This window comes from Gymnodraco acuticeps, unplaced genomic scaffold (genome assembly GCF_902827175.1).
Source record: "Gymnodraco acuticeps unplaced genomic scaffold, fGymAcu1.1, whole genome shotgun sequence".
Classification (NCBI taxonomy): Eukaryota; Metazoa; Chordata; class Actinopteri; order Perciformes; family Bathydraconidae; genus Gymnodraco; species Gymnodraco acuticeps.
This window is the reverse complement of record NW_022990501.1, coordinates 962992-1107170: the sequence shown is the minus strand read 5'-3', so window position 1 is coordinate 1107170 and position 144179 is coordinate 962992. Positions and strand designations below refer to the sequence as shown.

The 144179-nt window shown below is 40.0% G+C and overlaps 6 protein-coding genes across 7 annotated transcripts in view; 3 read left to right on the top strand and 3 right to left on the bottom strand.

Annotated features, from left to right (window-relative positions):
• LOC117553002 (lysine-specific demethylase 6B-like) overlaps positions 1 to 5479 on the top strand; it is a gene marked incomplete at its 5' end in the record, with an annotated part of 8633 nt that extends 3154 nt beyond the window's left edge. Inside the window, 3 exon segments of the mRNA XM_034226743.1 lie at positions 666 to 792; positions 890 to 1060; positions 2497 to 5479. Of these exon segments, the coding sequence (XP_034082634.1) occupies positions 666 to 792; positions 890 to 1060; positions 2497 to 2520 (322 nt within the window).
• Positions 5480 to 8457: 2978 nt separating this feature from the next.
• Positions 8458 to 12866, top strand: tmem88a (transmembrane protein 88 a). The gene is made up of 3 exons (XM_034226711.1): positions 8458 to 8946; positions 10069 to 10377; positions 11461 to 12866. The coding sequence occupies exons 2-3, from the start codon at positions 10069 to 10071 to the stop codon at positions 11746 to 11748; spliced, it is 597 nt and encodes a 198-aa protein (XP_034082602.1). The 5' UTR covers positions 8458 to 8946; the 3' UTR covers positions 11749 to 12866.
• Positions 12867 to 13131: 265 nt separating this feature from the next.
• Positions 13132 to 23701, bottom strand: pcolcea (procollagen C-endopeptidase enhancer a). Its single transcript, XM_034226710.1, has 9 exons — positions 23572 to 23701; positions 16657 to 16765; positions 16309 to 16567; positions 15345 to 15469; positions 15090 to 15226; positions 14221 to 14525; positions 14050 to 14127; positions 13584 to 13754; positions 13132 to 13484 (listed from the first exon to the last, which is right to left on the bottom strand). Exons 1-9 carry the CDS (start codon positions 23658 to 23660, stop codon positions 13354 to 13356), a joined length of 1404 nt encoding a protein of 467 aa, XP_034082601.1. The 5' UTR covers positions 23661 to 23701; the 3' UTR covers positions 13132 to 13353.
• Positions 23702 to 36419: 12718 nt separating this feature from the next.
• Positions 36420 to 67596, bottom strand: kif4 (kinesin family member 4). The gene is made up of 31 exons (XM_034226699.1): positions 67338 to 67596; positions 65691 to 65833; positions 65463 to 65577; positions 65063 to 65253; positions 64885 to 64974; positions 64570 to 64736; positions 63942 to 64036; positions 63712 to 63831; positions 63090 to 63265; positions 62626 to 62687; positions 62402 to 62534; positions 61445 to 61503; positions 61191 to 61296; positions 60909 to 61001; positions 55785 to 55967; positions 48980 to 49083; positions 48732 to 48876; positions 48138 to 48248; positions 47907 to 47990; positions 47699 to 47800; positions 45216 to 45371; positions 43646 to 43743; positions 43070 to 43199; positions 42792 to 42962; positions 42582 to 42698; positions 42405 to 42482; positions 42039 to 42143; positions 39547 to 39708; positions 39159 to 39272; positions 38624 to 38734; positions 36420 to 36982 (listed from the first exon to the last, which is right to left on the bottom strand). Exons 2-31 carry the CDS (start codon positions 65811 to 65813, stop codon positions 36767 to 36769), a joined length of 3717 nt encoding a protein of 1238 aa, XP_034082590.1. The 5' UTR covers positions 65814 to 65833; positions 67338 to 67596; the 3' UTR covers positions 36420 to 36766.
• Positions 67597 to 77604: 10008 nt separating this feature from the next.
• On the top strand, positions 77605 to 91498 carry ammecr1 (AMMECR nuclear protein 1). Its single transcript, XM_034226603.1, is given in 7 exon segments — positions 77605 to 78790; positions 78792 to 79156; positions 83443 to 83553; positions 84677 to 84791; positions 85061 to 85151; positions 85267 to 85363; positions 86150 to 91498. Coding segments are annotated over 7 exon segments (1008 nt in total). The 5' UTR covers positions 77605 to 78676; the 3' UTR covers positions 86265 to 91498.
• A 3068-nt stretch (positions 91499 to 94566) lies between these two features.
• LOC117552952 (transmembrane protein 164) lies at positions 94567 to 127525 on the bottom strand. 2 transcript variants are annotated; one of them, XM_034226672.1, is made up of 6 exons: positions 126692 to 127523; positions 108018 to 108067; positions 102469 to 102535; positions 100269 to 100347; positions 99123 to 99223; positions 94567 to 96063 (listed from the first exon to the last, which is right to left on the bottom strand). In XM_034226672.1, exons 1-6 carry the CDS (start codon positions 127121 to 127123, stop codon positions 95857 to 95859), a joined length of 936 nt encoding a protein of 311 aa, XP_034082563.1. In that variant the 5' UTR covers positions 127124 to 127523; the 3' UTR covers positions 94567 to 95856. The 2 variants fall into 2 exon arrangements, with proteins under 2 accessions (XP_034082563.1, XP_034082564.1); XM_034226673.1 differs by lacking the exons at positions 100269 to 100347; positions 102469 to 102535 and having other exon boundaries at positions 126692 to 127525.
• Between the last annotated feature and the right edge of the window lie 16654 nt (positions 127526 to 144179).

Genomic DNA, 144179 nt, shown 5'->3' with positions numbered 1-144179 from the left:
TACAGTTTGTTTTCATCTGATTTCAATTAAACAAAGTCTCGGCTTTCAGTATATTACACTTGTTTTTATCAAATTCAGGTGATAAATACAACTTTGAAGCTTCGGCATAATTACAAGCGGAGAACGGAGTAACGTAACGTCACAGCAGGCATAACAACAGCCGGTGTTTTCCCCGGGAAACAAACACAATACGCAAAAATACACATACACACACACACACACACACACACTCGCGAGCTTCCCCTACAAACGAAAATATCTTCCCTCCGTACTACTTTGATCATTTGCTCCGCTGTTAGCCAATCATATCGATGGATTCCAGAGAAGAGGAAACTTTGAAGGCCTTTTCCTCAAAATGATGACGCGGTGACAGTCATTATATAATGTGACATATTAATATTTGGAGTACAAAAACAATCCTGATATCATTAGAAAGCTAGGAATCTCCTCTTTCCAACAGTGTATACAACTCAAAATGTGTCTTTGGGGTCAATGCGACTGATTTCAATAATACATTTAATGTCATGACAATTTGTTTTTAAAACATTCTCAGATTACTGAGCTCTTGATAACATCTACTTTGGCATTCCATATCTGCATACCATGAAATCCGAGAGCCTGCGTGTGTTTACATTCCCCACTATCCGCTCCTCCATCTCCCTCAGACACTGCCTGATGCAGTCCATCAAGCACATCCAGATGTTGAGAGAACAGCTGCTGGCTGCAGGGAAGAAGATCAGTTACCAGAGCCGAGTGAAGGACGAGCCCGCCTACTACTGCAACGACTGTGACGTGAGTCTCCCGTCAGGCCATACAGGACGTTTAGCATCTGTTTTCATAGAATTAACCGTGTGTGTGTGTGTGTGTGCGCGTGTGTGCGTGCGTGCAGCTGGAGATGTACGACCTGCTGCTGGTGACCAGTGAGAACAGCACTAAGAAGAGCTACGTGGTGCACTGTGAGGACTGTGCCCGAGCCAAGAGCCCGTCGCTGGGGGGGGTCGTGGTGCTGGAGCAGTATCGAATAGAGGAGCTGACGAAAATCTATGACGCCTTCACACTGGTAGGTCTCATTATCGATCAATAACCGTAATGCTTTTTTCAGATAGACAAGGTACAAAAAGGGCTTCATACAGTATTGCTTCATACATATGTGACCCGCTCTATCGAAATCAGTCGGAAGTCGCAACGGCTCATTTCAAAATAAACGTGGATTTGCGTAAAAAACTATTTTTTCGGGGTTTAGGTGTTTTGTTTGATTTTAAACAAACAAAGTCTTGGCTTTCAGAATATGAAACTTTTATTTCCAAACTCACACCATAAATACATTCTTTAAGCTTGTAAAGGGAAGATGACAGGCAATCTGCTCTTCCGCAGCACCGCCCCCCTCCCTCCGGCTGACATTATGAATGTAAGAGTATAGTAATCATCGATAACACGGCAGGGTCCGTTACAGTTTGTTTTCATCTGATTTCAATTAAACAAAGTCTTGGCTTTCAGAATATTAAACTTGTTTCGGCAAATTCAGATGATAAATACAACTTTGAAGCTTCGGCATAATTACAAGCGGAGAACGGAGTAACTTAACGTCACAGCAGGCATAACAACAGCCGGTGTTTCTCGTGAGGGTTTTCCCCGGGAAACAAACACAATACACACAAACGCAAAATTACAAACACACACGTATAAACACACACTCGCGAGCTTCCCCCAGACCAGTAATCCAAACAAAAATAGCTTCCCTCGGTAGTATTTTGATCATTTGCTAATAATCAATCAGATCGATGGATTCCAGAGAAGAGAAAACTTTGAAGGCCTTTTTCTCAAAATGATGACTCGGTGACAGTCATTATATAATGTGACATATTTTGCTTAATATTTGGAGTACAAAAACAATCCTGATATCATTAGAAAGCTATGAATCTCCTCTTTCCAACAGTGTATACAACTCAAAATGTGTCTTCGGGTCAATGCGACTGATTTCGATAGAGCAGGTCACAAATGAAATGTCTAGTTTCAATGCATCCCTTAAGAACTCTGTAGAGATCTAAACTGGGTTTATAAAGGGATACGTCGCTGTTACAGGGGACTAAATGAAATGGAAGGTTATCTTCACTAAAGTAAAGGATTTCTCTATAATTGTTATAATACATGTGATAATGTGAGGACATAACTCAACAAATAATAACACATACCTGTAGTCATTTAAAATATTATAAAAAAGGAAAACGTTACATTTTATACCTTTTTTAATACTGGTGGCTTTCACAAGGTACAAAATGTTGACAATTCACTGCGGATTTTCTTTTATACAAACATCAGAGAATACCTCACGGTATGTTTTTGGATATCAGATATTTGTAGGGGCCAGAAATACTAGTTTTCTATGTAATAAGTGCTCTCTCATGACTGGAACACACACACACACACAGCTTTTCTAGTTGCCAGCTGAGCTCTGTCTCCCCCTCTTGTCTCCCCCCCTTTGTTCTCCCCCTTCAGGCTCCATCACCTGTTTCCAAGTGAGGACTCTTCCCTGGCGTCTTTCAGCCATAAACCAAAACTCTAATGGCAGCACAAATATTGTCTTCAAGGCAATCTATTCCTTCAAACACTCTCTGAATCAGCCAATCACGTTTACTCAGTATTGTTTACATCACACACTAAGGTATGGATACTCAGCCAATCCAACTATAGCTCACTGTCTTCCCCATACCAGCTGCTGATTGGACGTGTGTTTTGAAATAGAATGACTAGACTGGTACTTCCCATGAAAAGCATTTCAGATATGTTAAAAACAAAACAATATGTGAGCACTGCTAGCATTGAAAATCAGGTTATATGTTTATAACGGACACTGCTGTGATTCAAAAGCATCTAGTAGCCGGTTCTTTGTATAAATTCAGGTACTTTTATGCAAATTCAGTAGAACTTTTTTTACACCACTCTAGTTATTCTATGTGTCCATGAATTTGCTGTGATTCTGTCGTACCAGCAGGGGAATCGCTTCACAGGAGAAGTAGCTGATTGTCACATCGTTTTGGTTCCTGTTTTTGTTTGCTATTCGGGTAAACTCCGACATTTCTAATTCCTGTCTGTATACTCTTTGAGGTGCTACTCCAATCTAATTTATTCCTGTTAGATACTTAAACAAGTTTTACCAGCCTATAGGTACACCACATTGGCCTTGAAAACTGTATTTAGAGTTAATTAGAGGTTTAAACACACAAATAAGGATTTATTTACTGTTGGTATAAAAAAAAAAGAACTTGTATTGGTTTCTCTTAAATACGGGTTAAAAGACGACTAAAACGGTTTTACTGTAGTTGGAAATCAAGTTTGTAAATGATAAAATAGTTTTTTGTTTTGTATCCCTCTAGTTGGGTGGTTTTCTACGATACAACCAGAAAACAGTGTTGTTTTTATTTTTGGAATGGGAAAACTATCCCAGTTTTATACCTCTTTTGTTGCTTTGTTCTCATTTCTAGACAGAAAAAACAAATAATTGTAGATTCTGAATGAATTGATTGGATACACAGTGGTGTGCATAGACGGGGTACAGAGCAGAAAGGGAGGGTCAGCATTGATGTTAATGAACTCGATGAAGTGCCAGTTTCCGTCTGGGGAAGTCATTTGTCCAAAGAGACACACAATCATTTTGTTACAATGAAAAAGGCAATGAAGCCAAAAAGACGAGCGGACTGAATGACACCTCGTTGTTTTCATTTTGCCCCAAACATCCGTCCTGCTCAGTGCACTGCCAGCTTAATATACTGTATTTCCAGTTTGACATGTTATAGAGCACATTAATTGAAACATGACAAGAAAGGCTCAGTCGTTTTTTTCCCCTCAACTTCAAACAGTACTTCAAAATAAAGGGTGTCATTTTGTTGAGGCTAGGCTAAACTGCAGAAGCCCTGAAAGGGGGGGGGGGGGGGGGGGGGGGGAAGTATTTTTATAATACAAATGTTGGCCACAAGAGAGAGGCAGAAGTGCACCAATACACCATGTTCTTAAAAGGACTAAAAGCATTCATGTGTCATGCCACATGAGTTTAAATATCTCCATGCACTCTAAAACAAACTATATATATTTTTAACAATATATGTAAATTATATATTGTATATATTTCTTTGAAGAAAGACCAAAATGTTTAAGCCGTATTTAGTGCATGGGGTAGTGGTGCAGTTCAGCCTCTTGTGGCCAAAATAAGTATTACAACAACAAATACCTGTTTGGCAGATTTAAAAAAAAACTTTGACATTCTTAAAATTCAAGTTTGTACAATAAACACAGGAGAAACAACAATGTATATCAGACATCGGTAATGTGTCATCAGAACTATTTGTTCATCACATAATTATCTTTAGCTTCATACATCAAATGTAATTATTACCTTTACTGCCCAGGTGATCAAATGCAATCATTTGATCACCTGGGCAAGGCCTATCTTTTCCAGTTCTAGTATTCCTGCTGTTTTAATGAATTCCCAACAAAGGACGACTTTCACATTTTCGCCCTTCCCTCATTAGTCTGTGCACACCATCTACTGTACATAATGTATCTGTTTGCAGGTTCTCGATATGACTTATGTATGTAGTTTTGTTCTCAATCAAATATTGAAATTGTTTGTGGTCGAATCTCTCCACATCAGACTTTGTGGTATGTTGTTGCTGTATTATAAAACAACCTAAAATATCCTTTTTCACTCCAGTTAAATTACTGCAATGGGAATTTCATCCCACTTTTATACCTCTTTTTGTTGTCAGTTTCAGTTTTTGGCATTACAGAGAAAATGGAAAATTGTAAATGGTGACGTTATTTATACTGTACATGGTTGTTTTCTTATATATTTATTGCATATCAAAGGGCACTTCACTTGATAAGGGGCTACAAGGTATTTTAAAATTGTAGTATGGGTGTATTGTGTGGATAGAGGAAGTGCAATCAGGGGGCTGTTTAATTTTCATGGTGCTAGACCCCTCCTTGCCCCCCTCATTAAACAGCATATAACAATATACAGTATGAACTTTATCGGTGATAAAACTGGTGCTTAGATCCATTTCAACACAGTTTAGTGCTAACAAAAATGGAAAGATGTATTTGTACTGTATCAAATTCATTCAAGATCTTTTTTAATGTTTTTTTCCATTGTATGAAATTCATAATCTTGTGAGGCATTAGTGGTTTTATGATGCACATTAGCAGTAGTTGTAATTCTTGACACCTTTTGCAGAGACTTTTAGGGATGTGACTTTTAATGACGTCGAGGTTTTGTTTTGTGTCTTGTCCTCATTAGTATTATTTGAAGGATGGTATAATGCTCTTTTTTGCTGTTTGATTTATGCTGCACTTATTGTTTAAAAAAAGAACTCGCATAGAAGAAAACCTGAGCCAGACCTGTCTTAAATCCCTCTGTGATTTTTCTGTGACATATTGTATTGTTGTTCAAGAAAATAAAATGTTTTGATAAATTATTCAAAAATGAGTCTTTCCCTTTGTTTCCACATTGCAGTATGAACCGGTCATTATCACTGTTCTGCAGAGGTACACAGGCTTCTGGTGTTATTGTGTGGTCCATGTTAGCTTTTAGCCCTGCTAGCAGCGTGGCTTTAGGGATGGCCGGGTCAGTGAGTTCATCCCTTTGGTCTAGCCTGAAACATCTTCTGAGATTTAGCACAGATATGCATGGTGACCTAAGAATCCTAAAGGCTTTGCTGGTTCTCTGATCTTTCCTCCAGCACCACCACCATATGAACGTTTGACTGGTTCTGTGAAAGATCTCTTGATTAGCAAAAGACAGATATTGGTGTTTCCAATTGGAGGATTTCTAAAGACTTTTGTGACCCCTAGCCTATCTTCAAATGCCAAACTATTTCTCTTTATTTACAATACAAAATCTTCAATTTGAGTCAAAATAGTAACTGTGAATGTGTTCCATGGTTAAATAACCATATTTCTGCAAAAATACATTTGTATTTCTGCAAAATATGGGATCAAATTGTTGTATGTATAGTAAAAAAAACTACCGATACGCTACATTAGCATCAGCATGTTGGCTATTAGCTGATATCATAGTTGTAGGCTCTTAGTCGTTTAATGTTATATGTATGCAAGTGTATTACCACTTTCACATGCTAATACACTCTCATTTGGGTTAATAATACCACAATGGAAATAATCAATAACAATACAGGATTGGGTGTTTTTAGCATTGTATATAACCATATTATTCTAATGTAACTATTGTAGGCTATATACTTGTATAGCAGTGGGCTGCTGAGTGAGTCAGAGTGAGCAGACTTTGTAAAGGCTCATGCTCTCTCCCACAGTTCAAACAGCTCATGTTTCAGCTGTCTCCCACTCTGCAGCTGGCCACTGGGTGGTTCCACTGGACCAGCTCCTCAAGGCTGTCTTCAAAGGGTATGTTGAGAGAGAGGAGAGAACAGAACTCATTTATTTTCCCTCCGACACTTTCCTGACACCATCTTGACAGAGCTGCAGCTGCTCCAAATAGTTGAGAAGTAATCATCTAAAAGAAAGTAATGAAATAATATCAAACTAAATTATTGGATTGTTTTTATTTTTAGACTGTGAGGTAGTGGTGGAAGAGGTACTGAGTACAAGTAAAACCATTTAATAAAATAAGTGAACCCCTGAGTGTAGGAATACTCAAATAGTAGTCGTAAAGTACAAAGTGTTACCATCAAAATATTCTTAAAGTACAAAAACAAAAATGCGTCTTTATGCCCATTTCAGAATAATGTATACATTTTTGGATTATAATTATTGATGGATCACTTTGTTTATCTTTTCAATCTTACAGCTGGTTATGGTGTAGCTGATTTGTTTTACTTTTTGTAGACTGCTTTGTAAAACTATTTTCTTACTTACAACAATTCATCTTACAGTATTTGTTTACATTATATTTTGTATTTAATAATTCAAAGTTAGTAAGTGAGTAAATGATCAAATAAAAGTCATGGAGTAAAAAAAGGTCAATAATTCCCTTTGAGAAGCAGTGGAGTAAAATAATAACATGAAAATACTACTTTATATTTTAAAACCACACTTTAGTAACTACTCCACAATTGTAGGTAATAATGTGACCTAAATGATCTGACCAAAAAAGAGACACACCTTCATACCGAACCTAATACTGAAACATATGCTGTCAATAATACAAATCCAGGTATAAAGTAATACAGTGACTAACAATAAAACATTTTTGGAACAGCAAATAGCAACATTCTTCAGGGCGGTACTCTCATTTCCTTTTCTGTGTGTAAACCTGAGATGTTTCTTTCTGGTTTCTATTTTTGCCACCAGTCTGGAGGGTTAGAGGACAGGAGACTGCCAAACTGCAGATCTCGTCAGGAACGTGGACACAGCAGCGGATATCCCGGTTCCAAGGACAGGAAGACTGCTCTTCCTCTACCAACCCCCTCAGACATTGACATACGCTTTTAAACAACACACTCTGTGGCATTGTTAATGACATAACCTCCCTTTGCTCCTGCATTTAGCCGGCACGCTAATGCCATAGTCTCTTTGATCATTTGTTTCTTGTAACGACTGTAAAAATACACATAGCATCTCCAGGGAATATTTATCTACCCCTGTAAACAAATAGTAAATACACTGTGGGATGAAAAAATGAGTCTTCATATCAAAATACTAATTCCACTCTTTGAACTGAGCCCCTCACTTTCTTATCAGCCAGTCCCCTGATGGCTTCTTTCCCCCACCAATTTAGAGAGTGCCCCCACCCCCATTCTCATTTCCTTGTGTTTTCTGAAAGCCGAGCTGTTTTTCATCAAAAGGTCAAGGGTCAATACTCTCCAGCAGCCCTGCCTTTCCCTAAGCCTTCTGAATGACAGGGTTTGTGATTCTTGGAGTATTTGAGTAGTCTAATTGTTCACACCCTTTTTCAGAACAGTATAGTATGACTATAGCATGGCCTCAGAGATGGATTACTGAGCAGGTCTACCCCCCCCAGCCTTCCCCTACAAAATGTCACTTAAAGACACATCCACGACGAGTAAAGAAACTCAATTGACCCAAAAGAAACATCAAACTACTTAAAAACTGCAAAAGGACACACAGAGACTCACTGAATGTAAAAAGCAAGACTCCAAAAGAGACGCCAAAAGAATACAAAAAGGCGCAAAAGACAAAAATAATTGCTGACTGTTCCTTGTACCTAATGGAACAGTCAGTCTTAGCAACTCATTGAGTTTACTGGCAGATTGTCAGCTTTTGTTTCATGAATATGAAATATAAATCCAGCTCTTCTTGTTTAGAATTTCAAAAACCACCTTATCAGTTTTTTGACAGTGGAGTAGAGAAAGTGAGTAAGGGTGCAAAGTGTTGGGGATTGGACAGCATACCCTGACTCCTCTAATCTCTCCAAATAAACACTCTTCCTCCCTCCCCCTGGTTCCAGGGGTTATCACAGAGCCCCTCCACTGCTCCCCTGCCCAGACCCCTTCAGCAGCCACTAACACAGCACAGCCTGCTCTCTGTGCATCAGAGGCAACACAGGATACACGCTCACACACACACACACACTCATAAACACTTACGCACTCAATCATATCTCAAACTGGAGTCGGAGTGAGGAAACAGAATGTCAGGGAAGGAAGCGCTGAAGCCAGTGGGAAAGCAGAATTTTCCTCAAGTATTCAGAGCTCTTTTCTGACCCAGTCAACAGGAGGTCTCAGGAAGACATCTGGGTTCACAAGAGCGGGCAAATACCTCAGGGTGGTTTTTAGGAAATATTCCAGAACACTAAAAGGATTGTAGATTTAGTTGAGTAAGTTCACTCTCAAGACCTGGATTTTTGAAAAAGAGAAGCCATACATCAGGAGGACATTCTTTAAATTCTCTTTGTCTATTAGCATTAAACGCTCTCCAGGTTCTTCAGAGTCCCATCACCAGATCTAACGCACAGTGAGTACAACAAGCTCCATCTAAATGTTATTACAACCATGTAAAGGAAAAATGCTATCCTGACCCTGATGAAAAGGACTTTTGTTCTATAATGAATGCAGTACAACATCCTATTGAAACAACTGGCATATGTTTCTTCACTTAAGTTGAGATTGTTGAGAGTTAGTTTGGATTTCCTTAAATTGATCTGGAAATAAGAAGGCTGCTTTAAGGACGTCATCGAAAGGCTAGTGTTTGAGCTGATCCATGGTTAAGGGAAGACTTTGTGACATACAGGCACAAACAGAATTTATACAAGTATTTTAAACAATATTAAAGTATTTAAAAACTGAAGTTGAAAGAAGGTTTTCATGAGATATTGTCACAAACAAGTAATCAGATGATAGAAGGAGTGTACAAATGAGAAGAACTGTACTTTACTTTGAATGATGTTGAAAGACAGACTAAAAGGACTGACTGGTTGTAAAACGTGTTCACATGGTACTTGGCAGAACATCAATAGCTGCTAACACACTTGAGATTAGAAGGAAATGGTGGAACTTGCCCCTGTGGTTTTCTCATCACTGAGTTGACAAACAGAGTGAATTGAGACACAGACTTTTAAACTTTTACCTTATCTATCAGTAATGTGTTAAAAACAAATGTACTAAATCCTTTGCTCTTGGAACATTAAAGTCATAACATTGTTCTGACACTCAAATGACTGATTCATGGAATTGTGTTAGTTTCGCAGCTGTGCATTGTTCTTGGTCGTGGTTATCCTGGCGTTTAGAGGTGGGGTCAGCGGAGAACCATTTCCTCGCACTTAGAGCTGTGTTTAGTTATTTAGCTGAGTTATCTGTGTTGACTTTCCACACCTCTCAGCACATTATTTAAGGAACATTCTTTTAGCATGTCCCTTGATTTCAGTGGTTGATGAATTGGAGGATTTTAATACAGAAAATAGACAAACTATTTAATGGATATGATTTTTCAACAAAGTGCAGAACACTTGGCACTCTACTAAAAACACAGCATCTCTCTACATTGTGAAATGAAAAGACCAGTTTATGCAGACTTCCAATGCTAACAGCAGGATAAATGAAAGCAATCCATACTAACACAAATGTGTTTTCTCTTCAGATGAGCCTATCACGAAACGGGACGTTGGAGAAGAATGCGTCCGAGCCGCCCCAGTCTGAGCGGGGCTCCCCCTCCAGAGCGGGGTCAGGGGTCGTGGTGCCGCCCCCATACTCTCTGGGCGGCACTGAGGCAGCTGACACCCCTCTGGAGTTAAGGGGCTCTTTGGACTGCTGGGCGTGCTCGGTGCTGGTCACTGCACAGAATCTGATCATCGCTCTGATCAATGGCGGGCTGGCCAGCGTCATCTTCGGCATCATCCTCACCCCTTCTCTAGTCATGATCATATTCGGCTTCCTCTGCCACTCCACGGTAACAATCTACTGTCTGCTGCCATTTTATTATTGCAACCTAGCGCTGTGTCCAAATTCCTTACTATGTCCTAATAGTATAAACTCATAATAAAATGTGTCACAATGAAAGTTAAATTGGCCCTATGTTGATTTGTGGGGGTTTCCTTTTCCGGGAGTGTGTTATATATATGTTGTTGTGCATGTAAATGGTCTGCAAAGGCTACAATACCAAATATCTCCCACACACTCCCCCCCCCCCCCCCCCCCCCCCCCCCTGCCTGAAACTCCTCCATTGGACTCCTTTTTTACTTCCATAACATAGTGACAACACTATACAAAACTTGCGCTTCTATTGGCTAGCGCTCCAACAAATTGTATGCTAAGGGAAGGGACATCTCTAAGTGTTTGACCAATCAGAGCTGGGCTCTGCTTTCAGACAGAGGGTGAAAAGAGGTGCTGCAGCACAGGCAGTATGAGGAAAATAAAGAGCTATTTGAAGGAACATTACAGCATGGAGACATGTCACAGTAGAGGCACAAAATACAAATAACCCTAACCCTGAAATTGAGCATAATAGGGCCACTTTAATATACCAGGAATCTTTAGTGCAGCAAAGGATTAATTTTAGACTGACAGTCAAACTGTGACTTGCAATCAAACTGCAGAAGAAAAAGAAAAAATGTTTTCCCAGACATTTGATACTGTTTTCTCAGAGTTATCTGGATCATCCTGCCACTTCATTGTTTATTATCTTTGCAGCTGTGACTGAGCTGCTCTAGTTCCTGTGTGAATATTTGATTACTTACCTTTCCAACGAACACTTGCATCGTGTTCCCCATGTGACGGTGTAAACATTTGTTACACACACGCATACACACGCACACACACGCGCGCGCGCGCACGCACAGAACAACCTAGGGTGAAAATATGGTTTAAGTTTACATTTAGGTTATGGTTAGGGTTACGGTTATTCTTCAACAAATTCGTTTAAATCAATTGAATGTCCACTAAAGTGATGGAAACAAGACCTGTATGTGTGTATTCCTCGATGTTTGCACCATGTCACTCCTAACTCCTTCCCTTCCTTCCTTCTTGCCCTCAGGTGCAGCCCCACGGCACTTCTCTGTACTGCTCAGACATCCTGGATGACGGGGGCTGCGTGGCTCTGCTGGTTGTGGGCTTCCTGCTGCTCACCCCCCTGCTCGTCCTGGCTCTCGCAGCCTTCTGTCGCCTCGCCCGACACCTCCAGCTGGGGATGTGTTTTATTCCCTACAGCCGAGCCGTCTACAAGAACCTGCCGGCCTCCCGCCACAGGAGGGCCGATGCAGGGGGCTGCTGCGGCCAGCAGGGGGCTTCAGAGAGGGAGGGGAAGGGGAGTGTATGGGTGTAGGAACACACAGGAGGATTGGATATGGTTGTAATATGCATCCCACTTAAATAATGAGGGTGGCCTGGCTTTCTTTGTTTGTTTTTTTACCTATTTGCCTCTTGTTTTGTATCATGTTGTACAAAGCCATCATATTTCGTTGGTAGTTTTGAACTCAATGTGGCTCTTTGTTAACAATGAAATGTATTGAATGTATTTTATACCTTTTTACAATAAAGTGTCAGTCGACTTGCAAACTGAAACAGGATGGACTGTGAATTTAGAAGTTTAAAGTTTAAAGAAGCATGATAAACATTAAACAACATTTTGGGGGGACAGATGGGACATTTGCTTAATGCCCACCCTCCCCCAGCTTAAAATGTGTTCCTGTTACCAACGTTGAGACAAAAAGACCCTGCACCCATGCTGAAAACAGTAACGAAGTTTCAGATTTGTGTCCAATGTAAACTGAACTGGAGTGGCATCCGAATGTAAAGGCAAAGCATGTTTTTATGATCTTATCATTTGAATCCAAAGACCTTTGTTCGACAATGTTGTTTCAGCTTTTCTTTAGCTGCCAAACACATGTTGCCTATTCTCCAATGTCTGAGTTACAAGCTACTGTTGGTCTTCATGTTGTAGGTACATGTTATCTGGTCTTTTAGTTATCATTTCTTTATGTACACTGCTTTGAGTTCTACTTAGAAGTGCAGTATATTAGCAGATACATCACACGTCATGTTAACAATTTGGTCCTATTTAACTTTCTTTAAAACTGTTATTAGATCATCATTTTTTGAAAGTTATACTACATGTCTAGATTTTGAATTAATTTTTTGAATTAATTTGTGACCTTCATCTACCTCTACTGGTCATTTTTAGTAATTGCATATGTTTTCCATTTCTTTACAATGCATTGACAAAAAATATTTTCATGATAATGAATCTTCTTAATGTAAAAAGACCCTCAGAGTTAAATAGCTTTTCTTAGCATCATCTTGGAACGACAATCAATAATGTGTTCTGTTCTGCTTTAGCCATTATTGTTATGAAGAGGCGAGTCTGGCCCTTTGTGTTTGTTTGTTTGTTTGTTATCAGTGTAGAAATGGTAATTAGATATAAATACACATGTGGATACACAATTTGATGATGTTTTTGACATTTCTGTTTATTCAATAAGGAGTATCTTAATGTAAAAAAGTATGCACTTTTATATATTTGAATAATTACATAATCAATAACGTCCATATGAGATGTGACCCCCTCAATGGTAGACCGGTCGTTTCTAGAAGAAAGTTGAATTAGCAATACAGTAGCTTAGTTTGAGTGTAATACACTTTAAATCCACTAGGTGGGATCAGACACACAGCGAGAGCTAGAATTACAAAAAAGTATGCAGCCAAACCATTTGAAAGATATATAAAAACCTTTATTCATAGAATTTACCAAGGTAGGTTAGGTGTGGCAGGTGTTTGCATACAAAACAAATGTGTATTCTTTTAAAATGGTGGATACAAACTGTAGTTATGTGTATCAGTAATACTGTGCTTTAGTTGATCTGTATTTCACATTGTAATGTCTGGTGTTTGACATGTCATCTGAATCCCCAGCCTCCACATGTGGGTGAGGTTAACATGGTTGGTTGTTGATATTCATTAATAGTCTGTGATGTGAGGCTTTGTATGGAGCTGTGAATGCGCCGGGTTCCAGGGTACCACGTCCTTCTCCATCCACTTGACCCATGATAATGTAGCTGCCACCTGTTGAAACAGAAGAAACCGTAAAAAAAGGTAGGTTATATATTTTGAGGGTAAATGGAATTGCTATTAAACTGTTTAGTGTTTTTGAATTCAACATACCTTTGCGGAGCAATGGGCACTTCTTGCACTGGGACACCAGTTTAACCGACATGGTTTCTCCCACTTGTGTGATTATCAGTCGACCTGCTTTGTAGGCCTTAGTGAGGGAGATTGTGACCACAAGAGTCCTTCGGGGCCCCGGGGCCAGAGAGGTCACCTTCCCAGTTATCACTGCAAAAAGAGCGCTCAGTCAGAATTTCTGATTGGTTTCTTCTTGCTATCTGAACAGTATGAAATTGACCACATTATTATTAATGTATACTTAAGTATTAAGATGTATCCATTATTTTATTTGTATTATTATTATTACTATTATTATTATTTCATTTCGGATTTGTCAACTGTTATGTAGTTAATGTATGTACTTAGATGTGTTTATTTTGTTATGTATGCTTTGTGAATAATTTCTTAAAATGCAGAAAAAAAGAAACTGAATAAAATAAATAAAATAAAATAAGAAGCTTACAAAATTCACTTGCACAGAAACTGGTCTTGATGGTTCCTTCTCTCTTGCAGGCTTTGGCACAGACAGGGTTTTGAGGGACTGGAACAATTAAGAAAGAATATAAAATGTCCTTTAGATATACATCTTCTGCAAATTAAAACACAAGTATGGCGACCACAAAACTTCACTCACCAGGCCTCTTTCCATTTGGTCTTGTGACAGGGACCCCTCTGTTGCCTTCTCCACGGCCCCTCGTGGGCTTCACTGGTTTGGTTGCCTCTGTGGGCACATATTTGGGTGGTGGTGCCGTAGCGACAGGTGCAGCCGGTTTTACAGCAGGTTTTGGGGGGATGGACCTGGTGCCCGCTCCTGAGTCGGATGTTGGTACCTGAGTACCAGGTGGGACGCTGGTGTATTCAGCAAAGAATCCATCCGATGTCACACTTTGGTCAGACACAAATTGAACCAGTAGCACATTGCTGCTGGTGATGATGGGCCTGGATATAAACAGAAAGGAGGTGAGGTAGAAGTTAAAGGAATACTTAACACACAATATTATAATTAATTTGTTCAATTACTCAACCCATATTACCAAGTAAATAAAACATTGTTTTTCTGGCATTCATGGTGAATAAAACAAAGACAAGTATTGAAGAGATGAAGAAAATGTGGGTCGCGTTTAACAGCAAAGCTATATAAAAAATGCAGAGGTTTAAAAGTGAGTATATGACTGGATGAATGACTTGTAACATACTGCAAGAGTTTTGTTAATGTTTGTAAACTGATTTTTTAAAAGATATTTCTTGTTGTCAAATTTGGTGCCCGTTTGTTTCAATTCATCAAGAGTTGTCCCAGTATTTTAATTCATAGTATATCATGGAAACAATTTTGATTAAAAAAAAATGTCTTCAAGAGTCTCAGATCAATTGCCCTTAACCAACAAAAGAGCAAATAGTTATTTATAATAACAAATAGTTTTTTTTGTAGGTAAAGTATTCCATCAAGAGAAGTCGATCAAAAAGCTTTAAGCCAACAAACATCTTTAGTAATCTGTCACTCACTGTGGGGCCCGATCTCCACAGTATTTCCCGATCAGCCGTGAATCATCTTTCTCTCCACCGTTAAAGAAGGCCACATAGTCAAACCGACAATAGGAATCACCCTCCAGGACAAACTTACCAAACGTAACCTGGATTACCTGGTAAATAAAAAGAACAAGATACAGAACTTCAAATAATCACTTGAACAGTTGTTGTCCAAGATGGTTGTGTAAAGACTTTGGGAAAGGATCTGTTGGGAGTGAAAGTGCTGCGGACCATGTCAGGCTCCACAGTGATGAGCCAGGAGCAGCTGGTCCCTGCAGGGTACTTGCTGTTGGGCCAGTTGGGCGTCTTGATCTCTCCCTTGGCCTTCGTTATCTTCCCCCCACAGAACTGATGGTCTGAAACAAGTCATACACTCTCTGTAAGAATAATGACTCAAGAGGAAGTAGACTTTAAGAAGTATAGAAACGAGTAATTTTCTCCCTACTTATGCCTTTTTTTGCATATATTTGACATATTTTACCTATGTCATGTTATCTATACTTTACTATGTCGTTTTTTGTGATATTTTCAACATTATATTCTATGTGGATTTTTTGTGATATTTTCGCCATACTATTTATTTTTTTGCGATATTTTTGACATACAAAACTGTTGTTTTTTCTGATATTTTCGACATATTTTTTACTATGATTTTTTTTATAATTAAGACATACTATACTATGACGAATTTTTCATACTTTCGACATACAATACTGTGTCATTTTTTAAATATTTTCGACATACAATACTATTTCATTTTTAGTTATATTCCCGATATTCTATACTATGAAGTTTTGTTTATATATTTCGACATACTCTACTATGTCCTTTTTAATATTTTCGACATACTATATACTTTGTCGATTTTCTTTTATATTTTCAAAATACTATACTTATCGTTTTTCTGATATTTTCGACAGACTATACCATATCATTTTTTGTGATATTTTCAACATGCTATACTATGTTGTTTAATGTTCATTAAAGAGTCTTAGTTCATATAGAATGTCATAAAGAAATATTCTTTGTTGTATAAGAGTTAGTGAAAAAGTGACGGTAAAATTACACAGTATAATTTGCAGTGGATATTTTACTTAAAAGTCATAGGATATAAAATATGTCATGACAAAGACCACAAAAGTGTTATAGATTAGTAAACCTCTAAAAAGTATTCAAAATAATTCTGACCACATACCATCTACATATGGTTTGGCTCCACTGAAGTAGGCCACAAACCCTCTGCCCTGCGTCGCCTCATCAGACCCCATCTCTAGCATCATGTTGTTTGTGGTGGAAATAAGAGCGCCAGGACGGAAAGTTCCACAAAAGCGGCCTAGTTTTTGCACCAGGTTGGACTGGCCATTGTAGACATCCAGATAGTCGTAGCGACATTGAGAATCAGCCTCCAGGTCAAATATTCGGAAAGTGAGCATGACTACAGTTCCCTCTGGGACCTGTAAAACAAAGACATTGTAGTCTATATGAGTCAGATGCTGGAAGGAAGGAGTCAGTATTTAGACATGTTGCAGGGTGACTGACTCACGGTGATACGCCAGGTACATTTACTGTTGGGTTTGTAAAAGCTTGGGAACCCCTCACTGCCAACAAAGCCTGAGTCTGAGACCAGGTCCCCCCCACAGTGGAACACAGGCCTGTGATGAAGGAAACACAGAGGTAGAAAATAGCATGGGCAGTTCTAACAGCATTGTAGGTCAATGACACAATAACACATGTGCACAAACCCAGAGTCTCTTTAAACTCCCACAGATCATTTTTGACTGACTTCCTTTAGCAGTTCTACTACTAGAGCTATTTTAGGAGTTACTGGAAAACTGAGTGTACTTAAGGTCAAGTACATAACAATTGTTCATTATCTGACGGCTGATCACAAGTTAATAACACTAACAGGGCGTTGCTGCTACATTTATTGTTGATTTCCATGAATTAAACGTAGCTTAAGCAAGGAGAATCAAAAAGAAAATAAGCATAGTCAACCCAACATCAAGCTATTTGTGTCAACAATTGAGCTCTGTACAGAATGTTTGATTAAGATGATTTATTAAAGACACCCTGTTTGCTTCTGGGGGTTTCCCCTTTCCTTTAGTGTGTTATATCGGTTTGTGTGCATGTAAATAGTCTGCAAAGGCTCAAATCTGCCTGAAACGCCTCCATTGGACTCCTTTGTTTACTTCTGTAACATAGTGACATCACTATGCAACACTCCTGCTTCCATTGGCTAGCTCTTCGTCACATTATACTGATAGGCTAAGGGGCGGGACATCCCTAACTGAGCCAGCCAGCTAACAAATCAGAGCAGACTGGGCTCTGGTTTCAGACAGAGGGTGAAAAGAGGTGCTGCAGCACAGGCAGTATGAGAACAATAAAGAGCTTTTTGAACATTAAATCATGGAGACATGTCACAGTAGAGACACAAAATACAATTATGAACCTGAAAATGAAAATAATGGGGCCCCTTTAACATGGACTCTTATTCCCTAGCTCATATTTAATTCTAAATCAGAAAAATATTACAGCCTTAAACAAAATATGTAAGGCCTCACTTTATTTGAAAAGTCACATGATGATGCTGACTGTTAAAATAAATAAATGAGTCACTATCAAATAAACAGCTTATGAAAAAATGGTGTTGTGTTTTATATAGGAGTTGCCATACATGTGATAGCTTGCGAGCCACATGCTTTGGTTTATTACAGCTGTTGTCAGCTGGCTGATTCAGTGTTAGCTCTGCAGCATTTTGTTTGAATGTTTCCCATAGAAGCAACTCTGTAAAGAACATAATGACATATACGTGTTTTCTATTGTTGCCTCGATTTCAGTCTACAGCTGGCAATAACATTTTACAGCTGACAAACTGATCCAACAACGTCATTGTGCTACTTTCTCTAGTAGCTGTTGGAGGACTTGTTTATTCTATGATCTTGACACGGACCACTATTGCGGTAAGCATGTTGTAACTTCCGGTTGTTGTAATCTTCGGGTATCCCGTGTGCCTGTTCTGTTGCTGATAGCTTATTATCTTAATTTAATCGATCGTTTTAAAACTCTTGATCACGGCAACTGCCTGACGTTGTAATCACACGTTACTACAGCTTAAGCACTCACAACTCTCCTTCTCTTAGCGACTGTAACTCCACAGTTGCCTACACTCTTTTCGGGTTTGCTAAGGGTAGCTACTTTAGCTTGATAGCTAGCCATGGCTCTTTCCCCACCCTCGGGTGCTATTTCCTGCTCTAACTGTCTCATGTTTGGTTACTTCCCTACCTCCTTTACTGGTACCGGTACATGTGTTAAATGTAGTATAGTTGTTAGGTTGGAGGCGGGAATCATAGCCATAGAAGCCCGGCTCCGCATCTTAGAAAGTAACTCAGCTACAGTAAAGCCCATGTTAGCCGGTGCGGAACGGCAAAAGCTAGCTCCTATTAGCCGTCCCCCGGCAACTCCCGAGCAGCAGGGAGACTGGGTGACTGTTCAGAAGGGGCATAACGCGAAACCCGCAGGTCCCCACCAACCCGTTCACGTATCTAACAGATATTCCCCACTCAGCGAGACACCCGCTGAGAAGCCAACTCTGGTTATTGGTAGCTCTATTATGAGACACGTGAATTTAGAGACCAAAGCCTCCACAGTCACATGCATTCCGGGGGCCAGAGCGGGCGACGTTGAGGCGCATCTTAAACTGCTGGCTAAAAATAAACGTAAATACAGTAGGATTGTTATTCACGTCGGTGGTAATGATGTTCGTGTACGCCAATCAGAATGCACCAAACTTAATGTGGAGTCGGTGTGTAGTTATGCTAAAACTATGTCGGACACCGTAATCTTCTCTGGTCCCCTCCCCAATCTGATCAATGATGACATGTATAGCCGCATGTCATCATTTCAGCGCTGGTTGTCTTGGTGGTGCCCAGCAAACAATGTGGGCTTCGTAAATAATTGGACAGCCTTCTGGGGAAAACCTGGTCTGATTAAGAGAGACGGCATTCATCCTACTTTGGAAGGTGCAAATCTCATTTCGGCAAACATTTCAGGGTTTTGTGGACTTAATCCATGACAAACTGGAGTTGAGACCAGGAGGCGGAGTCGCAGTCTTACACGCTTCTCTGCGCTCTCTCCTAGGCAGTCATCCATAGGAATCCCAAACCCAATAAAATACCCAATATTAGCGGTGTGTGTGTCTGCCCAAGGACAATTTAAGGTAAAACCTAATAGAGGTGTCATACATAATAACCTAATAAAAGTAAATGTAACAACTAGGGCCTACTACAGTGCAACAAAACAGGAATATTAAATGTGGTCTCTTAAACATAAGATCTCTAGCATCTAAAGCAATATTGGTAAATGATTTAATATCAGATTATAATATATATATGCTGTCTCACTGAAACTTGGTTGAGACATGAAGAATATGTCAGCATAAATGAGGCCACTCCACCCAGCCATATCAATACTCATATTGCCCGAGGCACGGGCCGAGGAGGTGGAGTTGCAGCAATCTTTGACTCAAGTTTACTTATCAATACTAAACCAAAATTAAATTATACCTCCTTTGAAAGTCTCGTTTTTAGTCTTACGCATCCGATCTGGAAAACTTTGCAGCCAATCTTATTTGTTACTGTGTACCGTGCACCAGGTCCTTATTCAGAATTCTTATCAGAATTCTCTGAGTTTTTATCAACTTTGGTACTTAAAACAGATAAAGTAATTATCGTAGGTGACTTTAATATTCATGTTGACGATGATAAAAATAGCCTTACTGTTGCATTTAACTCTATCTTAGATTCTGTTGGTTTTTGTCAGAGTGTAAATAAACCAACCCACTGCTATAATCACACTCTCGACCTTGTTCTGACTTATGGTATTAAAATTGAGCAACTATTAGTTGAACCGCATAATCCTGCTTTATCCGACCATTTCTTAGTAACTTTTGAAGTACTGTTACTAGACTACAAAGCATTAGTCAAAAGCTCCTGCAGCAGAAACCTATCTGTTAGTGCTATAGCCAAATTTAAGGAAGAGATTCCACCAATACTTAACTCGATAGCATGTCTGCATGTAAGGGAGGAAACTTATACAAAATGTACACCACCCCAAATTGATCATGTTGTTTGATAGTGCTCCAGATGCGCTGCGAATAAAATTAGACTCTGTTGCTCCTTTGAAAAAGAAGAAAATAAAACAACATAGATTAGCTCCATGGCATAATGCCGAAACCCGCAAAATAAAGCAAAAGTCGAGACAACTTGAAAGGATATGGCGTTCCACTAAACTTGAAGAATCTCGTTTAATTTGGCATATTACTCGCAATGAATATAAGAAAGCACTGCGTAAAGCGAGAGCAGCCTACTACTCTTCATTAATAGATGAGAATAATAATAATGCAAGATTTCTTTTCAGCACTGTAGCCAGGCTGACAGAAAGCCACAGCTCGATTGAGCCTTCTATTCCCATAGCACTCAGTAGTAATGATTTTATGTGCTTTTTTAACGATAAAATTGTTACTCTTAGAAACAAAATTAATGACCTCTTGCCTTTGACCAGTATAGTGTTATCAACAGCTCCCGGAAACCTAAGTTCTAATATTACACTAGATAGTAAACTAGAATGCTTTTCAGCCATAAACCTTGAACAATTAAATTCAATGATTCTCTCTTCTAAACCATCAACGTGTATGTTAGACCCAATTCCAACTAAGCTGTTGAAGGAAGTTTTTTCATTAATTAGCACTTCTTTGTTAAATATTATGAATATGTCTTTATTATCAGGCTATGTTCCACAATCATTCAAAATCGCAGTGATAAAACCGCTTCTTAAAAAGCACAACCTCGATCCAGAGGTTTTAGCCAATTATAGACCTATTTCTAATCTTCCGGTCCTCTCAAAAATTCTTGAGAAAGCGGTCGCAAAACAGTTGTGTGATTACTTAAAAAACAATGATTTATTTGAAGATTTTCAGTCTGGCTTTAGAACACATCATAGCACAGAGACAGCTCTGGTTAAAGTCACAAATGACATTCGAATAGCCTCTGACAAGGGACGTGTCTCTATTCTTGTTTTGCTCGATCTCAGTGCTGCATTTGATACTATCGACCATGATATCTTATTGCAAAGACTAGAGCACTTAGTTGGCATACAGGGAAATGCTTTAGGCTGGTTTAGGTCCTATCTATCTGAACGCTCTCAGTTTGTACGTGTCAACGATGAATCTTCCACGCAAACCAAAGTTAGCCATGGAGTGCCACAGGGCTCAGTGCTCGGACCTATTTTGTTCACATTATATATGCTTCCGGCAATATTATAAGGAATCATTCTGTAAATTTTCATTGTAATGCGGATGATACTCAACTATATTTATCAATCAAGCCTGATGAAATTAATCATCTAAATAAAATTCAAGACTGCCTCAAGGACTTAAAAACATGGATGACCTTAAACTTTTTGATGTTAAACATGACCAAAACTGAAGTTATTGTACTTGGCCCAAAGAATCTACGAAACAAATTATCTAAGGATATACTAACTATGGATGGCATTAATTTGGCCTCCAGTGAGACTGTAAGGAATCTTGGTGTTATATTTGATCAGGATTGATCCTTTAACGCCCACATAAAATCAATTTCAAGGACCGCCTACTTCCATCTACGTAACATTGCAAAAATCAGGCATATCTTGCCTCAAAACGATGCAGAGAAACTAGTCCATGCATTTGTTACTTCAAGGCTGGATTATTGTAACTCTTTATTATCAGGGTGTACCAAGAAGTCAGTCAAGTCGCTTCAGCTGATTCAAAATGCTGCAGCTCGTGTACTAACCAGAGTTAGGAAAAGGGACCACATTACTCCTGTTCTGGCTGCCTTACACTGGCTCCCTATAGAACACAGGATAGAATTTAAAATTCTTCTTCTCGCCTACAAAGCCCTTAATGGGCAGGCGCCATCTTACCTTAAAGAACTCATACTGTCCTACTAGGGCATTGCGTTCCAAGAATGCAGGGTTGTTGGTTGTTCCTAGAGTCTCTAAAAGTACAATGGGAGCCAGAGCCTTTTCTTATCAAGCTCCACATTTGTGGAATCAGCTTCCAGTTTGTGTTCGGGCGGCAGACACCCTATCCGTTTTTAAGAGTGCGCTTAAGACCTTCCTTTTTGATACAGCTTATAGTTAGGGCTGATTAGATTCAGCCCCTAGTTTTGCTGATATAGGCTTAGTTTGTCGGGGGACATCTTACTTCTTCCTTCTCTCTGTCTATACCTGTGTACTCTCATGTTCCGATTAACCCAGCTTCCCCAAATGTATTTCTTTTTGGTGTCTATATACGCTGGGATCCGGAGTCATGGATGATCCTGCGCTCCTGTGTCCTGCATCGCGAGCCCTGGATCTTGAATCGTGGCTGTGGTCCTGGATCATAGGTCCTGGATGGATATCCTTGTGGATTCATCTTCCTATTATACACACATGCATTTCCAAACATTTGGACTACCTATGTTGCAAATGTATTATCTTTTCAATTTACACACGGCATCTATTGCATGTCTGTCTGTCCTGGGAGAGGGATCCCTCCTCTGTTGCTCTCCCTGAGGTTTCTCACATTTTTCTCTTTAAACTGTGGGTTTTCTCTGGAAGTTTTTCCTTGTACGATGTGAGGGTCTAAGGACAGAGGGTGTCGTATTGTCATACTGATATTCTGTACAAACTGTAAAGTCCACTGAGACAAATGTAACATTTGTGATATTGGGCTATATAAATAAACATTGATTGATTGATTGACTGTTGCTTTCCAAACATTCACAGAGCTCACTGACTTTCAAAACATGAACATTCCTATAACAGGCTGTTGCAGGCAGGGATGCGAAAAGCCCATCTATGAGCCAACAAAGAATATGCCTGTTATTGTAAAATGTTATTTCTTCATGTTCAAATATTCAGAAAAAATAATGTGGTCTATATTACTGTCATATTACTCATGACATTTCACAAGAAGCAACAAGGTTACATTGACATCCCCCATCCTGAAGTAGTAAACATGTGGTTGCAGTGGAACAACATGCTTCCCACAAGCTCAGGCAGCAGAACCCCAGCAAAGTCAGACGCCTGCTGATTAAAGTGAAAATGTCCACAGCGAATGATTCGACCCCACAGGCACAACCACAAACATTCACATATGTAGCGGCTGAGCCACTGCAGACTCAGCATGCCTCACATCACGAGCCAAAAACCAACAGGACAGACTCTGTGCCCAATCAAACAGTGAAGTGGAAAGAATTTGCAGACAAAGACAGGAAGGAATTCACAGTGTTTCAGTCCTGACACTGCTGGCTGTTGTGAAGCTGATTAGCTGATTTCTCAAGCTAAGAAAAGTAGCCTTTCCTAAAGTATTTAAAACAAAGATTAATTAATTAAAGCTGACACTGTCCATGAGACATTCCTGAAGCCTCGTCCTCACCTGGTGTAGTTGCTCTGCTGAGCCCGGGTCCATCCTAAACTCAGAGACAGGAACAGGCAGAGACCCCAGATGCAGTCCACATTCACCATGATGCAGCGTTCACAAAAAGCCAAGCAGACTGTTGCACAAATAAGGGGATGGTAGCAGGAGGCAAGAGGAGTCAGATAAGAGGGGGGGGGGGGGGGGGGGGGTGGGGAGGCTTTGCTTGTTCGGGATAGGCGGAGAGTATGAAGGAGGGGGGGAGAGAGTTCTAGAATGGATGAAGAAATGGACAGAGATGCTGAGCGGACGACAGCAGTGACAGAGAGGCACAAGGGGAGGGGGGAGCAAAGGCTATAATTAAAGCCAGATGTTTCACCATAATAATCCTGGCTTCAATATAGCAGAGAGGACAGGAGATGCACGGGGTGGGGGGCGGGGGGGTTAAGAATTTGTGGCTGAGGTTTTTTGCGGACATTGAGAAACTTTGTTGTTACTTTTTACAACAGGTTTCTGGTTCTCCACGTGGTTGAAACTTCAGCTACAGAGGCTTTATGTCTGGTTTGAATAGCTACTCGCTCAGCCGTTAACGTCCATACTGAGTCCCTGCCTGATCATTATGCGGAGTGCACAGCCCGGCTCTATAGGCTGTAGTGCTCAACCATTAAACCATAAATCTTTACATTCCACAACAACTCCCCGGGCATTAACCTCGTGTTCCATGCACTGGTCAATTTTGAGATCTGTTTTGACCATTTTGCTTCCATAACATTTCTTCTTTCAGAAATAGGAAGCCTCCACAGAACAGATTTAGAAGTGATATTTGACTTCACTATTTTAGTAGAGTCTTCAGATTTTTCTTAAATTCACCAAAAGTTAGCATTAGAGAAAGCTAGGTCAGGTGAATTGGGTTCTTGCTCATTGTGTTGAATTCAACATAACATTTTTCAAAATGACTTTTTGCTCATTCTCTGGCATTATCCATCTGATAGATATGTTCTGATAATATAATGCAAATTAACTTAATACTTGAGATTACTTAAGATAATGCCTTATTTGCACATTTAAACATCATACTTTAGAAAATGCAATAAAATAAAGATGGCCTTATTGGAAGTAAGCAACTGGGGAAGCTCCATGAAGTTATCTAATTCAAAATGTCATCCTATTAAACTGAAGTTTCTCCCATTTGCAAAACAGAATGGTTTCTTGATAGAATGATGAAGTCTAGACATAAATGATCATCCAAAATAAGCTCCAATACGACCTAGACAATATTGTTAAAATTAATTATCTCTGTCCTTACTGTATTTCCCTCAGCCCCACTGGCTCCTTTGGCTCCAACACATATGAGTCAGAGTGTCTATTTGCTCTCGCAATACGAGGGAAGAAAAACAGTCGGGGGGTGGGGGGGGGGAGGTATTCTTTCACTGTTAAGATTCACTAGCAAGCAAACCCTGTGGCCTACATTACTGAGGCCTGTGGTGGGGGGGGGGGGGGGTGCTGTTTCAATTGGCAGAGCTGCAACATTATGATCAAAGTCTGGAGCAGGCATGATGGACAGCTAATACAAGTTAGAAACAGAGAAGTCGTGTCTCCAGATTCACGTAACATATGAATTAAAAAGTCACTGAAGTGTTCACAGCGAAGAAATGAGCATTCCCTACTCATGCTGTGCTGTGTTTGTGTTAACTCAAAATCTTGATAAGAGGCAGCAGAAGCAGGAATGCAATGACGTGCCGAGTCTGCTGGGGGGGGTTTGCGTCTGTGAGTGCAGCCACAGCCATTATGAGTGGGAGTAATAGTGACCTTTACTCTGAGCAGAAATTCAAGCAAAGGGTGTACGTTTCTGCAATAACTCCTTAGGATCCCATGGAGTTGAATGTGCATTCCTTTTGGAGAAGTCAAAGGGAATGGCAGTGCAGGGGAGAAGCTAATGATTAAGGGGAGAGGGGGCGAGGGGGTGGAGGAATTGAGAAACATGGAAAACAAACTTTAAATGAACTGACACAGAGACCAGAGTTTTTTTTCACATGCACCCTGGAGTAAGGTCATGTTCAGGCCTCCCTGAGCCAACTGATGGTGTGTTATTACTCCACACCTTCTCTGTGCAAATGACTCTTAAATGACTTAAATCACTGCTCAATGTGGCGCTGCTTTGAAGAGCTGGAAAAGCGAATAACGTACGGTGCAGTTGTGTGAGTCCATTTGGAAAGGTGACAGACCGAAACTAATAATTTCCTATCAATCGTATCCATCTGTTCTCTGTAATTGTGGTTCCTCTCAAGTTCACTATCCGGCGTTTATAAAAAAATCAGCCTATAAATCAGGAAGGCAGGGCAATGTACTCGGCCAAATGTTCAAGTGACCTCAGCCATAAATAGGAACGCATGCAAAGAGATGAAGACTTCAGAGAAATGATGTCCCTATAGTGATAATCTGAGACATCCTACAAGAGCATTACAGATGGAGCCAGGCACCGCAGCACTCCGAACATTTGTCATCATCACTATCATCTGAGTTATCTCAAAGAGAGGAAGGCATTAAAGCATTACTGTCCACTCCATGAGAACTGACAACCCTGTTCTGTCAGTTTGGACAATGTGCTAAAGAGCTCACCTCATTTGGCATTAGCAGGGTATTGAATTGATATCTTATTAAAAACGTGGTAGATACACGTGTTTTACACAGCCTTCCCTTACTTTTCATGGAAAGCGCTCAGGAGACACATGCAAGTAATTGCAAAGATGTTAATGACAATAGCACAGCTTGGAAAGTAAATTCCTTACACAGTGGAAACAGAAATACCCAATATGCTGCTCTGTATTTAAATGATTAAAAGCACAGCAGAATCTTCCGTCTTCCTCACAGTCATGCATGACCAGGAGGATAGTCTTACCCTCCATTGAACACATTCACAGTGTGTGTGGGTCCACAATATGTGCATGGTGACACCTGGTGATGACATTTTGAAATTACAGGTACGTTCATTGGACTTCAAAGTGTCAAGTTAACATGTATTTTCATTATTTTCCATGGACTAACCCTTTTCCTCATTCACAATTAGTTCTAACGTAATTTTTCTATTAAAGCTAATGTGACATAAAAAGACCAGACACTATGAGACATACTACAGAAATATTCAATAACTTCTTTCTCATTCAGTTAAGTGTTACCAATATTAGTTCACGTGTTAATGGTCTCCTACTGGTTATAATATAATATCATCTTCTTCAATCCATATTGATTGTTTAGTTTTGTGATAGAAAGTACAGCATGAAACTTATAGACCAGGGGTGTCAAACTCAATTTCATCGCGGGCCATTATGGTTGCACTCAAAGGGGCCGGTTGTAACTTTAAGACTACATAAATATACATATATAAATATATCATATATTTTATTACATTATTGCCTCTGCATTGAATTATTATCGGATAGGGTAATAACTTCATAATTAACTACGTCTGAAAGCAGAAGTCTAGGGCAAGTAATTGCAACACTCTTCAGTGCGCATCACAAAACGTTATGCATTGTGGGACATGTAGTTTATGGGCAAGGTGCTTCTGTAAAGCGGCATATAAACGTATAATAAACGTATTATATTCTTTGCAAGCTCTCTCACATAAAATGAGGCCCGCGGGCCAAATCCGGGCCCAGTTATAGAGCATTAGATATGGACCATAGACTGTATTTATAAAGGATATAGATAGACCATAACCTAGCTGCTTAGAATAATTATATATATATATTGCATTTTAGTCATCCATAACAGTTCACATGAATGTGTGTATTTTTCTTTTTTTAACTGGTGAACTTTTCAAAGAACAGAATGCAAATGTGAAATGTGGTCGTTTTCAGGTGTATACTTGTACATTGGGTTTCTACTTAAACATGTTTAGATGCTTCAATGTTCTACAGACACTTTCTTTCTCTCATACTGCCTACCTGAATATACCTTCATTCAACCTTTTTCTGGAACGCTCTGTTTTGGCGCCTGTCTCTTTAAGAACCCCTCCAAAAAGGCCCAGGCTGCTCTGATTGGTCAGCCGTTTAGGGACACACTGCATTTGCTCTCTCTGAATATTTGTAATAACTTTGCTCATTTTGAATGCTGTAAGCCTTAGGGCACTTTAGTTTGCTTTCTCTCTTCTTGAATACAGGAAGTGTTCCAATCGTCTATGGATTAGCTTTTCCGATTGATATAGCACCGACTTGATTCATGAAGTAAAAAACAAGGATCAAATGGGAAATCTAACATAGCATGAATGAACAGAACCTTTATATTCTGGCATCTAAAACGTTTCACAATACATTTGTATTTTGCATATTATGAACGACAGAAACTTGACTTTCTTTGGCAACACATTCATTGTATGCAGACCAATACAGAACAAATGACCGACTCATCAACGCATAGAGAAATTCAGCCTTTATTGATTGTAAAAGATCCTCCAAAAACATGTATTTCTTGTCAAAAGAAAAAAATTAAAACGTTATAAGTCACAGTTGCTTTCAATGGCCCTTCGTTTGACCTTTTGAATGTGTTCGCAGTCAGATGGACAACACAGCAGTGGCCTACAGAACTGACAGGCAAATGTTACGATCACTGGCTGTCAATTCATAGGTCATCCCCTTGTGTCCCATTGCCCTTCATCTACTTTGAAATAAAAAGGACTACCTCTGGAGTCCTTCAGGCGTTGTGTTCTTTCGGTGGCTCTCTGCAGGTAACAGCACCTCCACTGGAACACTCACAGCTTCCACATGGAGTTGCTGTTACATCCAGCGAGCACCAGGAGACTGACAGCAAATTGCAGCTTCCCCAAACATGTGGACCAACCTTTTATGAGACCACACTTCCAGCTTCTTCAGCCGGGGTTGGGTGCTAGTGCGGAAGTACCTGAGAAAGGAGAAAGAGGAGAAAGAGGAGCAAGAGACCGGTTAACTAAAGATTTTGACTTGGAGGCAGTTGCTTATGAGTCCCCATTTGGAAGTGACTTTGACCCAGCAATTTCCTCCTCCCAGTTTTTATTGCCTCAGGTAGACGGCATCATTTGCTCACACTCTTCCAACAGCACGGCCAATGGGCCAAGGCCTGTATAGATAACACAGATTTTATGGTTGCTGTCAACATGAGAGCGCCTTTCAATATGTGAGTATATGGGTGTGACTGACCTATGTTCCTGCAGGCCTGCCATTTCCTGCTTACACTGACATTTGTCCGCATAATTACTTTAAGATTAGCTTCATAGTTTGTCAATATTCTATCAGTTGATATTTTTCAAATCATGTAGTTCTTTTTTTTAGCTGCCTTGTTCAGCGCATAAAAGTAATATCCCTGTAGACTTTGCCTTGCAGTAAAAGAACAAAACACAGTACAATAAAATGATTGAATTATTAGCAACTCTGTTAGATCATCTATGTTTGTACTTGGTTGCTTTTTATTCTGTTGAACGGACCAATCAGATTGCATGTATTGCCTCTTCGAAGAAAATAAACTTAATTGGAATTTTTGAAAATGTTTCTTTCAATAACAGCGCAGAATCAGGTATGCATTTTTTAAATATATATAAAAAAACAATCTAGTCAAGGTCTTCAGCATATTAAATAAGACAGACTTTGTCTCACAATATATAATGTTTATTAAAGTTAGAGCATTTTCAATGGTTTCTATGTTTTTTGTAGGTTTACCGCCTGCTTTTGTGAGTATTCTCTCCCTAAAAAAGAATTGGAGTTGTCGTTGTGTTTTGCTTTAAATCCTGTGCATTTTAAATAGTTTTTGGTAGTGGCCGTACTCACCTTTAGATGCATGGCCCGGTGGCCTCTACAGGACGAGGCCAAAGGTTTGCAGAGCAGCAGCAAGGCGTTGTGACAAAGGGAGACGAGTAAGGAGAGGAAATATAGAAAAGAAGAAGCATAGCGGACAAGAAAAAGCAAATGAAGAGACAGAAAACTGACGGGAAGCTGAAGAGGCGCTTTTCCGTCTAAATGTCAGCGAGGAGGGCGAAGGCAATGGCAGCGAGGCAGAGCAGCCAGTTTAAGGGATCAGGGCTTGGGTGGAAGGTTAATTATTACACTTGCAGTCAATATTTAACAGGCCCAGCGCCCTGCCCTCAGTCCAACATCCTGATTCCACACCGAGAGGGTAGGGCCCGCGTCAAGCACATCTCTTTTGTCCCCTGCTCAAAATATGTATTCAACACCTCACATGGCCTGCAGGAAACATGCAGTGGGGTCTTTGTGAAAAAAAGTTAAACTCAGCTTCCATGTCATAGTTCTTCAGACTTTTCAAATTCATTAGATGTATTTTGTAAATAGAAACTTACTCTAAGAATCACACTTGTCCAGGAAATCAGAGTTCACACTTCCTTTGCTTGTAAATGCAACGTGACAGGAGCATGTGAGTCCAATCTACATTTACTGCTTTATTTCTTACAACACACATTTACTGGAAATGACTCAGGGACAAGAAGCAATCACACAGGTACAAGCAAAAGCTGTGGACGGTCAGTCACGTAAAAATAACAGGACAATTAAAAAGTGATGTGTTTAAGATCGGGAGAGAGCATGAGGGTGCATAGTACTACTTTTTTTAATGCTTATTAAGGATGTCACAAATACTTTACATTTCATTTAGCTGACCCCAAAGCAACTTACAATAAGTGCAGTCGATCAAAAGGATACAAATCCCAAACACTGAGAATCCTGCAAGTACATTAGTTTCAAATAAGCCAAACAATTTACAATGAAACATATTTTATTTATGTATTTTAGTTGCCTAGATGCAGTGGAAACAGGTGGGGTTTTAGACTGTGACATAAGATGTATATACTTGTCCCTATATTAATAAGGAACTCATAATAATCAGGTATTCTGAGAGGGAAAAGATAACTTGTAAATGAAGTCATGGTAGGTGACCCTGAATAATAATCCTTAACTTTAGGGCACTGTAAAGTAACATGTGACATAAACCCCTGGTGATAAACTGTTTTACAATGACATTAACACTTAGAGTTTGCAGTGGTTTGAAGGATATTTCACCCTGTGGATTTAAATTGGTTTTTCATGTAGCCTGGATTTCTGTCTCTGACTCATCTCAGCCTTGGAAAATATTATAATATGTTTAATACCTTATCTGGAGGAGTGCCTGGAAAATAAAAGAGATTTTATCTGGTTACAAAAGTTTTATTGACAGATTCATAATGAAACAGAAAACAGATTGAACTGTTGTTCTAATGTTCCTGTTTTAAAGTCCTGACTCCTGACTATGCAACTACATCACAAACTCCATAAAAGTAGATACAATAGATATTACAAATAGTGAAATGTCCATGTTTCCTTCTAAGTTTTAGCATTTCTTACATGCCCCCTCTTGTATTCATATACTTGGGCTATCTTATCTCGACAAGTTCAAGGTGGTTGGTATGGAGTGCAGAGTCCAGTGTCTCTGAGAGAGGATATGTGCACAGCATTAATCTGCCGCTCAGATAAAGTCCCTTTGTTGCTCCTTTGAATCCACGGTGCCTAAGGTCACAATCATTTCTGCTGCAATTTAGATCAGATAACAACATCAATCTGCTGAGCATGAAATTATCTCGTGGACAAGGTCACATGCAGTGCTCAAATCTCATTGCACGATGTTCTAATTTCAGAAGTAATCGAGCGTGTGGTTGATGTTTTTGTGCCTGTTGGGTTTTCTGAGCTCAATTTAACATTAAAACAATCTCTGTCTGCTGTTTCCCTTTCTTTCATTTGGTTTGTCTGGTAATTATGTTTAATTGTGAATACATGTGTGCAGAGTTTTGACGCTGCAAGGCTTTTTCATCCTTTATTGGCAGTTCTTACTTGCCATTTGTATATCTGTTCCTCCGGTGTGGGAGTTTTCATAGATCTTGTATGATAAAAGACCAGAGGTGGGAAAAGTACTCAGATCTTGAACTTAAGTACCAGAGTGTAGAAATATTCTGTTACAAGTTAAAGTCCTGCATTCAAAATGTTACTCAAGTAAACGCACTAAAGTATTGGCATCAAAATATACCTAAAGTACCAAAAGTAGTCATTGTGCAGATTGATCCATTTCAGAATAATATATATGATATGTGTTGATTATAATTATTGATACATGAAAGTGTTCTCAAAGCTGGTAAAGGTGCAGCTAGTTTTAATGAGTCTGTATACTGCAGGGTAGCTTGTGAATTTACTCCAGGTGGAACTAAAGTCTGATTGAAGACTTGGTTATATTTCACGTCATTAATCCAAATCTGCTAAGTAACTATAGATATTAAATAATTGTAGTGGAGTAGAAGTACAAAGTAGCATACAATGGAAATACTCAAGTATCGCAGTACAGTACTTGAGTTAATTTACTAGATACTTCCCACCTCTGTAAAAGACAGCTACAAATATGTCTAATTTTGCAGCATTCCAGCATGCTACTCTAAACACATTCCTTCATAAAAGCGCATCCTCCAATATCTGATGACTAATGTTTTTCGCAAAGAGCAAACAGGAGGGTTTTCTTTTTTTCATTTTTGGTTGGCTGGTTAGGATTTTCTAACCTTAAGTAAAGAAGAATAGAGAAGTGTATGGTCATATTTGAGTGATCCAACAACAGTGTCTTTATATTTTAATGTCAAGAATGTTGGTATTTGTTTTATGTGAAAACCGAACTTTCCATAATTCTGGTGTTTTTCTTCCTATAAAAACACACATTTTCTATCACCACCTATACTACGAGTTATATGATCCCATATGAACAAGCAATTCTGACAAAGTTTAGATATCTTCACTTGAGAGATGTCTCTTCCTGCTGTCTGGAGTGGGCGGAGCTTTTCGGACAATCTGATCAAGCCACACCCATGTTTCCTTATCAGGTAGATTCATGTTATCATCATGGTTATAATACTTTCCAAAGATAAAATCCACCATCTTTTATGAGGATAACCAATCAGCATTGACAGCAATTAAAGAAACACATTTTTCCGTGTGTTCCACAGTTTCCACAGAAAGCTGAATGATCCTGCTTGCTTGCAGAGACACAGACATTGGGCCTACAGTGCATTGCACTCAAGCCATATTGTAGGTTTGAAAAAATACAGTTCAACAATAGGTATCGTCGTCTATTAAAACCCTCTGTGCTCATATTTGTGGATGCTATTTCCCTACTGGAAATGTAGCTAGTTTGCATGAGTGAAGAGAAAAATAAAGTTCAGATAAAAAACCCACAATAGGTCAACAGGTTTAGGCAGTTCTGCTTTTGCAGCAGTTCTGAGGGTAGAGACCATATATCTAAGCTGAAATAGAGCACTGCAGGATTGAGTCCTCTACAGCATGTAGTTCTTCCTCAGGTCTAACTAGGTCACTGTCATGTCCAATGGGTGCTGATTCAGGAAGATTACACTGCTGCTACCCTGTATTTGCTTCCTTGGATTTCAAAATCTTGAATTTACCTAGATAAATAAATGTTTCAAAACAATTGCTAAAATAATGATTATCTAACTGATGATAGTGTAATTGATTGAGGGATTAAGGTCCATAATTCATCAAATATTCAAAGTATATTATAATTGTCTGTTTTCGGTTAGTCACTGCAGCAGATTCTAAATATTAAGATGTAAAAGTACTATCAAACTGCACTGCCCCCTGTCTTAAAACCATGGTACTGCAGATATTAGTACCCCCTGTTCAGAGCCATATGGCTCTGCCCCCGTTTAACAGATTATTCTCCTCCAGAGAACAAGCGATTTATTAGATTAGATTATTTCCATTTTATGCTACTTTGTACTTCTACTCCACTACAATTCAGATTTAAATTGTTTACTTGTATTACATTTACGAATGACCTTTAGTTAATTTGCAGATGTAGATGAATGAAAAACAATATAATTAACACTTAAATCAGACTTTAGTTCCACCTGGAGTAAATTCACAAGCTACCCTGCAGTATACAGACTCATTAAAACTAGCTGCACCTTTACCAGCTTTGATAACACTTTAATGATCAATAATTATTATCAAAACATATAATATATATTATTCTGTATTGGACCAATCGGCATAATGAGCATTTTTACTTTTGGTACTTTAAATATAATTTGATGCCAATATTTTCGTACTTTTACTTAAGTAACACTTGATTGCAGGACTTTTACTTGTAACAGAGTATTCACACTCTGGTACTTCTACTTAAGTACAAGATCTGAGTAGGGAGACCAGGGACCGTTGCAACACTTTTTGGGTTTTCCCCCAATAAGTAAAAAAACATTTACAATAGGATAGCCATTTTGCTATATTATACATTATCAATATGTCAGCTACTGAAACAATGTATTTAAGATGTTTTTATGAAATAAGTACAGGTTGGAAAATGTATTTTTTTTTTTAACTCAACTGTTACAACTGTCCTTGTGTACAGGGACAGTTGTAGCACATGCCAGGCACGGTTGTAACATGTTAATAACGGTTACCTTTTTCACACTACATGACAACAAATAGGGAAAGTTGTCAAATTCTAAGGCAACAAGATTTGAATGGGGTTTCACATATCCCCCAACAAACAATGAACAGGATAACAGATAACACACACAGCATTATCCTCTGTGAAGGATTAAACTGTTCTCTGAGAGGTGCTTCTACCTTAATTATGTAGACCTACCTCCTTTGAGCTGAGACCATAATATAAATCAGCTGCCTCCATCAGATAGTCTCTCAAAAGCATCTCCTGCTCTGTTGAGAACACCTTCTTTGGTGTCCAGTAGCCTACTCTTGAGGGTGTTTGTGATCCCTGACTCTCCAACCTCAGCCTCCTCTTATGGAACCGGTACAGGGTGACATGGCATATATCCAGGGACTTTGCCACTTCCCTGAATGATTTGCCCTTCTCAACTTCATTTGAGGCCCTCTGCAGCAGAGCAAGTGGCACTCCCCTGTCTGTCTTCCTCTTTCTGACATTTGGCACACTGTAAACACACACACACACTTTAGGCCTACTGTACAGTATTTTATTCTGTTTATTTTTACAGGGACAATGCACACCAATCAACAATACAACTGTATGTTTGAATGAACACTTGATCATTCAAGCAAATGAGCCATCATTGTAAATGTGCCATGTTACAACCGTCCCAGGACCACCAGTCTTGCTGTGAACCTGCCTGGTTGCTAGCTTGACCCATATTTAGCTAGTTATATTTGTAGCTTACAAAACAGTGATTCTAATAATACTAGTTTGGATTCCTAGACATTTGAACTCAAGACAGTATCCAAAAAATACATCATATAATTTTAGTTAATATTTTACCTCAGAAACACACTTTTGCTGATATCTTACGTGAGAAATTCAAAAAATGCTCCTTATTTTCTCATCGATCTTACCATCTAACTGCGCATGTGCAGAGTGAGTTTCATCACTCTAGCTCAGGGGTGCCCAACCTTTTTTGAACCGAGAGCTAGTCTGCCGAGATCTACCAGTCCAAATAGAGAGGCGTAGTTACTGACAGCCTACTACCAGGTAAATACACACTTCTACTTGTATAAAACTGACCTTTGTACAATTAATACTTCATAAAATAATGCAGATCCTTTATCTTACCTCTTTCTAATCTACACACATACAAGTATTTAACTGAAGTTACACAACAGTATTGTTGATACAGAGTTGGAGTTTATTCACACGTCACTACAGTGGGTAATGTATTCAAGAAACATTGAACAGTGCTGCCACATATGACACAGGAAAAACAGAAAATACTCTGAACCCTTTCTTTGCCATTATATAAAAATAGTGTTGCTACAAAAGTATAAATTAGGCTTACTAATAAGACAACTCAGATCTGAAGCTACACAGGAATCTGCTGCAACAGTGCAATAAAAAAGACCAAATTAATAGAATCAAACCCTTTTTTTGTTGCATTTTAGTAGAGTATAAAAAGAAATGCCTTTAAAATAGGATGCTAGCAACAGTAGTTTCTTAACCTGAATTGATAATAGACTATAATCAATTTAAGTTTGCATTCTTATACCATTTTGTACAATAATTATAATGAATAAGTTCGCATTGCAGATGAGACAGATGGACTTTGAATTGGAATACATACAAACATAATCATCCTCCCACTCAGAGTGAAAATTATATATGTTTTGCTTCTGCCATAATTGCGGTCTTGTGTGTGTGCGGACTGTCACTCCTGTTGACACGGACAACGTTAGCGAACTACTGCCCACTGCCCACCAGCCACGCCCCGACACATGGGGTCATGCCGGCCAATCACAAAGCTTTGATGCGTTCAAGTGCATTATTCTGGCACAGGAAGATTATGTTACAGGACATTAACGATAAAACAGAATATTGTTGTTCTATTTTTAGACACATCTCGCGATCGACTGGGAATCTCCCCGCGATCGACTGGTTGGGCACCCCTGCTCTAGCTTGACCGACCCGTGTTACAACTGTCTCTGGTCTCCCCTACTCCTCCCACCTCTGGTCTTGTTTGTCATTTTTTAATAATCAACCTTTTTATCCTCATACTTTAGAATGAATATCCTACTTATAAATCCCAAATGTTTCATTACACTAATTATAAAACCAAACGGAAGCAAATAATTAAACATTTAAAAAAAAATTGAACTAATCAATGTTGGCCAACACTTTTAAAAGAAAGTTCTTCTCTCAAAGTATCGGAACCTAACCTTACCATAGTGCAAATTGAGATCATCATAATATAAATGCAGTGTTTCCATTAAAGATTTGGGTTTATTTAATGTCATAAAGATTTCCAATAAACATTTGCAGTAAGAAATAGCAATGTAAAACCAAACAATGTCGGGGACAAACAAATATAAATACATTATTTGATGATGATACATTCAGACAACAATTAAACTGTTTATTCTTTAAAAACAGAATTGGAAAGTAAGACTTTATTCAGCTCTGGTCAGAGTGAAAACATTAAAAGGCTGTTCTATGTTGTGTTAAAATGTGTGGAATAGTAAAACAGCTTGACTGTAGATTGGTGTCCTACCACTTAGCGAAGTAAACTAAGTCTTACTATAAAGTCAATATCATCCATCACATTAAACTAAAACACTATGTACAGGCTACTCGATCATCTCATTGTATATTCCAGTAAAAGATGCAAATCTATTCACAGTCCTTTTGTTATTCGACAGAAAAAAAGTGACTAAGAATCAACAGCTACTTTCATGTTAAACTACCCTGATTAAGACTCCTCTCTGATGGGAGTGCATAGAGAGAAGAAGCTGTTCTGACAGCTGGGCAGGAGTCGTTTCTTCTTCTTGAGGAAGCTGGCTGTTGTTCTGTCCTCCTCCATGTCCTCCATGTCCTCCTCCTCCTCCTCCCCCTCTGGCAGGAGAGGCTTCCGTGCCAGCTTCAGGTCTGCAGTGGTGTGTCCCATGTCACCGAGTTCTTTTAGCACCTTTAAAGTGATAATAATAATAGTTAATAAGATAATACATAATAATGATACACTTGATTTGTATAGCACCTTCCAAGTGCTTCACAGCAGAGAATTGACATTGACAAAATAGTCACAGAAAATGTATATCACATTAGTTTCAAATGAAAGACAACAAAATAGACATAAAATGAGCATAGAATATTAAATAGATTAACATTTAAGATAATATAATAGTGCATAAAAAGAGGATAGTGCAAATTCACATTGTGATTACAACTGAAAATAATGGCAGCATTGGGTTGACGTGATGTAGGCATCAGAGCATTGAGAAAGTGCAGCAGAGAGCAAGTGTTAGCTACCTAAAGGCTAAAGTGAACAGACATGTTTTGAGCTTTCTGTTAAAGACTTCCAGCGAGCATGCTTCCCTGATGTCTATAGGCATTTTGTTTCATAGCGTTGGGGCCAGGGTGGGAATTTCACGACGGCCACGACGGCCATGGCCGTCGTTGCCCCGCACTTTGGCCGCGATGCCCTGTGAAAAAAAATGCAATTCACGGCCAAAGTGGCCTTGGTGCCCCTGTCAAAAGTTCCAGTGTAAACAACGCTAGTGAAGTCATACTAGTGCGCGCAGTAGGATAGTCCCGTGCCTGTGGATCAGAGCGATTGCTCTGCTGTGATTGTTCCGTCAGAAATGCCTGTAGGGGCCCGACAGCCTGCTCCTCAGCCGCGGGAGCAAGACAAGCACAGGTAAGCAAGCGGACCAAGCTGTTTTGATATGATTTAACTGAAGTATGTGGTAGTATTTGAAAGGACTTAACATTTACGTGTTTATAGAAAGTACTATTGATAGGTAATTACCATTGTATTAGCCTATTTAAAGTTGACTCGTTACATTTTGTCATGAAAACTAGCGATAGCTAGCTAGTTTGGATAGCGCTAACGTCTTCCCTTCAAGGGGTCTACATCTAGTGTTGCTTCTACAAGCTAGCAGATAGCTGTCACCTTTGAATCTAGTATTTTTCTTGCTAAGCGGTTTTGATATAATACATGACTGACTTATGTGGTTTATGGCTGAACTTAACGTATACGTTTAAGAAACACTATTGCTATTCAGCCATTTGTAAAACGACTGGTGTTGACGTTAGTGCTACACTTTTCAGTCATGTTGATTGACCAGCGTAATTTAACCAAACGGCCTTTGTGCCCTGTCATGTGGCCTTTGTGCCCTTAAAAAAAATGTGACCGGGAAGGCCAAATGGCCTTGCCCCTAAAATGACGAAATTCCAAGCCTGGTTGGGGCATCATTGACGACGGCTGCATCATCAATCTTCTTTTTGTGGCGTTTCTGGGAACCTCTAACAAACCAGCAGCAGATGATCGCAGTGTTCCTGACGAATTAACCTGCAGATTAAAAAGGCTAAAAGTGAGACCAGAGGGCTTTTTTTTTTATTCTGTTGTGCCTGAAACGCCGTATGCTACTGAAGCAGCTGTTTTAGTAGTGGCCGGTTTAGAGGAGCGAGGAGTAGGCAGTCAATGATGGTACAAAACACGCAATACATTTGTATAACAGCAAACATCAGAGACCCTCGAGTACACTTTTATACTTAAAAGGAACATCATTCCGTGTATTGCCGAGTCTTCCTATTTGAACAGCTTTACCTTCTTAGTGGGTGTACAAGATGGCGGCTTGAAGAATGTGCTGTTGTCCGGGCTGACGGAAGTGGGATCCTGAAGAGAGTCTTTGGGAACACTGTCTGCCTGACTTCCATTCTAAAGTGATAATACCATTTTAGAATAATTATGGTTTCATGAAACAATCAAAGCATTTTATTTACAATGAAAGACAAAATCTGAGTGAACAGAAGAAACATGTTTGTGGCAAATGACATATGAATAGTTTAAACTCAGGTTATTATGGTTTATTCAAGTATTTCTTTGAATTGACTCAAATATAATATTATTATTCTAAATCCAGTAATTGTTATTTCGATTTTTTTTACTAAATAAAAAATCTTGATATGTTAAGTTTTATTTTCCATCGATGACCCTGAACTTGTGAATCAGTTTATCAATCCAGATTAGTTTTACTAAACACAGAACACAGATTGATTATAAACAGTCCTATATACAAATAGTACATTTAACAAATATTTACGTAATCTATTTTTGAATATCTTATCGTTAGATCATTTACCTCGGGATCCATATTTCGACACTTCTCACGGCCACACTGACAGTTCTCCCCGCAGCTCATCTTCCCTTTACGGCACCTGCATAAGCGGTTACTGCAGCGACCTTTACACGCACACTAAAGAAAGAGAAATGACATTTCCATCACAAGTCACACACATATAGTTTGCAGGTTCATTTCTAGCCTTCCTTTATAGAGCGATATAACAGGATGATGTGTTTAATGAACCTCTCAACTGAACCAAAGGTGGGCTATTCCTCACTACTCTGCTGTGAGATTGCATTTGATATCGTGGTTATGGTTGTTCTCGCCCTGCATGATCTTTACGCTGTGTCGAGAGTCAGCGTCTATAAACAAATAACCATTTTGAAGATTATCCAAATAGTCTTACCCCCGTAGCTTTTGGTTTTTTTGAGGCTCTGCGGGTCCCAGCTTTCACAGGGCGCCACTCATCCTCATTCCGTTCATCCTCATCGTCGGACGTCAGCTCGTCCATGTCGATGTCGATGTCCTGCTGCACCTTGGCTGTGGTGGTAAAGCGCTTCCCTTTGGGCTGACGGTGGGGGGAAAGCAAAGAGCAATCAACACACTTGGACCTTCAAATGAAGTTCTCTTTAAGATCATTTATATCTACATCTCATTTTATATCAAGATATTGTTTAAAGAATCATTGACTCTTGATATAAGATTGTATTTCATTTGAAACATTGGTCCAGGCTCAAACATGTTCCCAGACTTTGGGGGAAATAACCTACATTAGCCTAGGGATGGGTACCGAGACCGTGGTACCGTTAAGCTCCGACGTTATCTGTCTTTTTATCGGTACTGGAGACATCTAAAATATATGTCATATGTATTATTGCTACACAAACATTATATTGCAGTTTTAGTGTCGCCAACTCTGTTTCTAATACGCAAAAAGACTGCAAAATGTCTCGATTATTTTTTGTATTTTCGATCTTCCCAATCCAGCCGAGAGATCTCTCTCTCCCGCCTGCTTGCGAGGGGGCGGGGCAGTTTACACACACGCAGCTGCTACATGCAGCAACACACACACGGAGGAGATGGCGGAGAGAACGCGCTCCGAGGTGTGGTTAAACTATAGCCGTGTCGATGTGGAGAATGCTCGTTACAAAAAGTGCAATAAGAGTTTAGCATGTAAGGGCGGTAACACGAGCAATTTGTCTAAACATTTAGCAAAAGTGCTCCACATTCAGACGGAGGAATGCACCGGGTTCCACTGTCTTTCTAGCAGCTCTGTAGCCCCATCCACGAGTAACGTTTCCACGTCAGGTGTTATGTATGCTACAGTGCATGACATTAAGGATTTTGGGAGATGGCCCTGTGGGCCATCTAAGCTAATTTACAGATGGCCCTGAGCCCAATAGAGATTGCCCTGAAAAATGCGTGCGGACGAAATGACGCACGAAGGGTTTGGGGGGCCTCACCCTAGAACATTTAGATTTTTGCAGGTCTTAGATGCTGTCTGGTGCATTCTCTAGACTGAATTATAAGATGAACCACCACAATATTATATTGTTCAATTGTATTCTTCATTTCACTTGTTTGTTTGTTCTTGTTTGTGTGTGCTCACTTGCATGCCCTGCATAGCTATAAGAAATACTTAAGTTGTTGATCAAGACACTTTCCATCTGATGAAGGCAAATGCCTTCCCAGATGTAAAAAAAGTAGAAAACATTACATTCAGTTATAACTACGAAAACAAACATTATTTACACTATTATGGCCCCTGTTAAAAATGTTTGTAATGTTATCTACTGTAAATTGGTCGAACGAATGCCTCCTCATCCGGAAGCTGACCGAGCAGACCCGAGCAGCAGTCGAGAGGAGCCGAGTTCCCGTTAGCCGGCAAATCTAAATCTCTTCGGTCAAAATAATTTCCCTTTAGCGCAATACCGCTTCAATTGCGCCACTTATGTGACAGACAAGAAGAGTATGTGACAGACAAGAATAGTCAATTCTAATGTCTAACACTTAATGTGGAGAAAGAGATGTCCTGTATGGGTTGATTGTGCGTTGATCTGTTGGTAATGCCTCGGGGTTCCGGTGGGCATGTAAACAAATGTATAATGCTGCGCTATACTTTGTGGCCTCATCCGGTTGCATAGCGACACTTATTGTTTAGGTGTCTTTTAATAAGCAGGTAGTCATATCATTAGCTAGAACTAGCTGGATCTGATCGATATGGACATAAACGCGAGTGAAGTCTAATCTGACGGGAGAGAGAGATCAGCTGCTGCTGACGAGTCGACACGCAGCTCTGCAGTGAGCGGAACAAAACACACACTTCAGGTTAGAATATCACACGTAGCTATTTTAATGACCTCTCAAACTACCTAAACTAGTTATAGATATGTTTAGTTTTACTGAGCTGCATGATACTGGCATAATAGATTGCCTGATCGGGCAACCAGCAGGTGAGGCTTCATTGCCCGAACTAAATACTAGACGGCCCCGGGCCATCGGGCAGTCCTTAATGTCGAGCCCTGTGCTAGCAGCAACACACGGAGTTAACTACATTATATAAACATGGGTTAATGATTAGAGGTAACTGAGTTATTTATTTGGTTAAAGTTTCAGCTATTCTGTTCACAGTTCTGTCATCAGATTATTTAATACCATTTGTTAAAACACTGTTGTTTCCTTTGATGTGAAATATTATTTATTTAATTTAAATAAAAAGCAATGTTAGTTTTGTTCACAATTTGTTTAGTTAGTTTACCTTATCTCCAATAGAACCGATAAGAGTACCGTTAAAGGACCGGATCGATAAAAGTAGTAGTACCGTTAAAACCTTAACGATACCCATCCCTAAATTGACATTCAAAACCAAAGGATGGAAGACTCTCTGCCACGACTTACCTTTGGAGGAACGTACTCAAACGAGTCGTCTGCATTGTTGGCAACGTTGGTGGCCGTAGGCATGAGGACGTTCTTATGACTGGCCAGGTTGAGCAAAGAGATTTTCTGCAGAAAAATAAAGTTCAGAAATAGAACAGTAAGGTTACATTTGAACAAGTCGTCATAATTAAGCCTTAATGGGGAAAAACACTTTTACATAACAGAAAAAAGTATTCCCCCCCCCCAGTTGATTTTAAGTCAACAATCTCATAAGTGTAGTATCCAATAGTACCTTGTATTACATTATTATTTTAATGTGAAGTTAAAAATATAAAAGGAATGGAAACAGATGGAAGACGATAATGTTAACATAAATAATACAGTTACCTGTTTACACTGCTCATTCTCCTCCAACAGCGCCTGGTGCTGCTCTCTTAATCCTCGTAGCTTTTCAAGCTCTTCTTCCTAAAATGATGTTACAAATAACAATATGATGAACTTTTTCTCCTAAAAGAAAGGTGAGTTAAAGTATGATCAAACACTCTTCTTTTAGTGGAGACAAACCTGAATTTGGAGGCGCTGGAACAGTTCCTTCTCCTTGGCGCTCTCCTCTTCCTCCTTTGTTTCGGCCGACTCTTCACATATGGTTTTGTTCTGTATTTGGTTAATGAGGTACAGGACCTGTGCAAAGGAACAGAAACAGATGTATAGAACAGATATGTCCAAGTATGCATGTCTCTAAGATATATGAACATTGGAAAAGGAGTAAAGCACCTTCTCTTGATGCCTCTGCTCGAGCTCCACCATCTGCACCTGGTGCTCCATGTCCATGGTGGACATGACGTTCCTCTCGTCAGCCATGGTCTTCCTCAGGTCCTGAGCATTCCCCGCCTCCTGTTTTAGCTCGCTCTCCAGCTTGCCACTGACGGTTTTCGCAGAAACCAGCTGAATGAAAAGGGAACAGTTGATGTTTTTCAGAAACACAAACTCAACATATGAATAATATATATTACGATGTTGTGATTTGAAATCATCTTTGAGTACTTGCTCACCTCAGACACGAGGAGCTTAAGGGCACACTTGGCATCCACGATGCTTGTGATGCTGTCGAAGCGCTGCTTCATGCGCCCCTCGCTGTCGGCGACGAGGACTTTCCGCTGAAGGTCGGCTATCTGGGCATTCCTGTGAAGAGAGGAATCACTCTGAGCCATCGCTGCAATAAGCTCCATAATCAATTCATTGTTTCTTCTTATTCATTTTAGGGCTAATCTTGACTGAAGAAATTCTTAGTCAACAAAATAAACTAACCCACTCATAAGATTTTATTTTTTTTAAGAATGATGCTGTGCTAACGTATTTTGAAAAGAAATCCTTTAGCATAGCATAAAAAATGACCAATAAAAAAAGTGACTAAAAATCTAGTGTAGTTTGAAAAAGTCACAAAATCTGTACAGGACTGACAGGAAATAAAAGCACACACAATATTTTTTTTGGGCATCATTTAATGTTGTGTAAATGACAATTGATAGGCAGGTTATTCAAGCTATTGTAAGGCAGAGTAGGATGAATGCTGGTCTTAACATGTTTGGAATATGTGAAATGCAGTGAGTGCAGGTTGTCAGACTCACCTGAGGGCCATCTCTGTCTCCAGGTTCTCCACCTGTTTGGTCAGAGGCGCCTCCAGCGCCCCATGGGTCTCCAGCTCAGAGATGATCAGGGTCCGGCGCTGCATGGAAGGACATCGCAACACAAGACATTGATTCTTTGTAACATTTACAGTTTACTTTCATATGCAATGGATTCAGTTAAGTAGATTACTCAGTTTTGTGGATTCTTTTAATGAGTTTGCAGCCTGTAAAATGAAACACTGGCGTGACGATGTCTGGTAAAAGCCAATCAGCCGTGAGAATCTCAGCCTGTTGTCAATGACGTTTTAGAATCAGAAAACCAAAAAACACCAGCCATTGGCTCGTGGGCGACAGCACACAGAGTTCCATATATATGTTCGGAAACTGGACAAAAATAAGTGTTTGTATAAAAACTAGAAACTATGAACACTCGATCAACTCGGCGGCTGATCGATCGGAGCATCCCTAGATACAACGGTAGCTTAGTCTCGCCAGACCGATTCGATCTCCAATCAGAAACCTGTTTTTTGTCTGCAGTCTTTTAAGAACACTTAATTCATGGTTTTTACTAACCGGTAACAGTATGTAGTATTATTTTGATTTGTGTATTTGTATTATCTAAAGCCAGTTGAATAGCACTTGAAATGTGTTGGCTCTATGAAACCTGATTAGAAACTTATATAGCCGCGTTCACACTTTTCCCACTTTAGTTCCGATATAGTTCCGAAATGTCGCGTTCAAGAGCCGGAAATAAAATTAGTTCATGAGAACCTTTTCACCCCCTTTTCCATCCCTGCTAGAGAGCAGGTACTTTTGTGGGAGAAAAAGGTTCCTATGTCTGATTGGCTGGGCGGATTGCAAACCACGCCCCGTAAAACTCCCAAAAAGTTTTGTGAAGCCGCCATTTTATTATCCTCGCATTAGCATTATTAGCATTAGCATTCGCCCAGCGCAGAAACGCAGAGAGACTAACTTATGGCAACACAAAAGAAAACATGGAGATGAGGAGGTGTCGGCGTTCTGTTCGGCGTTCTGGCGATTTACTCGGAAGGCTTCAGTAGAAGTTGCTGGGAGTCAGCAGCTTCTACTGAAGCCAGTCTCCAACTCCGGGGACTTCGGGTGGCAGTATACGCCGTGAAGTGGTTTGCGGCCTGCCAGTAAACCCAAAGCAGAAGAAGAAGTGACGTCAGCGGCTTCATTTGCCTAATCCTTCATGAGAACTAAAGAGTTCTCATGAACTAAGTTCTCATGAACCTTTGTGGGAAAAGTACTGCGATGTGAATGCGCCTTATGATTCTGTTTTCTCCAAGTTTATATCTTCTTGGTCGAATGCACTTATTGTATGTCACTTTGGATAAAAGCGTCAGCTAAATGTAATGTAATGTGTATTACAAATAAATCATGGCAAAATGTGTTAATGTTGTTGTTGGCATCTACATGGAGATAAGCCCCGCCTCCTCGCAAGCATGATTAGTTTGAGTGAAGCAAGTACAGTAAACACAAAGGATGCCGTGGTCTAACTCATGCGAGTAACGTGGGTTCAGCTTTCTGGTAGAGAAATAAAGCTCACCCTGATTTTGGCAGCAGGCCGGTCCCCTGCCTCCATCTGCTGTTTCAGGTGGTTGATCTCCTGGGCCAACACCTTCCTGTCGTCCAGCAGGTCGTTGAGGTGGCGCCGGGCCTCCTCTGTGCTGACCATCACCTCCACTTCATTGAGAAGCCAATTCTGATCACATAAATACGGACAATATTTACAAATACACAACAAAGACTTTAGTCCAAAACATCTGACTTAATATAATGACGCAGAACATCTTTAACATATTTGCAGCTTACTCAATCAATGTGAAATTTCAGGGAGGATAATTTTACAAATATAAAATTGATAACAACACAAACACATTTTCACTTCTGATAACCTTCTGTTGTGTCCGGGAAACACCGGACAATGTGAAGACCTAATTCTCTGTATATTCTTGGGAGCTCAAATGATAAAACAATAAGAATTAAACTCATTTGATACAATTCCAACTAGCCCCAGCGTTGCATACAGTAAGCATTGGTAGTTAGCTTAGCAAGACAATTCTGGTTCACAATAATCAATGGAGGAAAGAGTAAGGAAACAATCAACAAAACGATGTAGAGATATATCCAGGGTTCATACACTTTTTCACCAATGATTTTCAATGACTTCTCAATGACCTTTACCTCATTTTCCATGACCAAAAAAAAATTACCACTGAAAATGGTTTATTTTAACATGGAACAGGAAAATAAGGTCTGCATATGAAACATGTAGTGCCTATCTAAAACAAATCAAATAGTAGGCTTACTAGCTTCTACACGCTAAAGCAACAGGTATGAAAAAGGTGACAAGCATCCGAGCCCCCGACCCCACGGAATATCGGTTTAGGAATAACAGAGGATTTTAGCAGTCAGAACAACTAGAGCAGCAGTGTCAATAATAACAGAAACGCTAAAGAGTCACATCTAATATAAATATATTAAAGCATTTATTTTAATTGTGTAGCAGTCAGTTTATAATTTAGGCTGTTGAGCATTTTGAAAATGTATTTTCATGCCTCTGTGCAAGGCTTAGTCTTTCTATCTGTATAGCCAGTGGTGTAAAGTAACTAAGTTCATAAACTCAAGTACTATACTTGGGTACAATTTTGAGATACTTGTACTTTATTAAGTATTTCAATGTTTTGCTACTTTTTACTTCTACTGCTCTACAGTTCAGAGGTAAATGGTGTACTTTGACTCCACTACATGTATTTAATCCCTTTAGTTACTTTACAGATCTGGATGAATGATGTGAAATATAACCAAGAGTTAAATCAGACTTTAGTTCCACCTGGAGTAAATCCACCAGCTACCCTGCAGTATACTAAGTCATTCAAACTAGCTGCACCTTTACCAGCTTTGAGAACACTTTCATGATCAATCATTATAAAACATATCATATATATTATTCTGAAATGGACCAAACTGCACAATGACTACTTTTACTTTCGCTACTTTCACTATATTTTGATGAGAATACTTTTCTACTTTTACTTGAGGAACATTTTGAATTCAGGACGTTTACTGTAACAGAGTATTCTGACACTCTGATACTTTTACTCAAGTACAAGATCTGAGTACTTCTACTTCTACTAAAGTACAAGATCTGAGTACTTCTACTAAAGTACAAGATCTGAGTACTTCTACTTCTACTAAAGTACAAGATCTGAGTACTTCTACTAAAGTACAAGATCTGAGTACTTCTACTGTTACTCAAGTACAAGATCTGAGTACTTCTACTTTTATTAAGTACAATATCTGAGTACTTCTACTAAAGTACAAGATCTGAGTATACTTCTACTTTTACTCTAGTAGCCTACAATCTCTATACTTATACCACCTCTGTTTATAGCCTATGAAAAAAACTATTAGAAAACGAAGGCTAAAGCTAACGTTAGCAGATAGTGACAATGATATTGCGACAGAAAAACGTTTCAGTTCACATCACGCTCTGCGGCTCTGCTCTGAACACCTGAACGGCCCGTTCTAACAGCTGTTCACCAGCGGCTCAGTCTGTGCCACAGTGACTCCGCACAGTTAACGAACGCACCGTAGATAATGTAGCTGACCCTCATCCCGGAGCAGCAGAGATCAGCCGGCCCGACAGGCAAGAAGACTCGAGCACACAGCTCGAGCTTCATATATTAAAAAATAACACCATGCGCGTCATGATGGCACATAACAGCTCGCGACCGCAGATTATTTCGGCGGTTAGATCAAATGTAAATTATAATTATATTTGACGCAACTTTAGTTACATTTCCATGACTTTTCCAAAACTTTGGGAAACATATTGTTTTCCATAACTTTTCCAGGGCCTGGAATTTGCATTTTGAATTTCCATGACTTTTCCAGGTTTTCAATGACCGTACGAACCCTGTATATCGCTCAGTCCGAGTAAACATGAATAATGTTTGTTTGCGCTTAGTGGTTGACCAAACACAGGCCTTGGTGACTACAGAGAGGAATTCAAACAAATGCTATTACCTTAACTCGTGTAGCAGCTCCCTCTATTCCTCTGTGGCGTTTGTCTGCTACCTCACTTCTCTTCAGCAGGGCATCTTTCAGCCGCTTGTTTGCTGCTGCAGCCTGCAGGAGGAAAACGTATTCATATAAGGAAAGTAGCAGCTACTTCATAGATGTTGAACAAATTCAATCCAGCACACTACTTGAAGATCTTAAAGGTATGCCTCACCTCTTCAGTTTTACGACGCAGAACACTGGCCTGTTTCTGAAAATCCCTCTCAAGTTTAAGCAACTCGTACTGCCGTTTACGATCCTGTTGAACAGATTCAATCAAATCAACTGTGAGCCAGGTAACATTAATAAATGCGTCAAAGGGAAAACAAGTTAAGCAGCAAAAAGGTATGAATAAAAGGATGTAGCGAGAACATGTCCTGCAGTGAAGAACTTGATTTCCACACACCTTCTCCTTTAGCTGCAGCACCTCCTTATCCTTCATGCTCTTCCATTGTCTGAACTTCTCAGAGTCCTCCCTCATCTGCCTCATCAGCTGCGTACGCTGGTTCTTCATCGCCTGTGAGAACACAGCGTTACCGTGTTAGGATCTGGCTCACATGTATTCAAAGTTGTGGTAAATAACAGCAGTGCTCTTTGCCAATGCGCATGCCGTGTGATAAAGGTCAAAAGAAAATATGGATTGGTGGTTTACAAGGAATTCCACCACCAAGAGACCATGTTCTATGCACTTAAGTGAATGGGACACTATATATGGTCACTGCTATTTAGTTAATATCTTATCAAATAGAGTATCAACTTCATTTTAATATTATTAATTAATAGATAAATAGTACATTTTATTCATAATATTATTGAGATGGCGGTGTGACCCAAGAAGGATCTATTTAGTTCTTTGATGGTATTATTAAAAAAGGCAATTTGTTCAGTACAGTAACAAAGACATCCGATAAAAGCAGTATAAGTGCATGTTAATGCTCAACATAATGTTCTATTTTTCTTTTAAAGGAACTAGATGATATAAAAAGTCATTCTTTATTACCTGTATCTCATGCATGAGATTGCCGACTTTCTTCACGGAGGTCTCCTTGAGTTTGAGCATTTTGGACTGATCCAGAAGTTTTTTCTTCATGTCCACCAGCTGGTTCTCGAGCTCCTGCAGTCTCTTCCGGCGCTGCTCGCTGAGCCTGGAAGAAGGTGAAGCAGACAGGAAGTTAAAAGTGAAGGCTTATGAGGTTACTTCCGAATAAAGAAGTTACAGGCACAACCAAGATATTGAAGTGTTCATACTTAGCCTGGCTGGTGTCTTTCTTTGCAGACTGCAGTGCAAGAAGGAGATCCTCTTTCTCCTTCTGCAGCGAATCCACCGAAGTCTGCAGACTATGAAAGTTTTTCTGTAGGAAGCAAAGAGAAAGATTTTATCCTCGTTTGACACACACAAGTACAAGTATAAATACAAATAAAAACAATACATTTAGGATAAACACTGAGTAGCTGAGTTAACACATATACAGATATGATAAGACGAAAACAATGGAAAAAGAGAAATCTCCAACGAGGCGTTCTGGGGCAGCATGGACACGTCTTTTCTGTGTTAGAGTTTTACTCGCTAAAGGGTGTACTTTGAGGGTTTGTGACTCTGCAGACCGTTTACATGCAGAAAAAGCTACATAACACACAAGGGGACGGGTAATAACCGGAAAAGCATGGCATGGGACCTTTAAATAGTTCGGAGTGTAATAATCAAGATTCTTCATCAGCGAGACTAAACAAATATGGACCCTGAATTGAACTAGAGCTGTCGTCCATAGAAAATAATGTGCGCCAGGGAACCTATGTTCCAGATAAAAGAAGGGCCTCTAGATGTTCCTGAACAATATTCTATCTCATATCAGCTTTTGCTCGGTCATAAGCTGGCAACAACAATGCGCCCAAGCTGCCCCTCCTTAAGAGAGATAGCAGCAATACCCAAGGCCGTAGACCTATGCCATGGGGAAAGAGATAGTGAAAGGAGAAAATTATGAACTGGGTCAAAGGTTGAATACCTCAGCAAATTATTCCCTAATGATGTATATGGGCAAATGTGAGTTACATTACATTACATGTCACTTGTTAGACGCTTTGCCTTTTATCCAAAGCGACTTACATACTCAATACTGTGGGCAATCCCCACAGGAGCAATTTGGGGTGAAGTGTCTTGCCCAGGGACACAACGACATGCTGACTGCAGTGGGGTTTGAACCTGTGACCCCTGATCCCAACACCAATGCACTATCCACTGCACCATACCCCGAGTTCAAAGTAGGTACATTACAGGTAGGGGGCCATTATTCCGCATTTGACCAATTATCTGTATCGGCCTTTTTTTTCAATCAAATTGCCGTTAAAACTTTGGCTCTGGTGCGGCCGTTTCTCTGGCTGCAGTCACCACTCTGTGTACACGAGCAATGTCCCGCCCACAGCGCTATCTGATAGGCTATTACTGAAGTGTCAATCAACACTGAAAATGTTCCGGGCGGGAGCCAGCCAGAGAGGCGGGACCTTCTCAGATTACAGGCAGGTACGAAAGAACGCAGGTACAGACTGAAGCAAGCAGCAGCGCTGAGCGGCAGAGCCATACATGTGTTAAACCGAAGTTCAATAAACATCCCAATCCCTTATGCTGAAGATGCAAAAACACCACGATCTTATGATCCAATCCTATCAGTTTCCCAGTTACGCGGGAAGTCAGTCAGAGTTGGGGGTGCGTGCAGCGTCTCGCAGCGGAGTAACTGTGGTACGGAGGGGGGGGGGGGGGTCCGAGTGGAGCCTTGCAGTTGTTCAGGTTGACATGTGAAGCTCATTAGCTAGCCAACATGTATCTAGCAAATGTTTAGCAAAATATTAGACGTTAGGTCTACTGTAGTGGCCTCACTTTTAATAGTTTGCAAAACATTAGCTAGCACTAGTGTTTTGCAGTTGCTAGCAGTTTATTGGGATGTTATGCTAGATAGACAGGCATTGTTTTGATATAATAAATTAAGCATTATTGTTAGTTAAGCATGTCAGCCTGCAGCCCCACTTTTAACTCTCTGTCTCTCTAACTCATTGCAGATGGCTGCACTAAAAAAAAGGGCACAGAGAGGAAACCAGTTGTAAGATGTTTAAAAGTTCATTAAACATAATATATGCTTAAATGCATTTCAAAGAAGTTGTGTTAGAGTTTGTGTTATTCTACATTTTGACACCAAGATTTTCTGATTTTACTGCAAATGTATATCGGTTCCAAATATCGGTTATTGGTCTCCTTGATTACTAATAATCGGTATCGGCCTTGAAAAAGCCATATCGGTCGAGCCCTAATTACAGGTATCCAAATGTACTGACAGTTCCGCCTTTAATAAGACACCCGCTGAGAAGCCAACTCTGGTTATTGGTAGCTCTATTATGAGACACGTGAATTTAGAGACCGAAGCCTCCACAGTCACATGCATTCCGGGGGCCAGAGCGGGCGACGTTGAGGCGCATCTTAAACTGCTGGCTAAAAATAAACGTAAATACAGTAGGATTGTTATTCACGTCGGTGGTAATGATGTTCGTGTACGCCAATCAGAATGCACCAAACTTAATGTGGAGTCGGTGTGTAGTTATGCTAAAACAATGTCGGCCACCGTAATCTTCTCTGGTCCCCTCCCCAATCTGATCAATGATGACATGTATAGCCGCATGTCATCATTTCAGCGCTGGTTGTCTTGGTGGTGCCCAGCAAACAATGTGGGCTTCGTAAATAATTGGACAGCCTTCTGGGGAAAACCTGGTCTGATTAAGAGAGACGGCATTCATCCTACTTTGGAAGGTGCAAATCTCATTTCGGCAAACATTTCAGGGCTTTGTGGACTTAATCCATGACAAACTGGAGTTGAGACCAGGAGGCGGAGTCGCAGTTTTACACGCTTCTCTGCGCTCTCTCCTAGGCAGTCATCCATAGGAATCCCAAACCCAATAAAATACCCAATATTAGCGGTGTGTGTGTCTGCCCAAGGACAAGTTAAGGTAAAACCTAATAGAGGTGTCATACATAATAACCTAATAAAAGTAAATGTAACAACTACTACAGTGCAACAAAACAGGAATATTAAATGTGGTCTCTTAAACATAAGATCTCTAGCATCTAAAGCAATATTGGTAAATGATTTAATATCAGATTATAATATTGATATATGCTGTCTCACTGAAACTTGGTTGAGACATGAAGAATATGTCAGCATAAATGAGGCCACTCCACCCAGCCATATCAATACTCATATTGCCCGAGGCACGGGCCGAGGAGGTGGAGTTGCAGCAATCTTTGACTCAAGTTTACTTATCAATACTAAACCAAAATTAAATTATACCTCCTTTGAAAGTCTCGTTTTTAGTCTTACGCATCCGACCTGGAAAACTTTGCAGCCAATCTTATTTGTTACAGTGTACCGTGCACCAGGTCCTTATTCAGAATTCTTATCAGAATTCTCTGAGTTTTTATCAACTTTGGTACTTAAAACAGATAAAGTAATTATCGTAGGTGACTTTAATATTCATGTTGGTTTTTGTCAGAGTGTAAATAAACCAACCCACTGCTATAATCACACTCTTGACCTTGTTCTGACTTATGGTATTGAAATTGAGCAACTATTAGTCGAACCGCATAATCCTGCTTTATCCGACCATTTCTTAGTAACTTTTGAAGTACTGTTACGAGACTACAAAGCATTAGTCAAAAGCTCCTGCAGCAGAAACCTATCTGTTAGTGCTATAGCCAAATTTAAGGAAGAGATTCCACCAATACTTAACTCGATAGCATGTCTGCATGTAGGGGAGGAAACGTATACAAAATGTACACCACCCCAAATTGATCATGTTGTTGATAGTGCTACAGATGCGCTGCGAATAAAATTAGACTCTGTTGCTCCTTTGAAAAAGAAGAAAATAAAACAACATAGATTAGCTCCATGGCATAATGCCGAAACCCGCAAAATAAAGCAAAAGTCGAGACAACTTGAAAGGATATGGCGTTCCACTAAACTTGAAGAATCTCGTTTAATTTGGCATATTACTCTCAATGAATATAAGAAAGCACTGCGTAAAGCGAGAGCAGCTTACTACTCTTCATTAATAGATGAGAATAATAATAATGCAAGATTTCTTTTCAGCACTGTAGCCAGGCTGACAGAGAGCCACAGCTCGATTGAGCCTTCTATTCCCATAGCACTCAGTAGTAATGATTTTATGTGCTTTTTTAACGATAAAATTGTTACTCTTAGAAACAAAATTAATGACCTCTTGCCTTTGACCAGTATAGTGTTATCAACAGCTCCCGGAAACCTAAGTTCTAATATTACACTAGATAGTAAACTAGAATGCTTTTCAGCCATAAACCTTGAACAATTAAATTCAATGATTCTCTCTTCTAAACCATCAACGTGTATGTTAGACCCAATTCCAACTAAGCTGTTGAAGGAAGTTTTTCCATTAATTAGCACTTATTTATTAAATATTATGAATATGTCTTTATTATCAGGCTATGTTCCACAATAATTCAAAGTAGCAGTGATAAAACCGCTTCTTAAAAAGCACAACCTCGATCCAGAGGTTTTAGCCAACTATAGACCTATTTCCAATCTTCCGTTCCTCTCAAAAATTATTGAGAAAGCGGTCGCAAAACTGTTGTGTGATTACTTAAAAAACAATGATTTATTTGAAGCTTTTCAGTCTGGCTTTAGAACACATCATAGCACAGAGACAGCTCTGGTTAAAGTCACAAATGACATTCTAATAGCCTCAGACAAGGGACTTGTCTCTATTCTTGTTTTGCTCGATCTCAGTGCTGCATTTGATACTATCGACCATGATATCTTATTGCAAAGACTAGAGCACTTAGTTGGCATACAAGGAACTGCTTTAGGCTGGTTTAGGTCCTATCTATCTGAACGCTCTCAGTTTGTACGTGTCAATGATGAATCTTCCACGCAAACCAAAGTTAGCCATGGAGTGCCACAGGGCTCAGTGCTCGGACCTATTTTTTTCACATTATATATGCTTCCGTTAGGCAATATTATAAGGAATCATTCTGTACATTTTCATTGTTATGCGGATGATACTCAACTATATTTATCAATCAAGCCTGATGAAATTAATCATCTAAATAAAATTCAAGACTGCCTTAAGGACTTAACAACATGGATGACCTTAAACTTTTTGATGTTAAACACGACCAAAACTGAAGTTATTGTACTTGGCCCGAAGAATCTACGAAACAAATTATCTAAGGATATATTAACTATGGATGGCATTAATTTGGCCTCCAGTGAGACTGTAAGGAATCTTGGTGTTATATTTGATCAGGATTTATCCTTTAACGCCCACATAAAATCAATTTCAAGGACCGCCTACTTCCATCTACGTAACATTGCAAAAATCAGGCATATCTTGCCTCAAAACGATGCAGAGAAACTAGTCCCTGCATTTGTTACTTCAAGGCTGGATTATTGTAACTCCTTATTATCAGGGTGTACCAAGAAGTCAGTCAAGTCGCTTCAGCTGATTCAAAATGCTGCAGCTCGTGTACTAACCAGAGTTAGGAAAAGGGACCACATTACTCCTGTTCTGGCTGCCTTACACTGGCTCCCTATAGAACACAGGATAGAATTTAAAATTCTTCTTCTCGCCTACAAAGCCCTTAATGGGCAGGCGCCATCTTACCTTAAAGAACTCATTATACCCTATTGTCCTACTAGGGCATTGCGTTCCAAGAATGCAGGGTTGTTGGTTGTTCCTAGAGTCTCTAAAAGTACAATGGGAGCCAGAGCCTTTTCTTATCAAGCTCCACATTTGTGGAATCAGCTTCCAGTTTGTGTTCGGGCGGCAGACACCCTATCCGTTTTTAAGAGTGCGCTTAAGACCTTCCTTTTTGATAAAGCTTATAATTAGGGCTGATTAGATTCAGCCCCTAGTTTTGCTGATATAGGTTTAGTTTGTCGGGGGACATCTTACTTCTTCCTTCTCTCTGTCTATACCTGTGTACTCTCATGTTCCGATTAACCCAGCTTCCCCAAATGTCTTTCTTTTTGGTGTCTATATACGCTGGGATCCGGAGTCATGGATGATCCTGCGCTCCTGTGTCCTGCATCGCGAGCCCTGGATCTTGAATCGTGGCTGTGGTCCTGGATCATAGGTCCTGGATGGATATCCTCGTGGATTCATCTTCCTATTATACACACATGCATTTCCAAACATTTGGACTACCTATGTTGCAAATGTATTATATTTTCAATTTACACACGGCATCTATTGCATGTCTGTCCGTCCTGGGAGAGAGATCCCTCCTCTGTTGCTCTCCCTGAGGTTTCTCACATTTTTCTCTTTAAACTGTGGGTTTTCTCTGGAAGTTTTTCCTTGTACGATGTGAGGGTCTAAGGACAGAGGGTGTCGTATTGTCATACTGATATTTTGTACAAACTGTAAAGTCCACTGAGACAAATGTAACATTTGTGATATTGGGCTATATAAATAAACATTGATTGATTGATTGACTGTTGCTTTCCAGACATTCACAGAGCTCACTGACTTTCAAAACATGAACATTCCTATAACAGGCTGTTGCAGGCAGGGATGCGAAAAGCCCATCTATGAGCCAACAAAGAATATGCCTGTTATTGTAAAATGTTATTTCTTCATGTTCAAATATTCAGAAAAAATAATGTGGTTTATATTACTGTCATATTACTCATGACATTTCACAAGAAGCAACAAGGTTACATTGACATCCCCCATCCTGAAGTAGTAAACATGTGGTTGCAGTGGAACAACAAATACTGATATTTTGTACAAACTGTAAAGTCCACTGAGACAAATGTAACATTTGTGATATTGGGCTATATAAATAAACATTGATTGATTGATAATAACTCACGTGGTGCATAATCAATGTCAGTTACTTAAAAAAGCAACTATGAATGAATCCATTTTGTTTAATTAAGTCATAAAGTCAAGTTAAATATTTCTGATTAACCAAATGAAAATAACTCAGATCCAATATTGTTGGGAGGGTCCATATATTGATAGAAAATCCTCTTACCTGGTGCTCTAACTGCATCGGCTCGAGCTGGGTGTCATTCTGGCACATGTTCCGCACAAAGGCTTCCTTCAAGCTCAACACTTTGTTCAGCTCTATCAGTTCCTTGGAAAGCTGGGCCTGCCGCAGAGCATGATGGGTTGTAAAGCCTTCTGGGGAGTGCTTTCCATCAATGCCAGTGCCATCCTGTGAGAGAGGTAGGAAACATCTTAATTTGCATACGGTTCAGTAGGGGGGATTCTATGATCAATAAATATGTACATGAGAAAATAAATGTCACTTTAGAACATTCTATAAAATGACTGAATTTTATTTTCATCACATATATTTGTAAACCTATAAAATGTGCAGATTCAGTGGTAACGAAAGCACAGTGCAGTGTACCGAGTTGTCAGTAAGATAAAGTAAAGATTCAAAGACTTAATTACTACAGCATCATTTGACCCTTAAATCCCAGGCTTATGCCACAAAGCAACCAATAACATTCAGGGATGCAAACACACGTATGGGGGAAAAAAGAGAGCAATTTGAAGCAGAAACAAAACAGTGCAATATACCATCTGGCAAAGGCCTGTGCTATAATCAGGGGTGCGCATAACTTTTTTGCCCTGGTTCTCAAAGGAGCACCTGGAGATGTTGCTTGGCGCTCATCCTTAAAATGAAATAAACCCTAACTTTTGAAGGGGTCTTGACTTTATTTGCCAGACACACGGCACTGAACACACATGCAGAGGTGAACACAGAACACACATGCAGAGGTGAACACAAGACAACATGCAGACAGAGGTGAACACAAGACAACATGAGCACGACCAGTAATCCTACAAGCTGTCATCACTACCCTCCTGACTGTTCTCCTCACTGTCTTCCTCTCTGTCAGACATGGTAGCTGATGATGTAGGCCTACTTCTTTCTCTCTGGTTGAGTCTGTGATTAGCTGCTTGCATCCACAAGTCAACAGCTGGTTTTGGGTCGAAAGTCTCTGTTGTCATCTTAGACAAGTGGATGTAATCAAATAAGTATGTGAACATAAACAATAACCTACCATAGCCAATAACAAATTAATGTAACTTATTTTATTTGTGTTGTTCATTCATATCTTATTTTACCTTAACATTTATTTATTTATGCTTTTTTTTTTTATCTCTCCAGTTTTAAAGGATATTTTTGGTTACTGTCCTATAGTATACATTGGAATGATTTCAAACCTGTTTATCCCAATAATTACAAAGGAGTGCCTTGGAAATATGTGTTTACATAAATTGTGAGCAAACCGTTTGAATTTAGACTAAGAGTCCTTTACCTCACTGAGCTGTAGTTATCAGTCTGACTGGAGAGGACTCTCCCTCCACATTATTGTAGAAACATCTTCTTCTTATCTCCGTTAGAGCAGCTAGCACCAGATTCTAATAACAACAGCGCTGGTACCGGTGCACCCTCCCTCTCTCCCTCGCTCACTCGCATTTTGTCTGTGAGCTGCGGGCGCCAGATAAGCCAACATCCCCCATTTTCATTACTTACAGCGCCCATCGTACAGGGCAAATGAAACGTGTAACCGGGGTGAAAAGGGTGTTACATTTACTTAATTGTGAATATTGTTACATCAAGGCCGAAAATTAGGATGAGCCCCAACGGTCAAAATGTTTTTTTCCCTCCCAGAACTGCCAGCGCAGCACCTCCCCAGATCTGGCGCCCTAGGCGAACATCTAGCCGGCGAACATCTAGCCAGCGCTACGGGCCGGCCCTGAGTTCATATCATGGTTCATATGCAACTCGCAAATATCTTTCTCTCTCTCTCTCTCATCTCTCCTCTCTCCTCTATTTTCTCTTTTCTCTTCTCTCTCTCCCTCTCAATGTTGGTACGCAAATGCGCTTTGTTTCAAATGACCCGGTGCTCTTTTTTTGGCGGAAGTGCGCATGCGCACCTGCGCACCAGTTATGTGCAGCCCTGGCTATAATGCTTCAATTAACTGGCTGTTCTTTATAATATACTCAGATCAATAGGAGACAGAGATGTTAATTAGGGCTGTGCAATTAATCGTATTTTAAATCGCAATTACGATTATGGCTTGCGACGATTATGAAAACAGCATAATTGACAAAATACGATTATTTTGCTGGGTGCGCTTTCGCCCCTCCCTAAAAGCCCACTCGGTCACGTGGGAGTGACATGTGTTGTGAGTATTCAGCGCGAGCGAAGATGTCAGAACAAGAGCAGCAACTCATTAAAAAGAAGGGTCGCGGGGAGATTCCCAGTCGATCGCGAGATGTGTCTAAAAATATAACAACAATATTCTGTTTTATCGTTAATGTCCTGTAACATAATCTTCCTGTGCCAGAATAATGCACTTGAACGCATCAAAGCTTTGTGATTGGCCGGCCTCACCCCATGTGTGGGGGCGTGGCTGGTGGGCAGTGGGCACTATTTCGCTGACTTTGTCCGTGTCAACAGGAGTGACAGTCCGCACACACACAAGACCGCAATTATGGCAGAAGCAAAAAAGCCCAAAATATATAATTTTCACTCCGAGTGGGAGGATGATTATTTTTGTATCTATTCCAATTCAAAGTCCATCTGTCTCATCTGCAATGCGAGCGTGGCTTTATCGAAGAAGGGTAATTTAGGAGCGGCATTTCAAAACAGTGCACAAACGCTACGAGACGGAATTCCCTCCTGATTCTGCCCTACGCTCCAAAAGGGGAGGGGCCTGAAAGGACTGCTAAATGCACAGCAGTCCATTTTCACCAGGCCCAACAACAAGAGCAAGGCTGCTACCAGAGCATCTTATCGTGTCAGTCACGTTCTTGCGAAACACATGAAGTCTTTCAAAGACGGCGAAGTTGTGAAAGAAGCATTCCTGGAGGCTGCTGACAGGCTTTTTGGGGACAGTAAAAATAACAGTAGCATTTCAACAGGTTTTTGATATAATAAAAACTCAAGTTAGATACCGTTATTAATCAGCTGTAAGTTTTAGTTTGTTTGAACTTATTCATTATAATTATTGTACAAAAGGGTATAAGAATGCAAACTTAAATTGATTATAGTCTATTATCAATTCAGGTTAAGAAACTAGTGTTGCTTGCATCCTATTTTAAAAAAGGCATTTCTTTTTATACTCTACTAAAATGCAACAAAAAAGGGTTTGATTCTATTAATGTTGTCTTTTTATTGCACTTTGGCAGCAGATTCCTGTGTAGCTTCAGATCTGAGTTGTCTTATTAGTAAGCCTAATTTATACTTTTGTAGCAACACTATTTTTATATAATGGCAAAGAAAGGGTTCTTCAGAGTCTTTTCTTTTTTTCCTGTGTCATATGTGGCAGCACTGCCACAAGTTCCTCTTCAGAGAGGGTCTTCAGTACAGGTGGCAATATCGTCACCTGCCTGCGCTCATCTCTGAAACCAGACCATGTCAACAGGCTGGTGTTTCTTGCAAAAAATCTTTAAGAGATGACATGAGCAGCCCTACCAGCATTTGCCATGGTGGCCTAAACATTTTTATTTGGTCTTAAATTGTAGTTCAACATTTATTTCCTGTTACTTCTGGACCATGACGGTTTGCCAGCCTTCAACGTTTAACTGAGTGGAATATGTTGAATATGTTTTACCAAAATGTTGGCTATATGTTAAGGAGTTTTCAGTAGGTTGTGACAGTGCACTGCATCATATTTGATTTAATTTATTTTGGTCTAATTTATTTTTATTTATCATATTAATATATGTTTAGTATGGTTTTGGAAATGCGCTCCAACATATTTGTTGATCTTGTTTATTGGTAAAATATGATTTGTTTTAAAGTTCAATAAATGGTCAATGAATAATCGTCAAAATAATCGTGATATCAATTATTGACCCAAATAACCGTGATTATGATTTTTGCCATAATCGCACAGCCCTAATGTTAAGTTATAAATCAAGGGGTTTTATTATTATTTACAGCAGGGGTGGGGAACCTTTTTCCTTTGAATTTTTACAACATCCTCCGAGGGCCGTACAAATGATTGAACTCAACCTCTGCTTAAAAAAACTAAAATCACAGCCCATTCATTTGGCCTTTCTTTCATGCTGTGCAAAGAAAAAGCAACCTCTTAATCCAGATATCTTTTTTTTTTTTAAATTGAAATATTGAAGTTAAAAGCATCAATCTGGTGCACTTTGAGAGCAAAATGAAGAGATCTATGGATACATCTCTCAACACCCATATGAAACAGAACTGTAAGCAGATTTTATTTTTCTTTATGGATATTTTACAAATCACTCCCCTTTTAAACTCTATTCTTGTTATTTTTAACAACTTTTTTGTTACTGTCATATCGTATTTTATACCTGTTTTTCATTTAGTCTCTAATGTCTCATTTATAACTATAACATCATATCAAGGTGTGCCTTAACCTCACTGAGCTGAGGTTATTTGAGCCTCTCAGGAGAGAGCTCTCTTCCACCTGGTTGTAGAAAAGCTCTTTAACTTCGTTAGCATAGCTAGCTAACCAGATGCTAATAACAACAGATCGCCACTGTGCTTACAACTAAAGACACAGCCACGCAAACACTGCTGCATGTGTACGGCTCCTTATGGGTACTGCAATATTTGAAGTGCTGGAGCGGCGTTCCGGTGCTCTCTGTCAGCACTACACCACGTGATGACACGTTACGCTCGTGTTGTGTTCAAGGAACCTGTTCTTGGCCAGGAAAAACAGGCACTCTCTTGTTTAATTCTTTTGTGGTCTAGATTTCTTAAACTCTTCGGTTCTTACACAAGTCACCCAAATCAGCGTTAAAAAATCGGGAGGTGCCGAAAAGCGACTAATTTCCATGCATGAAAATACCAAAGAAATTAAAGAAATTGCAAAAGGAAATAGAAAAAATGTAAACTTAGAGAGAATGGGGCATGCCACACAATGTGCAAGTGAGGGCGGAAATAAGTTAATTATACATATTTAATATAGAATCAGATAACAGAATGAAAAATGAAATACTGTACAGTAAAATATTACTGTAATAATATGCAAACATGTGAGATTTAAACAGATATTTGTGTTCTAGACATAAGTAAGTGAAGAAACGTGTGTATATGATAGGACGCATCATGTTGTGTGAACACCAAGAGGACAAAAGTGTCAAACGTACTGGATCGTCATTGCTACTGCCATTCCCAGACACCTCAGCTCCGTCTCCTGCAGCCATAGCATCGATGGAGGCAGTGATGCCTTCACTCTCACTCTAAGGAGAAACACAACAACATAGTGTAAACATCATCAACAATGCTGGATTTAAAATGTATGTTAATTACAATATAAGTTCTAATAACCATTAATAACATGTAAATAAGTCTATTTAGCCAAAAAGGTCTTCAGCATTGCCAAATGCCGCTGTATTTTGGTGGATTATCATGTAAAAGGACTTGTGTACCTTGAGCTCCAAGATAATGTCCTGCAGGTTTCTCATTACTTCAACGTTCTCCTTCAACTCCTGGTCCTCCAATGTCTCCAGAACTTTCTGAAGATCCACCGTACATCTGAAATACAGGGAAATAAAGAGTGTGGTCCAAAAGTTATCATTGTGGCAGTGGTCAACAAATCAATTAGCTAAAATCATCAAAACTGACTCAGGCCATGTTAGACCCATGCTGAAGCTCCCCTAGCTTCATGTCTTTGTGAACTCACGCTGCATGTTGCCCCAGTTGCTCCATCCTGCTTTGCAGTTTGTCATTTTCCTGTTCCGTCTGTAAAAGAAAGCAAATTAAATGTAATTAACCTGATGGATGACAATGCAAAGCAGTCAAATGTCAGAGGAAGACGAATTGAAATGTGTTTAAATTGTCCTGGCTTTTTTCTACCGATAGGTGAAAAAAAACATAGACTGTAAATAAAGATGGACGACATGACAGCTCCTCCAAAGGGAAGGCATAACATCTCGAGGGCTGGTTACAGTATAGGTCACACAATGTCATGATTGACAGCTGCTCTGAGTAAAGCTGTCACTAGGCAATAGGCTAGGTACTAAGGGTAGGAATTAGGGTAAATCAGTATAAAATAACCCATGACAATCAATTTGGCTGATAGTGCTTTGTATATTCTAATTTATATTATAAAATATATCATAATGAGAGTGGTGTTATTATTTTGCGAGAACCTGTACCATACAAAGCTTTTATTTCTTAAGTCTGTAGAATATGATCTGTAGGCTGGCAGTTCTCTGCAGCACCAACACACTTCATTGATTCATTTGATATGAATCTAGTCCATAATGCGATCTCGATACAACTCAGATAATTGCTCAGTCCTAGTAACAACTTTGAGGAGATGCAGCAATCATTTCAAAAAGCACGATTGTCTGTTCTAAAAATAAACTATAGAACAAATCTTTATGAACAGTGTATCATCCATACAGTCATTGATCGTGTCTCTTGCTAGCTTAACCACATTTCCACAGACAGTAAGGTTAGCACTGCTGTGGGTCAGGAGACCTGTGTTATCTCTGTGATAGCATAGGTGTCGATTTGATCATAAATGTATTTATAGGATCTTTATATTCATAGGAACCGCATTATTACACTAGTAACAGTTTTCACTGATGACTTTGGGGGAAGGTTTAGTAAATGTTGTTACGCTCTGACTCACCATGATGATTTTCTCTATCATGAGGGCAGTCTGTCCAGCTGCCTCGCTCAGCTCCCTGCACAGTTTGTTGTTGTCATCCTGCAGGGAGCGATTCCTTTCCACCAGCTTGCTCACCTTCTCCGTGGACTCTGGCCTGAAACAAGGAGACACAGTAACCATTGTTTAAGGAAAAGCATGTATTTGAAAGTGCAACATGGGGTTATTGGGGAAGAAGCACGTCTTACCCAGAGAGCACCGGACCCACTCCTCCCCGGGCATGCAGAAGCATCACCTGCAGCTCCTGAACCTAAACCGGTGAAAGGATCAAGAGATTGTTCCATGAAGATACACTGCATTTAACTTGCAGCATCATGACACAATCAGAGTACTATTTCTGCTGGGGGAAATTGGGTTTCGTGATTGTTAAAATGTTTTATTTATTAATATAAAGTTAAAAAGTTAAAGTAAGAATGTGCATTAAAAAGACGATTTTTTTTTTTTTAAAGTATTTGTACTTAATGTTCAATGAAGATACAAAAAAAGAAATAGAACATCAATATTTATAAAACACAAGTTAAAGTAAAAATAGTCACACTGTACTACAATATATAACAGGTGTATTACCAATAATTGTATTAACCTTTATGGCAGTTTGAGATCTGATTGTGAAATCATAGAATATAATTGTTTCCACTTCCCGTTTCTGTACCTGTTGTTTGAGATGGTTCATTTCTGCAGCTCTGAGGTCAATGTTGACGATAGGTTTATTTTTTATCTTGCGCGCTCTGTCAGCATATCGCAGAGTGTTGATTGTTTCCTCCATGTTGGAGTCTGCAGGACTGATGCACGCAATCATTAAAGTGTGGCTATTGCCTCCCAACGAATCTGATGATGACAGACAGAAGAAAATTCCAAGTAAAATCATTATTGCATTGTTTGAAAACTAAACAATTTGCCTGTTTTAAAATGTACAATTACAAGTTATAGTGCCATTGTTATACTAACATAATTCATGAATCCTTAATTAGTCCTTCTGCGGGGATATTTACAGTGTTAAAGAAAAGTGGCATAGCAGGTAAAAAAGGCACGTAATATGAAATGGTAAAGTGCAAACACAGCTGGTTTGGTGTCCATACACAGATCCTGTTTAACATGGCCAGCCATGATACATCCCCATTTAACGATGCAATCAATAAAGCAGAATTCATTTTTTTAATCAAAACAACTAAAGCCAAGTTGACTTGACTTTGGATTGGCTCATGTCTAAAGTTCCTCAAAGCAATCCGAGATGTTTGGACCACTAACCTTTGAACTTTAAAATCAAAGTGTACCTTGAAGCAGACGGGTGAGCTTTGAGTCCCTGTACGGAACAAAGCTGCTCTTTTTGCTTTCATCCCCCAAGGCACTGATGACATTACCCAGAGACAAAAGCCCACGATTGATGCTGATGCCTAAAGATGAAAATGGAATAGCATCAAAACAGAAATGCTGTTAACAGACCTTCAACAATACATTAAAACAGCATAGAAATAATATACAGGTCAGCAACATTTTCAGTTACCTTCCTTCAAACGATCTCCCTCTGCTTTAGTTTTCTTTTGCCTTTCTGAACCAGCCAGATCCACAAGGTGCAATTTTGAAACAACTGAGTCCACTCTGAAACAAAAGAAAACCCAAATGTTCAAATAAGATTGGATCTCACGCTTTGTGAGCCTTAGAATGCAGACTTGACACAAAACCACACATAGGTCAGGGACCATTTATAGTCATGAAAAACAACAGCATAAACACATCAAAATCAAGTCAAATCTGTTTTGATAGAAATTGAACGACATCTATGTAAAGATATCGGATTATGTTGTCCCCTTCACAAAAACACAAACCACATATTTCTAAATGAAATCCAATCTGAAAATATATAACTAAAAACTGTTGAATTAACTGCTGAAACACAGAGAGCCATTTCAAGGCATTTGAAATGTAGTAAACAAAGCGCAATCCAGTCGTCTTTTTTAGCTTCTGCAATGCAATATAAAGCCTTTTTGTTTTGTTTACCATAGCCATCAAATGTGTGTTCATGTCTTTGTTAACACTTCACTTTGTGTAAACTCAGAATAATGTATCTTAAGGAGAAAAAGGGTATGTATATCAGCCTAAGTGGTTGTTTGAGACAACAGCAGCAAACTGACTTGTCTTTGCCTCTGCGCTGCTCCAGTGTGATGGTGAAGATGGCATGTGAGCGTGAGGAAGCGGCGTTCATGGCGGTGGAACCCACGGTGCGAACTGAGTTGCCAATCTCCAAACAGCCCACCATCTCATGGGCAGAGAACACCTTCCTGTCGGTCAAACCCACGATCTGGAAAAACAGGATATTTTCAATGAATACAAAAGCTGACCCTTTACATTATATTACATTTAAAAAGGAATACAATTCGGTTTGTGTGTCCATCTACTCTAAGCTTCAAAGCAAAAGTTTATTCTTTAAAAACATGCCAGTCACTCACCTTTATTCCCTCTTTAGGGTCTTCCCTAATGCTGAGGCTAAGTTTGTCTTTAGAAGGACACAGCAAGTCCAATATGTCTTCATTATAGATCTGCAATCGAAAAGAAAAAGGTCTAAGTAACTTTTCTTTTGAAAACACTATAATTTAATAACATTTTCTGCACAACATGTCCACCGACCTCAAGGTAAGAAACTGACAGGCAGAATTCACAGTCTGCCCTCTTATCCCTTTCCTCAAAGATCCTTTTGATCACCCTCGGTATAACTCCGACTACAGGATCAGTTTCCTGAGCTGAGGTGTATGTTCCTCCCATCGAGAAGGTCTTCCCTGATCCTGTCTGTCCGTAAGCAAGAACGGTGGCATGGTAGCCTACAGGACAATTCATTGAGGAGGCAAAATTATTGAAAAGACAAGAAGAAAAGAAAAATATATTTCATTATAGCTATTTAACACCTTTCCCATTGAATTAAATTAATCATTTTCCCTTGTGTGCAACCAATGTATTTCACAGCTACATCTGGGAGCACAACCTGCACTGTTACCCCCTAGAAAACACTATGTTGAAAACATATAGCTACCTTTGAAAAGCCCACATAATAAGGGGGACACAGACGTGTTGAAGACCTCTTCTTGTTCAGCAGTGGGATCAAACACATAGTCATATGTGAACGCCTTCTCTGTGCCAACAATCACCTGAAAACAAACAACAATTTGGCTAATTATGTAGCTGTAAACGTGGATATAATGTTGATATAATGGCACAATAAAGAAATAAGTATTTTCCTAAATTGTTGTTGAGCACAGACCTGTGGTTCTCCAGGCACAAACGTGAGACAGCCCTGACATCCCTCGTTGATTTCCTTAGGTACCAACGGGCGGCTTCTCAAGGCCACCCGCACTGGAATCCCTTTATCATCCTCATTTGTCATGATGATGCAAGACAATATTCCTTGTAACAAACAACAACAGGGTATCATAATAAAGCCAAGTAATATAAGACAAGTCTACATGAAATAGCAAGAAGGGACAGAAAACTTTGAAAAACAATGAGGGATGCAACTCAAATCTGCCAGTGTTGAAACATACAGTTCCAACACTGGCAGATATTGAAACAGGCAGATGTTTGGACATAGTGACTGATTCCCATCATCAAGATAAAGGGATTTTCTTCATCATTTTTAGAAATGATGAAACATCATGTGCAATCAAATGTATTGCATGAATACTGGAGGAGGATTTAGGGATGAAGTGCTGATAACATCGAAATACAAATAACTGGTGTTGACTTTTTATTGCATGATGCCAACAAAACCCATCAGAACCTGAAGTTAAAAGTCATTGTTTTTGCTGTGTTAAACCATGACATTACTATATTGATTCACACTGAATTTTGCAAACTTGGCAACTGCTTATTGAAAAGTTTAAAATGCATAGACAACACAATATTCTTGAAAGTATCATCTGTTGCATATTTAAAAAAATGGACACCTAGTTGCTTTACAAAATAAAATGGTTGCCTGAAATGTTAAATGTGTATTCTATTGGCTTTTTAAAGACCGTTTCAATGTATTTAAATTGTATTTGTTTATTTTGCACTATGTCATATTGCCTTAATGTTTTATTGAAAGCCCTTTGAATAGTCTTGTTGTTGAAATGTGTTATATATAAATAAATGTGTCTGGTCTTGAAAGGAAAAACATAACGAAATGCAATGTGTTCAAATTATAAAAGGAAAGTTAGTATCTAGCTCCACAATTATTAAGGTAATGGCTTTATACGTTGTCCACTAACACTTGCATACTTGTTGTCTGTGTAATCTACTCTGTTTCTTCTTGCACTCTTTATTTTTACATGTGTTTTATTTTTGTATGTCCTATATATATATATATAATAAGTTGCACTGTTGGATGAGCTTGGATTAGCATTGCCATGTCTACACTGTAGCTACTGTGCATATGACAATAAAGCATTTGAATATTGAATCAATAAGGAGTTTGCCTTCCAGTGCATCATGTCTCCATGGGTCAGTAAATTCCCCATGTCTGTTGTCATGGTGTCAAGGAGTTGGTCCATTATCCACCCTCTATATATATATATATATTTAAGATGGTTGTGAACCTTTCGTTCACACAAATTAAAACCAAACTGTGCAACTGTATAAGCATAAGTTATTATGGACATTTACGTCTCAATCGATCTCTTAACAGATATATACGCAGAAGGCTTTAACGTTAACTTGCCAAATGTATCGTTTAAGAATTCACAGCGAAACTATCTACCGCCTTTAGCAGACGCTAAAATGCTTTGTATTGGATGGAAACAAAGTTTCACCCCAGTTGACGGGTTATAATCAAGTTGTCATAATTGTGTTTTTGACTAACGTGACCGTTGGTTAGCTAGAAGAATAACGCTAGCTAATTGTTAACAATACGTCGAATTTAACATTAACTTACCTTTTCACGTTTCCTCCTGTACGAGAGCTATCACGGTAACAGCATTAAGTACAGTTAAGTTGTAAATACTGCTTGGAAAACGTATACTTTTTAACGTTACTTGCTACGACTTCTTCTTCTTATTATTATTATTATTATTTATTGTTTTCTTCTTCTTCTTTGCAATGGCGAATCGCTTCCCACTTGCTACGGCTTGAGTTTTGACTGCCCGCCACTTTCAAACACACGGCTCCTCCTCCTCCTTCTTCTTCTTCTACTGGTTGATTTATGGTAGACTCAACGCAGCTCGGCAGCGTCACACTGACCTCTACAGGATAAAATAAACAAGACACAATGTGTTCGATGCACTCTTAAAGGGCCCATGTCATGCTTTTCCGGTGATTACGTTATTACGGTTATTACCCGTCCCCTTGTGTGTTATGAAGGTTTTTCTGCATGTAAACGGTCTGCAGAGTCAAAAACCCTCAAAGTACACCCTGTAGCGAGTAAAACTCTAACACAGAAAATACCTGTCTATCAAGGACGTGGGAAATAGGGGTGCTGAGGGTGCTGCAGCACCCCCTGATGGAGGACAGGGAATCTGCACGTCCACAAGATTAAATGGAAATATAATACAAATATAATACAACAACAACAAAAATGTCGGCCTTGATGTAACAACATTCATAATTAAGCAAAGATAACACCCTTTTCACCCCGGTTACATTTTCCATTTGCCCTCAGTGAGGTAAAGGACTATCTGAGTGTTTAGATAGTTCACTTTAGTCTAAGTTATCTCAGTGGGTCTCAAACGGTTTGATCATAATTTATATAAACAAATATTTCCAAGGGCACACCTTTATAATTATTAGCATAAATAACAACAGGTTTGAAATCATTCCAATGTATACTATAGGACAGTAACCACAAATATCCTTTAAAACTAGAGATATTAAAAAAAAAAAAAAAGCATAAATAAACAAATGTTAACCAGGTAAAATAAGATACATTTATTTATTATTGGCTATGGTAGGTTATTGGTTATGTTCACATACTCATTTGATTATTAAAATGCAAACCGATCTTTTTCATATGGGTGTTTTAGAGTTGTACCCCCTAGATCAGGTCTCTAGTATAATTCTGCTCAAAGTGCACCAGATTGAAGCATTTTACTTTAAAATGTTAAAACAAATATTCTCCCCCGGACCCCCCTAGAGGATTGGACGTCCACCCCTCAATTAAAACATGTTCATACAATGCTGAATACATTTGAAGCCTTTTTATATAAGCTGTCCACCATGTCAATAAGTTTATCTTATTGTAGTGTATTGGTCTTTTGTAGAGGTATTTCATTTATTCTTTATATATTCTATTATGTATTCCTTGGATACTTTATCGATCTTCATCTTTTCTACTGTACGTGTTTCAGAATGGGGCGGGCGCCAGCAAAAATCTTGCCTAGGGCAGCAAATTTGTCAGAACCGGCCCTGGTGTCATCCCCACAGCACCCCCCATTTGAAAGATGTTCCTACGGCTACCCCAAAACGCCTAGTTGGAGATTTCTCATTTTCCATTGTTTTCTTCCTGGGTTCTGTGACGTGTGAATACCCAAATCAACAACAAATTACCGGATTGGCCCAAATGGACCAATCCGCGGAGCACCTCACCAACACATTCTCACTCCCAATTCGGCCTATGTTGACGTTATGTCAGGGTCCCTGTCGTCACTTTCCAACGCAAGGGGGCCCTTTAGCGTTGAGTTTCAACTATCAGGGAGTCCCATTGACTTGCATAGAGCTCCCTGAACGTTGGTAATAGACGAGTTGGGATTGCGGCAAAATGCTCTCCGCAGATCCATTCTCACAGCGTTTATCAAACTTTTTCTTACTCAATATCAAGCCAAACTTATTGTTTTACTTCTTTATTTTAATTGAATAATGTTGGGCTTTTTTTGCCGTCAGTTATGGGGAGAGTAGGGGCTCAGAATACTGAAATCTGTATTGTTTCATCGTTTTTTCCTTCTAATTTTGTATTCTTTTCTAAACCACACACTGTTATTTACTCAACAATAACACACAATTATCCTTTGACTTGCATATAGAGCTCCCTGAACGCTGGTAATAGACGAGTTGGGATCGTGGAGAAATGCTCTCCGCAGACCCATTCTCACAGCGTTATAAATCTTTTTTTTACTCAATATCAAGCGACACTTATTGTTTTTACTTCGGCTGTGAGCGTTTGTGTGTGCTCAGGATGAGTTTTGCTGTATCGCCGACCCGCAAACCTGTCCGCTCCTCGCAGCAGTGAGCCTCGCAACGTCCCGACCAATCAGAGCACACTGGGCTCACAGGGAGGGGGGGGGGGGGGGTAGGAGCTCCCACAAGCCGTTTAGGACAGAGTGAATACCCGGTGAATACACATAATATACAGAGATGCTGTATGAGAAACCGATGTGATTTTGGAAAATTGCACAATTTAAATCTATTCTAGTAGACCTCAACAATGGAAATATGATCAGTAGAAATGGCCATGACATGGGACCTTTGAAATAATTATTGCCTTAATCGTTCACCTTGATCATTTTAAATGTACCCACATAAAGCAAACATTATACTCTAAAAATATTTACTTATTTTCAGTCCTTCTTTGCTGTACTCGAAGTTGGTCTCGTTCGCAGTAATAATAATTCCTAATTATCTTCCATTGTAAATAGGTTATTTTGGTTCATTAAAGAATGCATTCATCTGAAGGAAAATAATGTAATCATGTCTTTGAAATAAAAAAATTCAAAGGGATTCTGTTAATTATGACTATAAAACAAATGATCTATTATTATTTTTCTTAAATGAGACAGCATTCAAATGCTTGTCTCTCTCAATGGGCTGCTCAAATAACAGATAATACATACATGAAGATTTCATGAACCCATTGGCCACACTTAAACGGTTGTGAGAGTTATAACATTTCAACGTATTCTTGTATTAATTAAATGAACCAAATTGATAAAATAATAGATTTGTCTTCCTTTGCACAAGACACATTCACCCACTTACTAAACATTTTTACACTTTTATTGCAAAGTGTGGGCAGGAGGTGAATCACTGTTAGTTGCTGACAATGAAGGCAATCAAATAAAACTTTGAAATTCTTACATGACTAATATTACAAAACAACAAGCATGTATGTGAGGCAGAGTGAAGAGAGCTTGCAGCAAAACCCTGCTTATCAGACAACAACACTCAGTAGTTGTGTCGACAGACTTGCAACGATAAGAAAAAGAAAAGCTCAGGAGAGACTTTTTTTCTTGAGAAGTGAGGCAAGAGGGAAACTGAGTGGATGACATATATTCCTCTTGATGAGATGACTTCCAGCCCTAATGGGGAGTGACGCTCTGTTTTGAATGGAAAAGAAAGGTCATTCCAAAGGGAGCCAAAGGGGAAACAGCAGAATATGTAAAAGATTCCTTTTACATATCCCCAAAATATAGTCACATAACATAAAAATGAATAACTGTTGGCCCATAAGCCTGGCCCATTGTGCTCTACAAAGCCATGCAGGTACAGTCAGTGATGATACAATGTCTTCCTAAGATTGTTTTTGACTAAAATCCCATCAAAATGACTCATGTTTAAATAAAGAAGCATGTGCTCTGTGAAGGATGAATATGGGAACAGAAAGGCTGGGCTTCAGATGTCAGCTTGCCTTGGACACATCTCTGTGTCCTTGTTTTGTCATTGTCAATTCTCCTTGATCAAGCTTCAATTCAACATTCAGGTTATTTTGTTTTCAGGTGCTCTGCTCATTGAATTTCCATCACACAATAAAAAACACATTTTAATGGGGTTGAGTCTAACATCATGTTCCAAAATGTTGTCAAAAGTATTTTGATGCTGGTTTTTGGCTTCTACACGTGCAACTATATTTAACTTTTTGTTTTAAAATATTTTGTTATAAATGATTATGGGAAGTGCCCTTTTTCCCACTTGAGCTCCCGCCCCCCAAAATGTCTGTGCACGTCCTTGCCAACATGGATGCATGAATGAGGTTTTGAAGAGGGTACAATATGCTCAGCTGCTCGAGCATTGTGTGCACACAAGCTCTATGCACGACTAAGCTAAACGCTCTATTAACTGTAAAAAAATGTAACATAAGATAAAGTAATAGCAATCTTAGCTTTATTTCAGTCTGCTGAGTGTGCTTACTAGTGAATTTAAGGCCCCGGCCACACGAGGACGAAAACGGCTAAACGCATAGGATTCACGCAAACGCAATCGCAAAAAAGTTTCCGTCCACACGCAATACAATAGTCACCGGATAGTGTCTGTCCACACGAGACAGCTCCGTTTAGCTCCAACCGCTGGAGAAGCTGCAGTACATATGCCGAGCTGTACTTGGCGCTGTAACTCCCTCCCCAAAAGCAGCGAAGAAGCATGGTTGTCATGGTTGCCCTTCTGTGGTGGGGACCTTTATATATACAGTCTATGGTGGGGACCGAGGGAAGCGGGCAGAGTTTTTCGCCAGTCAACGTGTATTAAAGTTTAAATCTTCAGGACAAAATTATAAAAGTGCCGGTCAAAGGTCTTCTTTGTTATTTATTGAGCTTTAAAACAAATGAATAACGACTCTATATAATATAATAATAAAATACACGGAGCCTCTCTTTTTCCTCCCTCTCTTCGGACAGCGTCAGTGTCTGTCTCATGCAGCAGCTGATCCAGTAATGAGTGACCCGGCCGACAGTAAAAATAAACATATTTATAACTAGTTTAGGTAGTTTGAGAGGTAATTAAAATAGCTAAGGGTGATGATCTGACTTGAAGTGTGTGTGTTGCGCCGTTCACCGCTGCATCACAGCGGGAGGAGCTGCAGGTGAGCAGAGCTGCGTGTCTCCGTCCTGTCAGATTAGACTTCACTCGCGTTTAGGACGATAACAAAACAAAAGTCGGGGGTCATTGGTCAAGCAACACACCAATCAGAGAGCAGCAGTGAGCACACCTCAGGCTGTGTTTTATATTTGTATTCTTTATTTCTGATGTATTTCACACAGAAAACCTTTAGTGGAAACGTTTTCACTTCTATGATTAAAAAAAAAAAAAAACGGCAAAGTGGCAAGGCTTGCCCACCCTGCGTTGGGGGGGCACAGTGACTCATTTGGGGGGGCATGGCCCTCGAATGACCCCCCATGACGCCGACCCTGCATTACGTGTTGATAGAAATCAACACGTAATGAAATAAGACCCCACGGTTTGATGATTGATAGGTGTGTGGGCTGTCTTTCATTTTTGACACACAGAACAATGGGGGCTATCCACCCTTATCCACAATGTAAAGTAATTCACACAGCCTCCTCTCTTCTCTCTTCAGTGAGGAGCAGCAGGTTCAGCTTTCAGAACAAAGTAACACAAAATTAAAATGACATTAATTTTTTTAAATATGTCGTGTAGTAATAGATTTATTTATTTGTATTCTCAAGAGAGTACCAGAATGTGTATTTTATGTTAGTATTTCAAAAAATCTCCTGGGGGAGAATCCCTCCAGACCCCCCTGCAGGAGTTGGGTTTTCAGCAGGTCAACTCTTTCACCTGTGGGGAAATTGCAGGATTGGCTCCAGGTCGCCCTTTTTATTTACTACAAAACAGATGTGCCTTTTTATTTCATACAGTTCAATTTGGATTGAGACAGGGAAATAATCTAAACCTCATGCATGGCGTTTCACTGTCAAGGGGAGCGTGTATGTAATTACATTGCAAATACTGACATGAGCCCCACCACTGTATGGGTTATCCCTACCATCAGGGCCGCCCCTCCCTACAGGCCAATCACACAGGCTGCATGGGGCCCCGCCTTGCGCAGGGGGCCCCGCCCAGAGGGCCTCAGCTGCTGTTTGCAGTTCCCCGCACACACCCCGCAAGAGTGAGAGTGAAAGGTGACAAGAGGCGCTTTCACACTGCGATACTTTTCCCACAAAGGTTCATGTGAACTTAGTTCATGTGAACTCTTTAGTTCGCATGAACTAAGTTCTAACTAAGTTCGCGTTCACACTGTAAAAAGTCCCTGGGGGTGAATTAGGCAAATGAAGCCGCTGACGTCACTTGTTCTTCTTCTGCTTTGGGTTTACTGGCAGGCCGCAAACCACTTCACGGCGTATACTGCCACCCGGAGTCCCCGGCCGGAAGTCCCCGGAGTTAGGGACTGGCTTCAGTAGAAGCTGCTGGGACTCCCAGCAGCTTCTACTGAAGCCTTCCGAGTAAATCGCCAGAACGCCGACACCTCCTCATCTCCACCGCTCCCATGTTTTATTTTGTGTTGCCATAAGTTAGTCTCTCTGCGTTTCTACGCTGGGCTAATGCTAATGCTAATAATGCTAATGCGAGGATAATAAAATGGCAGCTTCACAAAACTTTTTGGGAGTTTTGCGGGGCGTGGTTTGCAATCCTTCCAGCCAATCAGAAATATAGCTCTTTTCTCACAAAAGAGCCGCTCGAAAGTCCCTGCTCTCTAGCAGGGACTTTCGAGGGGGTAAAAAGGTTCACATGAACTAATTTTAGTACCGGCTCTTTTTGGTGTGAACGCGATAAAAGAGTTCACATGAACTAAGTTCACATGAACCTTTGTGGGAAAAGTACCGCAGTGTGAAAGCGCCTAAGGGGAGCACGTCTGTAACCCGACACCGTTGCAATGAATCAACATCTGACCAATCACGGCTTTGATACTGCCACTAGTGCAGGTGAAGAGATGTCGGTGAAAAGACCGTTTCAGTCCAGCGCAAGCAAGAGGGGAAAAAAACAAAACATGAAGAAACTAGAGCATCACTCGAAGGTGGGTTATTGTATGAGTCAAATGTACAACTTGCGAATGTTGTATTCAAATTGCCAATTGCCATATTAAAACATCAGCTGTAATTCACGACATGAAGAAGGCAGTCTCTGCATAGCATATAGGCTAATGGAGATGCATGTTATTTCCAGCATTCTTTATTTAACATTCATTCAAGTATGTTATGCCTTTTATCTGCTAATGTACAGGAGGAAGAGTGATAAACTGTCTGTCTAGTTGGCTTACATAACAGTTAAAGTGTACAGCCTAAAACACATGGAGCATTTTTTCCCCTTTTATTCATTTTTATGTCAATTTGCACATTTCATGGTGATGCTCAGCCTCTCCCCTTAACTCCTAACAGTCATCATCATGGTGACGCTCAGCCTCTCCCCTTAACTCCTAACAGTCATCATCATGTCAACCACAACACAGAGAAATACTGATAGAAATGTGTGTGTAGTTGTTGATACATTGCTGACAGAGGGAACTATATTTGAATACAGATTTAAGAAATATCAGTTTTTGAGCATATCATAAGCATGTTTTGTCTTGACTATTACAGCTATATTACAATACAATAATATAGTATTTATATTATTGAATTGATTATGATTATTATTAGTAGTAGAAGTAGTTTATTTCCATTAATTATATTGTAATCTTTTTGAGGTTAGTATTTGGCAGGAAATGCAGACGTACCTGTAAACGCATACTGAACGACATACATGCACATTTACCATTTACCTCACTGTATAAAAAAGTAACTGTGTTGATAATAATAATAAACAGGAATTGTATTTGCAAAGTAGCCTACTTTGTTTCCAAAACATTTTTTTTTTTTTACTCCTGTCGGTGGGGGGGGGGGGCTCATCTCACAATGTCGCTTGGGGCCCCAAGTTGGCCAGGGGCGGCCCTGCCTACCATAGATTACCCAACAATCCAGATCCAGTAGAAATTATAAAAAAGTAAAAGCCTGCTGCTTATTGTTCTACTAGGCCAAAATAGAGTCAAAGAGTATATGAGAGAGTGTGTTAATTAATATATTTGGCAGTTTGGAGTAAGTCTGTAGATTTGTGTGCGTGTGTGTGTGTTTCATGTATAGGCCTCTCACGATAATTAATTTTGTTGGATACATTTTCCCGGAAATTATTGTCGGCACCGTTAGATCATTTTAGAGCACTGACATAATGATAATATATAATAATAATTCAAGTACATCCTTTCAAACTGCTAGTCACATCCTCATGTAAATGGAAAGTTATCGAGTTCATATTTATTTATTGTACGATAAGTCAATTAATTGCTTATCGCGACAGGCACACAATAAAACTGTGGAAACAAACATGTGTTTGACTTTCAATAGTGAATGAAACATGTGTGTCCTTTATAGTCTGTGTCCAGTATTGTGTATTTGTATATATATATCCTGTATATATGCTAAGGTCCCGCTGCTGACACGATAGCATAGTCATTTTGTGCGCATATGTGTAATGCAAAATGTAAAAACCCATGATATCAAAATCTCACTCCAGCCAGGTACCCAAAGTTGGCAACCCTGCTTTTATAGTCTATGGCTATGACGCCCATAATGCTAAACGGGAGCAAATGTTAAAAGGGGACACAATTATCCCCGCCGGAGTCCGCTGCCGGAGCTAGCGGAGCCTCAGGGAGCTAGCTAGCCCCCTGCGGCTCCGTTAGCTCCTGCGTCCCGGCGGCGGAGTCCGGCGTTATAACTGGAGATCAAGGAATGCAGCGAAACGCGGACTTGGAGGCAGGACCAAACCATTACATGTAAATAGATAGGGGTGTACAGAGGCTCTGGATAATTAACTTTTGGAAGAAAATAAGTTGAATGAATTGTAAGTTTAGTGAGTAAATTATCAATATAATGTTCTATTAATGTTAATTATTGTTGAATGATGAAAGGTTACTTAAACATTTTTTGTTTGTTCTAAAATTGTTTGGGCCCCCGTGAGGCTGTTTGGGGTGGTCAATGGGGTGGCCATGGCCGAAGAAGCAGGAAATAAAAAGGAACTCACCTTGTGGTATAACCGGCAAGAGAGAAAGCCTTTGAGCTCCATACTGTTTCAGACATAATCCTTGATAATCCATGATATGGCGTTTCATCACCGCAGCTTTTTTAAAAGCTTTATACCCTAAATCAGCACTTTTGAAACAGGAAGTGAAATAGAGGGATATGAGGCATGGCTAGAATGGGTGATCTGTTTGGTATTTTGAGCAAAACACTTCATAGACATGTTTTTTATATATTTGTATATATATCTGAGACATATGCTATTGCCTAAGAATAGCATGATAGGTCCACTTTAATCGAAAGCACAAGCACCATTTGGCAGTGTAATTTTACAGAATTTACATAATTGTATTTGCCAGTGCTTTTCTGAGAATCATTACCAAATAAAATAGCACTGAGGATATTAAAGATTGGTCTAAAAATAATATACTCAACCTGTTCTCTCTCAATGAGGCTTGAACTGCTGATGCTCTGTTTGATCATTATTTTAAAAGGGGGTTGGACTAGTGGGCTGATTATTTGGACACTATAAAACTGTTTTGGCCAAATAATTTTTTTCAAAGTATGCAGCTTTGCCAACGTTTTAAAATCAATATTGGCCCATACAACTTGAAGAGGGACCAGGTTTGATCCAATATATCTCTCCTAAGAAGACCTTACAAATGTCCCATTCATTCAAATGAAAAACCATATAGAAAAAGGCAAGTGTGCATATAATCTGTAATAAGGGAGGAATTGTTTTCCTAGTGCTTCAAACTTTAAACCAAAGTAAGTATTTAACTGATTATAAGTATTTTGAATGCATGAGAGAGAAGGAAAACACACCCTAAAATGGATGTTATATTGTGATGTTTTACCAATGAGGGGACGGTCATCATCAGCTGACCGTGTGTTTTGAGTGTTGTCCTTTAGATTCGGTCACTGTTGTCTTAACTGTTACAAACTAATATTCCTGAAGCTGAAAAAAAAGTCTAGGACATGAGAATGATTAAGGAGGTTCCAGAACTCGACAGGACACATTTGTGATATGATTAAAGTAACTCATTTGTATTAATTCACTGTTTCAGGCTCCCAGAGAAGATGTGGCCATGAGGCATAGCATTTCTAGCAGCCCTGAAATAAAATGTTGGCCTACATGGCTTCATGCAAGCTATTTGGAATTAAACCAACTTGACAAATTACTTTAACAGGAGCCTTTTGAAAAGCAAAAACCCTTTATCTCCACCCATAGAGTGAGACACACACAAAGGATACAGTGAAATACGCAAATCAATTCCCTTTTCACCATTCTTGCATCAAAGATCTAAAGAAAAGACACAGAACAAAAACACCGCTCAATGCCTTTTATAGCTTGGGGATACTTTTTTTCATGCATGCGGACGTCGGGAGCGCGCATGCTTACACGGTTCCGTACACTCCTTCTGAATTGCACATTTCATGCCCCAAGAAGCTACGCAGAATGAGTAGGGACTGTGCGCAAAGCAGTTTCTGAATCCGGTCCGGCGTGCCGACGACAGCTATGCCTGTGCTCACCGACTGATCACAGTGCTTTACCCGGACAGCACTGAATGGTAGCAGCTGAGAGACGGGTGCGGAGCGAGGGTTGCCAAACCCGGAGGATTTCTCACGGCTCACGGACTAGAATGCTCTTCTATGTATATCCCCATAAACGGATGACAACCTCTAAACCATCCTATACAGAAAACGTTCACTTCTGCATTTGACGTGGTGATGTTATTGAGGGTTCTTTTCTAACGGGGTCCATCATGCAGGTGCAAACTGTGGGCCAACGTTACTGAAATGACTTGCTCGGCGCTGACGCATTTGACTGTGCCATGCCAACCCCGCAGTGTCAGATGCCATTTTATTCTGCGCTATCCTAGAACCTGGATTTCCAGCATACTGGGCCTGTTGTGTAATTAGAAGTTCGCGAGGCAGTTGCAAACAAGCTGGTGCAATGATAAGCTACCCTCGGCCAGGCATTGTGCGCAATTGGTACTAAAGTGTATGGGTCCTGCTGCGTACTCCAGCCCCCGGCTTCCACTTGGAGAGGTGTGCTGCTGGGCTACAGCTCACTGGCTGTCAGCTTCACATCTGGACCGCCTGGGTACCGACAACTGCGGCCTGTTCGGACTGTGCACTCCCTGAACTTGTATGTTTACTGACTGACATCGCCTCGGATGGTGTCGTGTTAGGGGGAAGGAGTGCATATTTGACTGGGATTTGACGTTATCGGTGATCCACTGGAACACCGTTGTCCAAAGCTGGACTGGCTGACTACTCAAGAAAAAAATGTTTATCCAGCTATGGATTTTGCGTAACGAAGTCACGCATTTTTAACGGCAACGCTAGGGTGACATTGCAGTCTTCTCACCACATCGGTTATTTCGTCGTCCGTAAAAAAAATAAAAGAGTGAAAGTTGATTACTGTCCGTCATACGTATCAACGCAGTGGGATTTATACGTCTGGTCGGCGTTCCCCCCCACCCTTCCCGCGGTGACGGTTATGGGTCGGAAGCGGTGTGTCGGTGCAGATTGTTCCAAGATGGCGGCCGGGTGCTGCGGGGTGAAGAAGCAGAAACTGTCGGGATCGCCCGGGTCGGGGTGTCCTGGCGGGGTGGGGGGCGGGAAGCGGGGTGGCAGGAACCGGACATTGTGGCTCGGAGTTGGGGATTGGCTCCTCCGCGACCGTTGCAGCAGCGGCGAGCGTGAGCAGAGCCAACGGCCTGGGGGGACCCGGGGGTAACGTTAGCGGCAGCAGCAGTAGTAGTAGTGGTAGCAGCGGCACGAACGCTCTGTCCCCAGTCCCGGCCGGTTACTCTTCATCCGGCCTCTCCCCGAATCTCAGCTCGGGACCCGGTTCGGGCAGTGGAGGCAGAAAAATGGTTGTCTCAGCGGAGATGTGCTGCTTCTGTTTCGACGTGCTTTATTGCCATCTGTACGGATACCAACCTCCGAGAACACCCAGGTTTACAAATGATCCCTAGTGAGTATTTTTCTCTTTTGTTGTTTTGCAGCATATTTTTTGCTCATTGGTATATTCTCTCAACAAATATATTTTGCGGCACAGTTCATGTGGTTGCCTCTGGATTCTGCTTCAGCGTTGAGGGCACAAACTGTCACATCGAAACAACATTTTATTCATATTGAATTTAACGTTAACTGTTCGCGATCATGGCTTAAGTTGGAATTGTGGGCCTTGTCGGCACTGGCCTAGCGCTGCACTGAGCTAGCATTAACATTACAATGAATGATTTGAGAATATGTTATAATGCTATGATACCTAACACACCAAGTGATGTACATGAGGCGAGGTATAACAAACTCGTTGCTATTCGGCACTAAAAAACGTGTTGCTATACTGTTTGAGAAACACAGGCTTTAGCTAACGTTAAGCCTGTTTGCTACACGCTAATATTAGCCAGTCACTAACACTCAACGAAAGAAAGGGTGGACCGAGTAAGATAACATCGCTTATTTGTTCGGTTTAACCAGTGCCAGCTGTGTCACTTACAATAGAGCACTCATGCCGCTAGAATGAAATAAAAAAACACATCAAAAACTAACATTAGTATCATTTTATTTATGTTACCCTCAATGAACTCTGGCTGCCATATACCAGGCTAAGCTTTGTTAGCTACAAGCTACATTATTTTAGCAATGGAGCTAACCAGAGTTTGTGGTGATTCATTTAATGGAAAATGTCCCTCTGGTATAATGGACAGATGACCTGTTATACGTTATATAGCCGGTTTTGCTTGGTAAGTTTACGTTACTGTCGAATTTAGCGCCACTAACGTTAACCGAGTGAAACACTAACCAACAAAGAAAAGGTGGTTTATTGCTTAGCAATAAACATCCTTAAGCGTTCCGTACGGCCAATTTAACACACAAACAGTACTGTCAGTTTTAAAGATACATAAAAGTAAAAAAAATACAAATGTTAAGTATTTAAATGATTATTTAAACACTTTTTCCATTTTTGTGTCATTTGAATATTAACCCATGTTTCCTGCCCTTAACCGCACTCCTGCGCCCTCCACTTTAACATTAGGACCCCACCTTAGAAATACCTTTTTTATTTGATGAAATCGTTTGACTTTGCTGCAGTTTTACTTATACTTTGAAACTCTGTGAAGTAAATATTTGGAATTGCAATAGCACGTTTACTTTTCCGGTGTATTGGGGGAGAAAAAGCTGCCGTCATTTCAAATGCATATGACGGTTTGAATTTGTGTGATGAAGTAAAAAGTTCCAACTTTAGGGTGACTTCAGTAACATTTTGTATTTTAATGAAACGATCCATCATACACTTTGTATTTGTATACAATTCATTCTCTTTCTAATAAACATATTCACATCAAAGTGCCATTTTTGCATTTATGGTTAAGACTCTATGACCAATGGGTATTTTAAAATGCTACTTCTGACATGTTAACATTTTGAAAGAAAAACAGTACACTTGAGCCTTTAATTAGATAAATGTATCCCCAAAAGATCACACTATCATCTAACGTCTCTATCTAGGGAGTTAATATCAGACATTCCTAATTCTACACATGGCTATGTCCATACATTCATGTACAAGTCCACTTACTTTTAAGGCTCAGTTCCAATGTCAACTCAAGGCAATACACCTTAAACATAAACTGATGTCACCTCTGCAATCTGGATTACTGCCTCATTGCAAGAGGGTCTCAGGAGAAAAAAAGAAAACTAGGATTGTAGTAAGCAAATGCCCACCACTGTTTTGAGAAGCTCATGTCCTTCATTCGGCGGCATTGTCAGATTGAATTATTGAAGTCCTCAGAACAACTACAACATTTGACAGACTCTGTGTTCTGCAAAGTTAGCTAGTGAACTAACATGGGCCTAAGATTATGAAAACTCAAATTCTTTTTTAAGACACAGTTATACTATAATTTCAATGTAAACCAATTTTGGAACAACAAGTGTATTGTTTACCTACCTACCTTAGATGTTGTTGTAATATATAAAAACAGAAAGTATTCTTCTCTCAATAGAGACTCACATGATAAGAACTGTAACTTAATATACGCGCAAAGGTCGATGCCTCAAGGACCGCCAACACAGCATACAGTTTATGGGAATTTGCATCATTTTGAATGCAGAAGACCAATGGACCACGCTAGCCAGTGACCCTGCTACAGGTAAATTAGCATAACCAGTCAGCTTATTTAGCTTGCTTACTTTAGCTGACTTCAATAGTTATATAACTTGATAAGGCAACTGTAATTGTTATTTAAAATTTGTGTAATTTTATGTTTGTTAACATGGATACAAATATCATAATCTTTCATTTTGATTATGTGCAAAGCTAAACTTACAACATTACAATTCGAAGAAAAATGGCTAGCTAGCAATCAGGCTACTCATTAATACAGTACATGTTATCTTACCCATTGTGCTACTGAATGGATAACACTAGCAATTTTTTCTTTTAACCCTGTACATTCCTCTTTTGAGAACACCAGAAGACAACACCTTTCCTCACTGGCAGAGAAGGAGCAAAGATCCTCAGGAAATGCAGGGTGAAACATTTGTAAGAGATAAAGGGTTACAGCGGTGAACATTAGTCATGTTTTTTTTTAAACTATTTTGCAAATATGGGCTGTAAAAGTAATTTTATTTTCCTTTGTAATTCAAGTTTTTATTTAATTACTGGTACCTTACAATATCTGATCTTGTAATTTTTTTTGGTTACACATTTGTTTTATGTGTGAAGAAGCTAAAAATAAAATTACAAATTTGTTCAAAGAAAAATTGTCTCATGTATGTTTCCCTTTGTAAAATTTGACTTTTTACAGCCTTTTTAAAAGTATAGGACTTGTAGCTCAAGATTGAATGGATTGAACAAGTTAAACAGTGTACAAGTCAGTGCAGTTAAAGTATTGGTTCTGGTATTGAAAATTCACTGAGGAAAATCTGTGAGCTAATTTTTTTCCTTTTTCTCCTTTCTCTTTTACTCTTTACACATTTGCATTTTCAATATTTTAGTGAGAGAGAGAAACAAAATCACAGAGTTGCTGTATCAGTACAGAACATGCAGAAGCTCCACACTGGTTTACTTGAAAGAGACAAAACAAATGTCAGAAAATAATGAGTTAAGATAAATAACCAAAATCTCTCTAGTTGTACTGATTATCTTTAATGAATTACTTACACAAGTAACTTTGTTTAAGTATTAGAGTGGCGTTATGAATTTTAATTGGTGCACTTAAAACTGAACTGATGCTCATATAAAGGGAACACTATTGGATAAAGAGTGGAGCCCTGCAATGGTGTGTGACTTGGCATCTGAGATCAAGACCTTCGATGGAAAAGTGACAATAAATCAGTGAGTCAGATTACCTGTTGTGACACTGCACTTCCTTCAGTCCTCTGCAATACGCCGGCCAAGTGTGACGTGGATGAACAGTTGTCGAGAAACTTGAAGGACATTTCTATTAACAAACTGAGGCTAATCCATTTTTCGTTAAATACCTGGAATATATAGTTAGATACTTATAGATCTATTCCCTGTTATGCACACTTTGCTTCTGATCCACTGGGATACCTACCAACAATTTTGCAACTAGGTATGTCACAACTCAGGACATTTAGTATTCAAAGCAAATACTAGTACAATTCAGATTACATTTTGAGTCTTCGGCAAACACTAAAGGCCATGATAAATCCCATGTAGTGGTATAACAGATCAAAATTCCCTATTAATATATATTATACATTGCTGTAAAAACGATTCATCCACGGTTCTCGCCAAAAACGGCGTAAATCAATACTAAAATATGGTTACTGCAGAAACCCAATACTGTCACGTTTCAGTATCTTGACTTTTACTTGGTTCTGAAGTGTCGGTTCTCATGACCTCTCTAGCCGCAACTAGTGCTGCCATCCACAATGAGGATCTATGAGGAAAAGTTGTGGATAGTACCTGTCCTTTTTTAGTACTACCTCAGCCGAGATTCCAAGCGAGCTGAGCTGATACTAAAAAGTGGAGTCAAATTTCTTTCATACATTTAAGAAGGGTTATACTTTTTTTTTCAAATAGAAAAAAACGGTTACTAAGTCGTTGGTTGACAGATAGTCCAATGACCCATCATGGCCCTAAAAAAATGTGTGACTATTGCCTAGTGTGAAAAACCTTAATCTGTTTTTAATTAACGTTTGACCTTACAGAAATGTACATCCGACGTGCACATTATTCAAGTTAACCTCCTTTTAACATGGGCCCTTCTTCTTTTCTTTCAGCCCGCTGTTTGTCACATGGAAAATAGGCAGAGACAAGCGGTTGAGGGGTTGTATAGGTACATTTTCTGCCATGAATCTGCACTCAGGACTCAGGGAGTACACCCTTACCAGGTAAGAGAAAGGCAACGTTGTTTTTATATTTCAAAGCTTTAGATCAAAATAAACAACAAACCTATTGGAGTCAAGATCAATAGCATGGGCAACTATGTACCAACAGTAGCAGTTAGTCAGAACTCATTGTTTGCCTGTACATGAGTGCAACAAATATCAATGTTCTGTTTCTTATAGTATTTACTTTGTTCTGTTTCATTCATGTAGCTTGCAGTAACGATGTGTGGAGCGTGTGTCTCCTTTGATCCCAGGTCCTGGGGCTTCAAAAAATATTCAAACAAGTTATTAAAGTCAATAATTCGTTTTTTATGTATTAAGAGACATTGATATGTTTACTGTATACCTGTAAGCACTTTTATATTAAAGTCAGACAAACTACACTTAAAATGTGCCACCAACGCAATCTTATTAACAGAAGTTGATGTAGATATGTTCAAATCATTTCAATAATGACATTTATATGTATTTCATATAAATCTATTTATTCTGGATGACCTGAATGAGATCAAAAGGACAAGCATTGACACAGTAAATTGTAATAATATCTTAACTATTACTGTAATGTATGAACTGTTATAAAACTGTTTTAATTCAAAAATGTTGTAATAAAGAGTCCTTGTGTAGGTTTATTGGGATATCCAGACACAGTGAAATGGGTTAAACCCGCAATGGTGGACTATCAGACTGGTGGGTTAAACACCAGTTTGGCACTACACGGCTTTGGTGTACAAGTGTTTAAATTAAATATATGTTACTGATATTCAAATGTCACGCAACCCCTTACAAAACACGTCATTATTTTCAGTGTAAACGGGGCCCTTTTTTTCCACAAGCATTTTTGCCCCAAGGGTCAAACACAGCTGTCCACAACCTGTAAACACAGAGGGCTGCTTACTGTGTACAGATACACACAATATAAAGAGCAGAGTCCATGCTGCGGTTATACTGGCCTCCGTATGTCCATAGAGAAAGGGCTTCCTCCATCACATGTTGGAAATGTACCCTCAATTTAACAACAGTTTTCCGAGTTTCTTAATTCAATCCAATACAGTGTTATCTTCTATAACTCTTTTCTGAATTGCCTCTTGTAATATATGGTTTCTTTGTGCTTTTATGTCTGCAGTGCCCTTAAAGACAGCCGCTTCCCCCCTATGACAAGGGATGAGCTGCCTCGCCTCTTCTGCTCAGTGTCTCTTCTCACCAACTTTGAAGACGTCGGTGATTACCTTGACTGGGAGGTAAGGGACTTGGTTTGTTAAAACAATTGCATTGAGAAGTGTTGTTGCTAAATTGCTCACATTTTTTGCTATTAATACACAGCAGTCCCTCCATATTTTTTGAAACCAAACAAATCTTAAGCCTAGTCAAATTCTAATCATGAAGTTTGAAGAGGTGGCAAAATGTAACATTTCAGCATGTTAGTTTTACAAATGTACCTTTGTTGGATAGAGAGATTTATGGGGTTACAAATGTATTATGTCCTCCTGATGCATGTCTTGAATTCTAGGTGGGTGTTCACGGTATTAGGATAGAGTTTTTCAATGAAAAAGGTTCAAAGCGCACCGCCACCTACCTACCAGAGGTTGCAAAGGAGCAAGGTGAGATCTATTTTAGCCCCTAACAATCCCAGCCTCATCTGCTTTTTTAGAAAGATAATGTAGATGTGGATCTTTCTAAATGTGTTAAGATTTTTAAAACTTTTATTTTATCAAGGTTGGGACCACATTCAAACCATAGATTCCTTACTACGAAAGGGAGGTTACAAAGCTCCCATCACAAATGACTTCAGGAAGACCATTAAGTTAACCAGGTAAGATTACAATCTCAACATTTCATCTGATTGATGCACATAATCCTGTATGCAAGAGTTTTGCCAGCCAAGCAGAATTGCTAAAATTACATATAAAGCTTTTAAAGGACACGTGTGTGTATATATGCATTATATACTTTGCCTTTCAAGTAGCCTATAGGGGAACTCCACAGATTTTTGCACATTACAGTCTATTTATACATTTTAGGGATTGTTACTATGTGAAATAAGTTGTATTAAGCCTTTTATGGCTTCAGAGCCATGTGAAATTCCATATATTGCCTTAAGTGATGTTACTTGAGGCAACATCGGTTGGGGCTGATGACAAATTTGATTGCAATTAGGGGATACATTTTTAAGCATTGCTAAGCTTGCCACTCAAAATGATTGCAGAGTGCTGCGTTCAAACGCTGACCTTTGCCTTGGTTGCGCTGACCTTTCAGAATGCAACCAATCAGATAACAGTTGTATGTAGCAACGCAAGCTAGCAAAGGAGGTAACCATAGAAACTAAACCTTGCGATGAGGAAAGAGCAAATTGCGTATCGTGTGTAGAGGAATGCACGATAGTAAAAAGACGATATATCTGGTACTTCTGCTGTATCCATTTTTAACGTTAGACTGCCTATTGTGAGACGGTGCAACTCAACGTCTGTGGAGTTCTATCTTAAGGAACAATTGCATATACACGTTTGCTGTTCTAAGCTCAGCATCGACAGTAGGTCCTGTGCTTCGGTGTCAGTTGCTGACCATGTGCTTCTACCAACACGTCTCGTCTCGTCCCTAGGTACCGTAGCGAGAAGTTGACAATGGGTTATGCAGAGTACATCGCCCACCGCCAGCACCATCACTACCAGAACGGCATCGGGCACCCTCTACCACCCTACAACCATTATTCCTGACAGCGAGCCGCATGACCAATCACTGGACCTCTCCGCGGACCTTTTCCCAGGAGAGCCCGCCCCCTCCTGGTCTAGCTATTTCTACTACTGTACCATTTTATGATGATAGTTTCCGTTGCCATGCTGGCCGTCTCCCAGACGTTGACATGGCAACGGGGTGGCAACGAAAGCATAATTTGCTCATGGCAAGAAATCCAAATTTATTTTTCTCTGCCCATGGTTATGTTTTTGCAGCATATGTATACCAATATCTATAAACCCCCTATTCATTACATTTTTGAAAATGAAACCAATATTCGATTTTATTAATCTTAACGTCTTTTCAGCAAACCTAATCAGGTGTTTGATTCTGTGGATGGAAGGAAGTCTCTTACGGTGGATTGGTCTAGCGCATATATCATTTAGGCTTTGCTAAAAATGTATCATTGTCTTAGAAATTATTCTTTATTTTATTCTTTATCTTACTATCCAGGCCATGTAGCAAGGCAAAAAACGTAGTTTTCAAAGACTGAGTCGTCTCTATTCTGATTCCTCTCAACAGAGAAAACCCAACAGAATTGACTGTTGAGCTTTATAAACTCTTGTAGTGTCGTAGTTGGAACTATATATTGGGATCTGTATTCTCCAAAGTATAGATAGTAGGATTGTGATGCCCTTTTGCTGGTAGTGTTAATCGTTTGAGCTCGCAATCGTGTGTATATTTCTGTGTGTGGATATATATATTTTGGTCTTCCACAAGATGGAGAAACCAGTGAGAGTGAAATTTAGAAATTTGATTTTAACCTAAAGATTCCCTAAAGATATTTTTTTGTTTTTGGAAACCGCCCCTCTAAGTATTTGTAGTGTTTTGTGGTGGAACTTGTTGTCCCTTTTCTTTAAAATTTTAGATAAATGTGGAGGAAGCCATTTTGTCTGAGGAGAATCATGTTCACTCTGCAGGGGATTTATTAGTTATCTATTCAAAAATGGGACACAAGTTGGTCTGATTTCCCTGCATTGGAATGTGGGAGCAGGCGCAACTCCCTTTGTCCCTAGATTAAAAAAAGTGCATGACAAATTTCATTTAAATGTACTGTCTGCTGAAGCTTACTGGCAGGGAGTCACTTGTCAGGGTCACGCTTTAAAAAAAGCCATATTCTCTTTTTACTCCACTTTTGTAAAAGTCTTGTTTAGCTCCAAGTTTTTGCATACCAGTTAAAGGATTTTGGGTCATCTGAATGCAAACTCACCATCACTGAATGCTAGTCAAACCCTGTGGTTTCAGTCATCCGTCTTGTATATTGCCCGTGTCGTCGTGGCAACATTGTCTTGCCTCTTCAGAGTTTAGCTAACCATTTTGTCACTCGTTCACAAAGTATGATGTATTGAAACTGTCATTTTGAATGAAGACGCACCACGTGACGCACAAAGGAGGTGTGTGTGATTCACCTGTCTGTGTCCTTTAGATGTGCATGTGATTGCGTCTTTTAGAAGCTGATGGAGTTGTTGAAACCGCACCTCCACCGTTCTCTAACACACTGCGAGGACTGGAGATGTTTGTTGTGTCACTAGGTTGGAGCAAACACTGTTGAATTAGTTCGAGCAGAATCCGTGCCCTTGCTGTTAAAGTCTATAAAAAAGCCAGGGCTTTGTTAGAACTTCAGAAGCCATTTCCCATCCTACTATCAATCGTGAGTCACATCCACACACACATTAGGCTAGTTGGATTAACTTTTCTAGAATGTCTTTGAGGGTCGTGAGACGCTCGCTTTGGGTTTGGCGTTCAGTTCTGCCAACTGGAATTTCGTGAGAGGTTGTCGTTACTTGACATGTTTTTTGTAACAGCCTTTACTAACTGACAGGTTATTTTTTCTTTATGCAAAACATTTCAAGGGCTTTTGGCACTCCATCCACAGTAACCCGAAATGACCCAGATTTAAGTTGTGTTGCCTTAAACTAATGATTTATTAAATGATGGGCCGACGGATGTTGCTCTGACTGTTCCTCTATCCCGTGGTTTCCCAGCTCCCATCTTCACACCACAGTGTAGGAAAGGGCCTTTCCTCACTTGAATGCTAATACTAAGTTAGACATATGGGGGCTCCTGTATGCCTGCAGTGTCCTGTTAGCTCTCCCAGCTGCTGGTCCTCCATTCTTTCCGATTTTGAAAGCCCCACATAAACACATTCTCTTAAAATAATGTCGGGGCTCTGTGGTGTCGTTTACCTTAGTGTGTAAAAACCATGGGAACATCATCTCCTTGTTAAATATACACTACATGAAAAAGAGGAACAGTCACGCCTTCATCCCCAGGCCCTTTAACACAGCACAACCTGAATTCTTCTGCTGCAAAACCAAATTAACCATGCTCTTTTACATATATGTCTTTGTGTACACATGCAATGTATTCAGTACAGTTGCATGTACGTATGAGTATGAGACCTATGGTTTTATCCATGATATGCTTGATCTATGGCTTAGACGCTCTTATTAAACATTAAGAGATTTAAAAGACAAATATGGTGCTATCAGACCTCATATTGGGGTGGTCACGCGCTCGTGACGTCATGCGGACTCATCGATCATATCATACTTTAAAGATGCTGCATGTAAGATTTTCTCTTTAGAGTGTCGCCGCGAAATGAATTATAGCGGCGCACTGTTAAATACCGGAAGATGTGACCGTAGAGCGGTAGAGAAGAATCTGTGCTTTCGTTAGGGTGACTTCCCTATGGGAAAAACAGAGTAATATTCTTACCCATATAAGGAAGAAGGAAAAGCCCCCACAGCAAACCTAGGGGCTACAGAATGTACTGTTAATGGTGGGGTATTGAGAGAAAATCCTACATGCGTTACCTTTACTATCCTTGATATATGCAGATCTGTTCAACAGGTGTTTTTTTTTCTTCTTCCTAGCAGTGCAAGTCAACACCCCTGCAGGTTTGAAAGGACAAGAAGCCATTCGAAGCCCCCCCCCCCCCCCCTCCTCCACCCTAGATTACTCCCAACACTGTGGCCTGACCTCACGGCCAAGATGATCAAGGTTATGGGTCGATGGGTAGATGGTGGCAGTATTAGCATCCGTTCTCCTGGAATATTTGGATGCTGCTTTCTCAGAGCACTTCCTCTGTTTTTCCTTTAGCTGCTGAATGGTTTGCCCTCTGGGGGTTCAAAGGCGTAAACACCTCAAACTATGTTGAAGGTATTCATCTCCTACGATGGGACGAAGAGCTAATGTTTTACGTAGAACGTGCAGAAGAAAATAGTCCCGCTTCTGTTCTGATTTATCTGTTTAAAGCATCGATACCTCATGGGATTTAATGGAACGGCATTGGTAGTTTGTCGTAGCAGATTGTGTTTTGGTTCCATACCAGGGTTAGAGTTCGGCCTCAGCATTCCGTGTGTGTTCGCTCTCATATTTCGTGGAATGCTCAAGCTCGTGTTACCTTCGTATGTTCGACTGAACCAAAGATGCCAGCGGCCGTGCCCACATGCTGCTCACGGGCCTGGCTTCCTGTCCTTTCAAAAGACACTCTCTCTCCCCCCCCCCCCCCCCCCCCCTGCAAATTGACAAAATGTTTTTCTGTCTATTTTGTTTTGTGTGTGTGCAATTTCTCAACTGTCTTGACTTGTTAAGCAACTTCTCAATGAATTGTCATTGAGTCTCTCTGAAGCCGTACGTGGCATCAAGGATGGTTGCAAATTGTTGTTACTTGTTTTGTTTATTATTATTAGAAGTAGTATTAGTATATTATTGCTATAATTTACAAAAATGAAAATCCCATGGTGTGCCTCCTTAGCTTTATGGGTTTATAAACGTTTTTTTCCCTAAAGACCAGCAGTTATACTTTGTATAAAAGATGGATTTTTCCTTATTTTTTATGCCATTAAAGATGAAAAGCCTGTTTTCGTTACTCTGGACCCAGTAGCTGCACTGGTATACAATCGCACTGATAGATGAATATTAACAACAAAAAAGAGAATAAATGAATCAATAATGATAATGACGAATGAAATAAGAACTACAATAAACTTGTGTTTGAAGCTTTTATATTAAAACAAAAAAACATCATAAAAATAAAATGACTGTTTTTGTACATCAAAAATAAATTCTTTTCAAAAGAATATTTTGGATCTAGTTTCAAAATTATTTTAGTGGTTTTCTATGTTCTGAGTTTCTGAGACACTAAGACGTGTCACTGTACAAAAAGACTTTCTGTTGCAGTGGCCTGATGGCTGGGAGGGTTGCCTGGTGTAACGCCTCATACCAATTATTTTTATTTTCCTTTAGATTTTTTGGATCTTTTTCTTAAGTACATTAAAAAAAAAAAAAAAAAGTTTATGGAATATTAAGAAAATGGGAACTTTGAATCTATCTCCTGTAGAACTAGACCCTTCCTCCTTTCCTATTGAATTGCTGTTATTGTGACAAGACTTGAAACGGGCATTTAATATGATAGTATGACTCCAAAAGAAAAAAATAAACACAAAAAAAATTAAAGAAAAAAAAAAGCTAAAGTGTGGGGAGGGTTCAAAGAATATATATAGATGAGTATGTAAGCAATGGCTGTGAAGATAATGTAGTTTTAAACATTGTTATTACCGTTTAAATCATTTATTCAATAAAAAATACAAAATCAACTGAAAACACATCGTGTCATTTGATTTTTTTTTTAACACATCCACACTTGGTGTGTTTCACATTTAGATATGCGTAAAACCAATGTGTTCATTTGCTAAGGAATGGTATGGATTATGTCAGTTGCACACTGACTTTAATACTGTACATATATTGTGTTCAGTTTGCTCGATTAGATTGGGATAAAATATTCAAAGTGTATATTTGAAGTGTATGGGACTCATTTTGTATGCCAAACTTGCATCAGAGGTTTTAAATTTGACTATTTTCTACTAAATATTTCAATGAAGGCTGTCCTCAGTCTATACATTTCAATCGCACCTACAGAATTAAAGTAGAGGTGGACAAAAGTGAGAAAGAGTACGGAATACATGTTAGGATCTTTTATTTGTTTTGCATTTTTATGAACAAAGTTGAACTTTCAGTATATGCGCTAACGCTGGTAGTGTCATTTATTTTTTACACTTTCAATTGGACATGTTTCTCCTGATTTATTCTTTCTTCTGTCTGGCAGAACAACTGAATGTTCAACATAGTTAATCGACGTTTTGACTGGACATTTCCACTTTTTTTAACGTTGATTTTATTCTAAACATTTATTAAACAACATTTTATTTCAAATGTTTTCTGAATGTGTTGACATCATTATTGTCGTTCAATGTATTCTCGACATTTCCATTTTATTCTCGACATTTCCATTTTTCCCAGACTTTATTGTTTTATCGACATTCCTATTTACTGTAAACATTTTGACTTATGTCTCGACATATCTTCCTCTTCCTAATTGTTCTAATGCTTGAAAAGAAGGTTTAGAACAACTTGCTCCTCTCATTTGTTCTCCTTATGCCTGGCCCTAATACTCTCTGTTCCCTATCTATAATTCTGTGAGATGACCTCAGCCGTCACACCCTTTTTATGATATTAGAGCATGCAGGGCACATGCTGTGGCTCGGGGCTAAATGAGACTGCTGACCGATAAAGAAGCCATTAAAGGTACAAAAACAACAGTTATAAAACATCACAAAAGTATGGTTTAAACTGAACAAGGGAGTATTAGTTACTGAAAAGTAATGTGACCGCATCAATAGAACATTATTAAGGATCGTCATGACAACTGGGGAAACTGCATCTGCTGAAGAAGATCATGGGATCTACTATATTGAGTTTATACAGGCTCTTTGTATGCCCATTTTCAGGTTCATATCTGTATCTTGTGTCTCTAATGTTCAAAAATGTCTTTTCTCAAACTGTATAGGACAGGAACTCCCTCTGGAGGGAACTTTGGGATTTTAGCCTTTGCTAACATTTACATGCACACAAATCTATACAACACACTACAGGAAAGGGGAAACCCCTAGCATAACAGGGTGTCTTTAATAAGTCATCTTCATTTTGTACAGAGCTCAAGTGTTGACACAAATAGCTTGATGTTGGATTGGCTATGTATATTTTCTTTTTGATTCTCCTTGCTTAAGCTAAGTTTATTTCATGGAAATCAACAATAAATGTAGCAACAACCTGTTAAGGTTATTGACTTGTGGTCAAATAAATGTTGTTTACTTAGCCTTAAATACACTCAGGGTTTCCAGTAACTTCTACATGTAATTCTAGTACTAAGACTGCTATAGGAAGTCAGTCAAAATGATTGTATCTGGGAGTTTAAAGAGGCTCTCAGTTCGTAATAATCAAATTGTTATTGTGTATTTACATTCACAAAAACCTATATAACACTACAGGAGAGGTAATACCCTAAAAAGCAGAATAGGGCCCCTTTAAAGTCACATTTTTTTTGTCTAACTTAAACACTGTAGCTGACTTCCACCAAAGTGGTTCAGCTTCTTCAAAAGTGATGTCACAGCAGGGTGCAGAGGTTCAACAGACCACACTTCCTTGAGCTAAATCATTTTCTATCAGTGCTTTTTGGGTCGTACTGGTAACACATGCAGAGCTGCACAAAGTGTGATGGTGACTGTAATAAGGAGAAGCCCCCCCCCCAGCATGCCTGACCTACGTCTCTGCAAGTTCCTCCACCCAAAGCGCTGAGCACCGAGTCCTCGTCTGAAAATACATTGCTGCCGGTTACATGATATTCAGGGCTTTAAGTGCTAAGAAATAGTTCAGTCTGCTGCTGGTGTAAAACACACACACACGAACGCGGTGCTGACCAGCACTTTGCTTCCTGTGCTGAGTCTGCCTCTGGGCCTCCATCTGCCTGAATAAATGAACTGCTATTACACCAAGTCCATTTTCAATTTCCATTACATCCACTTCATTTCACCAGGCATTTATACTGCCTTGCCATTTGTTATAACGTGTCAACCATATCAGTCCCATTACCCTTCACTTCCCCGAAGCGGTGATTGTGTGTGTGTGTGTGTGTGTGTGTGTGTGTGTGTGTGTGTGTGTTGACCGAGGGGCAGGGTAGGAAACAGGAGAACAGGTAAGTGCTTCCTGCCGCCTCTCAGCTCTCCACATCCTGAGTATAAAATGATTCTGTGAGGTTTAATTATTTGAATTTCAAGTACATTTATACCCAATATTCCCCTGTGTGTTTATGCATCAACGACAAGCTCTTGTGGTAAAGAGCATCATACTTTAAACATGTTTCTGCTCTTAACCCACCTTTAGGGCTCTTTGCAGCCCCCCCCCCTCCCCTCCCCCCTCACTTGACTGCCTGTATTGACGCGGTGCTACATCTCACTTCAGTTGAATCGCTGCTGCACATAAAGCTTTTGGCCCTAGAGAACAATGTGTCCAAATATATGTTACACAAGCCAGAGTTTGTATGAGTCAGACAGCAGCGTGGCTTCAGCGTGCTGGACTGGAAAGACGTATTAATTGAGGAAGTTAGTAGATTTTTGAATAAGTAAGCTCACTCTTGTCGGGAATCTGTTGTTTAATGTGAAGCTGGAGCCAGTTGGCGAAGTTTAAAAGCAAAAACGGCTGCTGGCTTCTGGACTTGACTCTTGTCGGGGTTTGATCCACAAAACTACCCAGAATGTTTTACTGCTGCATGCCAACCCTAATAACAAAATAATGATCTCTGTGGGTTACGTTTTACCCTATTTTTGATTATTTGGTTTGATGATTTTCAAAAGAAACATTTAGTTGGACCACAACAAAAATAAAATAACAATTGCTTAAGAATAAAATAACAACTTGGTTATTAGTAAAACAAACAATTAAGAAAAAAGGTAAAGTACATTTTTTCACAAGGTTTTTATGTTGTCATTTCCAAGGACCCAACTGCGTGCCATTTTCCCTGAACATGCCCACATATAAAAGACCTTTGATTTGATTTTAGATTTCCAGATACAAGTTAATACTATTGGTAATTATGTTATAAATGATTTATCAAAATGTATACTTAGGAAGCATTACGCTATAACCTTTGGTGAGTCCATGACTCAAACTTTCACTTTCAATTGTAGGCCAATTATATTGAGTCATTCTGCATTCTGGGAACCAGAACACCACTATATCGGGTTTTCCAGAATAGCCCATGTCATGGTAAACGAATACAGACTGAAGGAACCGTTTTAGATTTAGATATTTGCTAATACATTTCAGGGAAAATGGGAATGATCTTAAAACTGTACAATGAAAGTGTTAATTAAGACAAGGGTTTTAAAAATGTACCATGAACATGGTTAGAATATAAAAAGAAGCTTAATATACTCAATGTGAACTGAAATAACTTTTATTGTCAGCACATCACACACACACTCAAACTGATAGAATACAAAAGTCTTATCCCTTCTTTACAGTGAAGTACAGTATTATATGCTACAGTAACATACACACTCATTCCCAACACGTGAAATGATATAAACCATTACTGAATGGCCAATGCTGGTTAATACTTTCTCTCCAATGGCTCGTCATTTAATGACCCAAAGTGACTTCATGCGGATCCAATGATGATGCGTTTCCTGTGCACTAAACTGAGCCTGGGAGAGAATTCAGGTGCCTTGTAGATAATCTCAAAGATTGAGCAACAGATTTTTTCCAAGTGTCCAATTCCAGGATAAATGCGTATTTTGTCAAGATCTTCTCCGTCTCTGCAAACATCAACGATGCAGTGACGGTCATACCCAAACAAATATGGTTTGATATAAAAAACGACCTCCTTGGCGAAGGTAGGAACTGTGTATATCCATGTATCGTCTTTCATATTTTTTGCATGTAATACATCCTTGTGTCCCCTGATTATCACAACTGGAATGATCTGAGAGGGCTGGAGACAGAAACGCAGAAAAGAGGCTACTCATGATGTACATGTGGGAACAGAGGGACAACATGAACACATTTTCAGTCATGACAACACAGAGGTCATCATACATGACAGTCATCATACATGACAGTCATCATACATGGCAGACATCATACATGGCAGACATCCGACTATAAACAAGCATTCACTTTTACAACATCTCACATACACAATCTTTTTCAGAACACACTTGAGACTAACAGAAAAAGGCAGCTTTTGTATGATATAGCAAAACTAGTAAAGAACTCAAAGTGTAACAACTGCAGATTGGTGACTTATTTCCTGTCCTGAAAACGTACAAAAAAGGCAGCTTGAGAAATATACTTTAAAAATTCTTCTTTCCAAAATCGTATTGTAAAATAAACTCCACGATGCTTACTACCAGCCCTAAAATGCATATTATGTTTGTGCATGCAAGTATGAATGAATGTAGTACAACTACTGAGCAGGTGTCCCTTGAAAAAGAGATCAATGATCTCAATGGGATACACCTGGATAAATAAAGGTTTAAAATGAAAGTACCACACTAAAAGAATGACACATTGATCCACTGGCCCTGAAATGCTCACTTGCTTCAGTAAAACATTGGTAAGTCCTAAAAAGATGCATTAAAAATGTTGATTAAAAAAGAAGAAGAAGTCTCCGTGACAAGAGCAGACATTAGAGAGAAAGGCTGGGTCTGTGTGAATCCTAAGGGACGTTCAGTCGACTTTCTTGCTGCGCAGTCGGAGTGTGTCCAGTAGAAACCTGCTCATGGAGCCAGTGTGCTGCGAGAGGAGGGTCAGCACCTTCCCGTGAACCAGGGTCAGCAGGGTCTGGTGGCCCGTGGCCAAGACCCGGTACCAGGGGCCGTAGAAGGGGTCGGACACGGCCGGGCACAGCATGTTGTTCAGGTTGACCTCGGTCGCCTGAGAGACAGAGGCAGACATGTTCATCATATGATGCTAGTAGCAATCAAATAAGTGTTACTACCATGGCTGAGTTCAATTGAGTGTCCTTTGCTTCATAACCATTTATTTAAGTTAACAGTAGAAAAGACTTGGCAACTAAATATACTCAAAGTACTGTTTATGCAGATTGGTCCATTTCAGAATAATATGATATGTTTTATAATGATTGATCATGAAAGTGTTCTCAAAGCTGGTAAAGGTGCAGCTAGTTTGAATGACTTTGTATACTGCAGGGTAGCTGGTGGATTTACTCCAGGTGGAACTAAAGTCTGATTCAACACTTGATTATATTTCACATCATTCATCCAGATCTGTAAAGTAACTAAAGATATTAAACAAATGAAGTGGAGGAAAAGAACACAAATCACCTCTGAATTGCAGTGGGGTAGAAGTACAGAGTAGCACGAATAGAAATACTCAAGTAAGTCCCTCAAAATTGAACTTAAGTACAGTATTGAGTACATCTACATAGTTACTTTACACCTCTGGTCCATACCAAACAGTTATTTGAGTAAATTATAAATGTAAAAATATGAGAATAAAATAAATATATTATATGATGATATTATAATTTAAAAAAAAGACAACGTCGTTATGTTTAGTGCACTTTTACAATCTACTGAAAACCACATATACATATTTAATATTAAAAGTATATAAACAAAAGTTACACATTCATAAATAAATAAATTTAAATATGTTATAGTGCACTGCCACAACCTACTGAAAGCTAAACATAACTATTTATTGTAAAAAATATGCTATAGTGCATTTCCACAACTTACTGAGACCTAAATACTTTGACACGTTCAACATTTGGGTAAACTATATTCAATAAGGCAGTCATTTAGTCAAAATGGTCCAAGTATATAGAAGGGAAAGGCCGTAGTGCGAAACACAAAACAAGGTCATTATTTTAACCCAGAATGTGGCACGATAATGGTTTTATCTGGATTTCCTTGTTTCCATAAACATCACAAACCAAAGTTGTAAATGTAAATAAATGATGATTAACTTGCCGGCCCTTTTTCTGCCCCAACCAACATTAAACTGATCCCCCATATTTCAGCTAATGGAGAAGAAGCCTGAGAACCAGTGTCCAACCACACTTAAAAAAACTAATCTCGCAAGTGCCTTCACATGAAAGAATACTTACTAAAAAGAGACATACGCTAAATAAAGCCTGTGGACTTTGGGTTATCATTAGGCAAGCTCAACCGCTTGCAGGAAAAGTACAAACATCTGCCAAGATTCAGATTAAATATACATTTTTGATATTTACTCAAAATAGGTTTCTGAATTCTCAATATAAAACTCAATCGGAAAAGTTAACAGAGCAGAGAAGTCTCATGAAGACCAGAGTTTCAGAATAAATGCCGATATGAGGTGTGCATTAAGTGAAATGAAGGATCAAAAGACCTAAAAAACAGGTCCTACAATCTGATTGGCTGAAAGGGGAAATGCACCAAGCTGCTCTCAATGCTTCATTAGGAACCAAAGGGTGATGTGAATAACCTGCAATCATTTCAGAGAGCGAGACCTTTCGTTTGAAGGAATTGGAAAAATAAAGGTTGGTAAAAGTGACTTTATGTGAGAGTTTGATACTCATGATACTTCCGTGTACTTTTGCACACAATGTTGCAGCCAGGCAGACACCATTTGACCCTTTTTCATCCCCTCTATTAACCTTGGTTTCTAACTCAAGTGGATTTACACTTCTAATTGCTGTTCAACTCAACGTGACTCACTCATGCTGCTGCCTCTAATTTCTATGTACAGCGGGGTGGACAAAATAATTGCAAGTGTCAAAGAATAGGATATGTAACCAGCTGCGAAATAGAGACTGAGTTCTAAAGAAAATCATGAGAATGCAGGAACAGAGCTGACAGGCCCTTAAACAGCCACTGGTGAAGCACTTACAGCACTCTGGCATTGTATAGCCGGAACAGAAATCAACATGGAATACAACAAAATGAATGAATTATCCATTAATTCAGAAAAAAACAAACAAGGTGAAGCATACAAGAAAACTCAAGACCTTTTTAGTCTAGCTTTTAATTCATCTGTATTTATCCTTCCATCCATTCAATTCTCCTTACTTCATTTTGGTATACTAAGTCCTTTCTTTTTTTAAATGCTGTATGTCTAATCCTGCCTCTGGTGTTTCCTCACTGTACTGTGAGGAGATGTGATGTTTCTTTAGTTCCTGTTTTTTTTATGTATTGATCGTTGTTGTTATTATTGAGTCATTTAGGGTCATGTAGTGCTTTGTGTGCAGATGCAGGAAGGGTTTGTTGTATTGTGTGAAGCATATTGTGTAACATTTTACTTTTAAAGTCTGAAGTTTTTGTAATAGTTGTGTAATTGCTTTTCTTACTGTGATAAGTGAATTGTAATGTAGAATTAAATATGCTTATTCTAATACAGACGACTTAATGAAGCTTGTTTGTACTAGTTTACTATATAAATATTCAATCTTCAAATTAAAAAAGGAATTGCAATTCAAGTGTATTTTTTTAAATCGGCATCAAACAGGCACGAGCTAAAACAGGTAGATAAACATGACATTGAATGAGTCAGTATCAGCCCTGAATCAAAAGCAAGAGCCTGGAGGACGTTCAAATTAGGCAGTGAAAAAAACACCCAAATCCCACACTAGCATTTAACGTGTTTTGAATCTGCACATTTATACATCATTTAAGGAGGTGCAATCATCCAATGCGTAACAGGAGAGGTGTATATGTATTCAGATGTTATGTGTCTTGTTCTTTATACCGTTTCAGTTTTATTTATCATTCAATCACAGTTTTCCTTTGCTTGTTTGACTCATGAGCTGCTGGAACAACTGTGCTTTATATGCGCTGTCGAGCTCTTGCAGCCTATCATTCGGCCAGGTAGGGTCAGTTATGTCTCCGAGGGTCCAGGTCATAAGGGCGAGGCATTGGGATCGTACCATTCACTCATGTTCTCTGCATAGGGACGTATAGTGCTGTAGCCAGCAGAGGGCTCCATCTTACCAGGCCGAGGAGCTGCAGGAAGAGGAAGTGGTAGAGGAAGAGGAGGCCGGTGGAGAGCAGAGCCCACCACATGTCCCCCAGAGGCTCCGGCTTGTACACACCTGCAGAAAAAACAACCTCAGTTATGTAGGTTAAAGAGAGAGCGAGCTAGCGCACGGAATGTGGCAGCTCTGGCCCAGCTGACCTCCCCTGTGTTTGTGCATTTGCAACACGTCAGTCATGTCAACAGATGGAACACCCTGCAACCACGGTAACAGGATGCGGTGTCAAACTGTCTTTTCCTGTTTCCTCACTGCTGCTAGAGAACTACCAGGGGAAGACATTAAATGTGCACCGATTATGTCAGTTTGAACAAGAACAAAGAACGCTTCCTTTTGCGAGGCTCCAGTGTTACGTTGCTAATGAACAATGAGGCGCTTCATGCAGAGGTTGGATTACTGTGATGCGCCCTAGTTACATTTAGACATGAAATCTTTTTTTTAAAGCTCTCAACCAAACCATAGTTAAGCACTCACAGGAATGTCCCCCTGTACCTACATGTTTGTAGCATGTCTTGCCTACAGGTGAGGTTACTGTAAATGCATCTAGATGTGCAAAATGAGCTTTCCAGTTTATGCACAGACGCCTTCATGTTGTAACGAGAGCAAAAGGTGTTGGTTTGGAGTAAACAGATAATTACGTGATTTAGGAGAGCCGTAAAAGACACAGCAGGTGCACTGACTCAAACACCTTCAACTAAATGGAATTCATCCAAAGATAAAAAAGGTCATGGTAGCCTTGTGTGGTTGGTACATGAGAGGTATTTCACCTTGAGTTTAAGACAAACATGTCGCTGATGACGATGACCGAATGTTTTATTTATAAGAAAAATATATGCTAGGGGGGTAGGACCAGAAACGTTTTTTTAAGCTTCTTCTTGCCCCTGTTGAACATGACAGACTATCTGAGAATTATTGTTGTTTTTTGTTTGTTTGTTATTATTTGTTTTTTGTACTTTGTTATAATTATTAATTTGAGTGACAAGAAAAAAAGAGAATATATATATTATTGTTGTATGTTTTTGTTTCTGACATGTTCAATAAACTGACTAAACTAAAAAAAACTAAAAACTAAAGTGTCAATGTGAGTGGAGAGGTCAACACTAACCTCCTTTCCTGAACAGGTATAGAGGCACCAGGTACAGCATGGAGTGCTGGATGTAGTAGATCTCCTTCTCAAACGGCAGCTGAGAAGAGAATACACCATTACACTTCTAAACGACCCACATTAAGCAGAACATTTGCTTATCCAATTTGCTTATAATGTATATCGTTTTAAAGAGGCCCTTTTTTTTTGATTTCCCCCCCTATCCTTTAGTGTTATATAGGTTTGTGTGCATGTACTGTAAATAGTGTGCAAAGTCTCAAATCCCAAAGAAAGGAGTTGTTTTCCTTTGCATGCTGAATGACATATTTCTAAGAATTGTATCATCGCATCTAGTTTTAAAGGTCACCTATTATTATAAGTGTTTTATACATAAATATGTGTCCCCTCTGTGTTAATAGATCCGGAAAGTTTCAGGAAAAGTGCCAGTTCATTTGTATTGAAAGCAACAGACACGTAATCAGCTCTTTTGAAAACAGAGGGCTTTATGGGATGCTACAATGCTCGATCAGCTGGGTATTTTGAGCCAAACACTGCAGAGACATGTTTTTTAAACATCTGAGACCTAAATTATATTGTTGAAAGAGTATAATAGGGGACCTTTAAATAACTATAAATATATTGTTTTAAAAACACAAGGGTCCACATCACAACTTTGTGGCCATTGTGGTGTAGTTGATTCATCTTTTTAGATTGTTTTTTTTATTCTATTCCATGAAACCTAGGATCACGTCTTTGGTAAACACCAAACTTAAAATATATATTTTTTTATGTTTAGAGATGTAACCGTCAATCAACTCATTAAGAGTGATTTGATGTATGATAGAAACACTGTCAGCCACACAGGAGGGTGGATTAATACAATTGTCTTTTAACATTTATTTTCTATTAGCAATAAAGTGTATTTTATTTATTTTTCACACCTTATGCATATTCCCTGCACAACATGCGGCAGTAACCGCTCATAACCATCCACTGTACGGCTCAGACACAGCTAGAGAGTGCAGAGTGTATTTAAAGTTATCATTATAGTTATCATTCTTGGTGTGGACGGACATTAAATCAGTGTGGGACTTCCTGCACTCTGTCTGCGCCGCGCTCTAATGCACTGACCTCAGAGCAGCATTAATAACCGGCGCTGGCTGCAGTTTGAACTGTGCTCTGCTGGCTCTGCATGAGAGCAGCGCTTCAGTCGGAGTCTGTTGAGTCATTTCTATCCATTATTCTACAGCTAGCGAGTAGAGTTATTAGGGAGCGTGGCATCAGAGAGCTAAAGCTAACCTAAGATCAGGGCCTCAGACTCAGGGGAGAATGAAAATGAAAACCACTTTAGCAATAAATATACCTTTTTGGTTTAGAAGAAACCATCTGCACGACTAGGGATACTTATTATCAATGGTATAATCTATAAAATGATACTGCTACTTTTTACATTTTTAATACAAATGTATAACTCAAGTAGATGTATGCTGTCTCTTTAGTCAATTCTGTTGAAACTGTAAAAATCATGTTCATTCCTCACATTCCTTTTTAGATCTGTGGTGAAGACTATTTGAAAAGAGCAAGATGACCTATTACATTATGTTCTATTGACGCTATAGGGCACATCACTAGTTCTGTGCAGACATACTTCTTTGTTCAAAATAGGTTCTTTATCAAACAGGGAAATAGAGTTATGACAGGAAGCCTTTGCTTTTCTTTGGTACGAGCTGTTCTGTAGTATGAACATTTGATCTTCACAGGGATCATGTTGGACAAAGCTCAAACTGGCCAAACTTGATTAAATGTAAGCAAATATACTTTAGAGTGCATTATCTTCTGCATCTGGGGCTCGTCTGCAGCTGTCAGTGAGAGCCTTTCAAGCAGCCAGCGATTTCCTTTAGTAAAAATAGATTCCCATCATCAATTAAGCTTTGCCCTTGAGACCATATTTTCTTTTCCAAATGTTTGAATTTAGTTCTTTAGATTATTTTCTTTGGAGATGCTAAATGTACTGTAACAATCATAAAACTGTCAAATGTTTGAGAAAGAGAAGATAAGTAGTCATCTTAAACATGTCAAAGCTAAGGGATTTAACTTGTTCCCCTGCTGAGCTGTCATCAAAAAATAAGTATCTGGATTATGAAGACACCTCCACTTCAGAGACAGAAAAATGGAGCATCAAAGAGTTTTTAACGGAGATTTTCCAGTCCTAGTTGCTTACCAGTCTAGTGTTGACTACAGGGAATATTAATGCCAGTAGTGCACCATTCAGCATGTGGACATGCAGCCTGTAAACACACAAGGAAAAAATGAGTAAGCTAATAATAATAATAATATTAAAATTCACAAACATCTCACATCCTCCATCACACCTGCCAGGAACATCTTAACACCAAATTTCCACATTGCACGCACCATTACATTATCGACATATGAGTTTGAGTTAGTGCTGATATAAGCACAGAGGGCCAGGTGGAGGACGGTGTGATTATGTTCAGAGCTGCTGTAAGCCAATCAGAGCGCTCCCTGATGCTGTTAGCAGCAGCTGTCTCTCCTCCTTTGGCGGGGTGCGTTCCTAGTGGAAGCGTTGAATGTGACAAGTCAGGTCACAGAAGGCACAGGCAATTAGAAGCTTTTTCTCCAAGCGTACGTTTAAGATTCTTGACGTTTTTAAAAACCATAGAGTACGTTTCTGTCATTTATCTGGTTACTCTGGCTATTCATTCATTATTTGCCTGAAACAGAGGATTATATTCATAAGTTTTGTCTAGAAAATGTCAGAATAAAGTGACAAAATGTCCATGAAAGTTATTAAGTCCAAGGAGATGTCTTTAAATGTGTTATGTTATTCCAAAATATTCACTTTCAAATGCTTCAAAACCAAGAAAATCTGAATATACTTTACTTGAGAGGCTGAAATCAGCATTTCTGCATGAAAAAGTACTCATTAATGATCAGGCCTTTCAATGTAGTTGCTGGTTATGTCTCTATTGAAGGCCAGATCATTGAGTTGAGTACAGCTCCAGCATAAATGTAGATATAGCCTTGTGCCCCAAGTCTTTAGTTGGGGCACATTCTTCAGTTGCTTCCATCTCACTCTCTATTCACCACACACACAGCCTGTCTGATCCTGCAGACAGAGTGTTGGTGGTTTTGGTGTGGGGGTTGTGTGTGATGCTTGTTCAGTTAACTTCTACACATTTATTTTTCACCAAAAGTTATTGTTAGAGCTGCCGTGTCCAAAAGCCCAGGAGCTTATGTGTCAAAGTGCTTGTCATGTGTTTGCTCTTTTGTCAAATGAGCCGAAATGACTGTTGTGACAGCCAAGGTCAGAGTGAGAACTGTGGAACTGTGGGAGTGTCAGTTAGACTGAGTCCAGCTGTCACTCCGGACCTTAGAGGTAAAAACGGTCTACCTTATTCAAATACACCACCACTGAGGCTGCAGCCACACGAGGAAGATAACGGTCGTATCTGCTACAGTTCTCTATCAGATAGACCAGTGGTTCTCAAATGGGGGTACGCGGACCCCTAGGGGTACATTGGAGTACTGCAGGGGGTACGTGAGATTTATTTTATGTTAATGAAAAAAACAACTAAATTAATGCATTTAAACAAACTACTAATAGTAGATGAACTACTTTCTTCAAAGGTATACAGTAATTCTGGATAATAACATGGGAAAAATAAACGGGGTGCTCTCTTTTCCTCTCCCTCTCCTGACAGTCCGTCAGTCTCGTGCAGCTCGCTGAACCTGTCTAACCGGCCTAAGTGACTCGACAGTAAATAATACATATATTTATAACTAGTTTAGCTAGTTCCAGAGTAGCTAAGTGTGTTAGGTCTAACTCTTAGTCTATTTAATTTTGCTCCACTCAACGGTCCGTCACAGCGGCGGAGCTGTGATCATGCAGAGCTGCGTGTTCTCCATCAGCAGCAGCTGATCTGATCTCTCTCTCTCTCGCACGTTTATGTCCAAATCTATCAGATTTAGCTAGTTCTAGTTAATTGACTGCCTGCTTATCAAAGGACACCTAAACAATAAGCGTTGCTTGGCAACGGCGTGTGGCCGCAAAGTATAGTGCAGCATTATGCATTTGTTTATATGAGGGGTCAAAATCCCATGCTCATATATTTGTTTCTCTTCATTCCCCACACCCCAAAATAAATAAATATACCAATTTTAGCAAAAAGTAACAAAGTTTGAGCAGTGTGGGTTTTATATTAACAGAGTTAAACATATTTCAAAACGCGAAGTGTAATAACTGCAGTGGCATTCCTGTCACTGAGAATAACAAAGTTCCTCAGTGAAGCACAAGCCCATGTTTCTCACTATATTGTAAGTACAACTTATTAAAAAGATCAGTTCAATGCAACTAATGTTGCCTTAATGTTATTTCATGATGTTGAAATTGGTTTGCCATGAATTTAGTGATGGATTGTAAACATTTGAAATGTAGCATAAGTTTTTCTCAGTTACAATATTGTTGTTTTAACAAATCAGACCCCGATGGTGCAGCACTGTACTGTACCTCTTTATATAGGCATTTTTTTCTTAACAAATTGTTTTTGCGCTGATCGGGGGGTACTTAGCTGAATTTTGTTTTTCAAAGGGGGTACATTATTGAAAAAAGTTTGAGAACCACTGAGATAGACGGTTCGGCCACACGAGGCCGACATGGAAACGCAGAAAACGATAACGAGTCCCAAGGCGAACGAAGCGCTCTGGGGGGCCAAACGGCTCCGTGATTACGCCCAATAACGATCATTTCCTGCTAACGATGACGCAATAGCCCCAGTGTTTCGAGCCAGGTCCCGGTATCTCGCAGGACAGTGCACCCAGCAGGAGCTTCCAGCTAGATTTGATCGATATGGACATATGGACATAAACGCGAGTGAAGTCTAATCGGACAGGAGAGGAGACACGCAGCTCTGCATGATCACCTGCAGCTCCGCCCGCTGTGATGGAGCGATGAGCGGAACAAAACACACACTTCAAGTTAGATCATCACCCTTAGCTATTTTAATTACCTCTCAAACTACCTAAACTAGTTATAAATATGTTTGTTTTTACTGTCGGTCACTCATTACTGGATCAGCCAGCTGCATGAGACCACGGATACAGAGAGGCTCCGTCCTCCGTGTATTATTCTTATATTATTATATAGAGTCGTTATTCATTTGTTTTAAAGCTCAATAAATAACAAAGAAGACCTTTGACCGGCACTTTTCTAATTTTGTCCGGAAGATTTAAACTTTAGTTGACCGGCGAAACCCCACCTGCTGCTAAATCCAGCGCAGAGAATAAACAGAAGGGCAACCATGGCAACCATGCATGCGCGCGAGAAGTCTTCTTTGCTGCTTTTGGTGTATTTTGTGGCAGAAGTACAGCGCCACTTATGGCACATTTCCACTGCAGCGGGGTAGCCCCGTTTAAGTGTCCCTAAGCGTCCTCGCTCTGGCCTCGGGCTGCCTCGCTGGCCGTCCGAGGCCGTGGCGCATTGCCATTACAGTTTAGGACCTGGGGTAGCAACGCAGTGTAGGCGGGGCTCCCATCGAGCTCCCGCTGGATTTTATCATCCCCAATGAGATGTAAGAACGTCGTCACCTCCTCGGTCGACCACGGTGTGCTTTTCTTTGACGTTGCCATTTTTGTAGCTCCTCCGTTTACAAAAATGCTGTGTATAAAAATTCTGCAAGCTTGCTTCTAGATATATATGTGACGCTAGGGATGATCTCGCGCGCGATCTTGTGACGATTCTCTCTGACCAATCAGCAGTCGAGAGTGTTGACGTCACTAGTTCAACCCTGGCCCTGGCCTGATAGAACCACGATTTTATGGGGCCGGAAAAAGTACCCGCTAGCCGGTGCTACGCTATATGGAAAGGCCACCAAAAACTGGCCTGGCCGCTTGAGGACGCTTAAACGGGGCTGCAGTGGAAATGCGCCATTACAGGCCCGGTATATGTACTACAGCGTCTCCAGCGGTTCGAGCTGTCTCGTGTGAACGGACACGTTTCTGGTGCCTATTGCGTGTGAACGGAAGACTTTTTTGATAATGATTTCGGTGCGTTTCCGTTATCGTCCTCGTGTGGCTGCAGCCTTAAACCTTAAAGTGTGTGGTTTTTATTTAAGATTATAGAAAGGAGCTTTAGGATGTGTAGGCTATGTCAAGTGTATTGATGATTTTGGAATTAGGCATTTACCTTGATATATCAATCACTACACTATGATTAGACCTTTTACATGCACAAAATCCTTTATAGCACACCACAAGAAAGGGAAAAGCTAAATAGGGCCTCTTATAACGGGGACTTGTTTTTGAAAGTCACAGAAAAAAAAAAGTTTTGTCCCTCAGGTCAGCGCAGATAGTGAGTTTTTTTAGTTACAGCGGATCAGTTTTATATATTGCAGAGATTCACAAGAGCAGCAGTTAGATTTAGTACTAAGGCTGCTATGAAACGACTCCTTTCACTGTGCCCTGCTGTTTTGTTCATGGCCTGAGAGAATAAAGCTGATTAGTCACCCGCTTCTCTATTGAAATGACAGTTTGAGTTGTTGTATTTTAAAACAGATACACCGGTTACTTTCACTCCCTGTTGTATTTCTAACAAAGCAGCTGCTCAAGGAGTGTTCTCTGTAGTTTCTAAACCGCACTTGCTGTTGCTATGGTTACCACGCCGAAATCAACCAGTGCTGAAATCTTTATGAGTCAACAGGATTACAATTTAAAGCATTTGTTTTTCCAAAAAGTTCCTATGTTTTTATTAAAGTCATCATCTGCGGGATTTTTTTCCAGATGCCACGTTTACACAAATGTCAAAGAAATCATAACATTGTTTCTCAAGGGAAATACACTTAATATATCTGCCAAGCTGAAACAGTATCAGGGTTTTTCTAGAAAAATATAGTATGATGACAATACTGTGGCGCTGATCTTGTATACAAGATATATAAATTCTCGCGAGACCATAGTGCCCGTATAGAAGATGGCTCCGTAAAAACAAAGCTGTTTATGCCGTCTGACAGTCTATTTGACACGATTTACAGTTTTTGACGAACAGAAATATTGTTTTCTTTCATCACTTTAAAATGTTACGAGGAATATCTGCATTTTGGTATGAGGGCGCACCTAAAGTAAGAGGACACAGCTCCCCTGTCACCCGGTTGAGACAAAATCCTGAGTATTATATAACATAGTCTATTATGAGAAAGAACATCTTGGCCTGAAGGATCAATGTCATTTTCTCAAGTGACGTACTTAAACAATTTCGTTTTCCAAATATGAAAGAAGATTCACAGACTCACTATTTAATTAGCTACTTTATAGTCATTTCAGGTAGCTTCTGTTGCCTTGATGAAACCTCTCACTGCAGCTGCATCGGACTCCCATAGGGCTGAGGAAACAGAAAGTAACCCTGCTCGTATTTATTTCAGAGTAAATCCAACTTCCCACTGGCAAAAACACTATCATTCGCCGGAATAATTAACTGTCCAGACAGGAGCAGTTGGTGAGGCATGACGACTTTAAACCCCAACAAATCTATTACAATAAAACTCTACAAGTAATTACGATCAATGTGGCAATTGCTTTTCATATGACAATAAAAATAATTAGGGTCTGTCTGCCCAATCATTTTATATTACATTCTCTGCAGGTACATCTTACGGTTTGTTGACAGAGTCGTGACCCTTTAATGATATATACACAATACATTCTTTAATTTGACTGAATGTAACCCCAAAAGGAGCCAGGGGGGGAAATACTCACCTAAATACAACCATTGCTGTTTTACATGGCGGGCAGGCCAGCAGGAAGATCTGTTGAAGAAAGAACAGAGAGATGACAAAGTGCATTATCACACATCTTTAGTGCCTCTAAAGCAATATGAAGAAAATAAACAAATTGCTTTAACACATTTTTATTATAATAAGAGCGGGGGCCACTGTTAAATGCTTCTCGCTTCAAATGAGAAAACAAAATGCCGAGTTCAGATGGGACCCAGGAGATTGGTCTAACAATTACTGTAGATTTAAAAGCATTAGAATGGCTGACAAGTGCTGGCATAAATGTATTTTAGTGCCTGATTTCAAACAGGCCTGTCGATAGAAACAATCCACAACTCATTGCACATGGAACTGGGAGAAGGAGAATAATCAATTTCTGTTGCAGGAAGGCCATGAGCGGGAATAAATCCTGGACTTTTTCATTGACCGACGTGCTTTGGTCAGGCTTTCTTAAGTTTATGATAATGACTGTTATAAATTAAAACCTTGAACGTATGAGTCCAGGTTAAGTTTATAGCAGAATCAAGTGACCTACCAAAAACACTAACAAAAGCTCCAGATATTTGATTTAAAGAGGTTTTTCCCTTTCCTGTTGCGTTTTTAAGAATTGTGTGCATGTAAATGGTTTGCAAAGCCAAAAAAAACCAAAGTCCCCCCCCCCCACCTGCCTGAAACGCCTCCATTGGACTATGTTGACTTCTGTATTATAATGACATCATCATGCAACACTTGCACTTCTATTGGCGAGCGCTCTTACAAATTCTACGTGACAGGCTAAGGGGCGGGACATCTCTAAGTGATTGACCAATCACAACAGAGCCAGCCTGTTAACCAATCAGAGATCAGAGCAGACTGGGTTCTGGTTTCAGACAGAGGGTGAAAAGAGGTGCTGCAGCACAGGCAGTATGAGAAAAAATAAAGACATTTTTTAACATTAAAGCATGGTGACATCACAGTAAAGGCACAAAATACAAAAAGGAACCTGAAAATAAGCACAATAGGGCCCCTTTAATATTCAATGAGAACTAAAGGGAAAGCCAGTTTATAAATGGTTTCTAAATAATTCCTTTCAAATACAACTGCACATGTTGGCTTTCTAATTGAATGACATTATATGATACTTTATAATTTATCATCCCAGTTCTGCATCGATGCTCAGCGACTGTTCTGTTTAAGGATAGTGCAAACATGGATTGGTTCAAAACACCATCTGACACAAGAAAGGGTTGGTTTGCTGGGAGGATTCTGCAAACAGAATTACAAGAAAGCAATTTACTTCTGTACAAGTCTTCACTGGCCAGGGGATATGTCTTAGTGATGGATCTGCAGCACACCCATCAAGTCTTATTAACCTGCACAGTGAACAGCGGGAAGTTTGTTCTGCAGACACCATCGGAACAAACAAAAGCTTTTTAGTGCAGGATGGGAACAAAAAAACAAACAGTTCCTGTGAATATCTCTTTCTTGTACAAATGTAAATTCAGATGAATATATTTTTTCTAGGGGAATAAAACAATGCATGTAAATTGCTTCTTTATTTATTAATACAATTGTTTGATGAAGAATACATGTGTGCATTCTGAGGCCTTGCAAATCCCTGTGAAGTATTATTAAAGTAAGCCACTATTGTCTTACACACCTCATCTCATATGGAACCGCCATGTGTTTGATAATGAATGAATAAAACAACTTATAGAAACATGAGGCAACAATTGCTGAAATAAATACATTTTTGACAAAAAATTGTTTTTTGTTGAAACCATAGACTGTATGGTTGAAACCTGCCTTTTGAGACCATGACAAAATGGCAGAAAACGCTGTACATAACAAAACATCAAAAGGTTTAAGACGTGAAGTCAGTAGGGGGTCAGAATGGTGTGTGACTTTTGTAAAGTGCAGACAATAAATAAAAGGAAACAGGAGGGGAACTAATGTTGCCAAATAACCAGGGGGTGCCTGCAGAAAGAGAGAGGGAGTTATTAAAGCTATAAAGTGGCGAAGTCACGCCCATCTACTTCCGGTCCATGGGACCTTATAGAGTGGTGAAGTCCCTCCTCTTCCGGGGGACCTCCATGGGACCTTATTTCGAAAAAATTATGTATTGAAGTCAATGGAGAGAGAAAGATTATCTTTCGATCCCGTTTGAATTGTGCCACGAATTACACATATGATGTTTGTCAATTTAAAAGATAATTTTGCAAGTCAAAAAAGTCACAGTTTGTCGTAAAACTGTTGAAATACAAGACTATGACAAATACGCAACTAGAAAGACTACAAATCCCAATTGTTTTCCTCCACTAAGAGATGGCTAAGATCAGCGCCATATAGATATAATCTATCTATATGGTGCTGGTTAGATAAGATAACTTTAACAAGATGCCTGTGTGCTTAGTACCAGGTTGTTATCATACCAGCAATGGGTCTTGCTCGTTCTTTCGCTTCCCGTCTGATGAAAGGACCAGGAGTGGCTGGATCAAGTTTGCTACCTAGCTAGTAGCTAGCACGTTAGTTAGCATTACAGCCTTGTCATTTGTATTAGCCTTAATATGAAGTAACCCAAAATGTTAAACAGTAAGAGTAGTAGTCATATTTCGTGAACCCTTTGAAGAGTACTGTCACCGGTGTGATCATTCTATAATACACCATTTAAGCCTGGGGGAGAAATGCTAACGCTAGCATCGGCGATCGCCGATCTTTTCTACTTCATGCTATCTGCACAAATGGTTGACATTAAACATTAAAAAGACCAGGCAGTTCAGAGAGAATCAAAGGAAGGCAGGCAGGCAGCTTTGCATGACATTCTTCTGGACGTGTTTCATTGTGGTGATAGTGAGGGTAGTCAATCGTTTTGTTGACAAGACAGTAGTGACGGCCATCTTGGTGACGTGTGTTGTTCTGCGAGACCAGAGATGTAGTTCATTGAGCGTTTCACACAAACAAATGTGTTAAGACCAAGCGGCAAACTCTGGGGAAGAGCCGGGACGCCAATACGGAAGTGCCACACACTGCAGTTCATCTAGTGGCCAGTAGGAGCAGTCTGCAGAAGGGAGCAATTTCCATAGACCCCCATGTTAAAATGCCCAATTTTACAGCAGAAATAAACATGTTTACATCGTGGTTCAAAAAACCATATTCTCTGTATAGTTAGATTCCCCCTTCATGACTACTGTGTGGGGGATGCATTTTTTCTAAACTCATCTGTTTAATTAATATTAAGCCTTAAAGTTATGCATATATTAGGGCGTGGTCACATTGAGTGACAGCTCTGTCAAGTGACTGCTGCTGCTAGCTTCTTGTCTCTCTGCTACTTGCTCCGTGAAGCTACTGGGACTCTGCCTGCTCAGTTCATCCAGGGAACACAACTTGAAGCCGGCCGTGGTTGTTTGTTCTTCATGCTTATATATCGGACTATTGTGACTCGCTCTGCGGTTGAAACAGACGGTGCATGAATGCGGTTTTTGCGGTAAGTGAAATTCGAGTACTTATTGATGTGTTTATGATTTGAATCAGCTACGTAATGAATGTTAAGGCTTGGGTTAGCGTCAGTGGCGGCTGGTGGAAAATATTTTTGGTGGGGCTGTTGATATAGTGAGTAAAAAAAAAGTTTGGGGAGAAATGGCCCCTTAAATTAGGACTTCTGGTGATGTAATGGTGCGTTTCCAGTGCAGCGCGGAGCTCGCTTTAATGCTGCGTTCAGACCGGACGCGATGCGAATATTCGCTTCGCTCTAAACGTTCCTATCGCATCGCTCTAGTCGCTCGAGTTTCACCGCGGCTGCCAGCTGTGTTTACTCGCATCATTCAAACAAGACGCGCTCGGGAGCTACAACTACAACAAAATGAACATATTTTACCGTGATTAAATTGTACACGTTTCTAAATGATGCCGACGTAACAACATACTGATACCGGTTAGTAAAAACCATGAATTAATGCTTTGACAAGTCTGAAGACTTGTTTTCTGAATGGAGCTTGTTATATATGCTCCGACCGTCCACACTCACAACAACGGCCTATACAGACATAAATAAACCAGCGACTGTATTCTCCATGACACAGACAGTCTGTGGTTTGTACTTGTTTAACTTTTGTCTAGTTTCTGAACAGATCGTATCTGTCCCCGGCTGTTTGAAGAGCAAGCATGGGAAACAAAAGACAGCATTTACCTGTTTGCATCCAGCTAGCCATGCCTTTCTGGTGTACCAGCTACGTGAGAAGCCTCGTTGATACGTTTTGTCTTTTTCACGAGCTTGCTGCAATATATACAAATCGGGTTGGTCCGGTCCAAGGTCTTTAAGCAACAATTTATCTCCCAAACTTCTCCTTTCGAAAGGATTGGAGATTAGCTCTTGAACGGAATTGGGCGGGGACCGAGGTCCGGCGACTCCACCTGCACACGAAGCCATTCTCATCCAACTCATCCAACACCTTGGTCACTCACGAGTCTAAAAAACAACTCACGTCAACGCACAAGCAACGTGGGCGCCAACGTGAGCGCCCTCGTGACCAAAATATTTGACGGCGCTGATTGGCTGAAATTATGTTTCGGCGGCACAGTTTACTATTGAGACTTTTGCAATGTGCTGGTTGCTGCTGTTTGGCTCGGGGGCTCCTTGCACGGCGCCTGGTAATGATAAACTAATGCCACGGACAAGGCCAGGCAGGAAACATGTGACTTATCAGTAACTTTAGACATCGTAACACAATTTTAAATGAGATTTTATTGTCGATTATACATTTTACTGATACCAATTGTATGATATTTACCTTGTTCATTAAAAATAAAATAAAACATATATTTTTTTGTATGTGGGAAGAGGTGGGGCGGCGTCCCTAGCGCCCCTATGGGCCGGCCGCCACTGGTTAGCGTGTAAGTGAGTGGTAGCTACATCGGTGCTAACGATGCTAATCGTAGTCTCCAAGTTAAAACCATAGACTGTATATATAAAGGTGTTAAGTGGGATAATACTGTAGAACACACGGCTTCTGTTTGAAGTTATAAAATAAGGTCATCCTTGTAACTTAGAGATATTTTATTATGTAGGTAGGAACTGTATGCATCGCTAAGGTTAATTTAAATTGGCTATGCTCAAGTATGTAGACAAGCTAATGTCGAAGTAGTGTATGTGAAATCAACCTCCCAATAAGATGTGTGTATATTACAAATAATAATGTCATATTTCAAGATGATTAAGTTAGATATTACAATATGGTTGGTTGAGCTGGAGTTCATTATTGAGCTTACACGTTAACGTCACAGTCATCTGAAGAACGAACCCAAACCTTGTTGTTTTTATTAATTGCATTACCAAATTGGTATCAAATAAACAGTAAGCATTGGTAACACAACTTCCAAAGTTACAGTAAAATAAAAAGGACCCTGACTCGGACAATACACAATCCAACATGTTCAACAGAAGAGAATACGTTATATTGTTTGTACACATGGTACTTTACATATATATATATATATATATATATATATATATCTGTTTGTTTAAGGTGTCCAGGTGATGCAGACAGGCTGGACCAGAGAGTGATAGACAGAACTGGACTCCTCACAGCAGTGAACTTCAGCACAGGTACAAAGACTATATTTTTCATACTGTACAAAGAATCAAGAAAGAACTGCTACTATTTATCTCTCAATATTGTCTGTAAAAAACGTGGTAAAAGTGATTCTTTCAGTGAGACAACAGAGCAAGCTTCTACAGTTGCACTACGTTTTGATAACAGTTAAATATTATTTTGATAATAACATATATTTCAATGTTGATGAGCTTCATACTGTTCATTCATAATCTGATCGTCTTTGTAGCTCACTGTTGAAATTAAAAAAAATCATTACAATTACAAAATAATTATATCTACAGCCCCTAAACACACAAACACATCACTTTCATAAATAACACACTTGTTCTGCAATAATATGTTTTATGTTTCCTGTCATTTTTGTTAGGAAAGGACATGCCTGAAAGACACGACATTTTCTCCTTCTCTGAGGGTCAAGAAGAACATCCAAGAGGAACATTAAAAGCTGATGTTATGAGATTTTAAGACCAGTACAGGACATTCACCAAGAAACTACTTTTATTGTGAAAACACAGTCAGCTGATCGAATGCACCTACATCTACACTCCATCACCTGATTATTTCTATTTGCCTCACTTTATGAGCTTAACATCACTTGTGCCTTGTACCGCAGAGTTTGCAATGTCACAAATAAATGGTGCCAATCTTCAGTCAGATGTGAATGTGTAATCTAACATTTTCAGTAAGAATAATGGACAAAAGGAGTGCAAATACAAATACAATTTATTGAAATGTGAACCAAAACTTAATCAAACATGTTTTAAATAAAAAGCACATATGGACAGAAGGTGTAAACCTATTAAATGTATAAGTAAACACATTTAGTCAAATAACGTGACAGACTAGGCCTGTGCAGTTGGTATCAGCTTTGCCCAGCATGGGCTCCTCCATCAGGCCTGGTCCTCCTCGCAGAGGAAAGACCCTCAGTCCTCTCCAAACCAAGAGACAGGACGTCCATCACACGGAGGTTTCTCCCTGATGTCTCTGCTGCTCTCTGGACACCATGCTGTCTCAATCCGTCCACACTGAATATGAGAGGGGAAAAATGAAAATAATAAATGCTTTAGACAATAAGAAACATAAAGTTGACTGTTGAGTTGCTCAGTTTTTTTAGATTGTCAATACTATTACTGTATAACTAATATCTCAGGTTAAGAGGCACATTCAAATAAAGATTGGTCTTTAAATACATTTTGTCTTTTGAATTGTTTGTCTAAAGTCAAGGATCTAGAACTGGTACTTAGTTTTAATGATACAGTCTGGTTATTATGTTGTTTGGAGGAGGCATCACAGGTAAGAGCACTAACTAGCTACTATCTCATGTACCTAAGCTTGACTTAAATGTATTAAACGTGTAATTAAGTGATATCAAAATATAAATAACTAATGTCATGCAAACATATTAATATTTGCTTGATTCCAGTGTTGAATTTAGCACAACTGCATACAAACGTTAAGGGGTTTTAAGATTCTGAAGTATTATGCTAAAAACTCAATAACTTAGATTATTATTTATAGTTTTGCTGAATAGTTTCATGTCCGCTTACCTTAGAAACGTAAAATGCGACGGCAGTGTGCAGATGGGGCATGTTAGCTTAGCTTGGTAGCTTCAGCTAGCTCTGGAACTTCCAGCTCGGTGGCAGCAGGTCCCGCCTCGTCTCCGCCTCTTTGCCCTTATTTGGAGCAGGCTGGAACAGGCGGGAGTTGAACTCTGACGTCACTGTCGAGCCGTTAGTGGCCGACTCCGCCTACTAAGGGCTTCTCGGCAACTCTGCAGAATCCTATGGGTGACGTCACGGACCCTACGTCCATTTATATATACAGTCTATGGTTAAGACACTTTTTTTTTTTTTGACTTGCAAAATTATCTTTTAAAATTGACAAACATTATATGTGTAATTCATGGCACAATTCAAACGGGATCGAAAGATAATCTCTCTCTCCATTGACTTCAATACATAATTTTTTCGAAATAAGGTCCCATGGAGGTCCCCCGGAAGGGGAGGGACTTCGCCAGTTGTATAAACTGGGAACAGTATGCTCAGAAGTTAAGAAGAGACACTGATGATGGACCTGTCAATCAAGCAGTGCAGTGACTTGTAGGAGCACTGCAGAACTGGAAACAGCAGGGGGTCCCCAGTCGAGCTTTATTAAATTAACTTTTTATTTCAGCGTTAAAATACCCATATAAAAGTCTGTATTTAATACACAATGGCTCTTTTCTGGTGACATTTATTTAATTGAATTTGTTTGCTATTCCAGAATGGCACTAAGAAGATGGTGGTGTTGTCACAGCCAATCACAATCTCCCTGGCTGCATCTCACTTCTCTTAACTTCAATCCTTGCGTCCCTCACTTGCGTCTTTTCCTTGCGTCTTAATCCCTCCCACAAGGGAAGCATGGAGAGACGCAAGGAAACCACGAGAAGGGAGAAGAAGCAGGGAAATGAGTTTTAAGAGCAATGGGACGTTGTTTCCTCCGGAGCGTCACGTGAAGTGACGTCCGTTTGTGATGACGCCGCACAGCTGATCGTCTGACAGCAGCCAGCTCTGTCCCCATTTTTTTCACAAACACCCCCGCCTCTGTTAGTACACATTTACTGACATAAACATTTGTATCATCTGTGGTAGACCCAAATAAATAAAATAAAATAAAATCTCATTCTCAAAAAAGATAAACGCCATTCTTAAAATGTATAAACGAAAGTCGATAGTTACTTGGTATCCAACAAGTGTATATAAAACAAAGATATTGAGTGCAAAGGAGTTACCACTGTATCAATGGTCAGCCAAACACTGTTCACAATCTTCTGCAGCTCCAATAAACCATTCAGGCCAAATTATTTCCACATGCATGATCACATGTGTGACAGTCCGAGCAGCCTTGGCAGTGCTGTTGCAGAGTTAAAGACTCTGAAATTACTTCAGATGTTTGTTTCTCCCCATTAATTTAAAAACGAAAATATTGTTTTATCTGGAGGTGCAGCAGCCTAAGACATTCTACTTAATGGACTTCAAAATAAGATACATCACAAATCCCAGCCTCCAAAAGCTTTTGGTAGAAGAATAAAAGACAGACAATGAAAATGCTAAGTCAAAGGTGACTTGGTTTGATATGGTGGATTATGTAGACCTTGTGTTGTATAGAGCAAATATAACTACATTTGTTGTAGAAAAACAGTTCCGCAGTAATTTTTAAGTAAAAGCATACAACACGAGTGTGACTGTATAATGAAAATTGAATCAATTGCGTACAGATTGACAGAACCCCTTACGGATAAGCAGTACTTCCTTTTTACAAGTGTAGTCATTAAGTGATACAGTATAGTGCTTTGAGAGTGATCTGAATGACTGAGTAAACAATCTCCTAGGTTATAGCTACAGCTGATAAATGAGGGCACATTAAAGATAATGCTGATACTATACTCCGTTATATTGATGGTGCATGTTTGCTGCGCGCAGCTTAACAACGGCACGGTACTTCAAGTTATAGGCAAGCTTTCAACCCATAAAGCAAAGACAAAACACCAAGTCTATATGGTCATTGCTGCAGTGTGCAGTATTTAAACCTTGTATTAAACCCATTCAAAGCTGCAGCAGAAAGGCCAACTGCCTGTTTTAGAGGAGGGTTGACATATTGTTACCTGGAGTCTACAGAGTGTCTCTCATGATTGTATTGGATCAGTGGAGTTGTGGCAATATGTGCAAGGTAACAAAGTTCACCTGATAAGTCTCTGTGTCTGGCAAGAGCTTAAATATCATGTGTTAGAAAGGATCCTCCCAGATGACTGTCGAATCCTGTAGGAGGCAGTGAGTCATTTAAACACCAGCCAGTGACATTTCTTTAACCCATTCTAACATCCCTATACTGTATGTTGGACAGCACTTTCCAGCAATGACAAATGACGATTGATATTGGCCAACCAATTATTGGCCTTTAAAAAAAAGAAATAGGAACAACAAAACAAATCAAGTTTTCACATTTGTTGCATCATTGATATTGTTATATTGCTGATACAGTGAGAAGTGAAACAAGAAGACGTGAATGAGCTTTGACTTGCGTCAGCACAGACAACTGTTGGAAAGATAGATGCAAATTAAGTTGTTTTGCTTTGAAGTGAAAAATGTAACCAACTTGTCTAAATAGTAAATGAATTAAAGAATGTGTTCAACTGAAAATCAGATTAACATGAACCAAAAAGTGGGTTATTGTACTTTAAAAAGGTCGTATTAGTATCCTCTGTAAGCATTGAATGGGCCTTATTTCCAACAAAATAGTTGGTCCCCCACAACCAGGGCTATGCAACATTTCAATATTGGGATATTAGACTAGATATCATCATAGATTTCTGATATTGTATTAGAAGTGTTTCTCCTGCTTTGAAAGCCTGCATTACAGTAAAGAGATATAGGTTTCAGAGCTTACCATACTGATCTAGATTTTTTGTTTATTAGGGTACATCTGAAATCTGCAGAGTCATTCTAAATATCTTGATATTATGCAAGAAAACAATATCAAGAAACACTGTGCCCCTGCCATAGTGAACTGACTCACATGAACATGGATGACAGTCAAATTGAGCAGTCAGTAATCATTTCCGACGTCTGTCAGTTTGGCGGTGGGCCTGCTCTTGTTCCATGTGGATGAAACAGACATCGTGGTTGTCGGATGTGAGGCTTGGACTCATCACTCAGCGGACAGTGAACTCTTCACCTCTCGCCCACCTTGTGCCAAGTGATGCTCTATCTCCTGATGTTTTTTATGTTTGTGTGATCTCATGTGGTACTGGACACAGCCACTCTATGCATGACAAATACATTTTTTTCACCGACTAGTAGTTTCATGACAACTAGATTTAGATGGAGCAGTGGTTTTGCTTGAAAGGTGTATTTTCTACAAGTTAAAAAGACAATCGACGCAGTAAGCATTAGTGTTCTGTGAATATTTTGTAATAATATTTAAAACTATTCAGAAAAAAGCCAATGCTAATGAAGCAATCTAGCATACGGGCTGCTTTAATGACACTGCAGCATAGCAACACAGTCAAGTGGCTATGTTATCAACACACAAGTGAAGTAGATGCCAGTGCAGATTACTCAAGGACTGAAAACTTTAGCAACAGCAACACTTGACTTTGAACACTTTGCCAGGCAGCAAGGCATCACAGGAAGTTTACAAGTGGAAACCTTTTCCAGCCTGTAACATGTGCTCATGATTCTGTACTATAATCTTCTCTAACTTCCTGGTGCACAGTTTGTATGCATGGTTGCTGGGTTAACAAGCTAAAAAAGGGAAGACAGGAAAAAGAGACAATACGTATGACAGAGCTTCATCTTGATTTGGTTAGTCTGAAAGCAACTACAAAAGGTTGCCACACCCATTTACTGTAAACCCACCAACTGTTATGGGGAACTGGTGGGTTTTATCAGATTATAAAATGAGTCAATACAAGCACACTAAATACAGTCGCACAAAGTATCATCCTGGGAACATTCACCGTTACTAAGCTGTTGAATCTTTGACAAACATTAACTCTCCTTCCAGCCCTCTGGTTGAGAAATCATCTGGAGGACAGCTGCAACATTATGCCCACAAACAATAACAAAGCCAGAATGGAGAGCACACTCCCTGTTGCACCTCTGTTTCTGATTATACAGTCAATCTCCAGGCCCTATTCCACTGAACAGATAAACTCCTGGAAGCAATCCCTGCAGAGCCGTCTCCTTTGATCAAAAACACTCTGCCTTACAGTTATCCTGTCTCAGAAGTCAAATGGAAATGTTGCAAGAAAACTGTAACTTTCACCTCTTCCTTTTTCGAAACATTGCTTATTCTCTGCACATTTCCCCTTACGATCACACTCAACCGATGGTAGAACAATCACTTCTAAGTACTTACACATACAATACAAAGGTACATGTCATTTACTATCCCACTTTATGCAATGTTAAAATTCTTACATCTCAGATGGAAATAATATTAACAATACTGCACTTCATTTATATGACAGCTTTAGTTACTTGACATATTAGCGTGTTCAATGAAAACCATGTATTTGAATATTTGTGATAAACTGGAAAATCTTTCTCCTTTACGTGTTGAAAATGTTTCCTACTTCCTCATGATCAGTTGCATCCACACAAAGCTGAAAAACAAGGGAGTTTTTCACTTTCACATTGATGCTACAGATTGTAGGTAAACTACCCAACAGCAAATAAAAGGAGTTTGAATTAGCACAACGGTAATTATCTACTAAAGTAAATTGTGGTATACACAATTACCCAGCAGTCTAATTGACCCAGAAAGATTAAATATAAAAGTGTCAATGAACATTTGATTGTATACTGGAGTAATCCCAGTGTGGTGCTTTAAAAAGGATCTAAATATGTCTCACCCCCCTGCACCAAACTGTCAAAAAGCATGAGGAATGCCTGCTGTGGATTATTTTAACCTTGGTATCCATTCATGAAGGGAAAGATCACCCCCATCAGTCACTTCTTCATCACAGAAAGTTATTAATTCCTCTCCACCATCTATCAAACACTACTGTCCTGCAATCTGAAATAATCAGGGGACATCACTTTAACTTGTTCTCCATAACTCATGTGTATGACAAATACATTATAACACAGTTGGCAGTGATCCGTGGCCATGACCCCGTGGTGTGCAACCATATACCGTGAAGGTCAGGAGCAGCAGGAGAAACATGCAGGTGCTGCATACACTCATGGGGGAAGTGGAGACAGAGAACCTTTGTGCTGTTTTCGAGCTCTGGTTCAAACTCAACCAAATGCAAAACAACAACATCAATCCAACTTGACTCGCTTCCTGTGCACTTTTGCATTCAGCTCAGACTACAATGCTCCTCAGTAGTAGCCTCAGAGCTGTTCATAAAATCACCTCTTAGTCATAAACAATTATTCCTGTTCAAATCAGATGACGCCCAGCTCTGGTTGCATACCCTAAGGCAGGGGTGCCCACACTTTTTTGGCTGGTGAGCTACTTTTGAAATGACCAGCTCACCGAGGTCTACCAACCAAAAATAAAATCCCAAATGGCAAGGGTTGCTGAATAACACGTTTTATTTATACATGGGATAACTACAATAGGGCTGCAACAAACGACTCATTTGATAATCGATTAATCTATCGATTAATGAAACGATTAATCGACTATTCGGACTATTACTGTATGCCTTGCACAATTTCTCAAACGCTCTTATTTAGCCATCAACTTTTAGATTTAGCTTGAGGTTGTTTTAGGCATGTGGAAACTAACAATAAAGACAATAAAGATGAATACTTGAAAATACAAAAATACATATATTATTAAATGAACTTAACAAATTGTTTACAAAATTAACATTGCTTTTTATTTAAATTAAATAAATAATATTTCACATCAAAAGAAACAACAGTGTTTTAACAAATCGTATTAAATAATGTGATGACAGAACTGTAAACAGAATAGCTGAAACTTTAACAAAATAAAGAGTAACTCAGTTACCTCTAATCATTAACCCATGTTTGTATCATTGAGTTAACTCCGTGTGTTGCTGCTAGCATACATAACACCTGACGTGGAAAAGTTACTCGTGGATGGGGGGGCTACAGAGCTACTAGAAAGACAGTCGAACCCGGTGCATTCCTCCGTCTGAATGTGGAGCACTTTTGCTAAATGTTTGACACATTGCTCGTGTTACCGCCCTCACATGCTAAACTCTCTTGGCAAGGAGCATTGTCCACCTCAAGACGGGTAACATTTAACCACACCTTGGAGCGATTCTCTCCGCCATCCCCACCGTGTGTTGCTGCATGTAGCAGCCGCGTGTGTGTAAACTGCCCCGCCCCCTCGCACACAGACGGGGGAGAGAGAGATCTCGTCTGGATTGGAAAGCTCAAAAATACACCGACCATAGACGCATTTGTTTGTCTTTTTGCATATTAGAAACGAGTTGGCGACACTAAGACTGCGAGATAATGTTTTCGTAGCAATAATACAGACCTTTCTCTTTCTCAACTCGCTACTCGGAGGGAAGTCGCTGCCATATGCCGTGTGAACACTCCGATAATGCCTCTCCACGTTACCTTTCTTTGGCAGAGCGACGCTTGCTTTACAAATAAGGCAAATAACCTTTGAATGTGACATCACAACAAAAATATTCTTCCTCCCATTCTGGGTGGAAGTGGTATGTCTTTAGCTTTTTGCTCGGTCCCGCACTCATTTTGTTGTTTGTCTCTTGTTTGTCTCTTTAACTTAATTTGAGTTTTCCCGGCACTTGACTGATTTTGTATCGCTTTGCATTCTGGGTTAACAGACTGGAAAGCGATAGGTCGCTTTTTCTGTCAATCAAGTAAACTCCTGAATTAAGTGGCAGGGAGGCCAAGGGAGGAGGGATCAAAACCTGTTTTGTCTATTTTAACGGAGCTGGATTTTTTTTTAATGAATGACTCGCGATCTACCAGCATTGCCCCCCGGTCGACGTACTGGGCACCTCTGCCCTAAGGGCTGAACTTGACGGAACAAGTCTTTTTATGAGGCAGCGATTTCAGTGTGGACTACTTCCGCTTACCAACTGTGATTATTGTGAATTTGCAACCCATGTTCGCGCTGTAAAAGTGTACGTAAGAAGGCCAGATAAGAAAAGGAGTATGTCTGCAGTTTAACTTTTTTTGTTCAACAGTTTTGGTTTTTGTAGAGCTAAAAAGGAAAAGCATGTTGATCTGCATATAAAAAGGAAGCAAAAAGTACTTTGGTAACACTGATTGTAAAAAATACCAACCACAGTGTTCACACCAAGTACTTTTCCCACAAAGGTTCCTGAGAACTACGATTTAGTTGAGTTCACACTAAAAAGCCCCAGGAACTAAATTAGTTCCTGACAACCTTTTTTACCCCCTTTTTAGTTCCTGCTAGAGAGCAGGGACTTTCGTGGGAGAAAAAGGTTCCTGTGTCTGATTGGCTGGGCGGAATGCAAACCACGCCCCGTCAAACTCCCAAAAACTTTTGTGAAGCCGCCATTTATTTGCTCGCATTACAATCTCAGCGCAGCGCACCAACGAAGAGATTATTTTTGTGAAAGCAGCTATGGCAACACCAAATAAATCAGTGGAGCGGTGGAGTGATGATGATGTGTCGGCGCTTCTGGAGTTTTACTCGGAGGACGGGATCCAGAAGCTTCTACTGAAGGCAGTTTCCAACGCGAAAATGTACCAGTGTGTTTCGATAAAGTTAGCGGCCATGGGAATCGTCCACAGCGCTAAGTCATGCCGGGACAAAATAAAGAAGCTGTATTATTATTATATATATATATATGCCACTGTTATTAATACTGACACATAACTTTGCACTAAGGTGTGTCTGCTGCTGAGCCTACCTATTATTGTTATTATATATATATATATATTGCCACTGTTATATTGTTTTGATACTACTGACACTTATTGATCTGCTGCTGATAAATAAAAGAGAACCTACATGGCGATTAAACAGATCACGTATCTTGCTTATTTCTCCTCTGACACTTTATCTTTACAGTGACCTGTCTAGCATCCTATACATCACATGTAAGTGATTATTCCGATACCATCATGTTTCATCGCTTATAAACTGACGAAGCTTTATTTATTGTGTCCTACCACAAATATGTGGCTTTGAAAAAGATAATTTCATTGTATTTCAAAATGGCGTCCATCAACGCAAGCACTATTAATTTATAGAAAGAGAAATGGTTAAGTTTGTAATTACCAGTGTTGTGAGTTCAATATTTTTTATTAATTATAGTAAGGGAACATCTTACGGTACGTCCACACAGCAGCTTTAAACAAATCTTCCAACGCTTCTCTGCCCATTGACTTTGAATGGGGATGACGTCACTTTGCCTGGCTTTTCGCCGAACTGCATTGTGGGGGAGCGAAGCGAAGATTTCCAGGATTTTCAGGATTCAAAAGTTGAGCAATGTTTAACTTTTGAAGCTGAGCTGGAAGCGTCAGCCAATCAAATCCCGTTTATGCAAATCTGACAGTAGAAGCCCTAGCCAATCAAACCGCGTGTAAGCAGGGAGAACCAGACCGCAGTTCATTTCCTCATATTCCAAACGAGAAATTACGGTAGCAAATCACCCGGTTCTTTACGACCAGAACTATTAACGGGATACAAACCGGAGGAACCAGGCATGGAGGGAGGTGGCAGAGACAGTGGGTGAAACTGGTAGGTTTTCGCCTGTTTGGGGAGTTTATATATATATATATATTGCTCGCATAAAATCCCCGGGTTTTTTTGCTTTGTATGTCGGGGGCGGGAGATTCATGTGATTGGTTGTTGGTCACGTTGCGCGCAAAAAATCCCCAAGCTTTCAGACACGCCCAGCTCCAAGATTTTCGAAAAGCTGCTGTGTGGACGTACCGTTAGGAGTTAGTGTACTGAGTTCCTCTCAGGAGGATATATAATAAAGGTGTGTTAACTGATGAGCCTATTTACTGTGCATACGACACACCTGGCAGTTTGTTATTATATTGCCACTGATACTGACACATAACTTTACACTAAGGTATGTCTGCTGCTGAGCCTAACTTTAAGTTGTTTGCGGCCTGCCAGTAAACTCAAAGCAGAAGAAGAAGTGACGTCAGCGGCTTAATTTACCTAATCCTCCCCCAGGAACTAATTTCGATGTGAACGCGATCTTTTAGTTCTAGAGAACTAAAAGAGTTCTCTCGAACTAAGTTCTCAGGAACCTTTGTGGGAAAAGTACTTGGTGTGAACGCGCCTCATGTAGATGGGTGAGGTTAGGCGTAGCTGATGAAAATGGGGGCAAAATTATCTAACATATAACCAGTGCTGGACACCTGCTAAGTTCACTGAAACACTGTACTTAAGTACAGACCCCCCCGTGGCCACGTATTAATAATGCGTGGCCACGAATTAGTTATTATGTTCCCACGCATTAGTAATTCGTGGGAACACAATAATTATTACGCAATAACTAAATCCAGATAGTCTATAGAAACTGATGACTGATGCGGCTTTCACACCAGCGCTTTTCCCTTTCTAGCTCCGAGCGGGAGCTTTTCTGGTTCAGCTCCGGTTTCCCTTTTCTGCTCCCGCTCTGTTCACACCGCCCAGAGCTGCCGCTGTTGCGTCATGACGTCACCGTTTACGTGCCTGCTTCATAAAATCCAAACCGCGCGGAAATCCCTCACATCGACATTGATTGTATTGAAGCGCTGTTCGCTTTGGTTATCCTCTTACGAAACGAAATGGAAGGCATCGGACGACTTTACAAGCGACGACTTTACTTGGAACTTTACAAACATCACATGCGAAATGCAAGACTTCTTTGTGGTCTTCAGCATCTACTTCAACGACGAATCTGCCCCTGCCCCCGCCTCGACGTAAGAGAGACGTAAGCGCCGCCGCCTCTTAGCTCCGAAGCTCTTGCCTCTCTAGACCGACAATTTTTTGGAGCTGGAAGTGAACCGGATTCCGGAGCTAAGAGGCGGCGCCTCTGCGGTGTGAACAGGAAAAACCGGTGCTTTTCAGGCTCCAGCTTCGAGCCGGAGCTGAAAACGCGTTGGTGTGAAAGGGGCATGAGTGACTGACAACACTACAGATGTAGCACCTCATTTCAGACAGTTTGAAACGCGAGGGCCGTGCCGGCGGGGTCTGTCCTTGCTCAAAGGAAAACCTCCAGCGTGACTTGAGACCGCCCCCTTGATAAATGTAATTATAATGAAGCCAGCTGCAATGGATCATGGACTCTGATATAGTACAGTAGATTTATGTCTGGTAGGCTACTACTGTATGGCGGATTTTTGTTAAGATCCATATGTCACGGATAGGATCATACTATGTGCTAAATAAGAGACATGTAATCATTTAGGCTACAAAACATCATCATGTTTTTATTTAACAAAATAATGTTGGTTAGTCCACAACTACTGTACAAAAATCATCAGGAAGCCCGCCGGCTCCAAAAACGAACGGGAGGAAATGCTCTCGATTTTTTATTCTAATTTAAATCATCATCTTCACCACGATCATTTATGTTTATGTTCGCCGAATTTACATGAAAGCACTGACAAATATGAATATACTGTAGTCAACTTCATTAAAACGTTATTAACGTGCCTAAACTCAGTAATTCACTAAAAATATGTATATTTTAATGGAGCCTCGTCAGGCAGATCAGGGTCCGACGCGTAGCGGAGGGATCTTGAGTTTCCTCATTACAGAGATCAATAATTATTGTGTGGCAACGCATTACTAATTCGTGGGAACATAATAACTAATTCGTGGCCACGCATTATTAATACGTGGCCACGTATTCATATGTTTCTCACCAATGTCACCACCCCCTATACAAATATGAATACGTGGCTCCGTACTAATGTATAATATGTTCAGGTACTTTTATTTTACTTAGACATTTCCATTTCCTGCTAAATATAAAAAAAAGAAAAAATGTATATATTTGTTCATGTCCTGCTTCTTTTTGCTTTGCCCTCACTACAGTAAAGAGGGCTGAGTTTAAACTTTTTACTTTCTTACTTAACTTTTTTGAAAACTAGCTTCTTAAAAAAAAATCAGGATCAGATCCATTATACAAGATATAACAATGAAACTAACGTATCATTAATTGTTATGGGTTAAGAAAAACGTTAATTGAAAAAAGTATTCCTTTACCAGCTGCAACATAAAGGTTCATGGTTCTTTATTGTCAAACTAACTAAAATCTTAGGTCACAGGCTTCTCCAACAATGCAACACAATAATACAAAACCCGATTGACACATTAATGCATCAAACTTTTAAATATAATATATAAATGTTGTGAAATGGGACGTCTACTTGGAACTTATACTGTTGTACTTTAAATAAGTTCATTTTTTGAAAGCAGAACTTTTACATGTAAAAAAGTTATTCGAAACTGGTTTGACCACTTTTACTCAAGTGAAGGAATTCGGTGAACTTTTTCACCTCTGCAAGTTTGGAAGAGAGGATGATGAATACAAATAGGTGTTCATATCAATTTAATGGTTGTTGCTTTGGAGTGCACACAGTATCCTTACCTGAACCATGGTCATGACATGGCAGGGGTTCAGCAGGTAGATCACAGTCTTGGTCGCGAATTTGAACCCAACCTCCACTCCAAAAGTCATGCAAAGAGCCACCAGCAACAAGTTCTTGCCCAGACTGTCCTCTTTCGCGCAGTCTTTTCCCACCACTCGGTGCTCTTTGGAGAGGTTTATTTTCTTTAGCGCCACGCACACCTCTATTAAAGAGATGAGGACGATGACCAGACTTTCACTGATGCGCTGCTGGGGCGCGAGGAAGGCGGCACAGTCCGGGCCCCCGTTGCCCTCAAACTTCGGGTCCACCCCGCCATAGAGCCAGTCCAACAGGCTGTATATGTTATATCTGGACATATTCCTCTTCTCGTAGTGAAACAGATACGAACAAGATGGAATAAAAGACGTCACACTGACTTCTTGGCGAAACATGAACTGCAAAATGTCCCTTTCGTGTCTTGTCTCGTGGTTGAGGGGTAGACATGTATCCACCGCCTCGGTGTGTGTTAGAGCTAGCTCAAACACCCGACTACCTCATCCACACACAGATGAGGAACTTCGGCTAGCAGGAGGAGGAGGCGGCTTTGGTAAAACCCGTCCCTGCTGCTGGTACCGGGTAGTGGCAATTATTCCACGTCCCTCACACAATTGCTAGCTGACCCGGGCAAGTAATTTGGCTTGGGCATGGTATGCAACAAGCTAGCATGCCGACTACGTGCTGTCAAACTATACGGCAGTTTGTAGGAGGTTGAGTTAGCAACAAGGTTGAGTTAGCAACAACACTGACACCGGATAGCTTAGCTTTAGCAACCAATCTTACCCTGCTGAAATGAAGCATGGGTTTTCTGAATGCCCAGAGTTTAGCCTCTCAGGCTGCGGAACACAAATCTCATTAGTTCACAGCCAAAGTGCTGAATTAAGCAATCCTTCTTTAGTGTGAAATTAATAGTAGCAGAAACCGGGGCAAATGTATACGTAAATTAACTAGAGAGGTCAATTTTGCGACCTAGCTGATTGGTGTTAATCATAATTGTAATATTACAATCATGTTGCACTCAATGCAATACAAATGCTGACTGTACAAGTAAGATATACATCGAAAACATCACTGCTGGTATTTACAAATGTTATCGAATGTTGAAGTGAAATTAAATTATGGTAGATTTATCTTTTTCTTACTTCACTATCCCAGCTAACACATGGTTTACTCCACCTGGAAGGCAAATCTGAGGGCTTCAACTCAAAGCTCTGTAACCAAGGAGGAAACTGGAGGAAACCCAACACATGTGATGGTGCGTTCATGAACAATCTGGAAACAACAATATTATTGTTGCATTTGAGAAACAAAGTCCAGGTAAATGCAGACAGAGTAATGTTTCTGTTTTAAACCTCTATTTCTCAGATAGCGGCTACTTTGCCAACGGAATATTACTTATTTCACCACACGTTGGGGATAATGACAATCTTTAAAGGAACAATTATTTGTCAATGGGTTTCCTTCTCTACAGGGAAACGTAAAGTATTTCAATACCATGCTATGCATAAAACAGATTCTCACATGGGTTTCTTGAGACTGATTATCAGCTAGAGAAATTCTGTTGAAAGATTTTCATCCCGTATATTATGTAGTTGAACAGACATGAGCAAAGTTACACAAAGTGTATAGTAATAGGCTACTACACAGCCACTACACACGGCGGTACAATTACATATTCGTATGTATTCAATTCCTGCATTTTAAACACCTATCATAGTTTTTCAGCAATAATATGATTTTAGACTATTAAAAACATATTCTTTACTTTACTGTATATCTCCATAACTCTTTTTATTTATAAATATTGAAGCATAATGCCTACATGTTTATGGTTCTGAATGAATGTCAAGATTATAAGTGGCAACTGTATTTTTAAGTTGTGAATGATACACTGTAATTTTTACCATTAATGATTAGCCCAGACTTAACTATCCATACCCACTGCAACATAATGACAAGGTGTCACTTCAAATGAGGAGGGCTCTCAGCAGGTAATTAGAGGACTAATAACTCTGGAACACGTCCATTACTGTTAGAGGAAAACAGCAGGGCTCTTTTGACCAATAATATGTTGTTTAATCTTTTCAACTGTCCTCACAAATGTACCACACCAAAAAATACCTGAAAGTTATCACATCACATGTATACTCCTAATAGGGACAAAAACGATCCACCCTAGGAAGGTCGCATTACTTGGATTATGATGGGACCTACATGTTTGTCTTTGAAATCACTTCATTAAGTTTGAGGAACAGCAACGTCTGATTGAATTGAACTACAGAATACAGAACTTGCGTCCACAGAGAACTCATTTGTAAGCCAGTTTCCTTCATGCTCATTTGGCATTGTGTTGCCATCATAGCAGGAGGCAGTGACGTATTCTCCACACTAATTGGTTTGGGATATTCTTCAATGTGGCAAATACTTTTTTCCAACAAGCCAGGGGAAATGGAGTGGAATGGATGTGGTTGCAGGGAATGAACTGACATGGAGAGAAGAGGAGAATAGGAAAAAGCTTTGGGATGCATCTAATGTCTCCCACGGTGCTCGCTTTGGTTGGCCGACGCTTGTTTTTTTAAACAACCACACGCTGACATAATTCCATTAGTGCACGGATGTGTGTGGCACTCAGAGTGTTTGAAAGCAGGTCCAGCAAATCACTGTGTTGAGGTGTTGTAATTGTGGCTAAAACTGCTTTACTATGCAGAGATATGGGAATACATGGCATCCTGGTTTGGTGGGAAAGAGATTGAAACAGAGACTGAGTGTGTAATGCAATTCTAGTCTTACATATAATTGCATGAATAAGATGAGTTTTATACCAAAATATTATTTCTTAATGACATAAATGACTGATGAATGCACAAAAATTATTCACTAGGAGGGAAAGTGGTGAGTTAAAAATTCATATATATATAGATGAATAAATAAAATGCAGGAGAAGAAATTAAACTATCGTAGTAGACACTAATAGAAAAACATCATTGGAATATTACCCTTTTCGAGGTTCATGCAGCTTATATTAACAGTGGTTTCTATTTCAGACAGTGTTTTACCATAGATCTATTATCCATGACTTGATCTGACCAATCATTTGACCATTCCAGTCATTTCTGAGTTTCATATTTGCAGAAAAGCGATTTTAAAGATATTAAATTAAGACAATTAACCACTGAATAGGGTGATGCAGGCCTCCATTCAGGAGCTAAAGGGCCCTGATATCATTCCATAAGGAAACCGTCTCATCAGCAAACTCTTTCATGACTTTCTGCCAAGAAAAATAAAATGGACCCCATTTCAACATTGTTAAAAGGGTAATATGGTCTGTTCAGTCCCATAAGGGAAAAGAATGACTCGGTTTATAATCCAATGAGGGCTATAAAGTCCTGGCTTCAGGCTGTGGAGAGTATAGCAGAAAGGAAGGCTAAAGATCAACCGGCTTCCAAGCACTTGATCCTCAGGGATAAAGAGAGAGGCGGGCTCTCCTGGCTCAAGATACTGAACCCAGGAAAAACCGTCAGACAGAGGAAACTCGGGGAATTCAAGACCCTTTAGGTGTGGTGTAAAACGTCTAATTAGTTGAAAGATTGAGAAAGAACAGCTGGGCCGGGAGGAAAAACTCTGATACACAAGATACCTGTGTGTTTGGTTCAAGGCTATTGTATTTCAACCTTTACGTGTCATTTTCCAACATTTTTTCCAACTAGGCCTATCTATAATGAAGACGGATCGTCCTTGATAAAAGTTTGAAGCTCTTACAGAGCTGCACGTTGGATTCCAAGCCGACCCAAACATTAGGATTCAAGGCTGCTTTGACTCTCCACACTGCAGAGATGACGAGCCAAGTGTTGCCACAACCCCTTGTTCAAATATGAAATGGATTATATCAGCGGCAAAAACACACGAGGACAGATGCACAGAAGCCTGTATCACACTTGTCAGCACTGTCTGTAACGTCTGCACTTGCTGTTCTGCACACAAGACTATTGGAATGAAACCAAACAACAAACAAACATCATTACAAAATGCATTTTCATTTTGAATTTGATTGGTACTGAATTACAATTTTTAACCATTTTCAAAAAGAACAAGCTTTTTCTTAGTGTTGGTAGTGTCACCAGGGGGCGATATTACCATTTTTCCTCCCTATGTGGGTTTCAGCATCTTCTATTAGAGACTTTTTGGATGATATTTGAAAAAGCTAATAAATATTAAACCAGTATGAATCTTGACTTTTTTAAATAAAGAGAAATGCTAGGTTCTAGCTTTGTAGCTGTTCAATGTGCAATATTATTAAGGATTGCAATCATAATTTTAATGTCATAGTATAATTTGTTCATCATTTAAATAAATAAAATAAATCTTAATGTTTACGCTGATTTAGTTTGTTTTGCCTCAATTTATTTCAATATACTTTTAACTGCTTTCATTGTTTTTCTTTAGTTCTGTTTATTAAATATTGATTCATATAAGTGTATTGTGTGGACTGCTGGAGGATTAGATCTGCTACAGGGGAAACTCCACATGGGGGCTCCAAATAAAAACAAATACATAAACAAACAAATGTTTGAAGCAGTGCGTATTGTTTACATTTTCACCATTTAAATAGTGCTAATATTCAAATTCCTAAGTGTATAAAAAAAACAGTCTCTATTCAACAAAGTCTGTTGCAATAAAAATGAAGAGCTATTTTTATAAAACAGATAAGGACAGCAGGGCCTGAGGAGATGGCATCTAAATGGACAACAAATAAAGTATCTTGTGGGTCTAGAAGGTTTATGTTTGTCAGGATGGTGCGAAAATCAATGGCCTCCTGAGGGGGCGGCTGTGCTATGATAGGCCTACTCCTCTCCTCACCGCAGAGCAGGAATCAGTCAAGGATATTAATCTAAACATCAGTCATGCATGGGGAACACCCCACAAGGAGAATAAGCCTGCTCATCCATGCATCTCCACAGGGAAAATGGGGGTGGGCTTTGAGGGAGGGAGTTGAATGGGCAAGTATGTCATGGTATCATCTCAGGATATGTGGGCTGACTTCGGGCACACAAACGATAAAACCCAAACTGAAGAGGTTGGCACCATCAACATTTGTGTATAGCTCAGTGGACCACATTATAGCATGTGAAACAAAAACAGAGCTGAAAATCTTCTCGGAGGTATATGCTAATGTGATTCATCACAGGGCAATCTAATCCTCCAGCCGTTCCAATAAGCCACACAAGTACCTGAAATACATTAAAATGCAAGACCATGTCCTTACTACTAAAAATATGCAGTGTTTCATATTCCCTCACTACATTTATAAAGATGTCTCATCTACCGGGTTGTCTTCCCAAGGACAGATGTTGGATTGCTCCTCCATGAGGGAAGCACACTGACTGCGGGGCATCTTGAGCTTTCCACTCCACAACTAATCTAATGTCCGCGACTGTCCTCAGCTACAGAAACACGCCAACACAGTCAATCTAAAGGCACTAATCGATGCCATGACCCAAGCTGAATTCAAAATGAACTCTTGGAGATACAGTCGAGGCAGATTTTAAATAAATTCCATATTCAGCAAAACTGCTAACGGATAACTCGATGGTACATTTATTGAGAAAGTGTTGAATAATTGTAGAATTTGTTGTTGTGTCATATCTCACAGTTTTGTTGTATACAGACATTACAAACACACCAATGTGATGTCCCACTGAATCATAACACGTCAAGCAACCATATTTGGGTATGCGTGTCTCCCCCTCATTAGAGGCAAGATTAAACTTTACCCCATATTAAGTTTTCATGGGGTCATAACATATTTATTTCCAATCCCCATTCGTTAGTCATTGTGAAGCCCTGGGGTCTTTGCTTGTCCCAGCAGCAGTGAACTGAAAGGCAGATGAATGGCCTTGTTGTAATATTTACACCCGACAGTCTGCTCTTGTATGCTCGGGAAATCATTCAAGATTACGAGGCAATCTCTTCCGTGGCAGATGAAAAATGACAAACCATCAAACAAGCTAATTTGAGACAAAACAATTAGAGCAATTGTTTGTTGTTATGAATATTATGTTGGCAGGCTTCCCGAGTTTAGGCCAAGTAGAGGAAGAAGACATGGTCGGTGACACGTGACTGCTGGTTTTGTCCAAAGCAAATGATTTGATCTCAATAAAATATTCCAAAGCTTTATCATACGTCACTGACAAAAACAGAGCTGATGGCATCGATCCGATCTTTCTCAGGTTAAATCCTTACAACCTTGACCAAAATGTTGAAAGTATAATCAGTAGATTTCAATGTTTAGTAAGATCTAGTGGCAGCTATGATAAACTACATTAGCAAATGCACAGAATAGATAGAATGTATTTATTGTCATTGCACTATGCACAGAAAAAAATGCAGCACTCCTGACTGATACATACATATTAAACAGTACAAAATATTATAAATACAAATAAATGTTATACATTTAGAAGAAAAGTACTTGCTCTGACCATTTAAAATGGTAAGATGGCTTAGTGATATTAAGGTTCAGTTGGAATATACACATCTGGTAAAGTATCTGTCACAGTAATTAATGTTATCTAGCAGTGTTCGTTTATTGCATGGCTCTGGGTAAAACATTATTTGAGTTCATTTGTTGTGATTGAATTCTCCTGAAGCGTTTATTATAGTCAACAGGTAAAAAAAAAATGGTGTCCAAGATAGGGTCATTGTTTTTTAATGTGCGCTACTCTAGTGTCCTCCAAAGAGGGCAGTGAGCAAAAAAGGATACTGGGGTCAGTATGGTGACCTTTTGGAATGTTCCCCTCTCCACTTCTGAGCAGCAGGCATTCCATACAGGTACCTTACAGTATGCTAGAATCCTCTTGTCGATGCAGCAGTAGAAATACACCAGCAGCTTCCCCTGCAGGGTTCTCCAGAGGATATTCAGGAAGTGGAGTCGCTCCTGTGACTTCTTCACTACTGCGATGGTGGTTGAACTGGAACAGGAAAGATCTGCAACAATAGGCGTACTCCGTTGATGTAAAGTGGATCGATAATCTGCAGTTCAAAATTCCCAATGGCAAGTTAAAAAGACTAGTTTTCTCTTTGTCTTGATATTATTTTAATATGGAGATTTAAAGGAATCCCTAACCCTATAGTTTCAGGTATTGCACCTTATACAATTACGCCTTGTGAACCTCTTGAAACACTGGAGGACACAGCAAATAGTTTGCTGATATTGAATGAACCTATGCAATTGTATTGACTTAACTAGTATGTTTTCCAGAATAAATATTATGTCTTCTTTGTGCAGTGAGAGTATGGAGACAATTCCAGCTTTATTGTCCACTCAAATACAAAACTAGCAACCTAATTAACAACAAAGCAACAAAAGCCTTCCATGACAAAACCCTTCAGGCAAAGTATCTGCCTGCAAGGCTCCGGTACTTGAACTAATCGCTGAAAAGCTATAGCATCCACCTGGGGCCAGCGGTATCTTGCTCAGTGAAAACCTCCCAGCTGAGCAGAGGTTCAGTCAACGAGGTGTCAGAATAGGTAGAGGCACCCTAGGGGGAAATAACTCAAAGTAAACAAATGCTGGATGGTCCAGTGATGCCTTACACATTATAATATTTTAATATTGTTGACAGTACTAACATCAGAAAGGACACAGTAGATCCCATAAGTCTTGACAATTACTTTCACTGGTATTATACTGATCTGTGGATAGTATCTTTTAATATTAATTAAGTTAGTACATATAGTAAGTTTATGTGCAGGAAAGGATGTAATTTTAAATCTTGGAAGATTTGTCTATTGCTATTGGTTACATATTATAATACATTTAGCTTTATTGTGATAGGAATATCAGCCATTAACCCATTGGTCATAATAGTGACCGCAAAACATATTTTCACTTATAAGGCTCTATAAATGTTACTGAATTATATATCAATGTATTTTCAGAAAATATTGGATAAATAAAAGGTCTCAATGAAATATGTGCAGTGTCACATGTTTAGTGTAAAATGTCACATGACTTGAGCTGTTCACTTCCTGGTTGCACCAAGAGAAGAGGATGGCTGCCTCAAAGCTCCCAGAAAAAGGGTTAGTAAAGAATGTTAACGTAAAGATAGTACAATGATTTTTGGTAAACATAATCTTTAAGGTATCTAGTATTGATAAATGCATTTGCAATAACTTAACTTTTTTTAATGTGGAAACAGAAAGAGTAAACATGTTGACGGCAACCATAGTGACCGACGGGATAACACAGTGCATCTAGGTATTACACATACATAGTCTTTTAACCTAATTTCTTAATGTGTTGTTTCTTTTAGCTTTACCTTGAGTCAAGTTCTGGATATGTTGGATCTAGGTGACAGCCCTGATAAGGCATGCAACATTACAGTTATCCCTCAAACTGAGAAAGATGCTTTCCTCAGTGATTGTGATAGCGATGGGTCAGATATGGACTATGAGGGGGAGTCAGGCCATTTGCCAGCCAAGCTGTTGAATGCATATTCTGAACTTCAGCAAACTGATCATGACAGGAACAACGTTATCAATGATGATGACATTCCCCTCACCACTACCCCTTCCACACACCCCTCTGCTGTTCATGATAAGGACCAGTGGCCTCTATGAGCCAGAAGGTCCAGTCAGAAAAGCCAAGGGCAAAGCTGCAGGTTGTCAAAAATAAAGATCGAGTGTTCAAACGATCGAAGAGGCCCGCCTCCACTGTTATTCCAAAAAACACAGTATACAGCCCAAATGCTGCAGAATGTATAAAACAAAGTTGCCCTGATCCAATGGATGTTTTCTTACTAATGTATCCACCTACCCTAAGAGAGATCACCATTGAAATGTCCAACCTCTACTCCACCCAGACCAAGGACCAGCAACTGTATCTGAGTATGGAGGAGCTCCTCACATTTTATGGGATCCTTATCACCTCTGGGTACAGCTCTGTTCCAAGAAGACACATGTACTGGTCACTTAAGTTGACAGTGATTTACACAATGAAAGCATTTCAGATGCAATGCGGAGAAATCGCAGAATCAAAAAGAGAACCACAGGACACAAAATGCTCATTAAAGCAATTTAGCATAGTAGCCCTGTCCGATATAGTGCCTGATGCTGTGGTAATGCACGGAGGTAGCTCATTACGGATATCGCCGGTGGATAACGATTTAATGGCTTTCCAAAATTTTCCAGGATTATTCAGATTCTTTGTGGTTACTGACAGATAGTACTTTGATTTAGCACTTTTGATTTGCGATGTGAAGCTATTCCTTAGCTGCCTAAAACGCAGCCATTCTACCTCTGAGCCTGATTTCCTAGCCTTTGCCCAGGCCTTGTTTCTCTCATGAAGGAGACTGGACAGATTAGCATAAAACCAAGGATTGTCTCGTCCCTTTACTCTAAATGTACGCAAGGGTGCATGTCTATCAATGATATCCATAAAACCAAGATAAAAATAAGACCATGCGGTTTCTACATCAGCACACAGATCGATTTGACCCCAATCAAAATCAAACAGATCATGCACAAATCCCTGCTCCACAAAATGTTTTTTGTCTCTCTTAATGATAATACGAGGTTTAACCTTTTGGACCCTAGTGTCCCTAATTGTGGCTACAACACAGTGATCACTCAGATCATTTGCAAATACTCCCACAGATGAATATTTATGGGGAACATTAGTTAAAATGAGATCAATTAGGGAGGATTTATTAGGGGACTTAATGTTAGGGCGAGTAGGACTGTCCACAATCTGAGTAACATTTAAAGAGATACAAAGGTTTTTTTTAAAATCCTCTGACACTGCAGTTAACCAGTCCCAGTTAAAATCTCCAAGCAGCACTATTTCCTTGTAGTCTAGTTGTGATAAAAGATTTGCTAGTGAAGACAAGGAGTCTTTGACAGCTGAGGGGGGTCTGTAACAACTCACTACCATGACCTGTTGACCCTTTGCCACTTCTATATTTATGGCTAAAAATTCAAATTGCTTAATGATCGATTTGGAAACTAATGTGGTTACACTGAACTTATTCTTAACATAAATGGCAACGCCACCACCTTTATTAGGCCTGTCGGTACGATACACATTAAAACCATTTAACCCTTTGATACACAACATGGGTCAAAAGTGACCCGACAGGGTTTTAATTGTAAATATCTTTGCAATAAATTAATTTCACCATTCAGAATTCCAGGAATTCCTCAAGTAACTTGTTTTTGATCATCACAAATTCTTATTTTCATTTTTACTTTTTTAATAAAAATCATTTTTGTACGACTACCCCTCTAAAGCACAACATGGCTCAAAAATGACCCGCATTGTCAAGGAGAGACTCTGAGGCATGAACTCAATTGCACGACTCAGATAGTGTTCTCAAAAAATAAAGACTTTACTGGAATTTAGCACAGTAATCAAAACAAGGAAAACAAATATACTCTTTCGAGGAAAACTAGCAAGTGATCAATGAGGTAGATCCGTGGGAAGTCCGTGAGGTAATCAGGAACGTGGGTCATAGTAAGACAACGAACTGACAATGAACAGGAGGAAGCTACCACAATATATACACAGGTAAAGGGGACACAGGTGGAAACAATCAGGGCGAGGAAAACAATCAAGGACGCAGGAGACAGAAGGGGGCGGGGAGCGTGGAGGCCTGAAATGAGAGGGATGATTAATTAAGGGAATAAACATAAAGCACAGGGCAAAGGGACATGACAAAACTAACATAAAGAATAAACTTTCACTATTAGTTTCCTAGACATGACAGTACCCCCCCTTCTAGGGACGGCTCCTGACGGCCCAGGCTCCTCTGAGTTGAGGCGGTCAAAATCCTCAATGAGGCTTTTGTCTATGACGAAGCGGGAAGGAATCCATATCCGCTCCTCAGGACCATAACCCTTCCAGTCAACCAGTAGCTGTCGCCCTCTACCCCTTTTCCGACTAGCCAATATCTTCTTGACGGTGTAAACCGGACCTCCATCAATCATCCGGGGGGGCGGGGGGGGTTTGGCGGTGGGAACCATAGCGCTCTCCTTCAAGGGTTTTAGTTTCCCTACATGGAAGGTGGGATGTACCTTCATGGACCTGGGAAGCCGTAGTCTCACTGAAACCGGGTTGATGACCTTGGTGACGGGAAAAGGACCCACAAACCGGGGAGCCAATTTACGGGAGAGTACGTGGAGGGGAAGGTCTCGTGTAGAAAGCCAGACTTTTTGGCCTGGCTGGTATACAGGAGCTGGTTGGCGTTTTCGGTCTGCTGCTCTTTTCACCAGTTGTGAATTCCTGCAGAGGATCTTCCTAGCCGCAGCCCACACGCGCCGACAACGCCTGACCAGCGCGTGGCCAGACGGGACCGTGACCTCCCTCTCCGTGGCTGGGAACAGTGGCGGCTGGTAGCCATAAACACAGTGAAATGGGGACAGGCCCGTGGCAGAAGTAGGGAGGATGTTGTGCGCATACTCAACCCAGGTGAGGTGCTCGCTCCAGGAGGATGGATTCTGGGACACCAAGCAGCGCAAACAGGTCTCCAGTTCTTGATTTAGGCGCTCTGTCTGGCCGTTAGACTCCGGATGGTATCCTGACGAGAGACTGACCGTGGCACCGATGAGGCGGCAGAACTCCTTCCAGAAGCGTGACACAAACTGGGGGCCCCGGTCGGAGACAATATCCTTTGGGAAACCATGAAGCCGAAACACATTATGCATCATGACCTCAGCCGTTTCCTTCGCTGAGGGCATCTTGGGCAAAGCAATGAAATGTGTCATTTTAGAAAAAACGGTCCACTACCGTAAGAACTGTGGTTTTACCTCTAGAGAGGGGCAGGCCAGTGACGAAGTCCATGGAGATCTCTGACCAGGGTCTGTTGGGAATAGGGAGTGGTTGTAATAGTCCTATTCGCGCCCTGGAAGAGGTCTTGTTTCGAGCACAGACAGGGCACGCCTCCACATACTCCTTCACCTCCTTCTCCATGGATGTCCACCAGAAATGTTGTTTTATGATGAACATAGTTCTCTTGACTCCAGGGTGACAGGTGAGCAGCGAAGTGTGAGCCCAGTGGATCACCTGTGGTCGCTCGGCCTCCTGAACGAAAAGCCGGTTAGGCGGGCAACCCCTTGGTGCAGGAGCTCCAGCATTGGCTCGTATTACCTCCTTCTCTACTGACCAAGTCAGCGCTCCTACCACCCGGTTTAATGGGATGATGGGTTCCGGCTCCTTGACTGCAGGCACAGGGTCAAACAGACGGGACAGAGCGTCAGGCTTGACATTCTGAGACCCCGGCCTGAAGGAAAGAACAAAATCAAAACAGTTGAAAAACAAGGTCCACCTAGCCTGGCGGGAGTTCAGTCTTTTGGCCTTTCTTATATATTCCAAGTTTTTGTGATCGGTCCAAACCACGAAAGGATGCTCGGCTCCCTCCAACCAATGCCTCCACTCTTCCAGTGCCAGCTTCACGGCCAGCAACTCACGGTTTCACACGTCGTAATTTCTCTCTGCTGGGGAGAGCTTCCTGGACAGGAAAGCGCAGGGGTGAAGTTTGTTGTCCTTCTGTAGTCGCTGGGAGAGGACTGCTCCCACCCCTTCGTTGGAGGCATCCACTTCTACCACAAACTGACGAGTGGTGTCCGGCAAGGTGAGTATGGGAGCAGAGGTGAACATTCCCTTAAGCCGAGAAAAAGCCTCCTCAGCCTGAGGAGACCACAAAAAAGGCACTTGAGGGGACGTGAGGACATGAAGAGGGGCTGCAATAGCACTGAACCTCCGCACAAAACGTCTGTAAAAATTTGCAAAGCCTAAAAACTGCTGCACTTTCTTACGAGAGTCAGGGGTAGGCCAACAAGCTACTGCGCTAACCTTCTCTGGGTCCATCCTAACCTGACCTGGCGAAATGATGAAGCCCAAGAAAGTGACTGTCTCTGCATGGAATTCGCATTTTTCTGCTTTAACAAACAACCTATTCTTGAGCAGCTCTTGTAGAACCTGGCGGACATGTTGTTTATGGGTGTCAAGGTCAGGGGAGTAGATCAGAATGTCGTCCAGATATACAAAAACGAAACGGTTCAGAAACTCCCTCAACACGTCGTTGATCATAGCCTGGAACACAGCAGGAGCGTTTGATAATCCAAATGGCATTACACGGTATTCATAGTGGCCTGAAGGGGTGTTGAAACCCGTCTTCCATTCATCACCCTCCCTGATCCTGACTAAATGATAAGCGTTACGCAGGTCTAACTTGGTGAAAACCTTGGCTCCCTGAAGCTGTTCGAAGGCTGACGAGATGAGAGGAAGGGGGTACCGGTTTTTAACCGTAATGTCATTGAGATGCGAGTAGTCAATACAGGGCCTAAGAGACCCATCCTTTTTCCCAACAAAAAAACCCCCCGCTCCTGCTGGTGATGAGGAAGGGCGAATAAGGCCTGTTTTGAGGGAGGCATCAATATAGTCCTTCATGGCCTCTTTCTCAGGTCCTGAAATAGCATATAGTCGACCCTTAGGAATTGTAGACCCCGCAATCAGGTCGATAGCACAGTCATAGGGGTGGTGAGGCGGAAGAGTCAGAGCCTTGGATTTACTGAATACTTCACTTAAATCGTGGTAGCAGGAAGGGACTGAAAGAACATCAGGAACATATATTTCTGGGATAGTTCCCTGCCTAACCCTCCCAGTGTTACCTCTTCTGTCAATCTCCGCTACCTGCTTAACACAGTGATCTCTGCAATTCTTTCCCCACCCCTCCACCCTCCCAGATTGCCAATCAATGTGAGGGTTATGAAGTTTCAACCAGGGAAACCCCAAAATGAGTGGATGTTGGACTGAATTAAACAAGTGAAATGACATTGTCTCGTGATGGTTATCACCACATCTTATTTCTTAAGGCTCTGTTTGGTGAGTCACTTTAAACAACAGCCGCCCATCGAGAGCACTCGCTTCAAGAGGCTGGGGTAGAGGTTTAGTTTTTATGTCCAATTTTTTAACTAAACCCCAATCCATCAGACTTTCGTCTGCCCCTGAGTCAATGAGTGCACCATGAGTAACCACATTGTCTCTGATTTTGACCTGGATGCGGGTCAGGGTGCGAGGAGGAAAGTCAGAGGAAGAGATCCGGCTCACCAACGTACTCCTCTTTATTGGTGAGCCTCCTCTTTTACCGGACAAGCCGCTTGTGGATGTCCGCGCTGCCCGCAGTAGAAGCACAGACCCTCCTTTAATCGACGCTGACGTTCTGCCATCGAAAGCTTGGCGCGGCCCAACTGCATTGGCTCCTCCACGGAGCCAGGGGGCGCTGTTGTCCAGAACGCAGGTGAGGGGTGACGGGGCCTCCAAGAAGAAGTAGTATCCAGCGGCGAGCGTCTCCTCTGGGGAGGCGGATCAACCGCATCCTTGGATTTATTCCTTCTCCTCTCCGTCAAACGATTGTCTATCCGTATTGCCATGGATATGACAGAGTCCAAGTCAGCGGGCAGATCGAGAGGCGCCAGCTGGTCTTGTAGGGAATCCGAGAGACCTCTGACGAAAGCGTCAAACAATGCAGCGGAGTTCCAGCCGCTATCGGCTGCCATAGTCCGGAACTCGATGGCGTAGTCAGCCACACTCAGCTGATGTTGTTTCAGCTTAAATCAGAGCCCGAGCTGCTTCCCTGCCCGGCGTGGTTTGATTGAAGATCTTTCTCATAGTGTCTATGAAATTTTCCAGAGACGCGCAGATGGGAGAGCCTCGGGACCACTCTGCCGTAGCCCACGCTGCTGCTCGGCCGGAGAGATGGGAGATCATGAAAGCCACTTTGGAATTGTCCGTGGGAAAAGCAGCCGGTTGGTGGTGATAGTGTAACTCACACTGCACAATGAACGTCCGGCAGCCCTCCGAGTCTCCGGAGTATTTTTCGGGTGGAGCCAGACGCATAGAAGTACTGTGCGGCTCAGTAGACCGGTTGGGATCGGAACCGGTCGCCGCCGGAACCGGGGGAGTCGTGGGAGGAGAAGCAGCCTGCAGGTGAGTGAGCACACGCTGGACCTCAGCTGCCAGCAGATTCACCTGGGTTGTCACCGATGATTGTAGTTCCCCGTGGCTGTTGGATAGGTGCTGCACTCCGTGCTGTATGGCGGCCATCTGCTCTTCTTGTTGCCCAAGACGTTGGCCCTGAGAGCGGATGGCGTTCTTTAGCTGGTCTGAGTCGGCTGAGTTCATTTTAATGGTCAGTTCGTACTGTCAAGGAGAGACTCTGAGGCATGAACTCAATTGCACGACTCAGATAGTGTTCTCAAAAAATAAAGACTTTACTGGAATTTAGCACAGTAATCAAAACAAGGAAAACAAATATACTCTTTCGAGGAAAACTAGCAAGTGATCAATGAGGTAGATCCGTGGGAAGTCCGTGAGGTAATCAGGAACGTGGGTCATAGTAAGACAACGAACTGACAATGAACAGGAAGAAGCTACCACAATATATACACAGGTAAAGGGGACACAGGTGGAAACAATCAGGGCGGGGGAAAACAATCAAGGACGCAGGAGACAGAAGGGGGCGGGGAGCGTGGAGGCCTGAAATGAGAGGGATGATTAATTAAGGGAATAAACATAAAGCACAGGGCAAAGGGACATGACAAAACTAACATAAAGAATACACTTTCACTATTAGTTTCCTAGACATGACACGCATTCATTTCCTATGTTATTTCATGCATGGCTGTGTTTCTTTGCTATATCTTTTAAAATCTATGTACTTAACCATTTAATATTACAAAGTATTTCTTAAATATCTTGTTTTTGATTATCATAAATCATTATTTTCATTTTCTCTGTCTATATTTTGGAACTAAAATAGGTTTTGTATCACTACATCAAGTTTCCACATATGGGTCAGAAATGACCCGTGCAACAAGTGTGAATTTGATAGGAACCTTTGATTTATAAAATGTGTGCAGTTAGGAATTTGTTTACTGTAGACAACTTTTCACTTGTCAGAATATGGCGCTGGTCAGAACTAAACAACTGTACAACATTTCACATTCCACTCTTGTCAGAAGGAAACAGGCTGCGTCTTCAGATCTGATTCATGTAAGTCTTGTTTTACAATTGTTTTACCTAAGACAACTGCACATAACATTTGAACATTATCCTTACCTGTTGGGAAATATAAATATTACATTAGCATATTCTATTCTAGCTAACATCACATTAGCATATTCTATTCTAGCTAGCTAATGTTAGCTTGGTCAATTCTAGATTGCGGTCGCTAATATTAGCTAATGCATACATGCCAACTCTCTTGCCAGATCATGTATGAAATGTAATCATGTCTTACACAATAAATACGCTATACTATTTTCAACCCATTTGTCAATCTGGAAATACATACATAATAAATAAATACAGTCATATAAAGGTATAAGCTAATGTCAGCTAGAGCAACAAAATAAAACTTGAATTAGAAAAGTGTACTGTATAATTTATCAACTGATGTTGTAAATATTATTTTGATTTTCTTCATCCACAGTATGGCTCGTCACACTCATTCACGTTTCACGGCTGAAATGGTCATCGAGATGTTACATCAAGAACAGGATAAGGAAGATGGAGCAATCCTTGATTCTGACTCTGAGTCTGACCTCTCTGATGATGACGTAGACTATGTGCCACAGGGTCAAGCTGAAGTTGCTGGTGATGAAGAAGACACCTTGGACGAGCTAGAAGACTCGTCTGATGAGTCCTCTGAAGAGGAAACTCAGACCCAGGCCAATAGGCTAAGTAAAAAGGGGTCTTACTGGAATGAGCAACCCCCCACTCAAGGCAGAGCAAGAACCCATAACATCCTGAGGAGGTGTCCAGGACCCGTATCTGGTTCAACAATCATTTCACCAAAAGATGCCTGGGAGTTATTCATTAGTGATAACATCATAGAGGAGGTTTTAAGATGCACTAACTTAGAGGGACGCAGAGCCGCAGCAGCAAAAGGAAAAGAGTGGAGATGCCTCGACAAAGTGGAATTCACGGCATTTATTGGTTTGACCCTCCTTGCAGGGGGGGACAAGAGCTGGGATGTGGCCTTGCGGGAGCTCTTTCTGGATCCCCTGCAAAATCCGATGTATAAGGCCACCATGGGGTTCCACAGATATGAGGATATCCGCCGCCTCATACGATTTGATGATAAGAGGACTAGGGCTGTTAGACTGGAAACAGACCACATGGCTGCATTCAGATATGTGTGGGACTGTTTCCTGGCCAATTGCAAGAAAGTGTTCGTCCCCAGTGATTGTGTCACTATAGATGAGCAGCTTGTGCCATTCCGTGGAAGGTGCAAGTTCTTACAATACATGCCAAGCAAGCCAGCAAAATATGGGATCAAAATCTTTTGGCTGTGCGATGCAAGGGTCCATTATGCATTCAATGGCATGATCTATACAGGGCGACAGCCAGGAGAGGATGTTCAGAGGAACCTTGGCGAGAATATTGTCCAACAG

Bases quoted from the DNA above. Each gene is read 5' to 3' on its own strand.
- tmem88a (XM_034226711.1), top strand. From the start codon at position 10,069: ATGAGCCTATCACGAAACGGGACGTTGGAGAAGAATGCGTCCGAGCCG. The intron at 10,378-11,460 runs GTAACAATCTAC...TCTTGCCCTCAG, and splicing joins GCTTCCTCTGCCACTCCACG to GTGCAGCCCCACGGCACTTC.
- pcolcea (XM_034226710.1), bottom strand. From the start codon at position 23,660: ATGGTGAATGTGGACTGCATCTGGGGTCTCTGCCTGTTCCTGTCTCTG. The intron at 15,227-15,344 runs GTCCGCAGCACT...TTTATTTACCAG, and splicing joins TCACTGTGGAGCCTGACATG to GTAATCCAGGTTACGTTTGG. The intron at 14,128-14,220 runs GTGAGTGAAGTT...TAATTGTTCCAG, and splicing joins ACCAAATGGAAAGAGGCCTG to TCCCTCAAAACCCTGTCTGT.
- kif4 (XM_034226699.1), bottom strand. From the start codon at position 65,813: ATGACAAATGAGGATGATAAAGGGATTCCAGTGCGGGTGGCCTTGAGA. The intron at 65,254-65,462 runs GTAGCTATATGT...ATTGTCCTGTAG, and splicing joins ATTATGTGGGCTTTTCAAAG to GCTACCATGCCACCGTTCTT. The intron at 63,266-63,711 runs GTACACTTTGAT...TGTCATCATCAG, and splicing joins GCTCACCCGTCTGCTTCAAG to ATTCGTTGGGAGGCAATAGC.
- LOC117552952 (XM_034226672.1), bottom strand. From the start codon at position 127,123: ATGTTTCGCCAAGAAGTCAGTGTGACGTCTTTTATTCCATCTTGTTCG. The intron at 108,068-126,691 runs GTAAGGATACTG...TTTCTTCAACAG, and splicing joins ATGTCATGACCATGGTTCAG to ATCTTCCTGCTGGCCTGCCC. The intron at 102,536-108,017 runs GTGAGTATTTCC...GTGTGTTTACAG, and splicing joins ACAGCAATGGTTGTATTTAG to GCTGCATGTCCACATGCTGA.